Source organism: Polyodon spathula, chromosome 3 (assembly GCF_017654505.1).
Source record: "Polyodon spathula isolate WHYD16114869_AA chromosome 3, ASM1765450v1, whole genome shotgun sequence".
Taxonomy (NCBI): Eukaryota; Metazoa; Chordata; class Actinopteri; order Acipenseriformes; family Polyodontidae; genus Polyodon; species Polyodon spathula.
Window position 1 is genome coordinate 66165578 of NC_054536.1, and position 144179 is coordinate 66309756.

Sequence of the window (144179 nt, forward strand, 5' to 3'; positions counted from 1 at the left end):
AATGTCATGAATGCAAGTTTATTTATTTCTCTAAAATAATGATGTTTGCTAAATATTTGTGGCTGGAGGTTGTTCAAAAATTAAAACATATAAACAAAAATAATGTTTAATTCATATTTTTGTAATTTCATTGATTTTTTTTTTAAGTCTCCTCCATATTAATTTTACAGAAGCTGGGTATCTGTGGAACTGAAAACTCTTCAAACTGTGATTAAAGCTGCACACTGACACTTCGACCTCAGTCCTACTCTGTTCCACTGAGGTCTTTAAGCCAAACTCATCTTGAAAACCTTGCCAGTGTCTGCCCCTGCAGACGTAAAACATAACTTGAGTACTATTGTTGAATTATTTTGGTAATGTGTATCCTTAATGGGCCCATTCCAATTAATGGTATTTAACTAATTACTCTGTCATTAATGCTAAAATTACATTACAGGTAAACAACAACAGCAACAGTGTTTTCAGTCTTCAAAACTGCTCATCAGCTATCATTTCTGCACAACGTGTACAGTTCTTATATTTTATATTCAGAGCCGTGATTCATTTTGAAAGAGGCAAGAAAATGTAAGGCAAGGTCGTGTTTTGAGTTTCTTCTTTGGCATTTGTTTTAACATAAGCATAAACAGTATCTCTATGCTACCATTCACACATTAAACACAGTGTACAAAACGGCCAATGCTTGAATGCCATTTCCCCCAACAGATTAAAGGTTTTTTTTTTTTTTTTTTTTTTTTTTTTCTTATACCACAAGAATATATGTTATTCTCTATCTTGTCTGTTCTGTGTGAGGGACATTTAAAAAAATAAAAATAAAATAAGTACATTATTGTATGTCCAAAACATATGACATCCATAGGTGTATTACAGTATGATTTATTTTATGAGAGTGCGATTTATCTTTAACTCAGAAATGTGAAAAGTATAGATCATTTATTGTAACCCATGGCTTCAGATATTGTTTCCCCTGTTATGTAAATGGTCATATGCCTTTGTTATCCTTCTACAGTAAAAAGTTATAGGTAAATAAATTGAATACATTTTAATGTATGATTAAAGTTTTTTTTAGGAGGATCCAACCATTAGAACTTAATGTCTGCTGCCATGGAGACAGAGTATTTGCAAGTAAACAAGTGGATTTCTGCGAGTAGCCTATAAAATATTTTGTATAAAACACCCTTGCCCCTCCAACAGCAGGAACAGATGACAATTAAATCTATGGATGTAAGGAACTCACCTCACACCACACTGGTGTAATTATAACTTTGCTGTCGACTTCCAGAGCTGACAGGCTCCGTCTTGTCTGCGCCTTGATGCTGTGGCATTTATTTACAATCTCAATAACATCTACCAGAAAATGAATTGCTCCAGTGCCAGGCCTGATGGATGGGTATGCTGTGTGGACTTTTACAGAAACTGATTCACAAAACGTGTGAAAACACAGCAGAGTTACCTTGTACTCCTACTCTGTAATTTGTGTCAAAATGAATTTACAAGCAATCCAGAAAGATTCAAGTGTGATGGTATACAGCATACCTCCCCTAACTGTATATAGCCTGAGTGTAATATGTTGTTCCTGTTTTTGATGTCCCTGGTCACCACAAGAGTAATAATCACAACCAATAACAATGCTTTCTTACATCTGGGGTTTTACACAAGTTTTCTCTGATGCTTCAACTTGGGTCATTATCGTAACATAGGTTCTTTTTAAAATCCAGTTTTGTTTATGTGCCACCCATTAACAAATTATATTTTTTGTATAGTTTTTAAAACTATTAATGTTATAAAATTATTGAAATGTTAATGGATTGCAACCACATTAACACTGCTGTTCGCAACTGCTTTACAATCATGTGCTGAGCGTTGAGACATGTTTCTATTCCACTGGCCCACTATTCAGTGCTACCCCTCAAATTAATGCAGGTGCTTTATTTTTAATTGAACCTCCCGTACAATTTCACAACAAGAAAAACAAACTTTAAGTTAATGTTTTAGAACTGTTATTTGTTTGAACTTAGTGGCAGCATTTTGGTGTGTTTGCTTAAATACTGAAAAAAGAAATTTCCTAAAATGTGTACACATTACTTTGTATGATAATTCACATATGTAGCTGTTCATCATTCATTATTCCTGAGACAATAGCAACTGTTGCATAACGGTTATCGTTGACAATATATCTATATCTAATCTTATATATATATATATATATATATATATATATATATATATATATATATATATACACACACACACACACACACACACACACACACACACACACACACAGGGGTGCCAATAATTTTGACACCTATCTTTTTGAGAAAAAAAAATATTACTTGTTAAAAATAAATGTTTTCTCTGAGCAATTGTATTAATATAAAATAATATCCATATCAATAATTTTCCCATATTTTTCAGCATAAAATATAGCTCATTACCTGTGTTGTTTATTTTATACAGCCTTTTTTTTATTTTATACAGATGTTTTCCTCAAGGACTTCTCTGTACTTTGAGCCATTCATTTTCCCTTCTATCCTGACAAGTGCCCCAGTCCCTGCCGATGAGAAACATCCCCATAACATGATGCTGCCACCACCATGCTTCACAGTAGGGATGGTGTTCTTTGGGTGATGCATTGTGCTGGGTTTGCGCCAAACATAATGCTTTGCATTTAAGCCAAAAATTTCCATTTTAGTTTCGTCAGACCAGAAAACTTTTTGCCACATAGCTTCAGAATCTCTTGAGTGTTTTTTTACATGAGTCAAATGGGATTCAAGGTGGGCTTTCTTGAGTAATGGCTTCCTTCTTGCCACCCTACCATACAGGCCAAATTTGTGTAGTGCTTTGGAGCCTCTCTGTTCAGTCTCTTGCTTGTTCGGTCATCCAGTTTGGAGGGACGGCCTAATCTAGGCCGGGTCTTGGTGGTGCCATACACCTTCCACTTCTTAATAATCGTCTTGACCGTGCTCCAAGGAATATTCAAGGTCTTTGATTTTTTTTTATACCTACCTGTGCCTTTCAACAACTTTGTCCAGGAGTTCTTTTGAAAGCGCCTTGGTGCTCATGGTTGAGTCTTTGATTTGACATGAACTACCCAGCATAGGGAACCTACAGGAACTGCTGAATTTATCCTGAAATCAAGTGGATCACTACAATTTAACAGAGGTGGAGGCCACTCAACATGGTGTGTGATTTTGAAGGCGATTGTTTACACCTACAGCATATGATTGGGCACATAAACTAATTCTAACAGGGACTGTATTCCTGAAATCAGATGTTCAGGTTGTTATCTCACCAAGCCAAATATCAGGATTTGATTTTATTAGCCAGCTTTGCAGCTAACTAAACAAAGTCATTGCTAAGGAAGCCAAAGACATAGTTTTCCTAAATACAAAGGCTGTTCTCAAAAATGCAATCTTTATAGCTAAATTTAATGTCTGAAACAATATGTACTAATACATGTGTTTGGAGTGTCAGTCGCTGTGTGAAACTGCTTCACTTCCCCTGATAACCACTTACAGGCCTACAGTACCATTTCAGTTCACCTGAAATGAAGGTTGATATTTTATATTGTTGGTTTAAACTTTTACAAACTTCTTATAACAGTTGTATAAAGACATTTTTGAGATGAAAGATGTGATTAATAATTGATGGAATATAACTCTTTTGGCCAGGAGCCAGTTGCATAAACAGTCTAAAGTCTTTGTCTTAGTCTAATTATAAGTCAGACTACCGACAGACACTCAGTTAAAATGGTTGCATAAAACAGTTTTTCATCAGACTAGTCTTACTTAGTCAGTGTCGCAACACCTTCTGGGAAATTTAAGATACTTGAAAAAAAAAAAAAAACAGGGCTGATGCTTCCCTAAAACAGCAGAAAAATGCAATACTTTCTGGAAATTTTCCAAAACTTGCACTAACTTACCCAAACACAAGGCATGGGATAAAATAACAAAAAAAGTTAACAGTGTCAACCTGCTGTGTGTGCGATCTGTAAAAGACGAGCAGAAACGATGGAGGAATATGGTACAAGACTCTAACAAAGAGGAAACATTGCGTACTGGAGGAGGACTTCCCTCAGAACTTAAACGGACCACAGAATTGGTTATTGAAATCTTTGGGGAGGAGTCTTCTATGTTTTGGGGGATTGCCGGTGGGCAGGAGAGCACAGTGTGTGTGTGAGCTATCAGGGTCAGCGACAGTGCAACTGTGTCTCAAGCAAACTGCAGTGCTGCAGAAACTGTCAGTGAAACTGTTAAAATAGCGAAGGTATGTTGACATGGTAACAACAAAACGATCACATAAAATCAGACCATTTTTAACAACCTAAAGTTAGATTTCCCAAGTCATACTAAGGACTAGATGCCAATCAAAAAGCTAATGGCAAATTACAATCCGTAACTATGGCGACTTTTTTATTTTCTTTTTTTTTTTCTCAGCTTTGGTTTGGTTTGGAGTTATTAGAAAGAATTATTAAAATAATTTGACATTTTTTACATGCTAATTGGATACAAAAATGTAAATAAAGGACAGCAGGTATTGTTATAAGATAAATATAAATAAATATTGCATTATGATTGCGTCACTAATTAATTTAAATGTGTTACTGAGCTTTTTAAAGTTAAAAAAAAAGGTTATTAACACTACTACAACTAGCATACAAAATCTGAACCATGAGGTCCCACTCCAGTGAGATGTATTGATGCAGCACTGGGAGAGGGAGAGAGATGAGAATCACCATGGTTACAATCATGGAACAGCAACAACAACACAATCTTATTGTTGAGGAGAGGAAACTATACTTAGAAAAGTTAAAGTTAAAAAAACTAAACTAAAATTGGAAATAGCAAAAATGTCAGAACAGTAAACTGCAGCAAATTATCAACACACAAAAATGTTAAATTGTTTCTTGTTTTAATTTTTTTTTTAATATTAAATAAAACTTTGAAATAAAACTGTTAAATCCAAGTTTCAAATCCAATTCCACAGTAACGTTTAGTAAAATATTATATTATTTAGTAATTGTTAGTAATTTATAGAAATGTGTGAATATTTATTTACTATTGTAAGTAAAAAAAAAAAAATAAAATACTATATAATTAATTTTGTTAGTGCAATTGATTTCTTTCTCACAGTTAATGGTTTCCATGGAAACATTGACAAAAGTTCTAAGTTAGCCTGGGGTTGAGGAGGCTAACTTAGAGCTTCTGTCAATAAGTCTCAGTCAGTCTTAATTTTTATGCAACTGACTAACTTGCATTAGACTAGTCTAATTGTCAAAGTAAGACTAGTATAATGGTTTAAACTAGACTAATATAGTTTTATGCAACTGGCCCCAGGTCTCTTCTTGTAAAATATATTTTAATGTAAATGGTACTTCCTGGTTAAACAAAGGATAAAGCAGAGAAAACATATTAACAGATAATACAGGAATATGCATTATAGAAGCCTATGGAGGAAATAGAAAATTAATCTGACAACAACTTAAAGGACATTTCATATAACTGGATTTAAAACTAATTAGAAATGGATGTCATGATGAAAAATGCATATCTCATTCATTTTAGGTTATCTCTTCTTTTATCTTTCAATTAACATATCTAATTCATTTGAGGTTATCTCTTTTTATAATCTTTCAACTAACATTCAATCAAGAAATGTGCTATTGGTACTGTAACAGAGTTAGGGGCAGAACTGAACGGAGAACTTAAACTTGCATTTACAGGGGGTGCTTGCTGGACAAAAACAGACCAACATCTTGGCTTTATCTGATTTAGCACCCTTGTCAGGCCAGGATGGCTAAAGGTCCTGCAAAAGAAAACACGGTTCAATTTAAAAAATGGATTGACAATTGGTCCCTGAAACCCAGCTCTAGTGCTGATGACATGCTTAAACTCTTGAGGGAAATTGATGTTAATTGCTGTCTAGACATTTTATTACTGCAACAGGACACTAACAATTGACCATGTTTTTTTTTTTTTTTTTTTTTACACACATAACTTTAGATTAAACTGAACTGTTTGTTTGTTTGTTTCTATGTAAAACAACAAAGTCCTTGCACAGTGGAATGTAAGTGTGAAGTCTGTTTTATCATCCTCCATCTGTTCCAGGAAGTTTATTTGGGGGGAATGTATCCATAGATGGTAGATGGTGGCTGGTGGCTGGTGGCTGGTGGCTGCTGTTAAAAAAATAAAAAAAAATTCCATTATTATAAAAAAAAGGATATAGCTCTGATAAAAAATGACATACAGTGGGCAGTGGTTAGATTTACAGTACATATTATTTCACTTCTGTTAAAGTGTTTAGTACAGTATCTCCTTATGAGTTTGACATCCTACAACAATTCAGCAGTTTTTCAGCCTCATACCAAATGTGCAAGGTACAAGTTAGTTATCTAGTGTGGCATTTTCTCTTTGTGCAATTAAGAATCAAAACAATAAGTTGGGTGTCAAACTGGGTGCTGATTGTTTAAATCAGCAGTGATTTGTTTTGGGTTAATAATTCGATTGCATTCCCATAGTTAGTTCTGTTGCAACGGGAATAATCTTGTATTGATAGATAATTCAAAATGCTCCAAGCACTGTTTAAGATTTGAACTCCTGCTTTAAAACTAATGTGGTTTGCAGCATATTGGTAAATTATTAAGAATACGTTCAATGTAAGAAACCTTTTTTTGTTTTTTAGGGTTAAGATGGTCTTAAAAGAAGTTGAACACATTTAAAAGTGAAGTTTTCTCTGTTCTACTAGGTATCACACAGGCAGGTACAGTCTGATCAAGAGAGATCGCCTTTTACTGGAGTGAAAGGCTAATGAGCTCCTTGTGTTTTAAGGTTTAGGTGCCTGGTAAGTGAATACTTCCAGTATTGACAAACAGGGTGGTGGTGATGTCATGTGATGTCATGTTGACTACAGTCCATAAAAGCCTGAGCTTTTTATATCATTCATTAAAAATACTTGCTTTTAGAAGTGTATTTGATCTATTAGCTCATCTTGCATGTCATTTAGAGCAGTGGGTCTGCTGTGAAGTCCATCTCAATATTCTGCGTGCTATTTTAGTGGAAAATCACTGGTTAGTGGTAATTTTCTCAGCTTGATTTTCATGCTTAATTGCTTTGTAGCTTTCTATGCAAATAATAAGTGTTTTTATAAATACATATTTAAAATCGATGCATATTATGATTATTTAGTGATGATATATATATACATATATAGATATATATATATCGGTATTCTTATATACTGAGATATTATAGATATTAATAGTATATTAGGATTTAATATATATATGATAGGATGATCTATGTGGATGATTACAATGTCCACAACTGTAATTGCTGAACTTCAGCTGCTGGCAATATTTATTTTGTTAGAAGGTGAAGGTAACAGAAAGAAAACAATTCAAATCTTCACTACCAACTAGTGGTAGTCTTTAAACTGTCTGTGTGAAATTTATTACCTGTGTAAGGCTCTGGTGTACCATACCCTTTATTATACACTTCACACAGACCACTATTTACACTATATACATTCGGCAGTGTATACCCGACATGCACTTGGTTGGTTTGCTCTTGAGTGGGGGTTTTGCAGTCTCTTTGAAACTACTCAGTTGCTTTGTTTAAACCGTAGGCGTTAGTAAGTAAAGCTTTGCTTCACTTACTTCACTTCCACTGAAACTGTCATTCAATTCTGGTTCACTTGGTCTGGTTACTTCTGCACTGAGCACATGGCCAGTCAGCTTCTCCAACAGACTTTGGTTTAACTGGACTTAGAGGCTAGACTCCACTCTCAAAGGCCAAGGCTTTTCTTTATCTTCAAAAAGGCACTTTATGACCAAACACGAATTTCCTTTTGTTAAAACGCTTGACTGCAAACACCCCTCTCACTCTTCATTAACTCCAACCACTTCTTCCGTGCAAACTCCCCTTGCCCCTTTTAAAGATGGCCACCTTTCACATCTGGGTCACAGGTCAATCACAGAGTTCTTTTTCTTTTCCTAGATAAGTCTACCCAAAGTTGTTGAAAGGCACAGATCAGGGAATGGGTATAAAAAAAATATCAAAGGCCTTGAATATCCCTTGGAGCACGGTCAAGACGATTATTAAGAGGTGGAAGGTGTATGGCACCACCAAGACCCTGTCTAGATCAGGCTGAAGGAGCAAGCAAGAAGGAGACTGATCAGAGAGGCCACCAAGAGGCCAATGGCAACTTTGCAAGAGCTAAAGGCTTTTATGGCCAAGACTGGTCAAAGTGTGCATGTGACACAATATCCCAAGCACTCCCCAAATCTGGCATGTATGGTAGGGTGGCAAGAAGGAAGCCATTACTCAGGAAAGCCCACCTTGAACCCTGTTTGAAGTATGCAAAAAAACACTCAGGAGATTCTGTAGTCATGTGGCAAAAAGTGTAGTGGTCTTACAAAACTAAAATTGAACTTTTTGGCCTAAATGCAAAGCAAACCCAACACAGCACATCACCCAAAGAACACCATCCCTACTGTGAAGCATGATGCTGGCAGCAATATGTTATGGGGATGTTTCTCATCGGCAGGGACTGGGGCACTTGTCAGGATAGAAGGGAATATTTATATAACAAAGTACAGAGAAGTCCTTGAGGAAAACCTGCTGCCCTCTGCAAGAAAGCTGAAACTGGATGGAAGTTCACTTTTCAGCAAGACAATGACCCAAATCACACAGCCAAAGCTATGCTGGAGTGGCTGAGGAACAAAAAGGTAATTGTCCTTGAATGGCCCAGTCAGAGCCCAATCGAACATTTGTGGCATGACTGGAAGATTGCTGTCCATCAACACTCCCCAAGGAACTTGACAGAGCTTGTACAGTTTTGTAAAGAAGAATGGTCAAATATTGCCAAATCTAGGTGTGCAAAATTGGTAGAGACCTATCCCAACAGACTCACAGCTGTAATTGCTGCCAAAGGGGCTTCCACCAAGTATTAACTCAGGGAGGTGGAGACTTATCCAATTATGATCTTTCAGTTTTGTATTTTTAATATATAATTTTTTTCTCAATAAATTTCCCCTTAACAGTGTGGACTATGGTGTGTAGATAAGTGGAAAAAATCCTAATTTAAATGCATGAAACTCTGAGGCATTGACAGAACAAAATGTGAAAAAAAAGTTCAAGGGGGTGTAGACTTTCTATAGGCACTGTATATACATATATACGGTTTTCCTTGTGTTCTGTAGTTCCATTGGAGTATATTATGTTTGCTTGATTTTTTTATACTCCCTTGCTATTAAACAGATTAATGTGCATGTTAACTGATCGTTTTTAATATGTTTGTACATTACAAAGATAATTAATTAAAAAGCAAAGCTTACCATTTTCTGTCTTAAAGTTTAACCTCTATTTCCTGGTATTGAAACACTGTGTCTAAAATACAGAGCCTTGGGATAAATAAAGAATAAAGATGTATGATACTCGAACAAAAAAATTAAAAGAACCAGTTACGAAATGGTAAAGAAGACTCTAGAAGTGAGGTTATGACAAGACAACCTCTCTGTAAACAGACCCATCTACTGTGTGGTACAAGTTGGGTCAAGCTAGCACTACACAGAAATATTTTCACTGGAAAAATAACTTGCTATTTCTGTCACAAATGATGTTCATTATATTAGCAATAAAGTGAGATTTTCTCTTCGGCTATGAGTAAGACTGAGGAAGTCACAGTTTCAGACAGTTTGCACAGATGGTGACCACCCTCAGTCAACATTCTCATAAAATGGGTATGAGTCTTTTTTTTTTTTTTTTTTTTGATGCATGCAGACAGAGATAAAAGGTTGGAGTGTAACAGTGTTTAAGTAGGCAGAGGTTGTAAAAACAAAACAAAAAAAAAACACTATTCACTGCTAGCGCTGCCCTTTCTGCCTTGTTGAACTTTATTAAATTCTGTCTTTCTTTCTCCTTCTGGCCTCCTTTGTCATTTCTACTTCTAATGCGTAGCTCACAGGATTTCTTTTGGGGGCAGACTGCGAAAAATGCACCAGTGAGAACAGCTTAGGTCCCAGCAACAATATTTTATGGATGGATGAATTGAATTTGTATTCAGACATACAAACAATGTCTGATCAGGCGCTAAATCTGAAACAGCAAACCCATAAGATCTTAAAATAGTGTGCACTGTAATAGGATCAACAACAAAAATAACTATCAGTCATATTTTTCAACCAACATGTAACAGAATGGCATGTGATGTAATTATCAATTGTGCATCTATACTGTATTACTGTGTTGTTGCATTAGTAATATGTTCAGATCTGCTGATTTCAATAGTATTAATTAAATTTTAATCTAAACAATAACTTTAAGGCAGTATGACGGTGACTTCAACATCAGTGCGAAAGTCAAGTGGTACTTTTCATTTACTGTGCCACAGTCACTATTTCATCAGATAGTAAAGATGGTGTGATTTAGAATTAAAAATCTGTAACTCAATTCAGTTTAGGGATGTTTGATCATCATCTGTTTATCCCGCAGAGATGTTAACAGCACAAATGTAACAGGCGTTTGTGATCTCAGCCCAGAAACACGCTTCTGCTTTTAGAATAAACGGCTGTCTTGTAATACTCTATTTAATTAGAAGATACAGATGCATAACAACATATTTGTATTAATGCAGGTAACTTACAGTACAAGGGAAGCACACCCACATAATCAAGTTATTGACTGATTGCTTATTTTTTATGCAATCCACAAAATCAGCTTTTGAAGAATACTGAATACATAAGGTACAGGTAATTTGTTTTTCTATTTCCATGATGTTCGAATGTGTTTAAATATTAATATATACATTTGTTGAAATGCCTTTGCTTTATTAGAATAGGAAAAGTGTAAAAAGTGTGATTAGTGCCCTGAAATATAGTTGGCCTAATGTATCTGAAGAGGTTTATAATATAGTGAGGCAAGTCAGGCTAAAAGAAGGATAAGAAAATATATATGTTATGAATTGTTGACACTGAAAAGATTCAGGCATATCATTTACCTGCCAGAACTGAAACCTCAATTTAAATTTAAACTTGTTTGTAGGGGTTACCAGCTGATTAAAATCTTCAAAGATGTTGCTTAACAAATAGTTTTGTACATTGTGATTGACTTCAAAGGACACTGCAGAGCTACCATGCTGAGTAGCAAATCATCTGCAGGTCCGATCAAGGAATTATTTCATTATCCTACTTTTTATTCAAGACTGACTAACATTATTGTTTATTACCACAAAGAAACAGCAAAGAAGCTAAACATAGAATTTTTTTTGTAACATTCTCTATCTACAGACAAAAACAACAACAACAACAAAAAACTCCTAAGATTCCAAAACAAACAGTTGCCATGGCCTTACCGTAGCATTATTACTAGATAAATCTGCTCTGCATTTTTATTTAATAGTAGATTGGTTATAGGCTATTTAATGCTGTGTAATTAATCCTTTCTTCCCAAAGCAGGTCAATTTGTCCTTACTTAAAATTTTATATACAACACAGTTTGTTATGCTGTCCAATTAGTGATTTAGGCATTCCTAACTGCCAGGTATATTAATTTGGCTGGTATAGCAACACTTTTTGGCTTGACTTGTGCTTTACTGATTAACAGGTGTCTTTTTTTACTGCTTTTAGTTATATTATTTATGCAGTATTGGCGCAAACTGCACATAATACAACATGTTTCTTTGACGGGCACTTTAGGAGGTTATATCTGCCTGTAATGTCTCTCTTTAAAGTGCAATAACAAATGCACTAATCACACTACACTTCCTAAACACCACACCAGGATCCATATTTCCAACATGTGGGTTTTTAAAACCTTATAAGTCCATTGATCTTTCCAGGTGACTTCAGAATTTGTGTCTTTCTTCCTTTGAACAAAGGTTCCAGATAACAAGCACTTGCAATACACACAAATGGGAGAGTTTAGTATTTTCCTGTCAGGACCAAAAAGCAGTCAGTGTGTGCGACAGGTAAAAAATAATACATACTGTACCATATCCAAGTCCTACAGTTTACCCGTTTCTTATTGTCAGACTCAAAGCTTCGTATTAATGTCACCATCAGAACATTTTAACATTCACATAAAAGATAAATAGAGCTACATTTTTCTGCCATAGGAGGATTTTGTAATGAATACTGGTACATTTGACCAATACCTGTAATTTTTTTTTTTTTTTTTTTTTTTTTAACTTAAAAGCTTAAAAAACAGTATAGTACCAAACTTTAAAATATGAATATGCTGCAGTTCTTAATATTCTCTGTTATTTATTCTGCAAATATTTCATCCAGAGCTCTAAAGGAGGATTACCACCTTATACTGTACATTTTCAACAACCCAAATGTGGCAATGTGTATTTCTTTCTTTCCCAGAATACATTAAATAAGAACTGGGTGGATAAAGTTAACACAACGGTATATCGAAATAAAAGCCCATATAAAATACCATAGCATGAGAAAAAATAGTCACTATTTACTATTTTACAAACGATCCACTTAAAAAAAAAAAAAAACCTAGAAGAGTCACATATCCACTATATAAAACACAAAACAAATTGAAGGTGAAATTAGTTGTGTTAGGTATGTTTGCTGAAGACTGCAATAAATACATAAATAAATAAGAACTGAAGTGAGGAGCAATGTGTTTTGAAACAGTGACAGCATGATCGGAAAGCTGGAACAGATACATTCCAAGATGAACAAGTTTTAAGACAAATGTAAACCCATTCATCAAAATACTGGCGTACACCCAACACTGCTGGCACCACATCCCTTCACTTCCTGGGGTTATCAGTAATGTTAGTACCAGTATCTGAAGTCCCACTGCTACAGAGCTTTTATGTTACTTAACTGTAGAATTATCTGCCAAGAAGTGCTATTTGTGAGTCTGGCTCTATCAAGCTTTTAAAGACAAGACTTAAACCATAGTTGCTTGGCCTGGCCTGCTGATGATTGTTTTAATAGTCTGTGTACAGTGCCTTGGGATAAATATACATGAAAGGCACTTTACAAGGTTCATTTGTATTTACTTCCATTTACTTCTTAAATTAAGTTATTTGCTTGAGTACTTCAAATACATAAAAAATCTTTTTTTTTTTTTTTAAATGTATTTTATATATATTGCTTTGATCAACTAGATTAGATTATATGTAATATATATCTCTCAATCTGAAATTTTGAAGAGATCACAGTGTCAAAGTCACAGTGCCCTATCTCACCTGTTCTTAAATACCCAGAACCAACACTTTCAAGAGAAAACTGACATCTGTGCAAAACGTGGCTGTGTCTTACAGTACCTAGTTTTACAATGTGGTGATTACCGAGATGAATACAACAATAGATACAAAGTTACAACCAACCACCATCCAACCATCACCATCTTACGGTTTACCCTGTACCCCTTCCTAAGTTACAAAGCACGTCTCTCCTATTCTTAATTCCCCAGGTTCTTCCTCCATGTAGACCATGCTGCTGTCTCATGTATTTACCATGGTTTGCCATGTTTTTAAAGTTTTACAATACCTCTCTAGGCTTTACAATGCTTGCCAATGCTCTACACTACTTTCACTATTCTGCATTACAATTTGCTTTGCTTTTACTGTGGTTGCTGTGGTTTATAACGGTGGAGCTAAACATGATAGCCTTAACTCACTCTTAACAAATGGTGCACAATGCAGTGGAGATACAATGCATTTTGAGGCAATGGAAGAAAAAATTCTGTCTCAATGGTAGTCGATAGAATGGCATCAAGGTGGTATTGTTGATAGATTTTGACACAGAATCCATAATATCACAATAATATGATCCAATACACTCATGTTATCCTTTTTATTGGCTCCAAATTGTCAGAAGCTCAATTTTTTCAGACAGGAACAATGCACCAAATAAAATTACCAAACCAGATATTAATAAGTCAGGTATGTGATTTAAGTTGTTTCTTATTTCTTTTAAAATGTAATTGTTGTTTTTCTTTTCATGACTTTGAAACTGCAGTAATTCCATTGGTAATTATGTAGTCTGCAAAAAATCAAAGAGGCTATGACCAGGATGACTGTAGTGGTGATGTCAGACCAGGAAGAACAACACACAGGACAGAGACGTGGAGTTTTGGTGAAGGTGAGCACTTGCTTGCGCTCAGCATTTAATAAATGAACAAACAGAAAATAAGATGCTGAACAAAACAGAACACAACACTTAAGCCAAAATAAACAGACAAACAAAACATACTAACACTAAACAGACAGACAAACGAGTGGACGAACACTAAACAAGTACCGTGCTGGCACTTCCAGCATGCTGTAGCAATTGTTATTTTAACTAAATTCTCCTCTCTCTCACCCATTCACCACTTCTGAACACACAACCCAGAGTGAGTGAAAAACATGCTGCTTTTATGCAGCTGTACCGAGACTCGATTGCTAATCAATCACTTAATTGGAGTCTCGGTACAACTGCACGTGAATTAACTAAGTGCAATTTCTTGTGCTCCCATATTACATTTTACTTGCACTTGAAGTGCTGTGCAATCCTCGTGCCTAAATACAAACATATATTTTAAACACTCATGCTCGTAACCCATGTTCATATCCCGTGTATTTTATACATAAACACCAACATTAACACATTACGTACAACATAAAACACTTATAAACATAAAGGGTCGAGACACTCTGCCACAGAGGCCTGGGATTTTTTAATACATTTTTAATACATTTAAAATTGAGTTCCAATTTGCACATAGAGTAGAAAATCTAAAGTCCATTGTGTTGATGCTGTGATTCCTAGGGCTGCTGATTAGCATGTCATTCATTAAGCATGTCATTTGAACATAAATATAATGTTGCTAGTTAAAATAGTAAATTAATAAATATTATCATAATTCTTTTTTTGTTTTTGTTTTTTTAAAGCCAACATTATCAATCAGATTCTTGTTGCTGTACAAGTAAGTAAAGCACCTGAAGACTCTTCAAACATGTTTTAATGTTTATAAAAATCATTTGGTTCATTGCTGGCATAAAAATAAGCAGGAAAACTTATTTATATCAAAAAAATTCAGAAAGCAAAGGTTCAACACTGTTGTGAGAATGATTTTTACAGTCTTCCACTGACACTGTAGTTCAGTCTACAAATGAAGCTGTTTTGAAAAGAACTGTTTAGCTTATTGTTGGCATACAATAACAATAAAAACATATTAAACAGCTTAGTAACAGTCCAGCAATATCATATGAGAGTGAACTTATTTATACTACTGCACAAACGCAGTTTGACATTTTAATAGCATTACAATAATCAGGATAACATGAAACACATTGATAAAACAGGCATGTTGACTGACTCGTTGCTCTACACTGGTTCTCTGCTGTGTATCACCTGATTTTAATTTAAATGGCAATAGCAAAACACTTTTGCGGACAGTTAGCACACCAGAATCAGTCACACTTTTGGGCAAACAGACTTTGCCCACATATGTGATTTAGCAACACGTGTTTTTGTGCCCTCTCAGCAAGTTAGCATCAACACTTGACATGGGCTGAACTTGGGGAGTGTCTTCATTTAAATACAAATGTAACGATTTAGCAAACCATCAACTGTTAGCATTTGCGTTTCAGTTGACATGTGAAGACCAGGTCTAAACTGTGCACAAATTAAATTGTTGACTATAAATACCAGTGAAGCTACCAGGGAGAAAGAGAGAGAGAAAAAGAGAAATAAAACAAATATGGAGTTCGCACTGGATTAATGTGATATTTTATAATGTGATACTTTGTAATGTGATACTTTGTATTGTCAATCAGATTACAGGGTTTGATGGAAGCAGATGCTGAACCTGAAGCCCCAGTGTTGGAGGTTGCAGATGCTGTAAGTGCCAGGCAGGTCAGACAAGGTCTTTTAAAAAAATACCCTTGTTCGCTATCGCAGACACACAAATCCTCTTAAAGGGAATGTTGAATCCTTATTGGTTGTAACCTTACTCCCCTCACTATGCTTTGATTGGCTGGGTGCATGATTTGCTATTTGATGTGCATTAGCCCACGTATGAGACCCGAATTCTAAACCACGTTTCCATGCGCTATCACAGCGCTTTGAAAACACAGCCATTTTTGCCCTAGCGATAGCAGCTGCACACATATTTGCTAAAAATGGCCCTTACTGTGCTAATGCAACATATTTTTGGATTAGTAATCATCTTACATATATATATATATATATATATATATATATATATATAATATAAAATATATATTATAAGATATATTATATAATATATATCCTAATAGTCTATATCTTTTCAATTATGTTTGTGCTCCTTAGCCTATACATAATCGGTCTATATCTTTTCAATTAATGTTGTGCTCCTTAGCCTAAAAAGGAAATTATGTATAAGTTTGTGGCAGAAGGTCAGGTAAGTAAATACAGATTAAAATGATAACATGTCAATTACAACCATGCTTAGTAGTTATTTTCATAATGCTGTAATTATTAATTTCCCTTAACGTTTAGTAATAATGATGAATATAGACTATTTTCAGATATTTTTTGTTTAAGCCTATTTGCTTAAATGTACAAAGTTGTTAGCCAAACTGTTATTAACCATATTTAAAGTACGTAAGAAAGGTACTCTCAGCATTAAGCATTAATTGTTTGTGAAGTGCCCATTAATTCAGTCGAAAATAAATACCATCCTATTAAAAAGAAAAATCAGATCGACCAAACTAAATAAATCATAATTGTGTGTTTTAAAAAGGAAATCATGCAGCAACAATGAGTAGAAGGGACCACAGTAGTATCTGATATGCAGATTTATTAACAGAAGCACAAAAATGACATTGAATAAAATATGAGACCATTAATAAGGAACTATTTTCTATGAATATATAACACTTTAAACCCTTATCCCTAAACTTTTGTGAAGTTTCTATAAAGGATCATTTACATATACTTGCATTTTTTTTTGTTCCTTCCTATTGGCCTGTAGTGTATATCCCACATTTAACCAGGGCACTTAAATATGCAAAGACATATCTCCTCAATAAGCACTACATAAAAAGCTATGTGCAAAAAATGATATACAAATACAATACTGCTTAGAGTGTGCTGCATTTTCTGTGATGTAGTAAACACACCAGTGCAATCTTGCTTGGTCTGTTATTTCAGGTTCACTTCTGGCAGTCTTTCAGCAAGCCTATTTCTGAAGGAAAGACAAGGGATTCATTGCTTAGTGTTTTGCTGTGCTCCGAGGTGACAGTAGACACTTTTACTTTTGTTTCTGTTTCTTCTGTGATGGCTATTTCTCCAATAAGAGGTACATCCAAACTTATTTATGCATCCACCACATTTGGTGTCTCAGAAGGGTCCTCTTTCAGCTGATCACCATGAGCACCTTCACCCCCACGCCTCCTCTCCATGCATTGCATATACTGTTAAGTATGGTCATTGTATTTCCGAATTCTGTTATTGATTGTCTTGGAACTAGAGCAGCAAGCTCATTTGTTGTTACAACAGCTTTCTTGTATTTCTCCTGCTAAGACAGCACTTTTCCTGTTTTGTATGAAACGCTGTTAACAGAACATCTGGGCCATAAGGAAATTTCCATTTTATTGTCTGATTGCTCTTCTTCCATTGGCAATACCAACATCTAGTTGTTCCGGGGAAATTTTCTGTACAAGAAAAACTTGCAAGTCACCTTTTTCTTTTATGTGTAATTTTAATTTCCCTATACGTGCAGTTTTATCTTGGTCTGGCTTTACTTACTACCACATAAGCTGAACAGTTTAATTAGCAAAATGTATATATTTTAAACTTAAATCTCCCTCCCGTTTCAAACTAGTCCCTGTCGTGAAAGTACATAAAATACATGTAGGCTACTATAAAACTCCTTTTCATTCACACTAATAAAACCAGCTCTTAGCTATCATTTTAAAAAAGCTCTTAGCTATCATTCAGGGACCTGACCTCCACGACCATTACTAGCAGTACGTTCACTCTTAAATTTGACACACCCTCCCGGTTCATATCTAATAAAGTACAATATAATTAATACATATTATATTTATTCTATACTGTACCTTGTAACCATGCATACCTCTTTGCCTCTTGGTTTTGGCTTGCCATGGTGAATGCAGACAAACTTGATGTATGCAAAGGGAAATTTTTCAATATAAATTTGTTTTTTTCTTGAGTTTTTTATTTTGCACTTCTGCCATTGTTGATTTATCAACCCTCCACATTGAACATGATTCTGTTTTATATGTATCAAAACTGGTACTAAATTCATAAAAACTAAAGGTGTCCTCCCTTCATATTTCATTATCTTAAAGTTAAAGCCAAACAATGAAGGTCTGTGACTGGATAAAAATCGTCTATGATTGGATACAAAATCTGCAGGGACAGCAGTGCCACAGATGCATCTGTGGGGACAGTAGACACTCCCAATTTAAATAGTGCCCCTTTTAATGTAAACACATTATTAATCCTGCCAATTGTTTCTTTGCTAGTTCTGCCTTGTTATTTGCTAAATTTAACAAGAGGTGTGTTTCCAGACAGAATATCTTAATGAAACAAACGGTGACTACATCCTTTACACAGTAAAGCGATCGATTTCCTTTAAGGAACGTATAGCTAGAAAAATAGCTTTGAGCTCATTTCTTCATCGTCAGATAATGTAATTTAATTAAGAAAAGATCACGGTTTAACATTGCTAATTATAGCTTTATTAAATGCAGGTAGAGTGGAAAGAAATAAACTAAACAATAATTAAATATGCACTTAATTTAGCTTACTTACTTCGAGAAAGCCCCGCCTTGAGTGCAGACCTTAAGTTTAAGTTATTCAGCATAGAAGAATGCAGTGCTTTGCATTTGTTACACTTAGAAAACAAGATCTCCACGTGTTTACAACTGGCAAAATGATCTTAATGGTATTGACTCGCACATGATTAATCGAATGACACCAACATTTGCAGAATAGTATCCTAACCATCCTCATATAGATTATCAGAAAATGTTTTAGCGCTGTCTTTTGGTTTTCTTCGTTGGTGCAGCTGCCATGTTGAGTTTCACCAGAGAAATGCAAGTGAAGTCACATGATGAATTAACTCAACTGAATTAAGACAGCACTGCACAATTCCATTACCAAAATGTCTAATTATGTTCCCAATGCCTAATTCCGAAAATCAGTAACCCAGATACAAAGTAGATTGGTTTGTTAGCACATACTGTCCCTTAAACACTCAAAGGTGTTTGCTTTTGTCAAAGCTCATATGGTCAACTCAGAATTGTTAATGGTCCATGCAGTGATGAGATAATAAATAAAACAGTTGACTGACAATTGAGAAGTTAGTGTTTGGCATAAATTAGTGAAGGCCTGGATGCATAAGTGCCTTGTGCCTTCTGTCAAGTTTGGTGGTTACTTAAGCTCCAAGATGTTAGAGAAAAGTGCCTGTTTAAAGAAACAATAGATCACTTCATGTGCAAGAACATCCTAGATTCCACGATTCTGCCAAGTGACAGAAGGCATGTGGGCAAGGATCTGTCCTCCTAGCATCACACATCTGTTCTTCTGTACTAGTTTCTGGCACACAAAAAGGGAGATGGATTGGCTCAGTAGATGGAAACCCAACTGAGCTGATCACATACAGATTCAACCAATCAGCATTTGGGGTCTCATGGAGCTTATTATTTTAGGAATTTAAACCTTAGCAGTCAATTTATTCAGCGCTTGTCAGGCTTGTCAGATCCAATTTATTTTCACACGAGTTGTTTATTTTACACACACTGTTTATTTTTTATTTTTTCCCCCCAGAGTAAAACAGATTTAAAAGTTACGGCATGGCAAAAGGGACACTCAGTATTGCATCTCCAGACAAGCCCCACCCCTTGTTCGCTGTATTTTTCACATACCTCTTCATAGTTGTGCATACTGATAAATCCTCTCCTGATCACTCGTTTTATCACGAAACTCCTCAACAATGCAATCCAAGTCAATATTTTATTACTATAACATCTCAAAAAGCTCTGCACATATCCATGATATTCTTTGAGCACTGGATGTGGAAGCAGCTACTTTTTTGTTTGTGTCTGTGTTATCTCTGTGGTGCAGGGGTTATGTGTATTACTCAGATATGCCTGTTTTTTTTTTGTTTGTTTTTTTTTTCGCCTTCTATCGGTCTCACTCGGCCATTGAAAGGCTTTCTCTGCTTTTTCTGGAGAAAAAACGACTAAAGACCTGTGCTTTGTGTCTTTTAGAACGACTGGAAAGGGAAAATTGTAATATAGGACCGCAAAAGGTTAAACCGATTTTTCCCAGTAATATCAATGTCTGGTTAACAGTCCTGACCACTTGAAGGCACAGTCATATTATCATAAAAATAGCTAACGGTAATATGGTTTTAGGTCAAGGAAGTTTGCTAATGGGCTGTTCAAATTGTATGTAGACACAAATGACAAGTAATAATCTGTTTTACAATAAAGTTTTTTGCATTTTTATTTTATATTTCTCATACAATGGCTTTGGAGATCATATGATAATTAATTTCTATAGGTGTGTATGTTTTCAGCTTGTAATAGTCATCAAATACATGCCCCTAAACCTATATAATAAACAGTTATCATATGTAATTAAGGCGTACATTTTGTGTGACAAATTGCCTGAAAGCAGTTCATAAAGAAAGATTAGATTGGCTAAACATGTACCCTGTGATGTGTAATCTCAACCTGATGACCTACAGTATGTATTCAACAATCCATGCATATGCTGTAATATTTCCCGTTTCTCTGTTCCAAAGCAGGCTAAAGAAACACCAGACCTGGCAGAGATTAGATTATCAATTATCATGAAACTGACTGCAGCTTCAAAGAACTTCATAACAAGGGAAACCATAGTTTATCTGGACTGTAAGCATTCTGCAATTATCTTTCATGTCACACAGATGTAGAGCAGCAGACGAAGGTCTGCACTGATTGGACATCCAACAGCATTAAAATAAACAAAAAACACAATTTTCTTTGGAACATGAATCATTAGGTTCAGGTCACATATTGACAACCCCCTGGTTCTTGAATGTGTTAACCACAGGCAACATAATCCAATAGATTTGTGTATCTTTGCAGTGTGAGCATTTTATCAATAGACAGACGCACAAAATCCCTTTTTTTCAGAAACACCAATTGGTCAACAGATTGTTAATAGTCTGTCAAAGAATGATGCATTGATTGTCAGTACAACGCTAGATGGTTGTGTTCAGTTGTTCCCACAAGTATGAAGTTACAGGCTTGCTCCATGAATCGGAATTTTAGTCAATGAAAAAACATGCTTTATGTATCCACCAAATCCATAGCCAGACCATCCTGAGGTAGAGAAAAAAACATCTGTGCCCAGGTGAGCAACCAGAACTCAGCTTGGTGCAACCCTGGGGACTGCAGCCACCCCTGGTGATTGACATATACTATGACCATGGTATTGTCTGTGCGCACTAGTATAATGTCCGTGGTGTCCGTGCTCAGTACTTCCCCCGGTACACAACACCCATGGTATCTCCTCCGCGGAGGTGGTGAGGGTTCTTCCACCAACACAGGGCCCGCCAGCATGACCGAGACACCATCAGCCAGCAATGTCTGTCTCGGGACGGGTGAACCACTTGGGCATTGAACCACGCCTGCAAGGGGCACATATGGAGGAGACCGAGAGGGAGGACAGAGGAGGATGCGGCTAACAGGCCTAGCAACCATTGGCACAGCACCACCTGCACTGACTGTCTGAGATGGAACACGAACGGACAGGGTTCAATGCGCTTACCCTGTCGTCCGACAGGCAAGTGAGCATGGAGCAGGAATCCAGCCACATACCCAGGAAGACCGTCACTTGCACCCGGCTGCAGACAGCTCTTCTCCAATTTGGTAAGATGCTGCGTCATCAGAGCCGTGTGAGACATGGCTTGCTCCTTTGACTGGCCACAAATGAGCCAGTCGTCCAAGTAATTGAGGACACTGTCAAGACTGCAGCCATGTACTTGGAGAAGGTCCTGGTAGCCAGAGACAAACCGAAGGGTAGAACACAGAACTCGTACATGCTCCCCTGAAAGGCGAAGCAAAGATACTTTCTGTGAACTGAACATATCGGAACATGGAAGTCTCTCTGCCAAGGTCATGAACCAGTCGCCAGGCCGGATGGACTGGACAATGTGACGGGTAGTGAACTTCTTATCCTTCAGGAATTTGTTCAGGCCTCTGGGATCCAAAATGGGACAGATCCCGCCGTCCTGTTTTGGCACCAGAAAGTACCTGGAGTACTTTGCGAGCTGTCCTGGTGAGACCACTGCAGCACTGCCTCCATGACTGGATTGAAGCCGGGGGGAGATGGACGCATTGAGCAGCAACACCTTGTCTCTAGGACCCTGGCCTGGGAAAGCCAAAGCTGGCACCACACAACTACAAGGGCCCTCAAGTTGCGTCCTATAGCTTGGTCACTGTGCCTAGCTATGTGCAGCAGCTGGTCGCTCACTAGCCTTAGCTCGTCAATGGTATGAGGTGAAAGCAGAGCAGACAGGTCCTGCAGCAGATGCGTCTGGTACACGGCCAGCAGACTAGTGGTGTTTGCTAGTCTTGTTGCCAGTGCCCCGGCACTGTAAGCCTTCTTTAAATGTGAAAGGCACAGGACAGCGTTGATATTGTCATACAACCTCATCTGGTGAGTGTCTATGCTTTTTAGGCTTCTTGGTCTTAGGCTCGGGGGAGCGAGACACAGACTGGGCACTAGGACCGGAAGAAGGCTCATGACAGGTGCTCTTCGAGAGCGACAACAAAGGTCTCGGAGAGCCAGAAGAGGTGGAATGACCATCAGCACGGTCAGCCCACTTAGCATGGGTCCTTTTTTGGAAGCCGGCACACACCTTGAAAAAGGTGTGGTCTGTCAGCACCAGCTGGACATGTTCAGAGCCCAGGCACTGGACGTACATATTGTGGCCATCCTCTGGAGGATGTCTGGCCACGCACCTCACACAGTCGTGAAACACCATACCTACCAGACTAAATGAAACGGTGCTATACACCGAAGTGTTATACACCATAGGCTAATGCACGGAAGTGCTCCTGAGTAAAGCACTGTTGCTATGTACGGGAGTGCTATGCACCGGGTTACTGGTTGGAAAACATAACAATCAGGTTTGTAGCCTATTCATTGCTCTGTGGAGAAAATGGCAGGTTTCGGTGTCCACTGTCCGTGTAAAGAAAACAGGTAGGTCTTAGCTTTACTTATTTTCCATAGCATTCCACCAAGCCATAATAAAGTAAATTCTTTTTTTATTTTCAAGTCCCCCAGCAGGTACAGGTGTTTATTATTTATATTGAAAAATACATATCCGTGTCAAATGGGACTGTATTCTTGTAGGTCTAGTTAGATCAAAAAGTTGTATTTTAGTAGCTATAAATACACTGCGAGAAATGTGTAGCGTTTTGTAATCCAATTTCACTATGAAACTGAGTAGTATTGTGTGACACGCAGGATTTTTCAATCTAGCTGTATTTATTTATTTTAGTTTAAAATAAGCTTTTTGTATGGTAAGGTGTACTGAACGAGAAACAGATTTTAGATGCATTATTATTGTATATATTGTAATTGAATCAATTGTGCAGGTATTTGAGGGAATACAGTAACAAACATAGACATTGTTTTTTTTGCCATTTAAAAATTAACTATATTTTAATGTAACTGTGTGATGCTGACTTTCCATGCCATTCATCATTCAAATTAAAGTTTTAAACATGAGAAAAATAACAGGAGCTTGCTGACGCTCCAGTGCCTTCTATAATTTCCTGTGTATGGAAAGGAAACATGTGCTAACATTAGAGGATCCTTTTGTTCTTAACCAAAAGTAAAATATCATGAACTATGAGAACAATCAAATTTTTGGTGTTTACAGGAAGGCTTGTGCATATAAGATATTAAAAGATTTCATAATGTTTTGTTTTTTTTAATCAGAAAACTTACACTTCCCCTAACTTAACCTCTCACTCACGTCCACCTGTGTGTGCATGTATTAAAAAAACATTTTTAACCTGACATCTCAATATTTCGGATAACCTGTCTGTATCAAGACATGTCCTGTAGCCATAACGCGATGGTGTAAACAGACGGTGTATGCCATTGACGTTTTAAGTAGCTCATTTGCATACCATTAATAATTGGTTAGATAACATCTAACCAATTATTAATCTGTGATGGTAAATCACATCTAAGCCCATTATTGGCTGGCAAAATAACCAGGCAGTAGCTTTAGAAAAAAAATGTAGTGGCCAGAAATTACCACCATCTTTTATGCCTATGCACAGGCAATGGCTTGCAGTACTGTGGCTCTGCCACTTTTCTGGATGGTCGACTTCTAACTTTCCCTGTAATGAATTAACAGCCCATCCATTCCAGGGCACCCTGTTCCCTTTACACAGCACCCTCACAGGTCGGGAGGGAGATTTATGACCCAGATTCGGTCTCTCTCTGCCACACACCTGTAGTTTCTCAATGTCCACTATTCTTTAAGTGTTAGTAAACAGCAAGATTTAGCCCTAAACATGAAATGGATTCATTACATATATTGACTTATTCTATGGTGACAAAGCTGGTTTCAGCAACTAAAGAGAAAAGTGTAAAATAAAGGTTACAATAATGTTTTATAAAGTAGTGTGTGATGCCCCTGTTATTCAAAATGCCATTAAAAAAAATTAAAAATTCCAGTCAATAATGATCACTGGAACCACCACGACCCTGCCTAAATCAGGCCATCTCCCCAAACTGGATGACCGATCAAGGAGGCTGATCAGAGAGGCCACCAAGAGGCCAATGGCAACTTTGCAAGAGCTACAGTCTTCTATGGCCAAGACTTGTCAAAGTGTGCATGTGACAACAATATCCCAAGCACTCCACAAATCTGGTCTGTATGGTAGGGTGGCAAAAAGGAAGCCATTACTCAAGAAAGCCCACCTTGAATCCTGTTTGAAGTATGCAAAAAAACACTCAGGAGATTCTGTAGCCATGTGACAACAAAATGTGAAAAAAGTTCAAGGGAGTGTAGACTTTCTATAGGCACTGTATACCTCTGTTTGACAGGGGTCATGGGGTTGAGCAGCAGTGTCAGTAGCTACAAGAAATTAAATCCTAAATAATAGGTGATAACACAGGCTGAAATTACTAAAACTAGAAAAAAAAAAAAAAAAAAGTTAGATATGCAGTAAAAATAACCTATTGAACAACTTGAATTGAATTTTAAAACCAAACACAAATCTAATTCTCACAAAATATTCTATTACATACAAAATATAAAAGCTCTATAGTTTTAGTTCCTGACACCAAGACTACCAGTGACCCACGGTAATCAAGGACAGACTGCTGGCTCATTCTACACACTTTGTAGTTTTCCATATACTAACAAAAAACTGACAAAAATGAAAAAAATGTGATATTTAGGAATCTAACATGATGTTAAATAAAAGATACATTATGTTCCTATAGTTTACTTTTTTTTTTATTACGTCTCAATCGTAAAATTCTAGGTAATATTTGGCCATAGCTGTAGGTCACTTAGTGTGGACCTTCCAAATGAAAAAAAATCATAACTTTAAGTAGAGATTTGAAGATATCCTACATGGTTAAAGCAGTCAGCCTTTCATGCTCACAAAAATTATTGTTCAAAATCAATCCCTAAAAAAAATCTGTTTGTTCAACTGAAAATATCACACACCATGGTAAAAAGAGCTTGCAAAGCTACATTATTATCAATTGTTCAATATAGTTTGGTTCAACTGGGTAAAAAAAACAGTAACTTTAATTTAAAAAAATGTGACCAATGTTTAATAACTTAAATGAGAGTTGTTGTGAACCAAAACGGTAGCATAATCTAAGAGGCAAATCCAATCAAATGGTTTGTAAACATGAAGTAAAATGTGAAAACAATGTGCCAGTGAAAAGGTTCATTTCTTCTGTACTCCAACTGTAATGGAACTTTATCGAGTAGTTTGTATTGTCAAATATGGAGTCACTACCTCAAATGGTTTCTGTGATACAAGGCTTTGATGCTGACGTGGTGACAGCTTTAAAAAAAAAAAAAATGGTGCCAACACCCTTGGTTGAATTTGACTGAGAGAATCATGAACAGCTGTGAAGTATGAAGACAAGATCTCCATCTCAGCATATCTTAGGTCACAGGTAAAACTAAAGGGTGGCATTAGATTTTGCCTGATAGGTTTCTAAACTCCAATATTAAGTTAGCAGCTGGAACGGGTTTGATATATTAGCTCTAGTAGGTACTTTAGCAGATTTACAAATTAATAGAAGCTCCTGTCATAGATGCTTAATAATCTTAACAATGTAAATGTTCTTTCTAGCTTTTAAAAGGCAGCTGTTGCTCTTATAACAATTTGAGAGAGGTAATTTTGTTATTAGCTATTAAAGGTATTGATGCCTGAAATTTGCCTTATACTGTAAATACTGTAGCTGGACATATTATTCAATGGAAGCTGCTTATTTTAATTAGAGCAGTGTATTGGAATCATGTATCAGTTTCTCCCTGGTGTGTGTAAATTGTATTTGATTATTTAAGCAATTAATTTATTTTTCTTCAATATTGGTCAATTGATTTTTAAAAATTAATGTTAAGTGCTTAGCTTTAGTACAAACTTTTTTTTCTTTTAATGCAGCTGCAATGTGCCATTAAGACACAAAAAACTGGCTGTTGTGAGTTATTATTCAGCAGAACTGTTCCTCTGTCAAAATTATGGAAACTTGAGAATCTGCAGCCCATAGTCTCTGTTGTGATTTTGAGGGCTTGGTGTAAAAATATACTTGCTTTTTGTGTCCTCTTGACAGAGCTGTCACAGTACCACAACTATAATACCATAATGCCACTTCTTTCATTTACACCACAAATAAAATACACAATCATATTGCAAGGTACCAGGATACTGTTATTGTTACATTGTAATGACTCTTCTCTCTTGTTAATGTAGACAAGAACATTGCTGAAGTATGGCGGGTGAACAATGTTGCCGATATTATTTTTGTTAAGAAAAACAAAAACACAGATGAAGCTAAATAAAATTAGGTGATTTAGGAAAATTGATATTTGTACCCAACTTAGAGAATGTCCCTTTCCCTAAGCCAATTTTAAATGCATAAACAGATCTGACCTATTTTTAAAGTAAAAATAGCTTTATTTGTTTAAACCCATCTGACCTGATTGTTTTATTCACATAAAATTAAATAACACCAAAAAACTGAAAATTTGATTGGATTTGAAGGCAGACCTGAGAAGACACAATACAATGGGCCCTATTTAGCAACGTTCGCAAACCCCTAAGGCAATCTCAAAACACTTTGATGGACAGTTAGTGCACCGGAATCAGGCACACTTGTGGGCAAACAGACTTTGCCCACATGTGATTTAGCAACCGTGTTTTAGTGCCCACTCGGCAAGTCAGCGTTAGCGCTGGACATGGGCTGAACTTTAGTGGAGTGTCCTCATTTACATACAAATGTAGTGATTTAGCAAACCATTAACAGTGTTAGCGTTTGCATTTCAGTTGACATGTGAAAAACAGGTCTAAACTGTGTGCAAATTACATGGTCGACTATAAATACCAGTGAAACTACCAGGGAATAAATAAATAAATAAATAAATAATTTATATGTGGCCAGACAAAGACAGGAGGAGGAGGAGACGTCCCCAAATATTTAGAAGTCATGTATCTTTTCTGAGACTGTCTGACTCACAAAGTATGCAGCAAGTTTGCCTAAACAGACAAACAGGCTGACCTGGAAGGAGACATGGGGAGAGCACACTGTTTGCTTGTAGCACTTTATCATAAGGAGACCTATTCTGTCAACGTGCAAGTAGTGTGTGATCTGTGATGCAAACAACTACATCACAAATGTGTATGCAAACTATCGTTGTTCCACTCATGACTTGTTTATCCTCGCTAATTCACAGGTGGCAGATGCGTTTCAGCGGGATGACAGTCTGAGAGGCTGGTTGGTAGTTAACAACAAGTATCCACTGAAGCAGTGGCTACTGACACTGCTGCTCAACCCAACCCCTGTCAAACAGAGGTATACAGTGCCTATAGAAAGTCTACACTCCCTTGAACTTTTTTCACATTTTGTTGTCACATGGCTACAAAATCTCCTGAGTGTTTTTTTTGTATACTTCAAACAGGATTTAAGGTGGGCTTTCTTGAGTAATGGCTTCCTTCTTGCCACCCTACCATACAGGCCAGATTTGTGGAGTGCTTAGGATAGTGTTGTCACATGTACACTTTGACCAGTCTTGGCCATAGAAGACTGTAGCTCTTGCAAAGTTGCCATTGGCCTCTTGGTAGCCTCTCTGATCAGCCTCCTTCTTGATCAGTCATCCAGTTTAGAGGGAGGGCCTGATCTAGGCAGGGTCGTGGTGGTACCATACACCTTCCACTTCTTAATAATAGTCTTGACCGTGCTCCAAGGGATATTCAAGGCCTTTGATATTTTTTTTATACCCATCCCCTGATCTGTGCCTTTCAACAGCTTTGTCCCGGAGTTCTTTTGAAAGCGCCTTGGTGCTCATGGTTGAGTCTTTGCTTTGAAAGGCACTACCCAGTAGAAGGAACCTACAGAAACTGATGAATTTATCCTGAAATCATGTGACTCATTACAATTTAACACAGGTGGAGGCCACTTAATATGGTGTATGATTTTGAAGGCGACTGGTTACACCTGAGCTAATTTAGGATTGCTATTACAAGGGGGGTGGACACTTATCCAACCAAGCTATTTCAGTTTTTATTTTTTATTAATTTTCTACAAATTTCTAGAATATTTTTTTTCACTTGGAAGTTGTGGGGTAAGATGTGTAGATAAATTAAAAAATAAACTATTTGAATTCATTTTAATTCCATGCTATAAGGCAACAAAAGGTGAAAATTTTGAAAGGGGGTGTAGACTTTCTATAGGCACTGTAACCATACTTTTAAATGTGCTCATACTGTAATTGAGAGAACCTTTGGAGTCCTCAAAATGTGTTCCCGATGTTTGGATGTCTCTGGAGAACACTACGGTACACTCCTCAGAAGGTTAGCAATATCATCCTGGCTTCTTGTGTTTTACACAACATAACTCCATAATGGATGTTGAACTTACAGAGGAAAGATTACAGGGTTTGAGGGAAGCAGATGCTAAACTTGAAGCCCAGGTGTTGGAGGTTGCAGATGCTGCAAGTGCCAGGCAGGTCAGACAAAGCCAATAGACAGGGGTTCACAGGTACACATGCGGACCAATAAAAAAACGCAGACTTAGTTATTGTTGTAAAAGACGCAAATGTGTATCGTCAGTATATTTTTTAACAGGAAAGCATTTATAATAAAGGCAGCGACAGTGCTCACTGTTCGAAGGAGAGCTATACATGCCTAACTTAAGGAAAACTCCTGATTCTAAATTTTTCACACCCCCACCCCCGTCACTCACCCCACTCGCTCGCTCGCTCGCAAGTGAAACAGAATTTTTTTTATGTAACTTAATTTTGCTTGTAGATTAAATTTTGTATTCACACTACCCCTCTAGGCTGCTAAAAAAATGTGTAGCCTTGTTTCAGGGGCTTGGTCATCCTGTTCACTTGGGCTGCCGCACATTTAAAAAAAATTGCGCTTTTGTCTTCCTTCTTTTTTTTAGTTTCAAAATACCCTCTGTTCGCTATCACAGACACACAGGTGCTCTGAAATTGAATGTTGAATCCTTATTGGTTGTAACCTTACTCCCTCAACTGTGCTTTGATTGGTTGGGTGCATGATTCGTTATTTGTTGTGCAATTGTGACCCGAGTTCTAAATCATGTTTTCATGCGCTATCGCAGCAGTTTGCTATTGCAACGGTTCGCTATCGCAACGGTTTGCTATCGCAGCGGTTTGCTATCGCAGCGGTTTGCTATCGCAGCGGTTTGCCATTGCAGCGGTTTGCCATTGCAGTGGTTTGCCATTGCATCGGTTCACAATTTCAGTGGTTCGCTATCACAGTGGTTCGCTATCGCAGCGGTTCGCAATTGCAGTGGTTCGATATCGCAACGGTTCGCTATCGCAGTGGTTTGTTATCTCAGCGGTTCACTATTGCAGCGGTTCGCTATCGCAATGGTTAACCATCGCAGCAGTTCATAATTTCAGTGGTTCGCTATCGCACCGGTTCGCTATCACAGTGGTTCACAATCGCAGTGGTTCGCAATTGCAGCGGTTGACAATTTCAGTGGTTCGCTATCGCAGTGGTTTGCAATCATATTTGCTAAATAGGGCCCAATGTTAAAAAGAATTGAGGCATCTCCATTACCAGCCACAACTCATCATAACAAAACTGAAAACATAAGGCTTCAATTATTGGGTGACAACACTGGTATTGTTTCAATTCAAAATACCCTTATCCTTACCGGACCAGTCTTATCTGACTTTGGTGAGGTTACCCCATCTGTCTTCTTTGACAGAGTCACAAAGATAAAAACTACCAGTTGTCTCTTAGATCCCATTCCCAAGTCCTGTTTTTCAGCCTTGGGTTCCTTCATTACTAATCTTATTAATTCATCTTTGAATTCTGGAGTAGTGCCCTCAGGATTTAAACTGACTGCTGTTACACCACTGCTTAAAAAGCCCCCTTTGGATGCCTCTGCATTCTGCAATTATAGACCCATTTCTAACTTACCCTTCTTGGCCAATGTTTTAGAACTGGTTGTAGCTGCATAATTACAGTCCCATTTGGTAACAAATTAGCTTTATGAAACCTTCCAGTCTGGGTCCAGACTCGCCTATAGTACTGAAACTGCTTTAGTTAAGGTACTTAATGACTTACTGATGGCTGCAGACTCTGGTTCACCATCTATCCTGGTTCTTTTAGAGCTAAGGTTCTTTTGATACTGTAAATCATGAAATTTTGTTACACTATCTGAAATCTGTGATTGGTCTTTCTGGTATAGTTTTGCAGTGGTTCTCATCTTATCTTTCTGATAGAACAGTTTCTTACATTGGGTGGGACTAAATCTGATGTTTGCCCATTGAAAACTGGTGTCCCACAGGGCTATGTTTTGAGACCAGTTTTATTTAGTATTTATTTACTCCCTCTTGGTCAAATAATCAGCCAATATGGTATTCAATTCCATTGTTACGCAGATGACAGTCAAACTTATTTGAAAACTACACCAGATATTACTGTGGCTGTCTCTTGTTTAGCTGACAGAAAACTTCTTACAGAGTAACTGCAGCAAAATTGAAGTAATGTTAGTGGGTTCACCGCATCATATCTCAACGGTAGCTGATTTTAGCCTTGAAATTGATGGACATGAGATCAGTCCCACTTCAATGGTTATCAATCTTGGTGTGAGATTTGACCCTATGTTATCATTTGAGAATCATATTAAGAATGTCTGCAAAGTGTCTTTCTTCCACCTTAGGAACATTGCTAGACTTAGATCCTCATTATCTATGATTGATGCAGAAAAGCTTACACATTCTTTTATTTCATCAAGATTGGATTACTGTAATGCTCTTTTTGCAGGTACCTCCTGTGTTTGCTTCTCTCCACTGGCTGCCAGTTAAATATAGGATTGATTTTAAGGTTTTCTTACTAATTTATAAATCCTTACAATCTCAAGGCCCTCCCTATCTTAGGGCTCTCCTTCAGTACCACATACCTAAATGAAAAATGTGATCTGGTAACGTTCTTTTGTCTGTGCCTAGGAGTCGTCTGCGCACTGTGGGTGATCGGGCTATCCGCTCTTTAGCCCCACGCCTATGGAACGATTGAAAAATTGTGACTCAGTTGATGTTTTAAAATCTAATCTTAAAACTTACTTCTTTCGATTTGGCTTTCTGTAAATGATTTGTTGTTCTTACAGTTTGTCTAATGCAATGTTTGTTTTTATGCTGCTTTGTGAAGTGCTTTGTGATTTTTAAATGAAAAGCGCTATATAAATAAAATATAAATAAAATGTATTATTATTATTATTATTATTATTATTATTATTATTATTATTGTTGTTGTTGTTGTTGTTGTTGTTGTTGTTGTTGTTGTTGTTGTTGTTATTATTATTATTTATTATTATTATTATTATTATTATTATTTATTACTTGCTACAAAAAAGTTATGAACTACATCTGTATCCAGAATAAAAATGGCTTTAAGGAATATGCTGACAAAATGCATACAGAATGAAATATAATTACACTAATGGGTTATGTGACCTCATTAACCAGAAGAACAAAGCTCAAGTAGTTTATGAAATGTCACATGCATGTACAAGCTAATATATTTTGTGTTGTGTGTCTCATATTGTTATTAGGGATGTCATGTCGTGTAGTATGGGCTCTGGTTGATTCTGGTAAAATGATTTCTTTTATAGTAAGAGACACCCTACACACAACATATTACTTTATTGAAAATCTAAAAATCTACATATGTAATTGTATCAAATGCAAATACAAACATAACTATGTCACAGCTGTACTGAGAGTCAATATTAATTATCTTAATTAGTTTATATATATATATATATATATATATATATATATATATATATATATATATATATATATATATATATATATATATATATATATATATATATATATATATATATATATCATTTTAAATATACTTTAGGAGAATGTGTTGTATTGTAAATTGATTAAGACAGGAAAAAAGTAAGACAGTTTGGAGAAAAGAGTAAAGCAGTATTTTATAAGCATTTTATGAAGATTGTAAATTAAATGTAATGTAAACATATAATCAGCACGTTCTGCTTTGCTGAAAGAATGGTCAAGAACAGAACAGAAATAACTGACAAGGAAACTGATAATTCAGTGTTCTTAGATTGGAACAGTGAGTTACAAGTTTGTGAGAACAGAAGAGTGATATATTTTAGAGCCATGTGCTGTTAATTTATTATAAATATATCAAACGTTAAACATTTCAATTAGAAGCAAGTCATAACAGGTGCACAACTGCACTAATTAACATTTAACAAGAATATGATAGTGTCCAAAACAAACTTTTAATTAAATCTAACCCGAGGGAAGCTGCAGCATGGTCGGTGTAACAACAATTGCATTCCAGAAGTAATGTTTGAATGAAAATTAGTATAAAGTTAATTTTTATTCCGGACCATGTTAGTGTGAACATTATCAATTGATCTAGGATTTAAGTGACCTGTCTGGAATGCTTGACAAATACATTTTCTCATGAATTATACATATGATTGATAACCATAATTAATGGCAGGCTGGAAAGAGGGCAGGTATTTCCATCACCTAGGGGTGAAAGCACTGCACATTCATTGAAGCAGGTAATAGATTGGGCTGTGACCACAAAAAATCATTGTGGAAATGAGCGTGATTATTCATATAGCATGACATTTTGCCAGTTATAAGTGAGAATAAATTATCTTGTAAAAGACTGCAAATTGTATAAAGAAAACCAAACTATTATTATATTGATTGGTAGGACTAAGCAGATATACAGATATTAACCGAAATTAACAAAACATAAATTTATAATCAAAAACTGACAGACCATAATAATTACACAACTAAAGACTTCCATTAACTTCTTATATTTAAACAGCTACTGCCCTGACACATAGGAACTTTAAAGCACTTATTTCCTGCAAGTTTTCCTGAAAAAGTAACTATATCAGAAATAAACAGCGCAGGCATTTAATTTTAAGGCATGTGAGTTTCTTTTCTTTCTTTCTTTTTTTTTTTTTTAGAATTGTAACTGCTGTTTTTCCTTTTATAAATAATTTGTGCTGATATCAGTTTAGAGTAAAATGCAACTAATCTTGCGCTATAAGTCACATAAATATTAAAACATTCTCATTTTGTTTATTTCATTCAATAAACATCAAAGCTCAAACATTTATTTTGATGGAAGTATTTTTCAGGAGTTGCTTCCCTTTAGATTGATTGTTGTTTTTTTTTCCTTCTTTTTTTGCAAGCTCCCAATGCTTAACTTTGTAGAAAACCACAAAGTGCCGACGTGTCATGTTTCATGTTTCACTTAACGAGTTTAAAATCTCGACAAAGTTCACAGTCTACATTAAAATGTAAATTATTTGTAATCATTAATTCTCACTTTGCACAATGAAAGTAATCAGTTTAAACAGCATGGTTGCAAATATGAAAAACTGAACATACCTTGCAGTAAGGAATGCAGTCTGAGGATACATCTTTTTTAAGGCACATACTGAGTTAGAAAAGAAGGAATTGTGTTTGTTTCTAAACATGTAACAATGTTGTACTGTTACCAGTTATTTGGGAACAAAATATTTGACTAATTTCTGTATAATATATCAATAATAATATGTATCTATATGTTTAAAAAATAACACAGTTCATATGGTTAGGCTTTTGAAATATATAGGTCTCATAATACACATATACTTCAGTTAGTCCAGTTACTCCCTCAGTTCTTTGATATTTTAACATTTCATTCCGATGATCCATAAAATCCAATGCTGGTATATAAAAGAAACATTTGGCTAAATTAAGCTACTTGTTTTTAACTAGATATTTTTATACTCAAAAAAGTTCCTGTTTATCAAAAATTATACACCACATACACATAGGCAATATAGGAGTACTGTGGAGTAAATGGGATACCACCTTAAAAAAAGTTTGTTCTTCATATAAATGTTATAAAAAATAAATAAATAAAAAAAAACTGTGCTGAATTTCTTTTTCTATTCCAAACACATTTTCTATCACTATGTGTGTGCGTGCGTGTGTGCACACGTGTTTGTGTGTGTGATTGTCAAAAGTACAGTACAGAACATTTATGATTAGTTGTTTTGTTTTTTTTTTGTTTTTTTTTTCCTGTACTGTATAATTGGTATTTTATGTCATCACTTCATATTAGGTTATTATACTATATTCTGTTAAAAGCTGTTAGAACTACAGATAAGCTAATATTATCAAGGAATGCTTGGCTATTACTGATAGGATAATACTCTGTATAGATGTAAATAAGCTAATCTTGTGTAATTGATAGTACACCTAAAATATCTTGAGCCAAGATAAGAAGACATCAAAAGGAGGAGCAGCTAGACAACTCAATTAGACAGGATACAAAAGTGACTCGGGATGAAACACATGTATTTGTGGTCCTGTGACCTTTTTTAAGAGGAGGATGTAAACTATCATTAACCAGATTTTTTTGTGCAAGTCTATCAGCCCCTTATCCTCTGTATTTGGAAGTCATCAGCTAGTTTCCCCAAAGCACAAACAGTGTACCATTTATTTTAATCAGATTAAAACTGTAGATGCATCTTATATTTATATGAACTATTTCCAAAGGCTAAATTAATCAAAAGATCATAGGTTTGCTATGTATATTTAACTTCCATCCTAAACTGGAAGGTGATTATTTGATATATAACATAACTCTACACTTGTGTAATTATTGTTGTTCTCCATTCGTTTAATGAATTTACTCTTTTACTGGTTTAATGTTAGTAGGGAACAAAAAAAACCATTTATTTATTTATTTATTTATTTATTTATTATCCCTACTGATGGAAGTTGTGGCAAAATTTATCAGGACTATACAGTTTTATTTGAATGGAAGACCCAGTTTCTTCTCCAAAGCTGCAGTGACAAATAACACCCCCCATTAAAACAACTTGGTGAGGCAAAAAGTTGTGTAGTGCTACTTTTACCTGATAAATTACATCAGTAGGTTTCACAAAAAGCTAATGAAGTAGAACAGTGTTTTAAAAAGATTACCTTTTTTCTAAATTGATTTCATTTAACATGAAAAAAACAACAAACATTATAATTAAAACAGCTTTTTAAAAAACTCCCATATGATGTGTTTTTTAAAAGTCTGTTTCAATAAAACATTTAACATTCACAAACTATTATAGGATGTTAAAGAAGCCAACACTAGACTAGAACAGTTTGTGAAACTGTACAGTACTCATAAAAATAATTTTGATATTTTACATATTCTCTTACTCAAAAAAGACAAACATCTGTTTGTCCCCATACTTTATTTTTCCCATTAAATGTGAATAAAACCATGTGAGGTTTATGTCAGCAAGTGCTATTTTGAATGGTTTATTTTTCTTGTATTTTCATTTTTCTGTTCTTTTAAAAAAGTTTCTTTTAATGCTTCTGTTATTGGTATGAACCTTGCTGTTTTGGAGTGCCTTGGTTGAATTTCCATGTCTTTATATGGAGTGTATTTTGATAAGTATCGTGCTAGGAATGGCTGACGTTTATTTACAAGTTGTAGACAGAGAAGTTTTATGGCGTAGGAAAGCCTATTTTATTGGAATACAGTTTTGCATGTACCTACATATGAACATGAACATGAAGATAACATGGATTGACTTTTTTAAATAAAAAAGCTCTGCTGTTGATATAGCTAAAACTGTTCCTTGATATTAAAATAAGACCATAAGCTACAATTCCATTCCTGGAAGTTGCTGACCACTAAATGCCTACAGATTGCCCATTCCAACTATACAGTAACTGCAACAGATTTCATTGGCATTCCACCCCACGCCATGCATTTACTTCAGGATCTAGTACAGTTCTCACTGCTGTCTGGTTCAAGAAAAAGGCTTTTGGGCTATTCCAATGTATTTGTATGTCTGTAACAGTGTATGGCTGCACCATTCAAATAGGTATATCAGAAGCTTTAGGAGCCATGTGGGCAATTATAGTACCGCATTAGAGGACATTGCAACGTTGTTCATTATGTCGGTAAAAACTAGTGGCTTCCATGATTCTGTGGTAATCACAAGCAATTCAGGAAACATCATCTTACCATGAAAGTCAAATTCAAGTCAATAAAAATTCCAAACTGGGGAATCACCTTACCTGTTTTTGAGAGTTCATTGAAATTAAAATTTTTTCAGCTGCAACTACTTTTTTTTCAAATATCTAATACCAGCCTGTAACTAAATTCTCTCAGCTGCTGAAGTTGGATATTATTCTCATTTCTCATTCTTGCTGCTAAGTGCCACAGGATGGTGTGGTTTCTTTTTCGCTGCTGCTGTAACAGAAGGACTTTGTAGTTTGTGCTGGTAACATTTGTACCAGTGTTACCAGTATGCTAACATTATGCACTGTTCGTCAAACTGTTTTGCTAAACCCAGTAGGTCACTTATATCATGAATGATGTTATACATGACAGCAGTTTATAATCCCTGGTAATTATGCCAAATAAAAAAAAAAACACTTCATAATATATAAATATATATATTATATATATATATATATATATATATATATATATATATATATATATATATATAATATATATATATATATATTACTGATTATAATCAGCCCATTGAATGGAATATTTTCAAGGATTTTTTTATCAGACATACAAAAACATTTTATTAAATACATTTTAATTTACAGATGTGCACCTTTTTTGCTTGAGATGTGATTGTATGGGTAATCTGACTCTACAGTACTTTTTATTCACAGGAATGGTTGATTTTGTAGGTCACCATATCAGAGATATGGAATGAGTACAATAAAATCATACAATTCAGAGATTAAAAAAATCTAGATTGCTTCCTTAATTGTTATACTTTTTAACAGCTCAATTTTATAAGTTATGAATGGATAAGCTGCACATTTTATAAAATACATTTACATATACTGTATATACAAATATTGTGTATCTATCAAATAGCTAATAGGCAACACATTTAGTTTGCGTTTAGTTTGCAACCAATGTACTTTCCACAAAACTTAAAACACAATTTTGGTACAGTATGTACAGCAGCATTGTGAAACCATATATTTGTACATATAAATGTTCATTTCTTTGTAATTTCAACATCAGGGCAAATAGTTAGTTCGCTCAAATAGTATATTTGGAAAGAATTACTGGAAAGTTGTAGTAAGTAAAATGCAGTTACTGTGTATTTCATTACTTCCTCATCTCGTTTCATTTTTTTTTGTAGTAATGTTTTTTTTTGGGGTAGGTAGGGTGGGGGTTGCATTATGTTTACTTCAGCTGAAAATTATTAGATACAAAAACAACCACATTCTTAATAATGTTGATTGACAGAAATTCAAAAGCTGATTATTTATAGTTTTGTTTACAGTTTTAGCAGTATGATAACAGTGCACTTGAGGTTACTCAAGCGTTAAGCGTCTCCAGATTGTCAGCTTTAGCTTTGGCAATCCCAATATTTTTGGAGGATTTTTTCTTCAAACATCTATGTTAATATATGTGCAGATATAAAAAGAAGTTGCAGTGTCACAAGTAAATAAAACACGGTACATAGCACTGTTAAACAACTGACCTCTTTTAGTTTCTTACTCTACCACCCGCATCTCGGCTCTATCCGTTCTGTGTAGCCTCCAGGCATGTAACAGCTGCTGAACTGACTGTCTGTGGCAATTTCGGCAAAAACATAAACAACATATTATTAATCAATGAAAATGTAGTTTTACTATGATAATCTGATATAGATTTACTAATATATGACATTTAATTTTAACTTGATTGCATTACCATATATTTATATTTCCCAGCTGCATTGATTCAGAGGGCTTAAATGTCTGTGTCATTTCTGATCATCCAATGTAACTAATTAGGAAGTGGAACAAATCAGTTGATATGAAGCATATGCTTTTTCAAGGCAATCTGCTTGTTCTTAATATTATTTTATATAAAACAGCCATAATGTAATCAAAATTAATATTGGAATGACAAATAAATGAAAAATAAAGACAATAAAAAACTTCAGAGAAACAATCTTCTGGCAATTGAGTAATCCTTACATTTGTTTTAGATTTAATTCAGGGCCTTCAAATTAATGATGCCTCTTGAAAAATGCTTTTATAGATCAATCAATGCAATGAATCAATCAATCTTTATTTTATATAGCGCCTTTCATAGTGGAACACAAAGCGCTTTACAAGATGTAAATACAAGAAAATCCATAATGCTTCAAATACAGAGAAATGCATAATACAGTGGGAATAAATAAATAAATAAATATTTAAAAAAATAAAAAAAATAAAAAATAATAATAGACTGCTTATGTTTGCCTAGGTTTACACAAATTATATATTAATGACAAAAAACGAAAACTGCTTCCCACTTATATTTTCTGGATGCATAAGAAATACCCATATATTCCAAAAAGATACCACATTGACTCTATACATGACCTATTCTATTAAATATACACATAGATATATGGGATACAAGTTACTAGAAAACATGGCCCAGCTTTATTTTATGTACTTTCTATACTTTTTCTCTTTTTTTACACTTGCTTTCTTACTTTTACCTTTCTGAGTCCTTCTTTTTTTCCAGCCTGGCCTAATCCATTGTTATTCACCCTGTTTATTGCTTGAAGCAGCCCTGACATACTGGACATCATCTGAAACCACAAACGACAGGATGCAATAAGCTAGAGAATAGCAGTAATCTGAGGAAAGTTCTTCATTCACTCTTGCTCTTAACTCTCTGTCTTCTTATCCTACATAGAAAATAAAAAAATCAATACCACCTCACAGGGCTTGATAAAAGCGCTGGGCGAGTAGAGCAGTCACGCTGGATATAGTAAATTAAAGTGATCAAAAATTTTCCAGTCGCCGCCTACAGCCTACAAAAACTAACAACCCTGTCTGTAGACTGCTTGTCATGCCACGCTTTTTTTTTTTTCTTTATCTGTGGCTGGACTCTTCATTTTGATTTCATGGTTATCTACTGGAAGGAGAAAAAAAATAAACAAGTATAAATCAAGTACATAGCAGAATTGTGACTATAATCTTGAGTAAGAAGACCCCCAAAAGATTTGATCTATGGCTGCTAGTGTTTGAGTGAAACTCAGTTAACCTTTAATAGCTCTGTATTTGCATTTACATACTGACTTGCTGAAACTCAAGATTGTGCATTTTTTTTTAAATTGGGCATTTATTGGATTTGTAAGAACTAAATTTAATTAACTTATTTAAATTGATATAAATTAAATGAATAAATTAATAATGAAAATATATATCGATGCCACGGTGTTGCAGACTGTAATTAAAAAATGTGATCTAAGAGATTTATATATTTTATATATATATATATATATATATATATATATATATATATATATATATATATATATATATATACCATTTTGTTTAGTGTGTTTGTTTACATTCCCCATTGGCCTCTGTGTCACATAGCTGCTTTTTAATACATTAATAACAGTGCTGATATCTTCAATGTGGGTAAACATGGCAAAATTATTATTACTATTTTTTTTTTTTTTATTTCTAAAAGCACATAAAACAATGTTGATTTAGCTTTTGCAGCCCTTCGTATTCCTATTTCTGGTATATCCATGGAAAACAGTGAAAGCAGCATTTAGTGTGATCATTCTTGATATTAAGAGCGGTAGTCTGTGAACAAAGTGAAAGTAAGGCAGTTCACAGAGATCAAGGGGTTACCCTTGTTTCTCAAGAGCACCCATTGCCTTAAAATGTATCTAAAAAACAGGCATTTGCTTTCTTTCTCACCTTAACAGTGGGGTCCCTTACGTAATGTAAATAACAAAGAGTATAGCACAGTCAACGAATGAGATAACACAGTTAACATTTCAACAGGGAAGCTTGGAGAAAAACAAAGAGATGGAACTTGGTTTGCAGGGCCTGCAACAATGGGCTCCACTGGGACATTTGGATCATTAGAATACAGTAGGTGACACAAGTAGAGGTTCAACTGACTGGTCCTTGAGGATCACTTCGATCACATTGAGTAATATTGACTTAATAGTAAAAAAGAGTAAAAAATGAATGACATTAGCGTGCCTGTTGTCACCATGGTTTCTCATTGCCTTCAGGGCTAAATTAAAACGAAAGGAGACTTACGAAGGAAACTAAGTGAGTTCAGATTTAAAGAATGTTGTCTGTTTTTCAGATTATACAAAATTGAGTTTAGTGGAATTAAAAAGAATGGACATTTATCAGGAAGAGAAATGCATAGTTTAATTAGAAATGTATTTCCCAATTTTTTTGCATTTAACAGGAATATGTGATTATTAGGAACATAGTCACCGGTAAGTGAAATACACTGTGACACACAAATATGGAGACATTACATTTTGATTAATTGATCAAATAATTTATGAATGGTATTTTTACAAGCTGTACCATTAAAAAAAAATGCTAAAAGTTTGAAGAGTCACTGGTTTTTACTTGTAAAAATACCATGGTCTGACCTAAGTCCTTCTTTTGAAATGAGTCTTACACTGTCTGTTGGCATTCCCTAAAAATATTTTACCAATGCAAATCACTGAAGTCTTAGGATATGTGGTCTTTTTGTACATATGAAATGTTTTGTTCAGATGCATCCTTATATCAAAAGTTTCTATGTATTTTTTGTCTGATGATGTGCAGCTTTAGCCATTTGTGACCTAACAACCAGAGCTGCCCTACAAAAGGTCAGACTGCAGACAATCTTGAGACGCTTAAAACTTGAGTAACCTCAAGTGCACTGTTATCACACTGCTTAACAGATCATGTTGAGAATTTTTGTAGTGTGGTTGTAGCTCTGGTGTCACTATGGATTTTTCTGATTTTGCAAAACCAAACATTGATTTTGCAGTCACATCTATAACCCAGTAATTATGAACTCATAACAAAAAACTGTTTTCCATTTATACCATATATGTCTAAAATTGATTACGGTGTTATATAAATGTACCCTGGGAAGTTATGGTATATGAAATCTATAATTATTCTAATTGCAAATCAATGGCCTACTGTTTGATGATGACGGCTTGTTTAAGCACAGAGTACTTTAGCCCTCTGAAGCTCAGACATACAGTGTGTGTGTGTGTGTGTGTGTGTGTGTGTGTGTGTGTGTGTGTATATATATATATATATATATTATACTATATATATAGTATATATATATGCCGGAGGTTGAAAAAACTGTGATCTACAGTTTGGAGTCATTTGCTTATTTTTAGTTCATACAGTGTTTCCTACTGAACTTAAAGGTTGTCAAAAGAAAAAATGAGGATCATGAAAATGCAATTAGGCATACAGGTGACAAAAATGCAACAAACTACATTTGTTAAATATGAAATACTAGAACAAGGGAAGCATTACGTTAGCTTAAGAAATCCGTCAAGTGTACCAACTGTGTTCCTCAACACATCATTATACTCTGTTGAAAACCAAAATGCAGTTTGCACTCCTTTCTGTGTTAATATAATTAGTAACAAACAACTTTTTTTGCATATATTTGAGTTCTTATATTCATTTTAATTGTTTGCTTTGTAACAGTTTTATTATTTTACAAACATGTATTATTATTTTACAATCCATTTTGTATTTGCTATGTTTACACTCCAGCATTTTCCTTCCTATCCTATTTAAGAGCGGGAAATGCTGTTCTATATATACCTATTTTAATCTCTTTAATAAGTAAAAGGATTGCAATAGCAAATGTTTCTCTTGGCAATCCAAATGCAGAACAGTTGGTAGTCGAATGTTTAAGCAGTGATTTACCACTTAAAACCCTAAGAAAAGATTATGCACCAACTGTAAATAGTATTCACAACATACTCTGGAAGAAATAACAGCCACATGCAATGCTGTAGGAGTGCTTTGTTAAGATACAGTAACAGTATTTCTGTTAAGGTGAAAAACTGTACAGCTTCCTTGTAAAATGTAAGCTATATTTTTCTTTAAGACAATTAAATTAAAATGTTTCTACAATATTATCAATACTACTACTACTACTACTACTACTACTAATAATAATAATAATAATAATAATAATAATAATAATAATAATAATAATAATAAAAATATTGAACAATATTAAACAGCATGCTACAAAGTTCCTCTACAAACATAATTTTTGGTGAAAGTTTCAGGTGATAAAGTGAAAACAGAGACAGCCAGATAGACTAGGGTGTGCAGAATCTCTAGTGCTCCTCTTGTTTCCTGTTTTACCCAGCATTCTGTGCAACTCGGGCCTGGCAGACAGGGATGCTGGAGACACACACACACAGACACACAATTTTCCAGGGTTTTTAATCACTGGGACGGCTGACTGATCAATGACAGATATGAGAAACAACTTTTGCATGCTAACAGCGCAGGATATTTTATCTGAGATAATATTTCTTTCTTAAAGGGCTCCCACTCTGCTATGTATTAATTAAAATCTAAATACTAAATATTGATTGATGCGTTATCAGGCCATAGCAGTTGGGATCTGCCACATTGATTTTTCCTGTGATTTATTATCATATTTAAGAAAAATCATTTTGTGTGATTATACAAGGAAATAGACTTTAGTGAGGGTGTAATTCTTTTGTATCACTTTTGTTGTGTGGAGGACGGGCCAATTTCTCAATTGTAGCCCAGATTACTGATACCTTCCACTGCTTCTTCTCGGCAGCCTCTGAAGGCTAATGCTTTAAGCTTGTATAAGCAAAAGATCTTGGCCATGTCATTAGGAATAATAGGTATTAGGATTACCTCCTTAATCACAACAAAGATTAACAGATGGTATGAGAGCAGTTATTAGCAAACATCTTACATACATCACATCAATAACATGATTTGCAATCAGGCTGTCTTTCTTGAGGGGTTGGGGCGTTTCTCAGTGAAAGATCCTGGCAATCAGAAACTACTATATAACAACTGCTTTTGACCAAAACGGCTGATAGTTCTGTAATGAGGCATTGTTCCATAACATAACAAAAGCTTACATTGTAACAAGTTGCATAAGAATATGTAGTATGTATTTTAGCAGTACGGAGTACTTTGTGAATTATATCTATATTGTATAATTATTATTGCAGCTAAAGTCTCATCCTGTTTATTTTTGGCAGTGACAAACCTTGTTATACTAGATATGCTGGTACACTATTTGTTAACAAGTACTGGGATATGTAACATAATTCTGAGTTCAGTGTATGATCACTGCTGTATATTAATGACTGGAAGGTGTACCCAAATACTTCAGCATTTAGCATTACTGTCTAAAAAAGTCTACTGTTGTGTAGCTTTTGAAACTGACCTCTATTCACATTTTTTTATCATTTACATTTTTTGGTATATATTTTTATACAATATGAAATAGTCACTTCATATATATATATATATATATATATATAATATATTATATATATATCTATATATATATATATATATATACTAGATAGATCGATAGATAGATAGATAGATAGATAGATCTATCTGTTTGGTTTGTTACTAGATCTTGATTGTACATGGACTAAAATATGGAAACCTTTTACTTTATTATTTATTATTATTATTATTATTATTATTATTATTATTAGAAAGTAATGCTGCTTGTCTGCTCACTTTGGTGCTGCTGTCACACTGATAGAAAAAGTCTCTTGGTACTCTGGTTCCAACATGCAATGTCACTCGTGCTGGTTAGTATCTTCCCAAGGTCAGCTCTGACAAGGAATTCTAATGAGATTAAGTCCCATCATTGGAGTTTTAGTCTTTTCTACACATTGTACTGAAGTGCTAAAATAGTATTACGGTACTGACCAAGCTCTTCAGCTAAATCTCACAGTTTAATCTACAACCAGCTGCATTCCTAAACTTCTGTGCCAATTGCACTGTTTCTCTCATCTTTGAGGATCAAAATACTGTTGCATCACTAAAATAAGACACTTTGGGATAGATTCTCAATGTTATTTACAAATCTGGCTCTATAAATTGCAAGGTGACTGTATTAAGATGTGCCACTCTTTAGACTCAAATGTTTGCATACTAAATACTCAAGAGGAAAAATTAAGTGATGCCCGTTTATTCTACATTTTCATACTCTTTTGTAACACTAACAGATTCTCACTGGAGACAGCTTTAGACTCATACTCACGAATCCACATTCCATGAATATTGAACAGGACAAACATTATTTTACAAGCGTTGTTCCCAGTCTACTACTCATATTGGATTCAAAGTTAGGTGAGAACCCTGATATTTTCTTTAGGCCATCACAGATCAGTGGCATCTACAAGTAAGTAATCTCTTTAGAAACCAGTCTGCACATTCTAGTACTTCATTCAGTGCCTCTCTCTCCTAATCTAAAGTCAAAGCATGTACTTTATACCTGTCGCATCACAAAATGGATCTGATTTTGTTTTTATTCATACCAGTTTTGCTTGGTTGTCAGAGCTGTATCATGCTACTCTTTCTCACTGTACTAAATTGGGTTTTTTCAAATTAATTATTACACCACTCTTGGCTTGCAGTACTTGTGTGGCACAAACAATTCACGTGGCTCAGCTATTACTCAAAATCTTCATCAGATGCAGTTGCAATGGCTGCACCTCTTTATTTTGAACTTGTGATTCCTAATTTCCTGTCACCATGCACAGTATTATTTCATATTAAACCGGCTTACAAAAAGATACTTCCTCATAGTACGTCAACCTTAAAAACAAAAGGCTTGTTCATAAGTTTACATCACATTAACTTTATATCTTTAATGTCACCCGAGTGCCTTTGCTGTTAAGAGTATGTTTACAAAACTGTCAATGAAAATAACTTTGGTATTGCACATCTAAATTATATATATATATATATATATATATATATATATATATATATATATATATAGATATATATATATATATATATTGTCTTATCTTTAGAACTACTGATAGAAACCCCACATATATTGTTTTTTAGCAGTCATTTTGTTATTTGTTTTTTAAAGTGTTAGAATGATTGCACATATGAAGGTGCTATATACAAAACCACTACAGCATACTGCTTATATTGCCATGTAATGCCATTTATCTTTAATTATCTAATAATAGGTATTTTTAAGGCGAAAAGTTCCTTAAAATAATTGTTAATGTTTTGTCATTAATTATAATATTCAATTCCAAGTGCACTGCAATATGCAACAAATGTTTATTCAGGTCTGTCACAAACCTAAATTGTAAACTGGACAACATACCTAATATGAAACAACATGACTTAACTCTAGTCATTACAGTGGACTAGGAAACAAGCAATATTTAAAAAAAAAAAAAAAAAAAAAAAAACGAAGAGATGATTGTCTAATGTAAAATACAGAGATACCAAACAGAGCTGTCTGCAGACACTTTAGTTTATCTGAGTGTAAGTCTTTCAATGTACACCTTACACGCAGAATAAGAGCATCTGATTCACATTTTGTTGCATAAACTCCCGAGGATACGATAAGAACTGTTTTGTTGCAAACTCCAAAAAGCAGCCGGCTCTAAAAACTGGGCTGGTGTAAAAAAGTCTGAGGTGTGCTTGTGTTACAGCAGTAACAACAAGGTGAATTGTTACCTTTAAATAATTACCGAGGTGGGCACTTGTGAGGGAAAAAAACATAGTTAGCCAAGTGAAAACACACATCACAAGTTCAAATTTTTTAGTTTTTATTGGTTTAATGGTGACGTTTATTTTGAGCTCACACCTGGTACCTGAAATAAAGCACAGCATGCATAAATAATGAAGATTATGCTTGTGAAACTAAACTAAGTGGCAACTGTGTGTGACAGAGGTCCTTGCATCAATACTTACATCAAGACTTGTTAAAGAAGACTCCTCAGTGTAGGACTAAATTATAAGATAATTGAAAAAAAAAGAGGACAGATACAGCATAATTGGCTGCCATAAAACAATCATTTTTAAACAAATATTACTGGGAGTATAATCCATGCATTACTAACATTGAGTAGATATGTCAGCCTAGGTCTCTAGTTTTTACTTACAGTACACACTTGCTACTGGTACTTCCTTTAAGAGGCATGTGTACAGTACATGTCAGAAAGATTTCATTTTGAAACACTGGCGTCTGAAGTTCTGCTGTGCTCGTCTTTTAGTTTCTAATTCCTGTTTTACTAGCCTTGTGCATATCCATATGCATATACATGTTATTGTCACTGTATTAGGTACAGTACCTCCCTGCACAAACACCTACTGTATAGTAAAACATTTGGGACAGTTAAATTACAGTATTTGCCTTAATAGTTTAAAAAAACACTTTTTTAAAAAAATATATATTATATGACATTGACCACAACCAGGATGTTGCCCTAATAAGTTGGAATATTGCCTAGCTATAATTACACTTAGGCAAGACTGAGTAGAATTAATGTAACTGAAGGTAGGGGGCCCTCGGTTAATTTTCAGACATGCACTTTCACCAGAGGCAACACACCAGCGTATCCTTATAATTTAATAGTCAAGTGGGTAATTATCTTGGAGTATATGCTCTGAACAAAGAAGCTGGGAACACAGTGCTTAACAGTTCAGTGAAATAAACTATATCATTGTTCCTTTTCAAGTTAATAGTAACTGAAATACTATTTCATGCATATTTATTTGCAGAAGAGTATCATTAACACTCATTTTATATTTCAGGTCTATTTGAACGTACATAGTTTCCCACTTAGGATACATGATAGATTAAATCCATGCCTTAGGGTTGTGAACATATACACAGAAAATCATAACTCTGCCATGTTTAGTATTTCCTTGCACTGATTATGTGCACAATCAAATGCTTCAAGTCAATAAAATATAGATGGATTAAACCACATTCTCAACATAATATGTTGGCTAAGAGATATGTACACTGTTAGTTATATTATTACTATTTATATTGGGAATACATCCAATTTGAATGTTTGCAAATGTATAGGGTATCATTTTGACTGACTACATAGCTTGAACCTGACGCTTGTATTTGCCTAAAATGCCTTGTGATTAAACAACCTACACATAAGGAATACAGTCCATAAAGTATATTATTGTATAATGTAGACTGTGTATTCCATTTACAGTATTATTGTTTCCTATGACATTGTCATTTGTAATGTATCCTTATATCTAGACTGTAGAAGGAAAGTATGAACACATTTCCTGGTTTCAATAGGAATAATACATTATGTCACAGTGTAGTTATGCCCTATTTAAACAGCAGCCACTAGCATTTGAATTGCCTCTGTACATTCCAGCAGTTCTCCACATATAATCTCACAGTACCACATAACAGCAGCAAAGAAGCACTTGCATGTGTGCAATTTGATTCTGCACCTATATGGACGAAAACAGAAACTAATAAAACGTAAAACTTAACATTCACCCAGTATGCATTAAAAGCACCATCATTAACAGTGAGAGACTATCTATCAACTTGATAACGTTATTATTAACCTTCATTTTAACGCTTGTGTGTCAATTATAACGCATTCACTTAAGTTACGATGCAGTGGTAGAGGAATCGGTGCAGCCGGGGCAACTGTATAGGGGCTCACGCACTCAGGGAATATCTTTCGCATTTATATTTGCAGGGGTTACCTGCATATTAATTTCATTGTAGCTACCAGTGCCAGTAATTACGTTTTTATTCCCCCTCGTTTCATCAGGTACTGATATTCTCTTAAAATTATGTTTTTTTTTTAATTGATGAATTAAAATTAGGTTCCTAACTTTTTTGTTGTTCATTCGTACCTGCTTTGCATGGAGGCTGGTATATGAGGCAGGTATGTTTCATTGGCGTCTCTTTTTCAAACTCCGCGACCACTTGTATTTTAACCTATAGGTCTCTCAATATTGCAAAACTGTCTTTCTGGAAGTTTTTGGGGTGCTGTTCAGCATTCTTGCAGTTAATACTCTTTGTGCACGTATCATAAGGCAGGTGCTGCTGGGTACCAAAATAAACGAAAGCAAATTAACATGCCTGTGTGTGTGTGTGTGTGTGTGTGTGTCTATATATATAATATAATATATATAGATTATATATATATAAGATATATATATATATATATATATATATATACTATATATAATATATATATTCTGTGCGATACAGATGTCTAATCTGCAGTAAAGATGCAAGCAAAATTCAATTCAAGAAAGGCGAGTAGATAAACTTCTTACATGTAGTCGTATATTGTTTCATACATGCTAATATTCTAAGAATAAAAATACTGAACACTTAACTTGGCATGTTCTGTGCTTATAAAAGTATTACATAAAGGTCGGGGCCCACAACAAGGTCCTGCACTGGGGCCCATCGTTCTCTTCCTCCGCCACTACAATGCTGTTTCTTAATCTGTGCTGTTCTGAGATCGTTTTTCTAAAAAGTTTACAGAATTCACAATGTAAACAAACGTGTAACATTAATACAGCCATGTCATTTAAAAGGCTACGCATGCTTTAGTTTCTTCATTGTACAAACGTTTAATTGACAAAATAATGCAATAATACAGTCTTAGACATGCAGGTAAAGAATGACATAACAACACACCATGATATATAGAGCTCAATGAGTATTCAGTTGGTCTTATGTTCTGGCTTCTGGTTTTTAACATTACCTTTTCAGTGTCCCGTCACAGTCCAAGGATCCTGCAGGGCCTAAATGAATCCTCGCTATACACATTGTGCAAAAGCAGCTAACAAAGAGAGTAATACAATAATAAAGAAGTCAACCAGTGATTTGTTTATCTGCTTTACATTCTGTAAGTCGGAATTGTGAAGAGCATACTTATAAATATGCACGTGTTAACTGCTAATGAAACAAACAATGACGTTTAGTCCTGGAATGTAGTGAAGAATTAGATTTTAGAGTTTTGCTCAAAACACTGCAGTTAAACCAAGCGTGTCTTTAAATTCCCTCCCAGACTATTGTGAGACTAACTAGCCATTAAATATGATCAACATACCGTGTGCATTGAAAGTAAACCTTTCCCAGTCCTGATTGTTCCAAGGGGATTCACTTTTACCTCTCGCCTTATACTCCACTGTAAACGGTTATAATTACTGTTCACTCTACAATTTCCGTGACTAGCAAATGATGTTGACAGTGACACATACACACTGACGGAATGGGTTGTTTTCAGTAAAATCTACCTAGCAAACGTACAGTTTTTTGCCTTTTTTGGGGGGGGGGGGGGGGGGGGGGGGGGGGGGGTGGAGGTCTAAGGGTTTTAACATGACATATTTTATACAAACTATAATACGCCCGTGTTTTAGTTGAAATGTGTTCGGTATGTCAGGTGTCACTAGCACACTGAGAATCGTTGGTGTTTTCCAATTGCACAGCGGGGATGCATGTTACAAACTCTTGTTGCTGTTTTTTTTTTTTTTTTTTTTTTTAAAGAAAGTTTGTTGAACAGGATGCCAGACGGTCTACTGCCTTGTTGGTTTTTGCAAATCATCTATTGTAGTTATATATATATATATATATATATATATATATATATATATATATATATATATATATATATATATATATATATATATATATATATATATATATATATATATATCTCACGTCAGAAGCAGTAGATCTTTATTCCAGTGCCTTTGTGATGATATTGATGACGATGGTGGTCAAGTGGACAGTTTGATTTTTTTGTGTCGAGCTAGTTATAAAGAATCAATAGTATATCAAGGGGTACGTGTCGTGATAAAGGACTTCAGCCACTCTGGCTATTCATCATAAGTCTGTAGCAAGCAGATAGGTCAAAAGAAATTATATTGCACTAAAGAGAGTGTCTTCTTATCTCTATATACCAGGGGAATAAGGGACAAGCCGATCGATAGAGTAGCTGCTGTATACTTCTTGCAATTATCAATAGCTGATTTTGTCTCGCCAGAGCTGCATCTATTAATACCAGCTAATAACAACCTTTTGGACATAACTGCAACCCGAAGGGATGAAAAAGTTTTCTCATAGGACGACCTTCCTGTCACAGTAACTCTCTTTCACCGCACAGCCCATTAGGCGTTGCAAATACAAATAAATAAATGTGTATATAATTCCACAGTGCTTGTTATACTGTGGAGGAGTGGATTATATATATATATTAGACTTTATATTTATATTATATTTATTATTAGACCTCATTATTATCATCCTTCTGGCTATAGAAGTGGAAATTGACGACATAACGCATCATATACTGTATGAACTTATTGATAACCGGCTAAGTTAAACTAGAACAAGAAATGCATAATTTGTAGGGTATATAAGGCACGCGGAATATTTTATTTAGTATTCCAACAAAAATTAAAATAAAAACAGAAACTACGTTCATCTAAAATCATTGTGATTAAAATGTAACTGTTACTTTAATAATTGTAATAATTTTCTACTTATTAGATATGACATAATGTCCTATACCACAAATAAGGAAAGGAAGGAACAAGGGTGCATTTAATCGGTTGCTCCTGAAAATAATGCAATTAAATTATAAAAAGATAAAACATAACTATATTAATATTAAGTGATTTACTTTTGAGAGTGTAACAGAGTTGTTTGATTAAACGAAAATGCACTGCAGTCATTACATCAAGTTTTATTGTAGCCCCTAAATATAGTTAAATAAATAATATTACAGACCTACTTACATTTATTTGACTTTTTTTTATCAATTGATATTTGGAGAAATCGGAACACCTAAGTATTTCAGTTTATAACAAGTCAAGAAAGTGCGATAATGTAAGTCTTTATTCGATTAGTTTCTTCAGGATAAAGAATAATAGGGAATAGATTTTTAAAATACATTTTGGAGAAGATTGGCAGGAGAAGACACCAATCTCTTAGTATTCAATAAAGCTTGAAAACTTTAAAGGGCAGATAACCGGATCCATCTTGTGCTGACCAGACAATTCGATGTCGACCCCTTATTTTCAAAATTGATCCTTTTTCATATAAATCAGTTTAAAAGCGTTCAGCGTATGATTTGCTCATCCTTGCACTTACTGACCGAAGCACTATTTTTTTTTTCCTTCTGACCAATTTGTAGAAGAAAGAAAGCTGCTAATTAAAGCTGGCTCATTTGCAGGGACAGAACCTGCTTTACTTCATACTGTAACGCATTTTTGTCGTTTCAAAATCATATTAAGCATTTCTGTATCAGTTATCACATTCTAACTACTCTGCATAATAAAGCGTTCATCAAATTGCCCATTGACTAATCACATGATTTACTTTAGAACTTGAAGCTTTTGTTAACTAATACTATTATTCGTTTAATATTGAATGCACTATTTAAGATGTGTTTCTTGAAAATAAAAAATCTGACATCTCTTAATTAGATTCTAATAATATAATACAGTATAATGTTTCTTTCAAGTAAAAAAAAAAACAAACAACAAATACACTTAACGGTTAAAATTGTTATATATATATATATATATATATATATATATATATATATATATATATATATATATATATATATATATATATATTCAAGTAAATTTCCCCCGTGTCTGACTGCAAGTTCAAAAACAATTATTTGTACCTTTAAATCGATTTAAGAACCGAAGGAATTCATGTACGCGTTTCAGATTAAATGTCAATACAATTTGTTAATTTTTCATTTCCCTTTTCATTAATACTGTATTTTAAATGAACATGCCTCGCATCATTATGCTGTTTAGTCATGGTTCTCTGTAAAACGACTATACACCCTTCTATAATTATTTTTACGAACGGAATGAAGCATTTGCATGTGATTAGCACACTTGAAGGAAAATGTGGTTTTAAAACCATGGTTAGTAAAGATCAACAACTACCTTCTTTAACATTGAAACTAAAGGCTAAATAATCTTTAAGAAAAAATAACACTCAATAATTGAATTTGATTTTAATTCGGAACATTTATTTGTTAAAATACATTGTATAATTTAAGTAAATGCTATAGATTTCTTGTCTTGTGTTGGTTTTAATTTTAGAATGAATTGGGTTACATCTTTACCCACATCAATGTTTAAAGTCACGATATCCGTACTCTTATAATCCTGACAAATGTTTTGGTTTTTTTTTTTTTTATGGGGGGGGGGGGGGGGGGGGGGGGGTGGGGGGGGGGGGGGGGGGTGGGGGGGTGGGCTTGTACCGAAAGTACTACTAAAACAATTACAATGTCAAATGAAAGACGGTTTAGTGTTTGCACATAACAAAGTAAATTACATTAATAAGGGAAAATCTAACAATTACAATTATTGATAATTCAAAATAATATTAAAAATACAATGTATGGTGTAAATGCAACTATGCAAAAGCTTCCTTGTATATAAAGGGGTTTGTCATGTAGATTGCTTATCTGGGCCGCATAAATATTCTGTAATTGACACTACGTCCTTACACTTCTTGTATGAGAAATAAACAAAATACTATTTGAACAAGAAAATACTGGATATAAAATCTGTTTCAAAAGGTGCAGATGTTTCTGTGGGTATGATGGCGAACGGTGAAGACTGTTTGAACAAAAACTGTGATACATCCTAGCGGTCGATCAATGCAATGCTGACTGTCCTGTTGTAGGCTGAACTGAAACTTAACTAGAGCTGAGATCACTCGAACACGCAACACACTGCTCTGTCTTGAACAGGGAGCAAAAGGCAAGGAACTACAGCAACATCAACCCTCATATTAATTGTGCTATCTCGCAAAGATTCATCACACACATCCATGACACTTTTATGACCCTTTCGTCTGTATCAGGGATTTGGTTTGAAATAAATACATACATAATCTTGAACAAAAGGACAACCGAATTTGGACAGCGACGCGAGGTACACAGCGCAGCCGACTCTGCAGTGCAAGGAAGGGGAGAAGACCTGACCCGCTCCGCTCGCACCTTTAGGTATAGGCTGCTTTTGTTTTTTAAATAAAAAAGGAGATATTGAAGAACCTAAGAACTGTGGTGATGAGTTGTTCTCAATAAAACACATACAGAGTGAGAAGTAAGATAAATATAACATTATATTGAATTCAAAATAATTGAAAAGTTATACAAAAAACAACATTTGCAACCCAAGGACGTGTTCTACCGAAGGACTTTGAGGAAATCAAACATCTCATGCACAACTGGCAGTAAACAAGAACTCACTGCAGCTGTCTCGTCTCCAAAAAGAAAGAAAAGTATTTACAACCTTCAAAACTTTTTTTTTTTTTCTTCCAACCAGTGGTCGAGAGGAAGTAACCACCACCGGCCAGCAATTTCCGAATAGAAAGAAAAGCTGTAAAAAGAACACAGTACACGCAAGAGACACATAGACAGTTTTGAAGACGAGTAAAAAAAAAAAAAGAAACGTGGAGAAAAAAGTAGCATTTAATGGGAAAAGAAAAATAAACCTGAAAAATAATGAAAAACAAGATGAGCAAAAACGTTCACATTTAAAATATATATAAAATAAAAGACCGTGGAAAATATAATCAGTACAAGTACAATGAAATATGGGGTATGATCAAACAAAACAAGTGAGGAAAGAATTGTTAGAATTAACAAGAAGAACGCGACAGAAAAAGAAAAGAACCTGACCTTCCAAAAAGTGAAGAACCTTTATGTGCAGAGTGTAATAGGCAGTGTTTGCAGTGGTGTTGGAGAGGAGGTGGAAAGAGAGCAGAGACAGATAGATTTGGAGTGAGACAGCTAATTGCTGAGTCCATCCCTCATTTCCATATCCAGTGTGTGCCCGCTGGACCTCAGCCAATCCCCTCTCACACCACCATTAATCGCAATGCATTATTCACTATCATAATTATATACCGACATGCGCAATCCACAAACAGCAACACCAGCTAATTTCCGTAATTTTGCAACTCGACTATTTGCGAACAATTTTTTTTTATTTGCTCGCTGCTGATGTATCTGCAAAAAGCAGAAACAATTCGGAGCTTACCAGCAGCATGTCGCGCCGCAAGCAAGCAAAGCCCCAGCATCACACGTCGGAAGAAGAGCCAGCACTAGCTACCGAGGTAGTTTCTGAAGATGGTAAGTCTCTTTAGGTGTTGTGTTGGGCGGAAAAGAGGGGGTGGGAGCTTTTTTTTTTTAACGAATAAACAGGTCAGCAGAAGTTGCACAATTTCTCAAAACGCACAATGACTTTCCAGATCAAGATCTCTCTATACAAACTTAGCCTCTGACATCTGTTCTAATATTACTGATTAGATGTGGACTTCGGACGAAAAGAAGAGTAGTAAAGGTATCATTTTGGATAGACAAATACGTTTGTTGGAATGATAAGGTAGGGTTTGTTTAGCTTTTTAAAGTTTTTTGTAACAATTAAGTTGGTGTTCATTATGTTATTTTCCTACAACCCTATATGTTTGTCCCTGGTGTGGCGATCACCGACTCACTTAGTGTTTTCGATTCTACATAACCAGTATATGCCACACACACACACACACACACACACACACACACACACACACACACACACACATTATATTTGTCGGCTAGGAACTATATTTACATTTTTAAGATAACATCCCGATTATCAATGTAACAACCAAAAAAAACAAGTGTAGTTTAAATAGACAGGTCAAAATAGAAATCACGTAGGCTACGTTTTTATAAATAGGCCATGCCATTAAGCAGAACAAGAAGTTTTTCTGGTGTCTTCCAAAATACCCAATGTGAAAATATATTGGATGCAACTCAACTGTCATTTGAGCAGGTTAGAAATGCACGCGTGTAACCCCACATGATAATGAAAAGTAATTAAACACATGTTTTGATTTACTATTGATAAGGAACATTTTTTTTTTTTTCTTAAATATATATTTAATCATATAATAACATAAATCATAAACCTCACTAAGGGTGTTGCTGTTTTCACATTATTTAAATCGTTGTATGTATTGTATATTTATGTGCAGAATTATGCTTAAAAAATTAATTAAAATTACATTATTTCCTTTAGTAATTCAATGTGATTTGGTAAAATTGTCATATCTTCAGTAAAAATCAGTTTTAAAGACGGGATGTAGTTTCCCCATTCTAAAACTTCACGTGAACTTACACATTGCTAGAAAGGGAAGGGAAGGCAAAACAATGGGAAACGTGTTTTTAGCATATCTTTCTTATCTTTTGCATCTTTGTCACAGCAGCTTTCAACTGGAGCAGTGCTTAAAGAGAAACGCTTGCATATGGTGGGGTAGATTAAGTGCAAAGTGTCTTTTTGTTATGGAAATGCTTTTTGTTTACTTCATCACGTAGAATTTCTCACACTTGGTTTGTTTTGTATTGGCCTCAATGACTACATGATCAGATGAATGGATTTATTTTTGCAGAAGGAGACAGTCTTTCATTTAAATGAGTACACTGCATCCCAGTGAGGAATTTTTAAACGTTATTATTGTGGACTGTGAATACCTTAAAGTCGGCGCTCACAGAAGCCTCTCCCAAAATATGCAACAATGTAACAATTTGAGCTTCGAAGCATTCATATCAATCGCACAATCCATTTCAATGAATCGTTTTTGTGTGTTTTAAAAGGATACACTTTTATTTCATAAATAACCTTCAGACATACCTCAACTTTACTTATATTTACTTCCAAAGCAGACTTCTGAACACGGGGAATCAAACCATGTAAACAACACAAGCAATACTACAAATAACTATCATTGAACTATTTTACTACTGAACAACTGTTCTGTTGTTTTGTATTTAGTACACTAATATAAGTGCAACTACACGTTTTCGTGGCAGTATATATTTTAACTGTACTTCTGCAAAATGACTGTCACCCTTGCTTAAAAACAGGCAATCTGTGTCACGGTGACAGTTTAATATTTACTACAGAAGGTTGGATTTTTGAGCAAAAATGTGTAACAAAAAAAGAGAAACTATAGAGTCTTAAAATGGTTAAATTGACTTGGTGTTATTATTGCTTTTCAGATTTTGTGTAATAACCAAAACATGTACTTATATCAGTATGGTAGTTTATTTAAGTATCCGCACTGTGTGGTTAGGGATTTATAAAACTATTACCTTATTCTTGATTTCTTATAACTTAATGTTAATATTTATAAGAATACATGAACTCATTTATCTTTATGAACAGCAGACCTATTTAAGGTTAAGATCAGAGCATTACAAAAACATGTTTGTCTGCTTTAAGAGTATTTCAGTAGATAAAATGGCAATGGGCCTGTTAATGTTTTTTTGTCGTTATTATTATTATTATTATTATTATTATTATTATTATTATTATTATTATTATTATTATTATTATTATTTTAACAAAAATGTAACATGTATAATCTCACATAGGGAGTGTAAAGTGTATACTATTGTAATATGTAAGCGTTTTCAAAAAGCGAAGTTGAAATTTGAAATTCTGTTGGTTTCTTGCATTTGGAATTGTAGTATACAACAGTGGTTTAATTAAACCCTGACATCGTTAATTTGAAAGGCTACAGAGAAACCGATTGGAGTCAGGATTTCTTATTGACAGCATGAAGGACTGTGGCACATAATACATCACTGCAGTTTTATTTTCTGCCTTTCTGCGGTTATTTTAAACTTATAGGAAACAAAACTTGAACTTTCATTATGTCTTGCTTATCTTAGAAAAAGAAGACTTGCATCACCAACACACACACACACACACACACACACACACACACACACACACACACACACACACACACACACACACACACACACAGAGAGAGAGAGAGAGAGAGAGAGAGATGTGTTTAGAACATATCTCACAATGATTTGAATGCCTTGAGCTTCTAATATTGTGAAAACAAAAGCAAACTCCCCAAACATGAACCTATCATATCAGTTTAATATGTGCCTTGTGTTGATTTACAAGCACTCTGTCATTACTTAAAAAGCATACATAGTTGAATGCAAAGTGAATTCAGAAATCGATCATTTAGTGCAAAAGCGTGTTTTGAGCTTGTTGGTCCAGTTACAGCAACATTGTTTCTTCTTTTTCATCTGTGGACCAATGCGGCTAACACAATAATTGTTCCCAAGGGCGAAAGATTCGGCTACAGTTGTTGAATTATGCTTACACCATTGTGTTTTGTATCTTTTATCATATGCATCTTTAGAGCTAATTACTGTAAAATGTGACAATTTACAGTAAGTATTGTGAAGTGTTAAAAAAGCTTAATGAAAATGCTGCTGCTTTGTAAATTCCTCAGTTCAGAAACATGTTAAATGTACATTGCACTCCTGGTTAAATTAATCAAGTTTTGAATAGTGTTAAATAAAATATTATTATTATTATTATTATTATTATTATTATTATTATTATTATTATTATTATTATTATTATTATTATTATTGAGACTTAATATATGAACAGGATAACATTTAAAATTATAGAGTGATAAATTTTTTTGAAAACTTTTCATGTTTTATAAAAACCTTAACAGCTATTGTCAAGTTAAAACAAAAAAAATATATTAGCATAAGAGGCCCCTTGTGCTTGAGAAACAATAGCACATACTGACTCTGCAAAAAAGCAAGAACTGTTTTCTCAGTCTTAGAAGGTGTGGCTCTAAGTGTTTATCAAACAACAGTGGTCAGATGGTTTAGGGAAGAAAGCTTTTTTTGAAATCGTCACCTTTAATGTATAATTTGATGTCAGAAGGACACACAGAACTGCTATTTGTATCAGATGTCCGTTAGTTATATGAAAAGCATATAACATATTTTGAACCTCTTCAATTTTCTATAGAGACAACAGGTATGGATTTACATTGTAAATTGCCTAAGCAGGTTGATAGGTTGACTGTATGTTGTCTGTCAGTAGATGGAGAAAGCTGGCACAAGTGGGTCAGGTTTCGTTCTGCATTTCTAATGCCTTAGTAGTCTTGCAATCAATCCAAGTGTTGCCATTGAGATGGTTTCTCTTTGATTAAGTCTTTATTTAATTGATGCACTGAATTCAGGATTATATACATATATTTCTTAATAGCATGCTTTTTTGTCAGATTAAATTTCATAAATTGCTGATTTTTTTTTTTTTTTTTATGTATTCTGTATTAATGTATATGTTTAATTTAAATAGTTTGGTTTGTGTTATTTTAAAAAAATTGAAAGACTTTTCTTACCGTACGGTAAGACAGAGCCAGTCCTGGAGTCAGACCACAGCCAGTTTGAAAAAGGATATCCTTCAGACTACATGTAATTCGATACGATATCCCATTAAGTGTAAATTCACATTGTAATGGAAAGGTCATTTTTATTTAACCTTTTCCAGTAAAATAAATTGGAAAAAAGGTCTAGGGATCCCATATATATATATATATATATATATATATTATATATATATCTATAGATAATAGATATATATATATATATATTAATATATATATCCTAATATCTAGATCATAATTTTGTAATACATTTTGCTTTTGCTGATTTAACAAGTTTTCTGGCTCATTGGAGTTTTTTGGTGTTTCTATTCCTTTTAGAATGAATCAAACTGTATAATGTATTGTTGATACTGTGTTAACATTATATTGATAAAAACACTTTTAATTAATCTAAATAAAAAAAAAAACGGGCCTGTACTAAAGAAATACCCCATACATTTAGACAAAATGTAATTACTGTATTTTCTCCTACATTATGCAATTCTCTGCAAAACACAGTTATCTGGTATTCTCTTTTACCTGAATGTGATGCTATCTTTTTAATACCTTGCTTTAATTTTATGTTGATGACATTTGTTAATGTCTGGAAAAAAAAGTAAAAACACATTTACACTCGTCCATACAGAGTGAAAAATGAAACTGTGTTAAATGTGTTAACAGTATTTGCAAGAATAAAAAAACATTTTACTTTAGAATTAACATTGTCTGGATTTTTCATTATTTAAACTGGCGTTGATTTGACCTTTTGTATGTCGCCTTTGTATTAGGCCTGCATTGTTGTCAAATATAGCACATTAGGGTCCTTTTGTTTGGTGTCCCTGAAAAGGTGGGATTGCGTGGAGCGGCAACAAGCTTCCGGTGGTTTGTCCCTCAGGGTGGGCAGTCAGAAGTGCTTTATCAGAGGTTGCTGACTTAACCTTTGCCTGCTATGCCCTGCCAGGGGTGGCCACTAGATGTCAAGCTCATAATACAATTAGTACATCTGTGTGGTTGACCTTGGCAGCACAGCTTACCACTGTTCTGTTAAGTGTTAACATTGATTTTGAGTGTTAACTGGAGATCCATGTGAGTTTGCTACATGCCATGCAACCTATCAAATGCCCATCTGCAGCAACAAGTATTTACAATCCTTACAAAGTTAAAAAATATTATGGAGCAATTTCGAACTATTCTCACCTCAATGCTCGACACATTATTATAAGGCTTTTTTTGTTCAGTTTTCATTTACATATTTTTTTTTTAGTACAAGGTATCTGACAGGAATTGGTAGTTTAATCATTAATATACAGAGCATGTAATATTAGGTTAATTAATAATAATAAAAAAAGAAACATTAGGATTTCTTTTTTTTTTTTTTTTTTTTAATAGAAAGTAGGGCATTTCACTTTTCAGTGTAATATTTAGGTTATTAGAATGCATATTATATATATGCCTCAGATCATAGAAAAGTGGCCTGTGCAATATAATCTATTTAAAAGTTACAGAATGTATTTGATGTTATTTTTTATTTCTTTTAAATGGTATTCATTTGTCACTGTAGTTACATTTATTTTAAGCACTGAGGTAGGCCTGTATCAAAACATCTTTTTTTAATGACTTTTAGAAAACATCAGCTGTCATTTGAAAATGTAGTCAAGCCAGATTTTGTGTGTAAAGTACTTCCAGTAGATCCTCTGTTGTTTATTTAGCAATGGAAAACTTTGAGACTCATAAAAATGTAATAATAACATGGCTGCTCATTGCTTCCTTTGTGTAGCTCTACTTGGTTATTTTCTTCATGCATCACCATTTGGTAGAGACCTTCGGACCACCCACTTTGATGTGCCAGAGATGCTTGGCTCAGAGAACACTACGATGGCTCTTTTAATTATAGTTGCTGTGCTGAAAACATGCATAAATATGATACCCAATTAAAACTACTAATCAACATGATGTCACCCCGCATGCACTACAAAAGTTTCATTATTTAATATAGTATCATACGCTGAGAGTACAAACGAATCATGAGTGTTTTAGCAGTTCTGCATCTGCATATGCACACAAAGCCACCACTGTTGGTGTCGAAATAGAACTGTACTGTACTCATTAAAAGTTAATGTCCAAGAAATAGAGAATTATTGATGACTAAACCACAGGTGTTAGTTGCAATACAAATATATTGTCCCATGAAAATATGTGTGCTGGGTTAGTGATATAGTCTGTAAACCAAGAGCGCCCTCCACTGTTCATCGTCTTAGTGGCACCCTTAACAAACTGAAAAGCGATGGCTAAACTGTCATTCATGCAGGAATTTCTTCTACATTGTTAAACTCAGCAGGCGTCCCTATTTGTCTCCTCTGTCTCACAGCCTGGGCTTGGTCAGTGATGATTTATCTTTTTTATAGGATTCATCTTAAATAGTTGAAACACATTTACTGGAGTGGCACCAGTCATTTCTAATAATTTCTAGTAGTCCTGAAGTGCAGAGCTGTTGTTGTCTTGTGGTATGTAACCTAGCAAACACACATGATCTCCTGGGAGGCAGCCTTTTATAGTACAACAACAGTATTATTTAAATAATGTTTTTTAAAACTGTACAGCACTAGGTAATCATTTAAATCTTGGAAGTTTTTATTTTTATTTTTTACAAAGCAAATACATTTTCAGAAGCTTAAGTAATAACTCATATATCTAAAAGGCCTGTACATGTAAGTACTAAAGATGTTAAGTACCTGAAGGTTTGCATAAAACAAGAGAGAAAATATCACCAAGGTTTATTTGTTTAAAGTATTTTTATGTTGTGTGGATTACTAAAAAAAATTAAATCATAATCCTGCAGGCCAGGTATGTCATTTTACCTTCCGGTATGCATGTACAAGTAAAGTTATGTTATATATACAGGGTGCAGTAATTGCTGAGCTGTAAACAATAGAACAATATCTTGCCATTCCACACAACATAATTTTACACATTAGAACATTTTGTACAAAGCGAGAGGTTTACAGGCCTTATTTTAAAAAATGTTTCCGAAACAGATTTTGTCAATTAAATCTTACACTCATGTACAATGCCAATACGTAAGTGGTGTTTTGTGGTGTGAGCATTATGTTGATTTTATTTCCTGTTGTGTAGTGCTGTTTACATACACATTTTTTTCATCACAAAACAGAATGCAATTGTATATATATATATATATATATATATATATATATATATATATATATATATATATATAGAGAGAGAGAGAGAGAGAGAGAGAGAGAGAGAGAGAGAGAGAGAGAGAGAGAGAGAGAGAGAGAGAGAGAGAGAGAGAGAGATAAATAGATAGTGGAAGGGTAAACTACCAACATGTTTACCCTTCTAAAGACCTAAATTGATGGTGGTTTATTCACACAATATAATAGTTACAGATTCACCTCAAAGTTCCTGTTTTACTTTTAACACTATAAGACATAGTTTCAAGTGTTCCAATATCTGTCGAGGAAGTCATAGGTGTTATTGTTTTGTTGATTTATTACAGTAAATCACTCAGTTTATTGGTTATAATATTTTTAATTGAATAACGTTAAGTACAGTACTACACAACATAATTTCAATTTAAAGAAATGAAACTGGTAGTAGAGGCTTTTGTTATATTTTGTAGTAGTAAATGAATGAATAAAGATCAATTAGGATTAACATGATGGTATGTTTTCATACTGATCTATTCATCAACATTATTTTAATGCATTACACCTCGGATAGGAAAGTACTGTTGATGTGCTTAACACAAAAAACAGTATACATTCAGGATTTAAATATTTTATTTATTCTGTGACGAATTTAGCAAAAAGCTATACACGTAAATCATTTTTTTGCAAGTATGGGTTTACTCATTTTCATAGACTGAAATAAATAATTTACAAGGAGTATTATTATACATGGCAATATAATGACAGTGGCAGTGTATGCTTCTCAGCATGCTTTCCACTGTTTTGACAGAAAAAGAAAATCAAGAAAAGCAATGTGCATGTTAATAATAAATCCACCCTTAACCATTATTACTAATTTGCACTGACCTTTTAACCTTTAATTATGTGCATTTGCAATTTTGTCAGTTGATCATTTAAGGAGATTTGTGTTTACAGGGATGTGTGTTTTGCCATTTTCAATACTTGTTTTGCTTTGTTTGCTGTGCATGTCATAGAAATATAAATTACAAGTAAACGCTTCGCTATAATTGCATGAAAAGGATGTAGTTAAGCTGGAAGATGCAAATACTTAATACAGTGCAGGTCAGGCTTTGCTTCTTGATAACTTACATGTTCATAATTAACTTATTTAAATAATTTTGCTTCTTTGGGTTTTAATGGATTTCCCTCATATACTTTCTCCCAATAGATAGAATGAAAACAATGCTAGATATCTGTGGTGATAAAAGTGGAGATTGATCCTATTTGAGTTTGAAACCCTTTCTGTTTTTGTTTTTTTATCATTAATTGTCTTAAAGAAACTGGATTCTGATTGCTGCTATGACCCTTTGGCAAGAAATTCTAAGAGAGATAATAAATGATCACGGTAATGAATGATTTACAGACATAAAGCTGCACCGAATGCAAAGAAATGTATGTTCACGGTCATTTATGAAGGAGGATACAGGAGTGTTTTCCTTATAGCATGTGTGGTAGGTTTTAAATCAAGGAGAATGATATTAGTGATGACAAATACAAAACCTGTTTTAGGCCTGTCAGAAGACAGTGGTAATGATTCACAAAAAGCCTGTGATTTAATATAACATTTCTGAGTTTATCTGCTGTTTTTTAACAGATCACTAAAAATGGTATACATAAGTAACTGGTTTTCTCGGTCTGTCTTACATTTGCTGATGTCATTCGGCTATGGTGTCAACTAGCCACTGACATAAAGCAGTGATGCTGGTGGAAATGTACAGCATAGCAGCCACTGGCATTAGAAGGATTAGCATACATTCCACTCTGCCAGAATTTATAAAAAGTAAACGTTACTGTAGCTGGGTTTCTCATTCCTGTGCAGCTACATATTTGATCAGGTGTGAATTAGAATTCCGTTCATTAAACATGTTTGTTATTTGGCACATGATGGTAACACTACTCTGAGGAAGTGGCTGCCTACAACTGTAATTAAACATGTGTAACCAATTAGTGGGTTTTCTGCTATGGCACCAGCATGTAATTTGTCAAGTCCTTTTTTGTAAAGAAGAAGAAGAAAGTAGGTACAAAATGGATCTGACTTTATACGCTACTGGTAAAAAAAAATAAAATCTGAGCAAAATTGTTGGATGAGAGAAGAAAAAAAATCAAGCTGTTGAGTAAAAAAAAAATTCCATGTCCATTTTTTTAAAAAAAATTGAATTCGTTATAGGTCCACTGTCCTTTATCTTTAAGCACTGATGTATAATAATGCATGGTAAAGGTCGTCTACGGGGATACCATAGTTACCATAGGCAAATTTCCACATGCGAACATCTTTAGTGACATTTTGATTTATTAATACCTATTGCTTAGAAAAGTTAGTTACTTAGTCTGAGTGCCTTACGCAAGATTGATAAATCAGGATTTCATTATGTGTGCGAGAATTCCAAACTTTTTTCGTACGAGCAAATCCAGTTATTTATTCACGCACAAGTGATAAATATAGGCCCTGGATGTTAATCCACTAGAATAGTGGAAAGTTCACAGTGGCTCACTTAAGTACAAGGTTTTGTGTGTTGTGAGAACAAATCCCCCTTCAGAAAGCTTATTTAGCACCATTGGAGACATTGTTACTGCCACCAGAAATCGACTGCTCCTACTGTTCACATTCCACAGTACAAGTGGAGTTCATGTAGTAGTTTCTTCTCAGAAAAAATGGAACTAGAGTCTGCAGTAAAAACACAATTGGGGATACATAAGTAACCACATTATGGGGTTTTGTTGTGTAAGCATTATGTTGATTTTATTTATTGTTGTATAATGCCATTATATACTGACCTCATTAAAGTCTCTATGTAATGTGCATTTGTATGTATTTATTTTATTGTAGACCTTTTAAAAAAGTTAATGCTTAAGGTCTTAGAAATATATAGTGTTTTACACATTGCCCTTGTTTCAACCATTTTAAAACACAGAGAGAAAAAAGCTAGTGGCCGCAGTGTTTGTATAAAATATATAAGGTTGAGCAGCCACATACTGGTCCACTGTTTAGACCGGACTTCCTTAAAGTATACCGTACCTGTACTGAACTTCCATAGACTTGGATCGGACCACCCGGTCCGGTACGCATCCCTAAAGTAAAATAAAGCAGCAGACTAAACAATGTAATACCAAATGTTTGATTTTTTAATATGGAGGACATTATGTATGTATAACAATATTAATAAGGTTATATTAAGCATGTGAAGACACTTTAAACAAGATAATATCCCTAGCTGGTCAAAAAGTTTATCACCTCAGACAGTAGGTTAATGCCAAAAAGGTTACAGATTAGTTTAGAAATGTTAAGCGAACTGGCAAAAGCATCTCTAATTCTGCTGGAAACGAGGAAGCTTGATAGTAAAGGGGAATCCTAATGACTCCATCAAAGGCTTGATTTGTACCCAACAGACAAGGCAGCTGTGAATTATATGAAAATATTGGAAATCAATAGCTTCTATGGAATTTCATTAAGAAGCAGTATCCACAATTGATAGGCCCATAATTTGATGGATTGTGCAAAGAAAATGATTAGCCAGATAGAGAGAGTGATAGAATACACACAGAGCCCTGATAAGTGTTGAAGTGGGGTCATTTGTACAGAATAAATTATATTGATTTAAGTTATGTGCAAAAAAAAAAAAAAAACCTAAAAAAAAAAACTAAAACTTGCAACGTGAGTTGTGTGGAATTCAGTGTCTGATATATTTCTTTTGGTTTTTCTAGCAGTCCCACAAGAAGGAGTGGATGATGCAGACAGTGGGAATGAGAGTAGAAGTGGCAGCGAAGAAACACACATTTGTGATAAGTGCTGCGCTGAATTTTTTAAGTGGCCAGACTTCTTGGAGCACCAGAAGAACTGCACTAAGAACCCTCTGGTGCTTATTGTGAATGAGGACGAGGCAGCTCCAGACCCTGAAGAGTTTTCGACAGAGCCTTCCCCTGTCCACAGCTGCCCCAGTGACCCAGCAGAGAGTGAGGCTGCAGAGGAGAGCAATGAAAGCTCTGAGGTAGTAAAGAGCACCGAAAAGGAAGACGAACCCATGGAGGTGGAATCATCATCCGAAAAAGAAGCGCAAAAGAATCCAGGCTCTTCAGAAACCTCTGCTTCTCTACCTCAGCTTCCCAACCCATCTTCCATGACAAACTATAACATGCCAAGCACTAATGTGACTTTAGAGACTTTACAGAGCACTAGAGTAGCAGTTGCACAGTTCTCACAGAGTTCTCGAACTGGTGCAAATGCCGGTGCGACCACCATTGCCATCCCTATGATACTGGACCAATTGATGGCCCTTCAGCAGCAGCAGATCCACCAATTGCAGCTGATTGAACAAATCCGCAGTCAGGTGGCAATGATGAACCGACAACCGACGCAACCGCCCCTGAACCCAGCTGTAGCTTCCCAGGGGGCTTCAGTGACAACTGTCAACCAACGTCAACTCCCAGGCTTCATTGCCCCTCCTCTTCATCAGTTGCCATCTCCAGTGCTGTCTGCAGTCACTGGACAGACATCTGTTCCTATCCCATCCACCTTGGATAGGCCTCAGCAACATGTTTCATGTTCAGCTAACCAAGATATGCCCAGCCACGTATCTGTTTCAGCTGAACCAAGCCTGCCTACAACAAGCTGTAATGTGATTCCATCTCTAGTTACCCCGAGCACTAACACAAATACAAGCAACGGCTCCACACCACGAAATGCTTCAACCCCTCCCTCAATTGGACACAGAAGCCTCCTCAGCCCATCTTCCAGCTTGGCACTACTACCTCAGAGCTCCTCAAGTAGTGTGATCTTCCCCAACCCTTTAGTTAGCATTGCAGCCACTGCCAATGCCCTGGATCCTCTCTCCGCCCTCATGAAGCATCGCAAGGGAAAACCACCCAATGTGTCAGTGTTTGACACCAAACCCAGTTCAGAAGATCTGTTTTTTAAACATAAATGCAGGTTCTGCGCCAAGGTCTTTGGGAGTGACAGTGCTTTGCAGATTCATCTGCGTTCTCATACTGGAGAGAGGCCCTTCAAATGTAACATTTGCGGGAACCGTTTCTCCACCAAGGGAAACCTAAAGGTTCACTTTCAGAGGCATAAAGAGAAGTACCCTCACATCCAGATGAACCCCTACCCAGTACCAGAATACCTCGACAACGTACCTACTAGCTCTGGCATCCCCTATGGGATGACTTTGCCACCGGAAAAGCCAGTGACAACGTGGCTGGATAGCAAGCCTGTGTTATCAACGGTTCCGAACTCAGCTGGGCTGCAGTTGCCTCCTACTCTTCCAGGCATGGGTAGCTACAGCGATTCTCCAAGTATTACTCCATTGAACAGGTCACCACAAAGGCCCTCTCCCACTTCAAGTGAATGTGCTTCTTTATCCCCAAATCTTACTAACACTGAATCCAGTGTTTTAGTAGCTCCAGAATCCCCCCAACAGACCCTTGGTAAGGTGGCTCCTCCGGTTCTGAAACCTGAGGGGATTCACCTGCCGCCTAGCTGTACAACAAGGCCAGGGGAGAACCCCACCACAACTGGACAAGCAGTTTTTTCAGCTTCCATCACTACTAGTACTACTGTTACTACAGTTGATACTACAACAGCAATTGTTACAGAACCCAGCACACCTCCATCAAGCATCTTCAGTTCTGTACTTCCAATGATTTCCGATCAGTTCAAGGCAAATTTTCCATTCGGTGGTCTGCTAGACTCTATGCAAACTTCAGAGACATCAAAACTGCAGCAGTTAGTGGAGAACATTGACAAAAAAATGACAGATCCGAACCAGTGTGTTATTTGCCATCGTGTACTCAGTTGTCAGAGTGCCCTGAAGATGCACTATCGTATTCATACAGGAGAAAGGCCATTTAAATGTAAGGTCTGTGGCCGTGCCTTCACCACCAAAGGCAACCTGAAAACACACTTTGGAGTTCACAGAGCAAAACCACCACTAAGAGTCCAACATTCATGTCCCATCTGTCAGAAGAAATTCACCAATGCTGTTGTCCTACAGCAGCACATTCGTATGCATATGGGAGGGCAGATTCCTAATACCCCTTTACCAGAGGGTTTCCAGGACAGCATGGACACAGACCTTTCCTTTGATGAGAAGAGCATTGATGCCATGAGCAACTACGAAGATGAAATGATGGATGAGAACTCCATGGAAGATGAAGGCGATCTGAAGGAACTAGAAAGTGATTCTTTTAAGCCCTTGCAATCTTACCCTAGTTCATCACCCACCTCTCCCCCTTCTGTTATTTCAAGCATTGCTGCACTGGAGAATCAGATGAAAATGATTGATTCCACTATGAGCATGAACTATAGTTTTGGACTGAAATCTACTGAAAATGGATTCATGGAGAGTGATCACTTGACCAATGACTCTTTCTCAGTTGTGGGTGACCTTGAAAGCCAGAGTGCAGAAAGTCCTGCTATATCAGAGTCCTCTAACTCTATGCAGGCCTTATCCCCTCATCATAGTAGCTCTGAGAGTCCTAGGTACAAACCAGTAGGATTCAACAACCAAGAAGAGAAACAGGAGGTGCATGCTACTGTAAAGTCAGAAAAAGCTGAAACCCCGTCACCCGCACCTGAGAATGGAGGCGCACTAGATCTGACAGCCACCCAACCCAGCAGACCCATCATCAAGGAGGAGGTTCCTTTTAGCATGCTGTTCCTGAGCAGAGAACGTGGTAAGTTTAAAAGTATTCATTGTAATATCTGTGGCAAACCTTTTGTTTGTAAGAGTGCATTGGAAATTCACTACTGCAGCCATACTAAAGAATGTCCATTTGTTTGCACAATCTGCAATCATGGGTGTTCCACTACAGGTAATTTAAAACAGCACTTACTGACGCACAAATTGCAAGAACTACCTTCTGAGATATTTGAACCCAACTTTACTCTAGGTCCAAGCCAAAGCATTCCTAGCCTGGTCACCAGCACAGCGCCCAGCATGATCAAAATTGAAGTGAATGGTCACAGCAAGCCGATCTCCCTAAGTGAGGGCCCCCACTTTCCGGTTGGGATCCAGGTTCCAGCTGCACCCCATACAGCGATGAGTCCAGGAATCACTCCGATGCTGGCACCACCGCCACCGCGTCGGACACCCAAGCAGCACAACTGTCATTCCTGTGGGAAGAACTTCTCATCAGCAAGTGCTCTGCAGATCCATGAACGCACTCACACTGGTGAAAAACCTTTTGGTTGCACAATCTGTGGTAGGGCTTTTACCACTAAAGGAAATCTTAAGGTATGAAGCTGTTATTTAAGAATTAATAATAATTTTGGGTCTTGTTTTTTAATGTGGGAAAATTGCTCATGTCTTACATTTACCATGGGAAGGGCAATCTGTCCACAATGGAAAATATATCCCTTTTGTGTTTTTAAGGTTAGGTTATTGGATTTAGAGCATGCTAGAGTAAGAAAGAATTAGATTACCTTGCATGACACTAGGCCCCATTCACAAATCTTAAATATATTGCATTGTGTTTTTTAAGTTTGTTTGATAATAATTGAGAATATTAAATCATGTTATTATTTAATTAACATTTTTTTAAAAGAAGATAAATGCTAATTTTTACAAAACTAGAACCAAACAATATAATTAAAGTTCTCTTACGTGCTGTCTTTCTTTTCTCATCAGAGTGGAATTTTCTCTTAATGTGTTAATGCTCTTAAAGCACTGACCACAAGTTTGTGATTTATATTACAGCTGGATGTTAACAATATTGAATTAATTAAACTACTATATCACTGAATGGAATGACTAAGATTAATTCTATAGCTGTGCCTTCCTAAATAGAACTTCACCACTGGTATATATAGGGAGACACCTTCATGAAAAAAAGGAAAATACTCAATATTAAAAACAAATCCAATATTCCAACCTTAAATGTAATGTTTAGAAAACTTTCAAAATTGTCATACCTTAAATACTTTCCAAAATCTTTAACATTGTTAAATGCAAATGTCAAGTGTTCTGTTTGATTATTTAAAACAGCAAACAAACACAAAGCCATTAGATATTTCATCCTACCCATTTTCTTGTAAATTCAAAACAGTAGTGTTTATACATTTTTGTTGTTACTCTAACCCTAACCCTAATTATTACATTTCATTAAGTAGATTAAAAAATAGAAAAAAGACAGAATGGCTAAGGATAAAAACATATTTTCATATAATAATCATACAAAAGTAATAATGTATTTTTTCCATAAAAACTGAATTACAGTAGTTGTAACTGTTGCAGGTTACCTACCGTTTTAATATATGACTGATATACATTTCTGCTTTCAACAGTATGTTTTCCTTAATAAGAAGCTTAACGGTTTGAAATTCATGAGCCCCTTTGTTTTTGTATTTTTTAATGTAGGTTCACATGGGAACCCACATGTGGAATAATGCTCCTGCTAGACGAGGACGCAGACTGTCAGTGGAGAATCCAATGGCGCTATTGGGAGGCGATGCCATGAAGTTCACTGAGATTTTTCAGAAGGATCTGGCAGGAAGAGCCATGAACGTCGACCCTAGTTTCTGGAACCAGTACGCTGCAGCCATCACCAATGGTCTGGCTATGAAGAACAATGAAATATCTGTTATACAAAACGGAGGCATCCCCCAACATCCCGTTATTCTGGGCGGTGGTGGAATTCCATCATTAAATAGTTTCACCGGCGGAATGGACAGGGCACGCACTGGCAACAGTTCGCCTATGACCGGTTTTGACAAGACAAGTGTAGATACAGGAGCTAATCGTCCATTTTCTAGGTTTATTGAAGATAATAAAGAGATTGGTATTAACTAAAAGACTACATAATAGCAAAGAAACTGTTCAATCAGTTCTAACTATAAATTCATGTACTATATTATGTACATTTTTTTGTTTTGTTTTGTTAATTAGAATATTCAGTATTTGTTAGAAAATTATCTTACTTACCTTGCTTTTGTTTCCTTGCTACTTTATTCATACCAAGAATGCATTATTTCTTGTCTGAGATTCGATTGTCTTGCAAGATTTGCATGGTACTTTTTTGGTTTCTATCAGTACTTTTGACTGTTTTTGAGAAAAAAAGAAAACGTTCAAAAATTTAGATTTTTACCTAATGAAGAAGAGCAAGCTCTTGAAATGATAAAAAAAAATAAAATAAAAAAAACATTGGAATAAAATATATAAAACGATATTTAAAAAGAGGCTACCTTGGTGTAGTTTCTATGCACAGATTCTGTGGTACACTTCAGAATATTAAAAGGGCCTTGAATTTATGAGACTGAAATGCATTGTTTTAGAGCTTGTTCTGGTATTTGTTTCTTCACATGAGGTAGAAACGTGAACAACTTTTTTATATAATAATTATTTTATTCTTAACATTTAGTACCCCATATTGTATTACAATTAATTGTCCAAATGTCTTTAGTATTTATAATATTGAGAAAATGCGGGTAAAATACATAAAAAATAAAATATTTAATAGCCCCTTTAAAGTAAACCTTTACTGATCCCTTTTCTAACTGAAGACAAAGAACATAATTGATGTTTTCTTTAATAAAGACAAGAACTCTAACAATGACAACAATACCAAAAAAAAAAAAAAAAAAAAATCCATTGTGAAGTTGCATTTGGAAGTCTTGCATGTTTTCATTTTTTTCTGCCAGTATGGTACATGTACTAACTTTTTTTTTTTTTTTTTTTTTTTAAATGAGTTACCTTAGCTGCTGCTATTTGAACAAATATGCTATTACATGGAAACCCTTTTAAGAGTTACACTGTACAAAATAATAATAAAAAATAGGCAGACAAATCTTACTAATATAAATAAAAGTAAATATATGCATATTTTACTTAATATTTAATACGTCTAAATTTAATTTGTATAATTTGGTGGGAACTGTTACATTTATGCCTGTGCACTTTTTAAATTAAAGGTTTGTCTGTAATTTGTGTTAACCCTTAACAAAGCTATTATGTATTATTTGAATCACTTTTAATCTGTCTTCAAGAAACAGACCTGCATGCCACTCTCACAGTGGCTCCATCTAAATAAATAATGTCCTGAGTGAAAAAAAAACAAACATAAATAAAATAGACTGACTGGTGGTGTCTGTAGTACGATTATTCCTGCTATTTTGCAGATTCAGGAAGCGTTGGAGAGAGTATTGGGTAGGTTTGGTTTTTACTGTACATAACTTATTTCCACACACAAAAAAGGGATGTTGTCTAATATTATGTATTTGTACAGCACGGCAAGGAAAAGATCCTAGTAGTGTTCAGCTCTTAGAATCCTGTTTTACTTCCTTTCTCCTTGCTGTTTTGCTATTCTTTGATTGCAAAGCACAATGTACTTTGATCATTAAAACCATATGTTTGGTGCGATCATGGTGTTAAACAAAACTCACATAAAAATGGATGGTTTCCACTCTGAGCTGTGATGTTGGGGAGGCTGGGGCTTATTTAAAACTTGAACTAACAGTATATGTTTTATGTACTACCTCATTTTTTGCATTAAGCATTGTGGGCTTGGACAGTCATGGAAACTTCCATCGTTACTAAATGTGCAACTGAGCAGTGGTATTGTGCAACACTGAAAAGCAGTTGTGTGAGTGCTCCTGCAGAATGACGAAAACAAGAAAGATCTTTTTTTTTCATGTCTGGGATTTGAAAATTGACGAAGTGGACAACCGTTCTAAAACAATAATCCCACCATTGTACTGCAAGGGGATGAATTCATTCTGCCATCACGTGATTCAGTAACAAAAACTTGAACAAAACAACAACAAACTATTGACTTTGATAGCAGTATATTTCTACTGGAAAAGACCAACTTTAAAAGACTATTTTCAGTGATGATCAGCATGTCATCACTATATTTTCATCTTTTTTTACCCATAGTGTTGGGGAATTTTGTGGACAGTTTTAAAGCTTCGAGTTAAAGAAATAAAAAAAATCTTAAGGTGGCTTAAATGTTGCTGCTTTTCAGCAGTTGAATGTTTTTATTTGTCTGTGTCATTTTTTTTGTTTTGTTTTTGTTAATATTTGGTACCATGTAGTGTTATCTCTTCTACTTAAGGAAGTGTACAGGTTTAAGAGATGTAAAGTGTTGTAAATAGGAAGGTTGCTAAAGGTACAGTTAAGACTGAACCCATTTTGTATTCAGGGTCTGGCTGTTCCTCTCTGCATGGTGAAGAGAGACACTATTTTTTTACTGCGATACCATGTGGGGCTGGACGGCCATCCTGAACCAGCTGGGCGTTGTTACCTAGATCCAATATTTTTTATTAGTAAACCTTGTTGGCTTGACACATCTAATGATTGAAATGGATGTCTTAGTCTAGGTTACTATTTTTGTCATATGGAATTGAATAAATTGCAGGATGTAATATTATTTCTGAGGGTTTGAAGTTTTTAAATCAGCTTGTTAATTACTTGTGTTGTTGTCTTACTACATTTGAAAATGTGCCTTATTACTGTATACATTCTTTTCCATAAAACACCTTGCCAAAGAGTTCAAAATCTGTTACCAGTGACAGAACATTACATTGACACTGCGACATGCCAGCAACAAAGTTATATTGAAAAACAACAATGCAAAACATGTAACAGATATTATTTATTATGAAAATAATTCCAGATGTCTTACGGCCAACGGACACTTTGTTAGGTCTGTTTTTTTTTCTACCTCAGTGCAGTTCAATTAGTTTGGAAGCATATAAGAAAGCTTTAAATTAACCCTGTCCCTTTCAGAATTAGTTTTAATCCAACCAAAATGAGACCTTGTTGAGCATATGGACTGAGCATATGGGTGTGTTCGTTTCTGTGCTCTATGAAAGCAAAACACACAGTCCTTTTGCAAGGCTAAAGAACCAGCAAACACATGAAAAATAGGATGTAACTGCAGCCATGTGGTGCCTAATATTTTACTCTAAAGCATGTTTTCTGTCTATATATAGACAGAACGCATTTTTTCTCTCTCTGCAAAAGAACCAAGAACCGCACAGAATGATTATAAACAACCTAAAATAGTAATGAGAGGATGAAAAAAAAGTAAATTACATTTGGAGCAACTTATTCTTCAATTTAAAACAAACTATTGGAGTTCTGTAAAAAAAAAAAAAAAAAAAAAAAAAGGTACATATGTGCATCGAAGCTACCAAGCACAAAATAAAGAATATTTTAAGAATTCTATATTTTGATAATTTAATAATAACATATTTTTTACAATCTTCCTTCCTGATCTAGCCTCAACATTTTTCAAAACAACCACAACTGCCATCTCCGTAATTATTTCCAATCTTCTCACCAGATATAAACATACACTTATATTTTCTTAAGATGCTTGCATTATCACAATGACCATTTAAATAGCACTCACACTAAGTTCCCATATTTAGCATCAAAGGGGTTTAAATATGCCTGTGGTCTTTCTGCTCACAAATTACTGTGCATATCATTTAATTAAAAAATATAAGAACAGCAAAGTCTAAAATTATCAAGTCATGTCTTCAGTCAGGGTGAAGACGACAGATCTTCCTTGCGCTACAATTATAATAAAGTGCATTATCTGATTAAATTTACTCCATATATAACTTTGACAGATTAGCCACTGTTCTTAAAGAGCATGGAACTAACAAAATTATTCTAGTAAACTTTACTTAACATTTATTGCTATCAATTAATCAATCTTACATTTTCCTATATGAACATTATGGTATGATATATATATATATATATATATATATATATATATATATATATATATATATATATATATATATTTAAGATATTAGTGAAGAAAAAGAAAATGCACAGATTGCATATAGCAGATTCTTCACTGCTACACTTCCAGTCCACTTCAAGAGGTTGCATAAAGGTACATGGTCGACACTTTCAATCACCAGAAAAGCAACGATTGTTTTCTTGCAAGAACTTAAACTCCCAGAATCAATGGGACCTGCAGAATGGAAATGAGTGCAAAAGAAGTTCACCATTTTTTTTGTTAACAATTCTATGGAAAAAAACAAACAAACATTACATTTAAAATCATGCGTGCTTAATTTATATAAGCAAATGTACCGTCTACAAAGTGGTCATAATATACAATAGATAGGGTTTACTACAAATGTATTTTCTTAGCTCTGCACCTTAAAGAGAAATACTCACGGCAGTCCAAGCACATAATTGTGAGGCCTGTTTTATATTTACATGAAAGAAAAGGTGGTTTTTACTTGATTCAGGTTGTAGCCTAAATGTGTGCTGCAGGCAGTCTCTCAAAGAAATTAAGCACATGTCATGTCTATTGCTACAGAACAATAATAAAATATCAGTATCTACCAAACACTTTTTAATTTTAAATAAATGCAACAAAAAAAAAATAAGTGTACAATATTTTATGTTGCCATGTGTATCAATGAATCCTCACACCTTATAAAGTACACTCAATGGAACAGACATTTAACAGAGGTAAACTAACATTAACTGCAGTTTGATTTCTTCCTTGAAATTAAAGTATTTCCTGATGAGGTAAAGGTCCTTACTTTGAAGATGAAATACCACATGCCTCTTGGGACTAAGGGAGTTTCCAGATTTCCTTCTCAAAAATATTTTTATGTAAATGCTTTGATAACAACATATTAAAGACAAGGGTCAGGGAACAAAAAGATAAAAAATGTCATGTGTATGGAAACCTAAGCAACATTTTTGATAAATTTAAAAACATTTTTTTCATACAGTGGGAACATATTTGTTTTTTTGCTAGGATGTTTTTCATACCACGCTTTTATTTTTATGGAAATGTTTAATGTAAAAACAGAATGATTAGTAGCTATGCTGATATTATCTTCATTTAAAGTAAGCATTTATCAAGAAGAAGAAAGCATCTAAAACAGAGGTTTCCGTAAATAACATGAAACAGAAACTGGACAACATATAAACAATGAAACTCATGTTTAAACAAAACATGTTTTCCACTCAATCAAAAGCACCAAAGTATACTGTAATCAGAGTATAGTGAACTCCTCATATAAAGTGCACAACCCATATATAAAAAAACAGAAATTCTACTTATAAAAAGGGTGTGCGCTATACAATAATGATTACAGTAGACCGGATTGAAAAAAATACAGACCAGCTTTGCGGCTTGCATTTTTCCCTGTTTTATGACATCCAGACATAAAAGGACATTTCCCTGTACTTACCATCGCATTAGCAAAAGTATGAAAACCAATGTTAACATTCAATAAGCTCTTAGCTTAAAAACATATACATGTCCTGCCTCTGGAAGGTTAACTGAACGTTGCCATAGAACACAGTTTCTACCAGGTGTAACAATTAATAATTTCTTGATGCAGCGTGACACTTTTTTCATGATGGAATGCATAGAAATAAGTGGTATTGTTTGTACGGATACAACACCAAAAGCACAGCATAACTCATTGTAGTTCGCCAAATGGTTCTTGAATGAAAAATAAGTGCATTTTATAGTTTGTATGACTACATACTCTCCTTATTTCATTAAATTTTTGTCTTGTAACCAAATATCCCATTATTAAATTATCATTTTAGCTTACTGTGAATCATACAAAGGTTGCTCATCAGGACCATCACATGTCTCTTGATGCAGACCGACATATCACAATAGTCTGGGATCCAGACACCCAGAATTGGGATAGACCTGACCTGGTCTGCTATACTCGGCAACTTTGCAAAAAAAAACTGTCAGGATAGGGTACATTTTTCTTGTACCACACCCACGATGAAACTTGACCTAGAGAATCACATAATATAGCCGTGTTTGAAGTCAGTATCTTAAATATAAAGTCAGTATCTGCCTTAGGTCTTTGTCATTCACAAACCAAAAAGTCATGTGACCCCAATATGGTGTTCATCTTGGGTCACAGGTCAAATTGAAGGCTTCTATTTGATTTTGGCAAGGAGTTTCCATAACTCTAAAAAATGTGAAATTGCCAGCTGAAATGGTTTATGAGATATTAGCAGCAGTAAGTGCAGCATCAGGTTTGCAAACACATACATACTCTCCCTTACAGGGAGGCCTGATAAAGCAATACTGACTGACTAATCTGAGTCTGATGACCTTTTGCACATGATGTGACCAGTTGAGGCATGGAGAATAGCAGACAAATGCACTAAAATAAAAACCTCTTTGTTTCAAAGACATTTCTGAATATGAGCTACAATTTATAATGATTCATAGAACGGGAATTGCTGCAATGGTATATTATAGGGTATGGGTGTCTCGTATTATATAACAATGCAATCTCACAGTTTGAGCGGCCAGAACTCAGAATTGCACATAAGGTCACTTAATATATTAACTTTAACAACCAAGCCCTGTGTTTTGGAAATGTTTTATTTGCAATTTAAGTTTTTCTCTGCATGTTCGTAAACATCTACTCAGTTCTGATGACATCATCAGGCAGCACTTTGAAGTAATTTCCTGTGCTAATATTCCAGTTCTTTTTTTTTTCTTTTTAATGATGCTATTTTGGGTATCAGTAGTTTCAATTAGGTGTTTGAATTGTAACTTGAGATAACATTTAAAAAAAAAAAAAAGTGTTCAATTTACAATGCAAGTCTATTTAATTGTTTGTTTTTATTGACACATGTCTTGAAAATATAAGCATATCTCTGAGACTTGCTGGTCCAGCGGTTAGAGAAAAGGCCTTGATAGCGAAAGGTTCCAGTTTTAAATCCCAGCTCCACCACTAACTTGCACTGCGTGTGACCTTCAGAAAGTCACTTAAACTCCTTGTACTCTGTCTATTGTAAGTGACTCTGCAGCAGCAGTTGTTGATGTATAGTTCATCTCCTCTTTAAGTCACTTTGGATGAAAGTGTCTGCTAAATGATTAATTAATAATGATTTTAAACAAGTTGAAATCAAAGAAAAGTTATTTGGCTACAGAATTTTATTTTATTTTATTTTTTCAAAGATTTTTGGTATTTTCAGTGGTTTTTTTAAAAATGTATTTAAATTTTTTTAAATGATGACATCATCACAATGGTGTAATTTCTCATATTTTGCAAGAGTTTCGGCAGAGGAGGCCTCTTGAGTCTTATCCTTGAAGTTGTATAAGAAAAGAAAAAAAGTTTATTTTGTGTTTTTTTTGTAGAATGGTAAAGACTATGCACTGGAGAAAAAAAAAATGCTAAGTGCCTTAAATGTAGAGCTTGGGTTAGGAAAATCAAGTTTATTTAGATTTAGTTAAAATGTGTACGTTAATAAACTATAATAATAAAATAACAGATAAAGTAACTGTCAGACTAAATTAACACAACACCCCTACACACAATAAAAAATGCTGCAGTAATATACAAGTCATGCACAACATTATTTAAAAAAGTGGTGAAGCAACTCACCAGAAATGGAAACATAAATTGCTTGGCGACTTGTGTCTGATTTAGGTTTTTTTTTCAAGAACTTGAACAATTTTCAACTTTTTGTAGCAAGAGAAACAGTAGCGCACTTCACCATTTTTTTTTTTTTGTTTTTGTACCGATTAGGTGCACTTGTGGAAATCAGAATACAAAACAAGGCAATGATATGACAGTGGCTCTGGAAAGAGTTAATAAACTAATTAGTGTGCCTCAACACACTCGCTTGTTGACAAATTGCTTATGAAAAGACTAAATAAACCATTTTAATCTAAGCTGATGATGAGTTATCAGGTTACAAAACAGTACTGTATCCTTTGTGAATGAATCACATTCTTTTAAGCGAAGTTCCTGTTCCTTTAGCTGCGGAAAAATCTGTTTTACCACAAGGGTGTTCTCTTAGGAGGTGTTCCTATACATGGAGACTACTGCAATAACAAGATGACAAAATTGCTTATAGCAAAGTCACTAATTGAGATGCTTACTGAAACATTACATATTTTGCAAGACTAATCACTACATTTTTATGTTTACCTATCGCGTAGATTCCTGACCATGAATAGCAAGAGAAAGTCAGTGAACTGCTTTTTTCATAGTTTTACCAATTTAAATATCTTTTACATCAATGTAAAAAACAAACAAAAAAAACATGCTACCATGACACTTAAATATAATATTTTTCTATGTAGCATACTATAGAAAACTTTTGCATTTCAGATACTACACTATATTATAGCATTTTATAGAGGTTCATGGAAAAGCAACCAATCACATTTAATTGTGATATTACTGTACTTACACTGCAACACTTATATCCTAAATCCTTTTTTTTTTTTTTTTTTTTTTTTTTTTATAAATGAACTGCCAGTATACAAGTATAATAAAACAAAAATGTCTATGGGTGGATGAAAGTAGGACAAGTTTTTATAGTCACTTTAACAGCATATTGACAGGAATGGTCTAGTGGCAAGTTATCAGTGAGAACTGCCATTGAGAGGAATGGTAATTCCTCACGCCTATACAGCAAGGATAGTTTACGTGTTTTCAGGGTATTGGTGCAGCAAAAGTAAATCAGCCAAAAGCACCATTTCACTTTTAATTTGTAGTTCCCAACACTCTTAGGTGAAATGTAGAAAAAAAGTCAATACCTGTCATACAGTAAGAAAAATAAGTCACCAAAGTACTTTTTCTCTCAATGTTTTTTTTTTTTTTTTTTTTTTTGCAGATTTTTGCAGATCCCAGGCACTTTTATCTATGTGTATGTATATTACAGGACATCTGAGTTTAATGACAATTAACTTGTTTTGTCAACATAGAAATATAGCAGGGAATGCATTTATTTTGATGTCTGCATCATTAAATTATACTAACTTGGCTTGTGTTTTTATGCAAGTTTGAGCCGCTTTTTTTGTGCCTGAAAAACACAAGCCAAGTTAGTAGAGACAATCTGGGCAACCTGGACCCCACCACTTTTACAGTTGTGCCTATTTGCTTGGTGCTGGCCATGGTTTCCCCAGTTGTTTCTTCTAACTTAGCTTGTGTCTTTGATACAAGTTAGAAGAAGAAATTGGGTTAACCTTGGCCCCCATCAGTTTTACAGTTGTGCCTATTTGCTTTATGCTGGTAAAGGTTGCCCCAATGGTTTCTTGAAACCTGACTTGTGTTTTTGATATCTCCACATTAAATGGCTGGGCACTTTTGATAACTTGACATTTTCTCACTTTTCCAATGTGTTGTTATTTCAGATAGCAATATAATAATTAGAATTGTGGGCACTTTGTTTCTTGTTATTGTATTTGGCAGATTTCTGTTCATGATTTTAGTCAATAAAATGAATATTATGAACATATAAAATGTAAGACTAAATTCCATGGAAGAAAATGCCTTTGGATGACTTCCAGTTTATGGCTTGCTTCTCACAAGAGCTGGGATCAATTCCAAATTGAACTAAAATTCTGAGGTCAATTCCAATTCAAGTGTGATCAAGTGTGGAATTGGTAATGAATTGGAATTGAGAAAAATCTCAGAGCTTTGGAATTGGAATTGAATTGGAATTGGCATTTTTTAGTGAATGGAATTATCAATTCCATTTCAATTCCACTGAACAACACCCATTTTGCACAAAACTATTGCACTGAATTGCTTTAAAAACCTGAAGAATAGTATTCCCATAGTAGTCTGACTCAATAGTCAACACAAATGTATGTAATTCACACAGTCAGAACAACAGGAGTCATGGCTGATGAGATGATTACAGCTTAAGATTCCACAAGGATGAGGAGCCTGAGATAGGCAGATCACTAGTAGCCATTTCTATTAATATATTGCTTGTTGTCATCTTTATAAGTGAGTCTATTAGTATAACAATTGTGATGTGAATGTTAACGCCTGTTCTCAATTAATTGGAAGAAGCTAACCTGCCCTACAGCTCTATTTAAGACCCAGTCATACACTCACTCTTTGTTGAGTATGTTTTTGGAAATACAAGGAGGGCATCTGGGAGTGTTAGGATTTGGAGAGTAAGTGGCTGTGTTTGGGGAGTTTATGAAGGATTGTTTGGATTTTGGAGCTGGAATGGAATGGAGACGTGTGGTTGACCCTGGACTGGATGAGGAACTGTGGAATGGAATAAAAACCATTTTGCTTGCTTTTTGACCACAAACTTTACTTGATGATTTAAACATTGTTGTCTTTACTATAAGTGCCACAATGTCAAGGAAGACCTCAGTCTTTGATTAATTTGAGCCAAGTGAAGGTAGCAAAGTGGGAAACCATTGTGCTATATGTGAACATTGCGGAACATCTGTCTTTGGTTCAACAAAAGCTACTTCCAACTTCATAAGGCACCTCAAAGTAAGTATATTATCTTGCATGTCTAAATTTCTTAGATAAATTTATGATTTTAATGTTCGGTGTGTTTATCCTTAATTAGTGAATTATGATGCAGGTGGAAAATATTTAGTGCAAATTTGATCAAAAGATTTGTGGTTATATAATTGACAAACTAATAATAGTTTACTAAAACTACTCTCCATAATACTTTAATTGTTTTTGTAATAAATTTAAGTGTATCTACTCCGAGGAAAAGCTGTATTTCAATGGGTGACTTTATGCCACTCCTGGCTCATTAAAGCAGCTTGGCTTTGTTTGATGACTTGTGACCATCCATCTTCCTCTTGATCACATTCCAGAGGTTTTCAATGGGGTTCAGGTCTGGAGATTGGGCTGGCTATGACAGGGTCTTGAACTGGTGGTCCTCCATCCACACCTTGATTGACCTGGCTGTGTGGCATGGAGCATTGTCCTGCTGGAAAAAACAATCCTCAGAGTTGGGGAACACTGTCAGAGCAGAAGGAAGCAAGTTTTCTTCCAGGACAACCTTGTATTTGGCTTGATTCATGTGCCCTTCACAAAGACAAATCTGCCCGATTCCAGCCTTGCTGAAGCACCCCCAGATGAGTCCAATTTTCAGCTTTGCCCAACACCTGGTCATCTAATGGTTAGACAGAGACTTGGAGAGGCCTATAAGCCACAGTGTCTCACACCCACTGTGAAAGGTGGTGGATAATTGGTGATGATCTGGGGGTGCTTCAGCAAGGCTGGAATTGGGCAGCTTTGGCATGAATCAAGCCAAGTACAAGGTTGTCCTGGAAGAAAACTTGCTTCCTTCTGCTCTAACAATGTTCCCCAACTCTGATGATTGGTTTTTCCAGCAGGACAATGATCCATGCTACACAGCCAGGTCAATCAAGGTGTGGATGGAGGACCACCAGTTCAAGACCCTGTCATGGCCAGCCCAATCTCCAGACCTGAACCCCATTGAAAACCTCTGGAATGTGATCAAGAGGAAGATGGATGGTCACAAGCCATCAAACAAAGCCGAGCTGCTTGAATTTTTGCGCCAGGAGTGGCATAAATTCACCCAACATCAATGTAAAAGACTGATGGAGAGCATGCCAAGACGCATGAAAGCTGAGCTTGAAAATCAGGGTTATTCCACCAAATATTGATTTCTGAACTCTTCCTAAGTTAAAACATTAGTATTGTGGTGTTTAAAAATGAATATGAACATCTCCTTTGCATTATTAGAGGTCTGACAACACTGCATATTTTTTGTTATTTTGACTAATTGTCAGTTTCTGCAAATAAATGCTCTAAATGACAATATTTCTTTGGAATTTGGGAGCAATGTTGTCGGTAGTTTATAGAATAAAACAAAAATGTTCATTTTACCAAACACATACCTATAAATAGTAAAACCAGAGAAACTGATAATTTTGCAGTGGTCTCTTAATTTTTTCCAGAGCTGTATAATGTGTGTGTGTGTGTTGAGTGAGTGTCCCTTATCTTTTAATACAAAACTATAAAAACCTTGTGGACTACAGCTAGAATTGGATTTGGAATTACAAACTTGTAAGGGAACTGAATGTATAGATGGGTGGAACTGGAATTGACTACATTGATTGAAAAAAAAAAATGAAACTAGAACTAAAGGAATTGGATGGAATTGGAATTGAATCTTAATTGAACAAATTGATCTGGGGAGGGAATTGAACTGGAGTTCAGTTAGTGGAATTGACCCCAGCTCTGTTTAGAAAGATACAGGGTATTAATGCTTATAAAGAGTAGCTGTCTGCCGTGTGGGTGTGTGCATTCACTGCTGAGTGATAGGCAGGAGATCGAAACAGAGATTGAAATTGATACACCCCACAGGAGAACAGGATGTATTTACATATCAAGTCAACAAACTGAACAGCTCATCTGACATGACCAGCAATGGCAGAGCAGGATGCACATACAGTGTTCTTAAACTTTGGTAGGATCTACAATATCTGAACTAATCTTCTCTGTTCAATAATAAACTAACATTGCTGAAGAGGTTGATCATGGCGGAAAAACAGTTAGGTTCGGATATGTGTCGGGCAGATACGCGACGGATTACTGTATATACATGAATCAGTGGCTGGAAATTCTTGTCTGTGACTGGTTAAAATCTCATCATAGAATAAACTGAACTATTGCCCTAATATCCTTACACTACCGGGCAATAGTATCTATCTGTCATGTAACTGGTTCATGTCACTGTCCCACCCCTTTTCAAAGGAACACCTTTCATTTGCACTCCTTACAACAAGAGAAAATGTTGAATGTGAAGAAACTGCTGAACAGCGATTCTGTGACTTAAGAGAAAATTAATTACAAAACATACTCCAAAAGAAAGATGCTCCAAACACTAAAATTATGATTAAAACATCATTGTCATTGTTTTCTTTCTGAAAATCAATCAAATTTAGCTTGTGGATGTAAACAAATGTGGTGGCCATGATATAAACTAGATTATGCAACCAGACTTTGATAACTATGGTGTATGAACTTTTTTCTGTTATTTATTTGTTATGTATATATGCTGTATCAGCAATATTTAAACAAAATACACTGCTGTGCAAAAGTCTTAGACATGTTGCTTTTTTCTACTCTGATGCATTATGAGCATAAACAATTTACTCAAAGCCTCCACTAGTGTTTTCTACTATTATAACACCCTTGACTTACATAAAGAAAGAAAAACATTGAGTGAAATATGTACTGCAGACTCAGCTCATAGCAGAAAATGGAATTTCCCCTCGGGAAGACTATTGTTACCTTCGACCATTATAGCCCCCTGTCATTAACAATAGTCTTCCCTCGGGTTAAACAGTCCATATTTACTATATATTAAACACACACAAACCGAAATGCAAGGTAATGGTGGTTAAATATAATATCTGAGTTTTTATTTTACTATGAAGTGTTTTAACAAATAAAACACAAAGCACAGAATACAAATACTGTACACTTAACAATTACTAGCTAACGTCAGTCCGGAGTTTAGGGGCTTGACATTAAAATTGCTAACACAGAGTTGCTCACATTCAACTAAACACAAACAAACGTTAGAGCAACAGCAAAACCCCTACAACACATCACTGCATACTTTGTGTGTAACTGCAATGTAATACAACGTTTCCGCCTCTCACCTGCTATCCCCTGCTGGTCCCCCCCCCCCCCCATCCCAGCCTCCAATCAGCTGACTGGTACGTCATGACTCCGGCACTCAGGCTGACGTCACATTGTATACAGTACAGCCAAGATGGCTGACAATGTCCCGCTGAAACCGATGTGGAATAACACGAAAAAAAAAATCCACATTACAACGCGGGGAGACACCACAGGTACATGATAATACTCTTTACTTGACATGCTGGGGGCCTGAAAACAGTAACCATTGTTTAAACAGGGGTTCTGATAAGGACGTCTGGGTAGTATGGCTGGAAGCATAAGCTACAAGCCTGTGACTGGATTGGTAGTCTTGCGATAGATCCATCTGGAGTGGATCATGACAGCTGGTGCTGGGTTAGAGAGGAGTCTTAGGCTAATCAGAAACACATGACACAAACCGAGCACTGATGATATTCTAACTGCTGGCATGTGACGTTTGTGGTCCTACTACATAGCCAAATCCCACTGAGAATAGACTTTTCTGTGTTGTGTTGTGATGCCTGGAATAACAGATGTAAACAAACATACTAGTATACTGAGCTATATCACAGTGTGAGTTTATATTTGAGACTGGTATCCTTTCAACACGAAGGAAGTGGAAAAAGCACGTGATTTCGTCTCTATGGTTTGTCATAGGCTAAGGCATGACAGCACATTCGGTGTGAAAATAAAAACTTAAACCGTTCAGACAGTAAACTCTGCAATACCTACAATATTAGGTGTATTTACATAGCATAAGCTTTTTTTTTTTTTTTTTAAATCGTGCCATTTTAAATAGTGATTAGTTGAGTAAATTGCTATATTTGTATAAAGAAAAAACAAATACATGGACATGCATACATTCAGCAGCAGAACCCCCAAGGGCAATGGTACTCAATTTTGCCCCTTTAATCTATCCGTCTAGGACCTTGTTCCAAACAGGTCCTTAATTATTGAATTGAGGAGAATCTTGCTGTTACAGTCAGGTATTCAGTTGTTTAGGCCTAAATTGGAATGCGCTGGAACAGTGACTGAATACTACTGCGGTATTACAGTACGTGTGTGTGTGCATATATATATAATTTTTTTTTTTTTTTTTTTTTTAAGATTTGCATTGTGATAAAAGAATTATAGTTTTAGGCCTGTCATGTTACTTACAGTAGGGCCTGAAACTTGGGAACAGAGGTGATGACACAATGAAACACTATACTGCAGCCCAGTTTTCTTACATCATTACATTACAGCTGCACCTTTAATTCTAATAAAGATCCATTAGTTATTTCTTTGTATTTTATACGTCAGTTTTAAATATGCAAATATCTTGAAGATGGCACCAGCCTATATGTGAAAAGCTGCTGCTCCTCCTGGTGCAGTACCTAATCATTTGAAGTGTTGTACTGTAGTTCAAAAAAACTACCTGGAACCAGACCATGTGACCTGGGTGTACACGTAGTAAGATTTAGCATGGTTGTAGTTGAAATATTTGTATCTGCTAAAACAGTTTCTCAGCACAATTTAAAAAGGGACCAGTAATAAAGCTAGTAAAAAGTAATTGAATTGGTTAGCATGGCTCTATTTAATGTTATTTTGGAATCCTTTTTTTGTGCTGAATTGTATAGGCCGACTGTAATTGCTTATGAAAGGCGTTAGGTTGGTACCGTACAAGTGTAGACAGAACAAGGAAAGCACAAACAATGGTACCATACAGTACACAACATATTTATTCATTACACATTTATTATATTTTCAGACATTGAAAATAAATAAACATCTAGAACCATTTAAGTACTATTCATAGCTCACGGTGAACAGTCTTTTGCTAATGTGTGCAAGCCATTTTTCTTTTTACCGTTCGTCAGTTTTGTGCCATTTAACTTTTTCCTTGTAACACATTCTACTGTACGGTAGTTGAAGTTTTGCATGTCTTAAGGAAGGCTATCTTTTATAGTGGCTTAAAAAAAAAAAAAAAAACTAAGGTCAGTTATTTTCTGTGTGTAAGGGAACAACACTATGGTACAATAGTTTCGTTTTTGGCCATTTCTTTTTTACATTTTTTTATTACCCAGGCTGAATATTGCAACGTATGCAGCTTTCAGTTTAATTTCAACTGTTCTGACAAACTATACTGTTTTCTTCAGAGACTTTTGGAATAAACTTTCATGGAACAAATTGATTATCTAGTTTCTCCTTGAACTCAGCTGGCTGTACATTAATCTCTGCTCCAGGATGTGCTCCTACTGACCAGCAGATTGGAGATCAGAAACATCAATCACCTCTTAAAAAATGGTTTAAAATGTAACTGTGACAGTGGTTCAATCGTGGGAACTACCACATCCTTTCACTTTAATCCTTTCATTTTAACATAAAACATTTTGATCACTCCATGCAATGCACGCTAATATTACTTCTTTTAGGTTGTTTAGCCTAAATGTTGCATTTTTTGTTCTGTGTTATAATAGGGTATGAGACACCTTTTTCATGAATCCTCCTGTGCACTTCTGCAAAAAAACAAAGCTTTGTTAACTTCTCCCTAAAGGCCATTTTAATGGCTTTCTTAAGGCTATTTCAGTGAATGGTTTCTGAACGTTTTACTTAAGTCTGTTGTAGAGCAACATGAACTACTGCTCTGTACACGTATTCAAACACATACTGCTTGAATTGTATTTGGAGCCAAATGACTGTTCATATTCGATTCTATAAGGGAATGTTGAGTTAATAAATTTCAGATATAAATTCACTGTATAGAAAAAAAATCTGGGATATGTAGTCCAAGGGGACCTCGAGACCCGCCCTCCTGTTAAAGCTCCCATAATGCATTCAAAAAGGGGCCACAAACAAAAACATACAGAGAGCATAGCGTAGTATCGGAAGCCTTCGTTATAAATACTTGTGAGAGAAAGAAGGTGAGTAAGTGTTTAAATACTGTAAATTCATAAATACAAACATTCTTTTGTTCTTTACACATTTATCAATCACCTTATTAATGATGTTACGTTCCGCAAGAGAAAAGCAGTGGATATTACATTATATAAATATAGGGCCAGTCAATGTCAGATCAATCACCCTCGAAACCGAACGAAGTTATATATATATATATATATATATATATATATATATATATATATATATATATATATATATATATATTAGTGCCTATAGAAAGTCTACACCCCCTTTCAAAATGTTCACCTTTTGTTGCCTTATAGCCTGGAATTAAAATGCATAAAATAAATATATATTTTTTTTTTCATTAATCTATACATCCTACTCCACAACTTCCAAGTGAAAAAAAAATTCTAGAAATTTGTAGAAAATTCGTTAAATAAAAACTGAAATAGCTTGGATGGATAAGTGTCCACCCCCCTGAGTTAATACTTAGTAGAAGCACCTTTGGCAGCAATTACAGCTGTGAGTCTGTTGGGATAGGTCTCTACCAACTTTTCACACCAAGATTTGCAATATTTGACCATTCTTCTTTACAAAACTGTTCAAGCGGGGAGCGCTGATGGACAGCAATCTTCAAGTCATGCCACAAATTTTCAGCCCCAGTCCCTGTCGATGAGAAACATCCCCATAACATGATGCTGCCACCACCATGCTTCACAGTATGGATGGTGTTCTTTTGGAGATGCACTGTGTTGGGTTTGCGCCAAACATAACGTTTTGCATTTAGGCAAGAAAGTTCCATTTTAGTTTCGTCAGACCACAAAACTTTTTGCCACATGGCTACAGAATCTCCCAAGTGTTTTTTTTGCATACTTCAAACAGGATTCAAGGTGGGCTTTCTTGAGTAATGTCTGCCTTCTTGCCACCCTGCCATACAGGCCAGATTTGTGGAGTACTTGGGATATTGTTGTTACATGCACACTTTGACCAGTCTTGGCCATAAAAGCCTGTAGCTCTTGCAAAGTTGCCATTGGCCTGTTGGTAGCCTCTCTGATCATTCTCCTTCTTACTCGGTCATCCAGTTTGGAGGGACGGCCTGATCTAGGCAGGGTCTTGGTGGTGCCTTAAACCTTCCACTTCTAAATAATCATCTTGACTGTGCTCCAAGGGATATTCAAGGCCTTTAATATTTTTTTATACCCATCCCCTGATCTGTGCCTTTCAACAACTTTGTCCCAGAGTTCTTTTGAAAGCGCCCTGGTGCTCATGGTTGAGTCTTTGCTTTGAAATGCACTACCCAGCAGAGGGAACCTACAGGAACTGCTGAATTTATCCTGAAATCATGAGAATCACTACAATTTAACACAGGTGGAGGCCACTTAACCTGGTGTGTGATTTTGAAGGCGATTGGTTACATCTGAGCTAATTTAGGATTGCTATTACAAGGAGGGTGGACACTTAACCAGCCAAGCTATTTCAGTTTTTATTTTTAATTAATTTTCTGCAAATTTCTAGAATATTTTTTTCACTTGGAAGTTGTGGGGTAGGATGTGTAGATAAATGAAAAAAAAAAAACTGTTTTAATGCATTTTAATTCCAGGCTATAAGGCAACAAAAGGTGAACATTTTGAAAGGGGGTGTAGACTTTCTATAGGCACTAATATATATATATATATATATATATATATATATATATATATATATATATATATAAATATATATAATATATAATATATATATATATAATATATATATATATATATACTATATATCAATATTCGGTTTTGAGGGTGATTGATCCGACATGGACCTGATTGATCCGACATGGACTGGCCCTATGTTTATCTAAAGTAATATGTCATTAATAAGGTGATTGATAAATGTGTAAAGAACAAAAACATGTTTGTATTTATGAACTTACAGTATTTAAACACTCGCTCACCTTATTTCTCTGACAAGTACTTATAACAAAGACTTCTGGTACTATGCTATGCTCCCTGTATGTTTTTGTTTGTGACACCTTTTTGTCTGCATTATGGGAGCTTTAACAGGAGGGCGGGTCTCGAGGTTCCCTTGGACTGCAGATCCCAGAGTCAGAGCAGCTTCAGTGGTTGCCTGAAGCAACCCGCAGGAATCCAAAGTGGCTGCGGTGCGGAAGTAACTTTTATGATGAGTGACCATAAAGAAGACGTGAAGTGTTATAGTAGAATAACACTGTGTCGTAAGTGTTATTTCCTAATTGCTTATGCCTCAAAAGTATAGAAACTGGTTATTATTCCCCACAAACTTTGCTTTTGTGACCAGGTCAGTGATATTTCAAAATATCACTATTTCAAATGGGAAAACGACAGTTCACATAAAGTCAGAAAAACAACATATGAATCCAAATTAACATGTATTTATACTAAATGAATACAAAAATGACTACAAAAGATTTAGAAGTGAGTAGTTTTTCGAGATTTACAATTATACTGTAAATACTGCACTGTGGAAAATTGCAGATATTTCAAAGGCAATGCTTCACTGTAGGTGAAAGGTTGCTGAGCTTCCTTATGCACACTTCATATGGTGTAGTTCAAACTGACTCCAATGGTCTAGCTGCATTTTAAATATTTGTATATCCTGAATTAACAATTAACAAAAATAAAGTAAGGGAAGAACCAAAATACTTTTAGAACAACAAAGCAATACATAATGTTGAGAAATTTGGACTACGCTTGTCTCTGTACAGGTAGCTCATGTCAGGTTTTTCAGTGCAGGATCCAACACACAAACTACAGCAGCACACAGATCAAGTGAAATGCAAAACAAGAGACTGACTGCAAGCATGCTTTTTCTTTCAATTTACCTGCCCCCCTGTACCAGAGGTCGAAATTATACATGTTTTCCAGTGTTTTATTACAAAACAAATCTGTTTAAATCAGGTAACATTAATTTTCACACAAGTTATTACCCTGGAAAATATTTGTGTGACTGAAAAGTTAAAACACCAAGCTCCCTAAAAAAAAGTCCTTGGAATTAATCGATTAAAAAATATTGTGAACAGGTCCTATCTTTATGTTTTACTGTAGTTCCCATAATTTAGTGCTTTCTCTTTGTGTATTTTTTTTCTGTTCAACCTCAAAGTTGAAATAAAAATGTGAAAACTAAATAAAGGAAAACCACATTGGTTTACAGTTTGGACTTAGCATGCACAATGGTTGAACATACATAAGGAAACAACATGTTGTCAACGAACGTTAGCACATGAGCAGAAGAACCAGAATGTTTGGTTTCTTACACTACAGAAAAAAAAAGGTAGCCTCAACAGAAGCAATTAGAAGTATCAAAATATGATATCTGATAGCTTCCAGACATCTAGTATGTGGTTATTGTCTACACACGAAGTGTTTTTTTTTTTTTTTTTTTTTTTAAGACATAAATTTGAATATACAATTAAATATAGAAAGAAACCACAGTGGTTGCTATGTCCAACAGCGATACAAACCCTTAAAAATAACGTGAATTCAGAGGTTTTTAACAATAGTAATCTGTGTGTGGTCACAGTCCCTCACAAAAGTTTTCAGTCAGAAAATTGTACGTAAAATGTAGTAGGAAACGGAATGGACTCTGTTAACATTTGCAAATTGTCTGTGTTTATCAGCTGCTCTTTACTTCTGCAGTCTAGTTTTATATATATGGTAGCTGCATTTTGGTAAATGTTTCAAGTTGATTTCAGTACCTGTTTTTAAATACTGGTATGATGGTGTTGCAAAGTGGCTGGTAAGGGGAACAAGTGTAGCGGTGATGCGATGCAGGAGTGACAGGCAGACAACGGTATTTCAGTGAAAAAAAGGGTGCTTTAATTATAATCCAGGTCTGGTGACCGTAAAATAATAAATCCCCGTCTATACACAACAATGTGTAAAGCGCGGGGATAACAAAAACAGGGCACAGTCCCGAACCAAAACACAAGACGCGGTCACCAGTCCTGGGTGCGTGAAGACGTGCAGGTGCTCGGTGCAGACACAGCTTGTGTGGTGTGTAGTGGTGCTCCGGATCGTGTTGACCCTGATCGACAGCTCCGTATAGGTGAGTTAACTGTCTGGTGGTGCAAAACGCAGACAATTGCAAACAAACACAACAAAACACAACACGTAATCTTCTGTAACAACGAAAGCTCCTCTCTCGCTCCTTCTCTCTCCGAACATTTACCCAAACGAAGGAAAAGGTCAGCGTTACCCTGGCCCCTATATGTAATCCTGCATGATATCTAGGTAAACGGTTGCAGCTGCCTTATTACTTGCAGCTGCTTCTCGTTTACCTTTCAAATCAATACGGTCTTACAACAGAGTCGCGCTTCTTTCCAGGCTGACCCACTTCCCTGACCCGGAAACGAACTGTCAGGCCAGCCCTTCCAGATACTTCTCCTCTTGTTCTTTAGTGCCCTCACAGGTCGGGAGGAAGATTCATCACCAGAACTCATCTTTCCGTCACATATCCCACCGCTCAGAGTGGAGCCGAAGGAACACTCGGCTAAATCTACCTTCCCCATTACTCCCCCCTCCCGGGAAAAATAATCCGCATTTTGGTGGTCTTTCCCTGCACGGTGTACCATGTGGTACATGAAGGGCTGCAATGCCAGATACCACAGAGTTATCTGGGCATTGCTGTCCTTCATTGTGATTAACCACTTGAGTGGGGTGTGGTCTGTGACCAGATCAAATGAGTGTCCCAGCAGGTAGTATCGTAAAGAGTGAGTAGCCCATTTAATGGCTAAACACTCTTTTTCGACTATGGAGTAGTTGCGTTCCCGAGGTAACATTTTTTTACTCAGGTACAATATCGGGTGCTGTACTCCAGCTACTTTTTGGGACAAGACTGCACCCAAACCTACATCCGAAGCGTCGGTGTGGAGGATGAATCTCTTGGTGAAATCCAGTGTGATAAGAGTGGGGGCCTGGCAAAGTGTACGCTTAATAGTATCAAACGCTCCCTGACACTCAGCTGACCATTTAATTAAATTTGGAGCACTCTTTTTGGTGAGGTCGACTAACGGGTTAACCACTGTGGCGTACTCTGAGATGAAGCGGTGGTAATAACCGGCTTGTGTCTCTGTTTTGGCAAACGCACATTTCCTCAAGTTTGCTGTCAGCCGGGCTGCCCTTAGAGACTGAAGAACAGCTGTAAACCTAGCCAAATGCTCTCGCCAGGTGGAGCTGTATATCACCACGTCATCAATATATGCTGCTGCATGTTCATGATGTGGGCGTAAAACCTGGTCCATCAGTCTCTGAAAGGCAGCGGGAGCACCATGTAGCCCAAACGGCATGGTTTTAAAGTGGAACAGCCCTTCTGGTGTTGAAAATGCGGTTTTCTCTCTGGAGCTGCGGGTTAAAGGGATTTGCCAGTATCCCTTTGTCAGGTCCAGAGTGGAAATAAACTTCGCTTTTCCCAGTCTGTCTAAAAGTTCGTCGACCCGAGGCATGGGATATGCATCGAACTTAGCAATAGCGTTCACCTTTCTGAAATCCACACAGAAGCGGTTGGTGCCGTCTTTCTTAGCCACTATGACGATCGGACTGCACCACTCGCTCCTGGAAGGTTCAGTCACCCCAAGCTCGAGCATATGCCATACCTCTTTGCGAACGCCACTTCGCCGGCTTTCCGGGATCCGGTACGGTCTCTCTCGCACTGTGACACCTGGTGGAGAGAGAATGTCATATTCAGCTAAGTTTGTTCTGCCGGGCACGTCAGAAAAAACATTGCTGAACTCCTCAATAAGCTTACGCAGCTCTCTTTGCTAATCCGGAACCAATTGTTCCCCCATAGAAATCGCTCTTGTGCTCTGGGTCTCTGGACAGGGACCTAAATCATCCTCCATATTGCCTGGGGCTATAAATAAGACCTCCCTTGCCTGCCAGGGCTTTAACAAATTGACATGATAAATTTCACGTTCATTTCGGCGATCGGGCTGTCTAATTTCATAATTTACTTTCCCTATAGCCCAAATCACCTCATATGGCCCCTGCCATTTAGCACACAGTTTCGATTCTGAGGAGGGAAGTAGCAGCATTACCTTGTGCCCTGGTCGAAAGGTTCGAATCCGTGCATTTTTGTTGTAATGCTGCTGTTGTCGGTGGTGAGTCGATCTGAGGTTGTCTTGGGCCAAACGACCGACCAAATCCAGGCGATCTCGTAGTAGGAGCACATACTTCACTACATTTTTGGACGAGCCTTTGTGCTCCTCCCACCCCTCCCTCAGCAGGTCGAGGATGCCGCGAGGCTGCCGGCCGTACAGGAGCTCGAAGGGGGAGAACCCCGTTGAACTCTGCGGCACTTCTCTCACCGCAAAAAGTAGGTAGGGAAGAAACGATGCCCAATGTTTCTGCTCCTGTGTTACGAATCGCCTCAGCATCGACTTTAAAGCGTTCAACCAAACCGTCCGATTGTGGATGATAAACGGACGTCCTGATGGGACGTATTTTTAATATTTTGTACACCTGCTGTAATGTATTGGACACAAAATTGGTCCCGTGATCAGTCAAAATCTCCTTGGGGATCCCTACTCTAGCCATAATCTGCGCTAATTCGGTGGCTATTGCAGCTGCACTAGTGGACCTCAATGGAACTGCCTCCGGGTATCGCGTTGCATAATCCACCACTACTTATATGTGCGTATACCCAGAGTCGGAAGGTAGCAAAGGGCCCATTATGTCCATTGCAATGCGCTCGAAAGGAGTGGAAATAATGGGCAGTGGGACCAAAGGGGCGGGGCGCACTCGACCCGGCGCTACTCGCTGGCAGTCTGGGCATGTGGCTACATATTTTGACACATCAGTATGAAGACCGAGCCAATAAAATCGAGCCAATATCTGTTCCCTAGTCTTCTCTGCTCCGAGGTGCCCCGCAAAACGGATATCATGCGCCAGCCTCATGATCTCAGTCCGACAAGACGGGGGAACCAACAATTGTGTTACAGGCTGTCCTGTGCCCACGGCTAGGTTTACTCTATACAGTAATTTCCCCTTTATACTGAAATGTGGATATACTAGCGCCCCAGCGCCATCAACATCCTTACCTTCAATGGACCGGACCTGCCCCCAAGCGTGCACCAGTGACAGGTCGTTCTGTTGGCCCCACACTAGGTCCGCGCTTGAGTACCACGGGTCCTGTACATTGAGAGGGGCTGGAATAACCTCTGCCCTAGTCGGTCCAGTAACCTCGCCCTCTCGGTCGCACTGCATTCCCACTTCCTTCGACTGGCGTTTGTTACCATTACAGCACTCTCCCACCAGACCCCAGCCTTGTCTCAAAGACGCTCCCTCCCATTTCGTGGTCCGTCTCTCCTTATTTGTTTTTCTAGGACGGAAAAGAGGGGAAAACATTTCGGGGTGAAAAGGAAACACATCACCAATCTGTTCCTTTCTTTTCCCTGCCACGTTTACGTGTGTGGCTGAGACTGCCATTATTTGCACTAATTCTTTGAATTTTGGCCAGTCTCTGCCCAGAATAACTGGGTGTGGCAACCTTTCTGCCACCCCGACTACAAGGTGACGTTTTATCGGTCCTACCGATAAATATGCTTTTAGTGTGGGGTATGCCGCCGTGTCTCCATGGATACAGGAGATGGCCACCTGACCTTGTGGCCGCCACGACACACCGCCCAAGAGAGCTGTCCTAATCAAGGTTTGCTCACACCCTGTGTCCACTAACGCGTGGGTTTTCACATTTCCCAAAACCACGTCAATCAGACAAGGCCCCTCCCGACCATTTTCCCCACGCTTACCCGCTTCAGGTGCCCAATTGCATGCGACCACGTCACACTCCATGGCAGCGGGGCATGACCTGGCCAGATGTCCCGGCTGGTTGCACCTGAAACAAATAGGAGGGACAGGGGGGGCATAGGTCAGAAATCTGTCCCGCTGCTGGTATGGCAGCGGGGCAGGGGCAGCACCTCTACCCCAGCTGGGGGCCACCCTTGGTCTCCATGGGGGGAAGGCAAGGGGGCCCAATGGGGTCGGTGCTGTAGGAGGTCTGGGTCCCGGGAACGAGGGGGGTGGTGGTGTTGGAGGAGAGGGAGGGAGAGGTCGGCTGCTCTGAAGTGCAGGGGCGGACAGGATTCCGACCCGGGCAGAAGTCAGGGAGTCCTCGAAGTCTTCAGCCAGTTTGACAGGCTCCTCCAGGGTGTCGGGGTTGTGGCGCCGTATCCACGCCTGGGTTTCGGTGCCGACCACATGGCAGAACTGCTCTATCACAATGGCTTTCCCCATCTGCTGGGCGGTCGTCTTCCCGGGGGTCAGCCAATGCACCATGTGGTCGCACAACCGCTCTGTAACCACCCTGGGGCGTGTCTCCGGGGCCCTCCGGTACTCCCTAAACCGCACCCGGTGGGTCTCGGTAGTGATGTTTAGGCGGTGGAGAATAGCCTGCTTGACCAGGTCGTAATCGGTGACGTGATGGTCACTCAGGGCTTGGTAGGCTGCCTGAGCCTCCCTGATCAGACAGGGTCCCAACTGGCTGGCCCAGAACTCCCGCGGCCAAGCCGCCGAAGTAGCCAGCCACTTGAACGCCACTAAATACGTCTCCGGGTCATCCTCCACCGACATCTTCATCGCCCGTGCCTTCGGGGGCGACATCACCGGTGTTGTGGTCGGGGTCGTCGCTGCAGCAACAGCCAGCCCTACCCGTTCAATGAGCGCCTTGTAGCGCTCCTCCCTCCTTCTCTCCTCTTCGTCACGTCTGCTCTCCAGCGCCTGCAGCAGCTCCGCCAGCGTGTTGCAGTCCATAATCCCGAATCTGACACCACGTGTGGCAAAGTGGCTGGTAAGGGGAACAAGTGTAGCGGTGATGCGATGCAGGAGTGATGCAGTATTTCAGTGAAAAAAAGGGTGCTTTAATTATAACCCAGGTCTGGTGACCGTAAAATAATAAATCCTCGTCTATACACAACAATGTGTAAAGCGCGGGGATAACAAAAACAGGGCACAGTCCCGAACCAAAACACAAGACGCGGTCACCAGTCCTGGGTGCGTGAAGACGTGCAGGTGCTCGGTGCAGACACAGCTTGTATGGTGTGTAGTGGTGCTCCGGATCGTGCTGACCCTGATCGACAGCTCCGGATAGGTGAGTTAACTGTCTGGTGGTGCAAAACGCAGACAATTACAAACAAACACAACAAAACACAACACGTAATCTTCTGTAACGAGAGCTCCTCTCTCGCTCTTTCTCTCTCTCCGAACGTTTACCCAAATGAAGGAAAAGATCAGCGTTACCCTGGCCCCTATATGTAATCCTGCATGATATCTAGGTAAACGGTTGCAGCTGCCTTATTACTTGCAGCTGCTTCTCGTTTACCTTTCAAATCAATACGGTCTTACAACAGAGTCGCACTTCTTTCCAGGCTGACCCACTTCCCTGACCCGGAAACTAACTGTCAGGCCAGCCCTTCCAGATACTTCTCCTCTCGTTCTTTAGCGCCCTCACAGGTCGGGAGGAAGATTCATCACCAGAACTCATCTTTCCGTCACAGATGGTTACAGGAATGTGAATATTGAGTATCAAAGATTGAGCATTGAGTATCAAAAATGATAAGATCTAGGTAATCTCATCTAAGCCAGCGGTTCTCAATCTCAATTTGAGATCCAAAAGGATGAAAACGTACTAGAATATGTGTGCCTCGCATATAACGAGTTAACAAACTCACTTCAAGATCCGGCTTCAGTCTCCATCACAGCTGTTCTCCTTACTTCCTTAGTGTCCTTTGAAACTCTGTCCATCACCACAGTTTGTGCTCAACCCTCTAGTTTCTAGTGAGATGGCACTTTTGATGCAGAAATTCACAATAAACGAACATATGCAATTTATTTTTAATAAGTGAACAATGAATTAAAATAAATACAATTTGGGACTATATTACACTGTTGATGTATACACATTAAAAGTTTCTGGTTTTATCTTAATTTAAATGTGTTTTAATTATTTTTAATTATTTTTATTCCCACAAATAACAGATAACTGTAATATAAGCGGTATAAACCACTTTGGGCCATGCGGTTCCAATGATATAAACCACTTTTGGGGTGGTTAAAGGCCCTTGGCTGACGCCTCGGGCCTTATCACCAGCCCAGGTATGGTATATATCATGGGAACTGCACGGCCCGTCGTGGTTTATATCTTACATCAGTGCTCAAAGTAAGCTTTTTATTTTAGGTGCCAGCAGGCTCCTATTTTTTTCTTTATGGTCGCCAGAAAAAGAAAATGTTTTAGCATTGAAGTTTATTAAATATAAATAAAAACTATTATTCAAAATAATATAATATTAATGTATACATTTTTAACTTAAACAATTATGTGCATCTAAGTATGTTTTATTTCCATAACCTACGTACGCAATACTTTTTCAGATTTATTTTTCTGCACAGAAAAAAATAACTTATTTTTAAAAAAAGGCAGTCCAAAACAAATTGTAGATAGGTAATAGTGAATAGTAATTTCATTACTGTGCTTGCTTACAATAACAGTACAATGCAGTACATTACCCAAGATTTGTTAACTAATCAGCTGAACTGTTGGTACCTTGCTGGATGAAATCTCATGTGAACTTTTCGTTGAACACGAGGACTCCGAAGTCGTGTGTTTAAAATTTGAACTGCGTTCTTCTGTAATTTCTGAATCGTTCACTTTGTTTGTATTGCTGCCGCTTAGAGATTTTGGTAGAACTTTCTTTGTCTTTGAAACAGTATTTTATGCTGCCTGTTCGACGACATTTTATTAATCTTCTAATAGGTTTGCGTGGACTTCTGGGTAAGTTGGTGCTCGCACACATAGCCTCGGAGCTGCTGAAAACAAACAGCTGTCAGCCAGTTTCCGTATGTAATTGATCTGCTTTTAATTGTACTACTGTACACTGTATGAGTAATTTTCCAAAAAGGGCAAGGTGTTGTGTGGATGTGGGATGCCACTACCAGAACTGTATGAAAGACAAGCGGCTGTCATTTTTTTAATTGCCAAACTGGCGTTTAAACTAGATAAGTGTCTGGCTGTTGTACATTGGCAGCTGCCAAGATTGATCTCAAGAACCATCTGCAACAAACGTGTTCATGATAAACATAGTTGTACTTACAATTATAATTTATACACAGACAAATCTAAACTATAATAACCACAACACTGTGAGACTTTAGAAGTGTGGAGTGGGTTTTATCAATAAGCAGATACATGGATGTACTCAATTCTTTATTTATTCTTAATAATAATAATAATAATTATTATTTATTATTATTATTACCCATGACAAAATCCCAGACCGTGTTTTTTGCTGTTGTTTTTTAATGCCTGTGACTTGCAATATATAAGTGATTTTTGTTGACATGTCTGTGATTTTTCACTTAAGTGAAAGCACTGAACTTTACCAATGTGACTAGTGAAAATGTATGATAGCAGGCACTCCATAAAGCCAGGAAACCTCTCGATGTACAACATGGTGTATCAGAAATAATACGCAAATAAAAAACAAAACAAACAAACAAACAAAAAAAAAGTATACAAAATCTGTTTTTTTTATTTTATTATTTTTAATTGTATTTGTGCTGTCCAGTAATGCCGGGACGAAAACATAAAACAAACTTTTCTGATTGTACGGTAGTTGTAGGCTGTGAATCTTGCCTATTTACATAATTAACTCGGGAGATGGCACCTTCTGCACAAGGTTTTTTATTAATTATTCCTGGCAGAGGACAAGCTACTACCTTGCCTCTGCCAGAACACACTCAAACAAAAGCAACAACACAATATGGCACTTCACCGTCATATATAAATACATAAATCTTCAAAACAATAACAAAACAAATGCACAGCTATGCTGTCAAAACAATAACAAATACAATAAATTAATCATAAAACAAATACAACACAACACAGGGGCGGTAGGGGAGACCCTGTTCTAAAAATAAACACTGTACAGGGCTGCTCGTCCTGTTACATATCCCTCCCCTTGTGCAAAGCACACATGACCCCAACGACCACCTCCACCCTCAGTCTCAAAGTCCCAGAAGAGTGGTCTGGAATAATCCATGGGGGTGGCCATGGTGGGAGGTCCTCCTCCCCCCATGTCTTCCTGGCATGAAGCTCCAGCTGGACTGTAGCAGGGGGAATTGGTCTCCTGACCTTCCCCCTGTCCGTGGCCGGCAGTGTCCTCTGATAGGCGTCCAGCCGCACTGCAATAGGGGGAGCTGGTCTCCTGACCCCTCCCCCCTTCTTTGTAGTCGGCAGCACCCTCAGGTGGGCCTCCGGCCACACTGTCGTAAAGGGAGCTGGTCTCCTGACCGCTCCCTCCTTCTTTGTAGCTGGCAACCCCCTTTTCTGAGGCGTCGGCCCTAGTGTTTCCTGCGGTCCTGCAGGAATAGCAGTGAACCCAGGCGAAGCAAGACCAACAGCGACCCCAGGCGAAGAAAGACCGGCAGTGACCCCGAGGGATGCAAGCCAGGCAGCAGCCCCAGGAGACGCAGAGCCGGCAGCGATCCCAGGTGACGCAGAGCCGGCAGCTCCCTTAGGCGAAGCAGAGCCCTCAGAAACCCTAGGAGAAGGAAAGGAGACACATGCAGCACCAGGCGAAGCGGGACCCTCTGCAGCCCCAGGCGAAGTGGGATCCTCTGCAGCCCCAGGCGAAGCGGGACCCTCAACAACCCCAGGCGAAGAGGGACCTTCGGCAACCCCAGGCGAAGCGGGACCCGGTGGAAGGCAGGCATCCTTGGGCGATGATGAACTGGCATCCGTGGGCGAAGGCTCCTCCCCTTCTGGCTGCGAAGGCGGCAGGGGCTCCTCCCCTTCTGGCTGCGAAGGTGGCAGGGGCTCCTCCCCTTCTGGCTGCAGTGGGGTAATCAGCAGACATGCTTCCTCTGCTGGTGGAGGTGGGAGCGGCAAGTAGTCCTCCCACAGTGGTGGAGGTGGAACTAGCAGGTACTCTTCCCCTGCTGGTGGAGGTGGATACAAATAAAACACTAAAATAGTAAACTAGAACCGTTCTTTTAAATGCCAATCTTTAAAATAACTTCTCACAGAAAGAGGCCCACGCATCGCATTATAACAAAGAAAGGTAAGTACGGTTATTCTTAATATTATAGTGAATTTTTTTTTTTTTTATGTGCTTATTTTTCAGTAAGCTATACTGTTTATTGTGTGGTCCACCGAGATCCAAACAAAATTCAGGTGGTTCGTGAACAAAAAAGTTTGAGAATCACTGATCTAAGCAATAAAGAAATAGTTGCCTGAGAAATGAATGGAGCAATTACTGAACAGTCCGTGTACGATAGAGCCTGAACTGCTTTTCGATGGAGCATCATTTGAGCTGACAGGGAGTGGATTGGCAGGAACAAAATTCACTACTTGATTGGTTGGTTTTGAGTCTTGTCTGTATTGCACTGGCTTTTAATTATTTCCACATTAACCTTTTGTCCATTTATTCAGCACCTGTCAGGCGCGTCAGGTCCACTTTATTTTCACACGCGCTGCTTATTTTACACATGCTGTTTAAAAGTATTTTCACAGTAAAACAGGTTGAAAAGGCACTGCATATCAACAGGAGACTCAGTACTGCATCTCCAGCTTCACCCCACCCCTTGTTCGCTGTATTTATCACATACTTCATAGTCGTGCATATTGATAAATCATCTCCTGATCACTTGTTTTATCACCAAACTCCTCAATAATGTGATCCAAGGCATTATTTTATTACTATAACATCTCAAAAAGCTCTGCAAATGTCTGGTATTCTTTGAGCGCTGGATGAGGAAGAAGCTATCCTGTTTGTTTATGTCTGTCTTATCTCTGTGGTGCAAGGCCTCTGTATATTGCTCAGATTCGCCGTTTATTTTTGTTTTTATTTTTTCCCGGCTCCTATCGGTCTCACTCAGCCATTGAGAGGTTTTCTTGGCTTTTTCCGGCGAAAAAACGACTAGAGACCTGTACTCGACATCTTTTTGATGATGCTGGACAGGGTCTGACATAGGACTGGAAAGGGAAAATTGTAATGTCGGACCTGGTCTGACATAGGACCGTAAAGGGTCAAGGGACACTATTCCGCACAGAGAGTAGGTTTAATAGGTGGCCAACAAATGTGTTATTTTCGCAGGTCTGATGTGTTTTAATTTTTTTTATTTTGTTAAAAATTGCATGTAGACAATGACCATTACCTCTGTTTGCTTAACACTGGATACCAAACACTTAATAAACATAGTGAAAAGGTATTGGGATCAGCTTGGCAGTGAACAGTGTTACTATAGCATAACATTTGCTTTTGATGAACTGGATTTTTGATTGGCTTCTTTATCCTTTGAAACTTGCTTGTCACTTTGCTCCCAATAGGGGCATTTTCAAATAACTATGTAATTTGGACTGATACAGCGTTTATATCAAATTATTGATCTGTATTTTTTTTTTAAAACTTATACTCAATCAGCAACCTTTAAAGTTTTTGTAACATGTTAATCTTCTGTTTCTCCTTAGCAGATGTCTTCTCTTTCTTTTGGTTAGTTTTAAAGCTGGTAATAGCCCTGTGGTTTTTCTGCAGTGACTGGGCTGCACATTTCTTTAATTTGTATTTCTTGAATACTATGCTTAAATTTTTTTGGGGCATGTTCTTAAACTGAACTTTCATCACATTATGAAAAAGAAGTGCCTTCTTCACATTCGTACTCACTTGGCATTATTTCAGCATTTTTTCAGTAACCCTCCCTGGAGAATCTATGGTTATTTTATTTGTTTGTCTTTCCAGCTTTCTTATCTTTCCTCAAGGAACCTTCTTTGGACGTATTCATTTCTATCTGTTTTCCCAAGACTTTTATGAGAGGTGCATGATGATTCATGCATTTGCTTGCTCCAGATACAGAGGGCCTTTCTGCACACTTATTTACTGATTTACAGGATGTGGTGGTGTTGATTGTGGAGTGACAGGCTGAGTGACAGTGGTCAGTTCCTTTAATTGTCAGTCTGTCTTCTGTTTTTTATGAAAAGCCATTTTCCAATTATTTCTTCTACCTCTCTGTACACTATCTGACACTTCACTTATTGGTATGTATTTCTTTTTACTTCTTTCCCTTTCCTTTGCTAGGTACTTATTTTGTCTCTCAAGATCATTTTTTGGCCTTTCGTTGTATCGTCTGCACTTCTCTGCATTGCTCATCTTAGCTTTCCCTTTGCCTTGCATATTGTCTGAAACTTATAACAGCTTTTGTACACACAAATACACAACTCAGCCTAGCTGTATACAAAGACATCTCAGTGATATCTTTACTATCAGCTCTAAGAGAAAATCCGGATCTGGAAGGAAATGTAAAACTGTATCAATATAATGAGATTTTTGTGTTATTAATTATTCAAAGTATACAAGTAAGTAATATAAACAAAAATCATAACTGACACTAACTTCTCTTAGCTGACATATTTTCTTGTTTTTGAAGTGTCGGTTATGAGAAAAATTGTAAGGTGTTGGTTTATGAGAAATTACACTTCTTTGTCCATTTTCGACAAACAGGACAGCCATTGTTTTCCAAGGACAATGTATTAACGATGAGGTAAATATTTGTATTTCCATGTATTTCTAGAGGTGTCGGTTATGAGCTACACAACTGTGCCAGGCTGCACTAGTGAGTTAAACAATACAATTTTAAAAATAATGTAGAGTTTATTTACCTTTGTCTACAGTCCTTCCCTCCAGAAACTCTTGACCTTTCACCTTGTTTGAAAAACTTTGATATGTTGTCATTACTACAGAAAAAGTCAGTCATCAAAAGAAACTCATCACTATTATAACACATTTATTTTCAAAAAGAAATAAGTTATATAAATGATGAACATTGCCGAAATTTTTTGGTTTCTTTTTAATCACTCAATCATTCATCCTTGACCATGACACGCTGGAGTGACTGTGGCTGAAGCACATGCACTTAATCACCTAATTAGTGAGACAGTTGATTGGATACTGGATATGGAGTGATTTCAGCTGTTGAGTTGCAAGCTTGAATAAAAGCAAAAGAAAATCACAAAAAAAACCAATATGCCACACCTGTCAAGAGAGCAGCGCCTTTGTGCAATCGGCATGTTGGAGGCTGGATTAAGGCAGCGTACTGTGACTGTGACAGCCAGATTTCAAACCTGGCGAGACAGTATAACCAGACACACTCTGTCAATGACAGAACTGGGAGACCAAAAGTCACAACACCTGCCCAAGATCGACAGATCATTTTGCAGCATCTTCATGATGTCAATTATTAGTCAGCACAATAAAAAGTCACTACACCTGCTCTAAAACAGAGTGTCATTTTTCGATCATATCTAGTGAAATTTAACCAAATATAAGTGATAAGTTTCTTTTGATACTCATTATACATAAAACGTTGTATAAATACAACATAACATGGCTTTTCTCATATTTAATGCATGTTTTAGGGACAACTTAAATCCTTTCAGATTTTTGTGTAAAAACATAATTCTGAAACTTAAAAATTAATCTCTGGTACAGGGGTCAGTTATGAGGTTCAAAATATGAAAGTACAAAAAAGGCTAAAATGTTCTTAAAATGTATAAGTTATTGTGCAGATTAGATTCAAATGTTACATTTCTAAAAATATATAATTTTCAATAAGGAATGTATTTGTTTTGAGAAATATGACAGCCAGACACCAAGTTACGTAATTTGAAAATCCCCCAGTTGTACATAGAAGGTAGATGGATGACAATTATTCTACTATATAGGCTCTGTTATAATTCTGTAAGAATTGACCATTGACTCATAAGTGACAACTTTAAAATGTATGTTGCACTAGAAGAACACATAGGCTACAGTATCACTTAGTATTGTGGTTTTCAGGGTGTGACAGGATAGCATCATGTGGCCAAACTGTTACCAGCAGGAAGGAGACTCAGAAGCTGGAAAGCAGCAGATTGAGCGCTAAAGCATACGTTTACAAGAGCCAGGCTGAGCAATGCCTTCACTGGCTTTCCTTCTCCAAACACCATTCTCAAACAAGTGATTTCTCCTTGCTTTTATACATGTGAATGCTCCCCAATTAGCATCAATTACCTAATTGGGGAATGGCCACACCTATGGTTGCTGGCAGGGACAGATTTAACCCATCGCTGTCAACCTTCCATTCCCACACCCACGCTATTTACAACAGAAGGGCTTCTGCTGTGCCACACAGGGTTATATAGTACATCTTGCTTGCTATGAATGTTAAATGTCATTTGAAAGATAATAAAAAGTGTGATATTGTGTGAGTGGAGGATTTGTTTATCTGACAGTGAACACACTCTTATCTCTCTCTTCTATCTTTGGCCTTTCACTACAATTCCTCTGCACAATAATCTTTACTATGATCTGAAACTACTGTAGTGTTTCCTGTTTTCAACAGTGTCTAAAATGTGCTTCCTCTTCTTAACTACCAAGGAAATAATCAGGAAATGCATTCAATTTTTGTAGATGTGTGTTTATATATATATATATATATATATATATATATATATATATATATATATATATATACATATACACACACACACACACACACATATATATATATATATATATATATATATATATATATATATATATATATATATATATATATATATTAGCATTTTATACAGAGGATGTGCTGTACATGTTGTGCAGCAGATGTGCATGATTTGGAGGTTCTGTTTTATAAAACACTTTGGTTTTAAGTAACTTCAGTATTCTATTTCATAAAACATTTGTCTTCATCTGATTTCCGTTAAACGGCATCAGTTATGGAAAGTATTTTTCTTCATTAAAGATATGATTTGTTCTTTTAATGTCACTTTGGAAAGTTCAGTTCAGCTTCAATCAGATTTAACATTACTGCTTTTGATTAGTGAGATTGTACACAAACACCATTTGCAATTACCTCGGATCTTATTCATTATTGCAAACGTTTAAGCAGTTTAAAATAAAGTTTCATAGCTTCCTGATTTGTCCATCGTTTCTAAATCAAATCTTTTCTTCCAGAAGTCTTTGTTGTCTCCAGCAGTGGTGTTTTACTCAGGCCATGACATCGGTTTGTTACGAGCGAGTAGTTATGAATCCTGGCAGCTATTTTCAGGCCGAAGTGTTGTTGAATTGCTTACACACTTAGATGCTTCCGTGTTGTTTTACATGGGGTTATGTAATGTCGGGAACTAGACAGGACTGTGATTATCCAATCACAGAACAGTTCTCATTAGCATGCATCCCATCATTAGTTCAATGATTGGCCTTTTTGAAAGCAAGTAGGATTACGTACATTAATGTGCGACTCTACACATTATTGCTACAGTACTGTTTAGTAGAGGAGACTTGTCTACCCTAACCCAGTATTTATTTTGTCTAACCTGTCCCTGATGCGTGTGTGTGCTGAGCGGTGCTGTTATAAAGGTGATGGGTTTTATATGTGTTTGTCTGATATACTGCATGCTTGCTGTAATCCTTGTGACAGATAGCAAGTAGAAGATGAGTCATATCATATGGATGAAATGCCCTCATGATGTTGGAAGGTTTTGAAAATGAAGAGAGCGATTATCACACCTTACCGAGAGCCAGAGTTACCCAGAAGAAACAAGGCCTTGGGTGGGTTGTGCTGGGTGGATGGAAGTTGGTCTGTACCAGGTAAAGTATTAAGCTTTGGCGTGTCTTTGTGCTTGTGAATGTGAGTGCTTTTTATGATAAAACTTAAGAATAAAACTTTGGAGGTTGGAATCAGATGATAGTGTACATGTCTAGATACACCTCGAATTTGGAAAAATCAACAAATGTCTTACTCACTGTCTTACAGTGTAACACTCAAACACATTAGGGGGTGCTTTGTTGTTGAAAGGTTCTGTACATACTTTAATGCTAACTTATGCGCTGACTTGGGAGCGGTGAAGATGAACACACGCTGTCAGCCAACCGCTTCTTTTTACTCTGCAGGCCCACCATGCAGCCAGGCCCAGAGCTACAGCGTCGGAGGACAACGCAGCTCTGGGCAGCTTACAGGCAAGCCCGCAGGCGCCCGGCCAGTCAACAGGGGTCTCTGGTGCTCCAGGCGGAGCTCGACCAATTGTGTGCCGCGTCCTGAGAGCTCCCGCCCATGGTCGGCAGTAGACTAGCCTGGTCTTGAACTGCCGATGTCCAGGCTATAGGGTGCATCCTGCACTCCACGCGGAGCACCTTTACCGGATCCATCAATCGGGAGCCCTAGTTAAACTGAATCTTTAACCCTTTAAGGTCCGGGATCGTATTAACATGATTCTAATGAAGTGGGCTTCTAGGACCGCGATCGTGTAAACACGATAAAAAAAGCACTTCGTTTTGATGACTTACAGGGCCACCGTACTTTGCAATACAGGTTTGAAACGCATATCAGTGATCAGGGGAGGGACTGATGTTTCCTTCCCAAAAGTTTTTACTGAGAGGGGCATTTAGTGTCTAAAGGGCGGAGACAGTTTGCAGCAGCCTGGCAGAAACAAAAGCAAAAACAAGATATCACAAAAACTTGTTCAGAGCGAATAAAAAAAGGGGAACATTTATTCTGTCTTGTGTTTTATTATATATGTTTTTACAACATTTATAAGTATCAAGAAATGAGTAGATATAAGCATATACTATTTCATGAACTAAATTTATCAGGTAAGTTTTTTTTTTTCCCCTTATTACTGATAATAATGGAATGAATAACTTATTTTATTTGTAAATATTTATTTTGAGAAAATAAATCGAGAGTTGCATCTATTATTGCTTATAAAGAATCTGAGAATAAATGTGTATTATGTCATTGCATTCACTCTGGTGAAACAATGACTTGTAATTTGCTCAAACATCAATATTTTTCAACAAAACTTTCAGAAAGTATTGTAAGGTCACTCGGGTCATGGAATAGTGTGTTTTATACATGTATCTCTAAGCAGAATACATAATAAAAAATACTTAACTTAAAAAAAAAAAGTAAAAGTTTGTTTGGTTTCTGAACTACTGTTATAATGTTCCCCAGAGTTTTTTTTTTTTTTTTTTTTTCGTGAATTTATATAGGAAGAGAGTCAACTATAACCAAAAAAACACCTGGTCCTGGGGAAGCATCCCACTGAAAAAGCTTGGTCCTGAAAGAGTTAACAGGAGCTCCCTAAATGTATTGTGGAGACCCATGCAACCCATGAACATTAGGATAACTTGTGTTAAACTGGGGAGATGCAGGCTATAGGTATGCAGTTAAGCGAGGTAAAGAGGACACATGCATTTATTTAAATGGGTATAGGATGAATTACATTGTAATAGTGTTAACAACAGTTCTGTCAAGTCCCTAAATAGTAACATTCAACACACCAAATACTCTGGTATATCTTTCTGTTTTACATTTTTAATTAAAGTGGATTGATATTGCATGTTTAAAACACAGTAATGTGGATTTTTGTTTGCACCAGTGGGTGTTCACTGCTAGATAACAACCTGAAATGATGAATCTTGATTGGCTGAGGCAGTGTCCAAGATTCTGTTGGGTTTATAATAAAGGAACATGATTGACTGACTGGTGCATTTCATCATTTTATGTTACTTAGATATCTCCCCATTGCCCATAAAGAATAAATACATTGGCCACAAACTGTGGTAAATGTGCGTAGTAAGTGGTTTATGCAGTAGCCTTCACACAATGACACACAGTAATGATTTTGCATATTAATGGAAAGCTCTGTCTCCTTGATTATCAGAAGCTTAATAGTCTCATGGCACCCAGTAAAAAATAATGGATACTTTTGCTTTTATACAGCAATGCTAAGCTTTTGTGGGCAGCATCTTAAGTATAACTTTTAAAGAAGCCACCTGGACTACATACATGAAAATACTATACAAAGTGTTTGCTCCAGTGGGTCGCATGTTTCCTCTTGGTCTTTTAGCTGATGGGTTTTGTGTAGAAAAATGTTGTATTAAAATATCTGCAGTGTCAGTTAAAGGAACCAAATCAGCTTTCAATGGTAGATTGTAAAGAGCTCTGGCATGGTGTTCAGCTTATGCTAAAGCACTCCAGTTAAAGTTTTGAGTGATGTAATCTCCAACTTAGACATTATGTGAGTAAGATGTATATTGGTGAGTAAACTGCAACATTCTTTGTCAGGAGTACTTTCAATAAATACTGTACATACTTTAATGCTAATTTATGGGATATGCATTAACTATAACCTTACATTTTAACTAATGTTACTTTGAACTTCTGTGGAAAAACTTGATCTCACAATAAAAACAAAAACAACAATTATTCTTATTTGCTGTATTGACCATAAACACTATGGCTGTTTTGTATGACTTTTTTCTTATTCCAGCACTGCAGTTGGAACAAAAAGCCTTCATGCACATACAGTACATGCAGCGTTAATTTAGCGTGATTCATGCCAGCTCACACCACCGCCACCACGCTTCTTCTCTGAAACTTTCACTCCATTGTACTTTCACGTTACTCCCTGCACATTTCTAAGGAAGGTCGTCTAGGTCAAAAATGCGTTATTTAGTACATGTTTCAATTATTTAGTACACTTGTTGATTTGGACCCATCAGAATAGATAAAATACTATGGGCTCTGTTCTGATTAAATGAGTGCAATTGCAAGTGCAGTGGTTAAAGTCAGTTGTGCCTGTCCTGCAGGGAATGGCTTCTCCAAAAGTGTGATTCTGATGAAATAAAAAAAAAACCCAAGGCAAGCACGTTTAGTGTGCACTGTCTACGCCCAGCCAATCAATACTGAGTAGGTTGGGGAATCTGCTATCCAATGGGGCCAGGCAACAGTCCCTTTAAGAGACAGAATGTGCTTGCCTCACCGCAAGGCTAGTTTTGAATGTAGAAATAGCGATCATGTCGAGCGGCAGTAGCACAGAGCAAGAACAACCAACAGTAGTCAGAACAGCAAGTGGTAGTTCACTCGCCGAGAGAATAAACCACACTTCACGACACAAGATTATGCTGTATTAATAGGAGAGGTAGAGGCACGTAGGGCAATAATTTTATTATTTATAATAAATGTACAAGGTACATTATTTCGTGGCATTGACATTACTACATGTAAAATGTAAAATACTTATTACCCCCCTGACCTGTCTACCAGTAGCAGCAGCTGATTCATTTTCTAGCAGATACATGAAGTGCTGCATCACGTTCCCTCTGAGCTTGTAATGTTTTAGAGTTTCAATATAACCAGAGCTTTAATTCTCATGGAATATTTCCTGGAGCCCAACCGACCCTTTGTGAAAAGCAAACATGGTTTGTGAACTGTTTGTAAAACATGTAAAGAATAAAAGTACAGATAACTTTTATTATTTTTTTAATTTGGTTTTGAGTGCATGTTTGTGTGTTTGTGTAGGTTTCAGTATTTAAGATACTGTTAGGGCCTGTAACAGGGCGAGCAGCCCTGTTCAGTATTTATTTTAGAATGGGGTTTCAGCCTCCGCCTCTGTACTGTGTTTTGTGTTTGTAATATTTATTAACATATAAATGTTGATGAACGCTGTGTTTTGTTTTGAAAATGTATTTTGTTGTTTCTGTATATGTTTTGTTTTTGCAGCATGGATGGGAAGCCCATCCACGTTAATTAAAACTTTTGCAGAAGGTGGCCATCTCTTAATTAGGTGATTAATTTGTTGCTAATCGGGAGATGGTCACCTGTATAAATACCAGCAGCTCTCTGCACTTTGGGGTGGGTGTACATTGGAGAGTACGAGAGCGAGCGTGTGCTCTGTGAGCAAGTGTTTATTTTTGTTCAAATATTTATTTTTGTTGTTCTAAATAAAACGGCACACGCCGCACCTTTGAACTGCAGTACCTGCCTGTCTGTGTTCTACCTTCTGGCCTGACGCTACCACAACGCCATTTTCTGCCACACGTGGTGTCTAGCATGGGATCACCAGCGCCTCCTGGATTCAGACTAGAAGAGGTACTGCAGTTTTCATTTTTTTTATTATTTTTTATTTTTTTGGAGTGAGGAAGAGGAGGAAGGATGGGAGGAAAAAGGAGGAGCTGGAAGCCACCGCAGCAGTGAGAGGAGATGGTGGAGTCGGGACCCCACCAGACTGGGACCCCCATACTGGGAGGACGAGCAGGAGCAGTGGAGGGCTTAAGGGGCTCCCCCTGTGCGTCATGTGCAGGGAGTTTGTGCATGACCGAGAGGACTGCCCATACGAAGACCCCAGCTTATAGAAGGCCTACTCAATGGGGACGATGTCCTGTGCGTCTGGATGGTTTTGGCTGCTGGAGCAGCAGACCCCATCACCTCCACAGGCCGAGAGAGAGGGAGGTGAGGAGGAGGCAGAGAGGAAGGAAGGAGTGGGAGAGATGGGACACAGACCTGGAGTGGGAGAAGTTGGTGCGTCCACAGCCCAAGTGGGAGGAGCCCGAATGTCCTGCACCTGAGTGGGAGGAGTCCGAACGTCCTGCGCCTGAGTGGGAGGAGCCTGAACGTCCACAGCCCAAGAGGGAGGAATCGGTGCATCCACAGCCCAAGAGTGTGAAAGCTGAACGTCCACATCCCAGGTACCCGCCAGCAGAGGGAGAATGCCTGCTGGTTCCACCTCCATGGGAGCGCTGCTTGTCACTCCCATCTCCACCAGCAGAGGGAGAATACCTGCTGGTTCTACCTCCACCTCTGTGGGAGGACTGCTTGTCACTCTCACCTCCACCAATAGAGGGAGAATATCTGCTGGTTCCACCTCCACCAACGTGGGAGGACTGTGCGCCGCTCCCACCTCCACCAGCAGAGGAAGACTACCTGCTGGTTCCACCTCCCTGGGAGGACTATGTGCCGCTCCCACCTCCACCAGCAGAGGGAGAGTACCTGCTGGTTCCACCTCCCTGGGAGGACTAGTATGCTTGTTGGTTTCCCCACTGCAGCCAGAAGGGGAGGAGCCCCTGCCACCTTCACCTCCAGAAGGGGAGGAGCTCCTGCCTTTCCCTTCAGCATTGGAGGGACCAGGACAGGATGCTGCCGGACCTCGCCATCGCCTCCAGAGGGACCACTGCTGCCCTGCCTTGCACCGCCCAAAGATGCAGTAGATGATTTTTTTTTTTTTTTAAGACATTCAGAGGTACTGTATTAAAAATGTATGATTGATAATCTTGCCAGTTCACAGAATTGTAGCTTTCAATTGACTATGTTACAAATATCTGTGTGTTCCGAGTAACGTCTGTCACAATGCTAATTAATCAATATCTACCTTTAACGACTGCATTTGGTTTCAATTCTGGTGTGGTTGTCAAAGCTGGGAACACACCTCATATACTGTACAGAAAGATGGTGGCATTGTTTCCAACTACAGTTTGGAAAACTCCTAAATGTTGGGTGTTAGTAACATGGTCTCACCCATCACACATATATATATATATATATATATAATATCTAAGATATATGTTTATAGATATTTATATATATATATATATATAATATATATATATTTTTTTTAATTGTTTATTTTTTTATTTGAAACATTAATGGAATTGTTTCTTTAAGTACAGGTATGTCTTGTTACCTAATGGTTTGTCTAAGAAGCCAGTTAATTATATTAAATGCTATTGTTTTTTCTTCATGATAATATCCTCAATATGCATGCTGTTGTCTGTACAGGTCGAAAATTTCCCCTGATATTTGTATAAAAAACATTATTCAAATGAACAATAAAGTATTCTACTAAGGGCCCCTAATGGCTCATCTAGTAAACACACCACCGGCCTGGAGTGCAGTGTGAGTCATGCAATCATGAGCTTGCTGGTTTGAATCCTGGTTCTGCTGATTTGCCAGTATTTGCTGGGGGCTCACAGAGGGGGATGCATTGGTCTTTGTACTACAGTGGGATGGGGAAGAACATCGTTTGGGCTTGGTAAACCTAATCACGCATAAACAACCATTACTGGTCAGACAGCCCACAAGTCCAGGGAGAACGTTCCCAAGCTGCAGACATTTGTCTCCAGGGTTCACTAACATTTGTTTCTTAAGTTCAGTAGGAGAAAAGAGGAAATTGGCTTGACAACGGGAATGGAGGTCATCCTGATACAGTCAATGCAACATTCCTTTTGGGCATTTTTTTTTTACGGAAGTAAGAATTACAAAAAGAAGGGTAAAAGAAGTATCAGTGATAACTGATGGAAACACATTTTGGTGTCAACATAAATCTATGAACTGATTTTTACAAAATTATTATTATTATTTTTTTTAAGTAAGCACTGATCTACTATATTTTTACTTATTTGAAAGAGCTAGAACAAATTGTTTAAACTGCAAGATAGAAAGTCTTTCTAACTTTAGCTTTATTAAAGTCTTATGCTGAACAACATTTTCCACAGGTAACAAATTAAATGTTAGTGTTGTGCTTAGTTTTAAGATTATGAATTAAATTAAATTAAATAACTGAAGCAGAATAGTTTAGCCAGTTGCTCCAAATTTTTGTGTTAAAACAGATTTCATTTGTGCAAACAGTCTTTCATATAAACCGGGCATTAATCAACTACTGGCACATGTAGAAAAACATTGTAAAGGCCAATACAAACATACATTTTTCAAAATTTGTGAACCTGTTGTAAGTTTGCAAACATTTAATTAATCAACATGTCAGATTCAGTTATTTAAAATGAAATTTCCTTTGTCTACTTTGAGCACTGTAACAAATATGGTTTCCTGTTTGTGGCCCGTTTATTGGTAATGTGTAGCGAATAGTTGAATAGACTATAGCTATAGATGAATAGCTGAATAGACTTCTACGGCATTTAATTTCCAGAACTGCCTATGCAGATTTGTCTGGTGGCCTGATACATAGAGTAAGTTTTTATTATAATTTTTTTTTTTTTTTATTTTCTAAATTTAGTAATCGCCAATTATTTTTTGTATTCTTTTCTCCCAATTTGGCATATCTAGTTATTTTTAGGCTCAGCTTACTGTTACCAACCCTGTGTTGCCTCGGGAGCGGCAAAGACGAACACACGCTGTCTGCACCACCCCTAACAGACTGAAAGCCACCAGGGAGATAGAAGAAGGTCAGAACAGCTGGGTTCAGGTAGGCAGAAGTAGGGAAAAAAAGAAACTTTGTCAAACACAACCACCAGAAATCAAAACATCCAACAAGTTTGAGCCACTTCAAAATTTGGATGAGCAAAATCAACATCAAGGACCCTATTAACAGTGGTGGCCAGACAGCAAAAAGAAGGGAGGTCATGATTGTTGGGGACTCCATATTGAGAAACACAGCAAGATTTAGTCTTTTCAAATAACGAAGACAGAATAACTGAAACAGAGGTCAGAGAACCACTGGCAAACTCAGACCACAACATGGTCTCATTTGAAGTGCTTTTTAAAACCCCAAAAGTAATGACTAAAGCTAAGGTTTACAATTTTTGAAAAGCAAACTATGAAGGTATGAAACAGAGACTAACAGAAGTAGATTGGAGTAAAATAGAGAAAACATCCACAGAAAAAGGATGGCTTTTCTCCAAAAATCTAGTATTATAGGCGCAAAACAATTACATCCCTAAAGTAGACAAATCTAAATGTAAAACTAAATTGCCAAAATAGTTTAACTTGACATCACATTAGAATTTTCCCTTTCTAGCCCGATGTCAGACCCTGACTGACATCATCAAAAAGACGTCAAGCACAGGTCTCTAGTCGTTTTTTTCTCCGGAAAAAGTTGAGAAAACCTTTCAATGGCCGAATGAAGCTGAAATATGAAGTTAGAAAAGCCAAGAGAGAAGTAGAAATAAACATTGCTAAGGGGGCTAAAACCAATTCCGAACTGTTTTTCCAATATTGCAACAGCAAGAGAACATTCAAGAGGTTTATGTCTAAGAGATACAAATGGCAAAATCATAGACGAAGAAAAAAAAACTAGCAAATATATTAAATGATTACTTTTCATAAGTTTTTACAAAGGAGGATACGGACAACATGCCCCACATGTCAACCTATTCTTATCCAGTTTTAAATAACTTTAGCATAACCGAGGATGAGATCCTCCCAATAGTACTCAAAGAAATGAAAGGAGTTATTTACAAACCACTAACCGAGATCATGTAACAGTCTCTTGACTGTCTCTTGACTCACAGGTAACTACAGACCAATAAGCCTGACTTCTATTATATGCAAACTTATGGAAACTATAATAATTTCCAAAATGGAAAATTACCTATATGGTAACAGTATCCTGGGAGACAGTCAACATGGTTTTAGGAAAGGGAGATCGTGTCAAACTAACCTGCTCGATTTTTGAGAATGCAACATCGATAATGGATAATTGCAAAGCATATGACTTGGTTTATTTAGATTTCCAGAAAGCCTTTGACAAAGTCCCGCGTAAAAGATTAATTCTCAAACTGAACGCAGTAGGTATCTAACGAAACACATGTACATGGATTAGGGAATGGTTAACATGTAGAAAACAGAAAGTACAGATTAGAGGAGAAACCTTGGAATGGAGCGAGGTAACCAGTGGTGTACCACAGGGATCAGTATTAGGTCCTCTGCTATTCCTAATCTACATTAATGATTTAGATTCTGGTATAGTAAGCAAACTTGTTAAATTTGCAGACGACACAAAAATAGGAGGAGTGGCAAATACTGTTGCAGCAGCAAAGGTCATTCAAAATGATCTAGACAAGATTCAAAACTGGGCAGACACATGGCAAATGGCATTTAATAGAGAAAAGTGTAAGGTACTGCACACAGGAAATAAAAATGTGCATTATAAATATCATATAGGAGATATGAAATTGAAGAAGGAATCTATGAAAAAGACCTAGGAGTTTTTGTTGACTCAGAACTGTCTTCATCTAGACAATGTGTGGAAGCTGTAAAAAAGGCCAGCAAGATGCCTGGTTATATTGTGAAAAGTGTTGAATTTAAATCAAGGGAAGTAATGTTAAAACTGTACAATGAATTAGTAAGACCTCATCTTGAATATTGTGTGCAGTTCTGGTCACCTCGCTACAAAAAGGATATTGCTGCTCTAGAAAGAGTGCAAAGAAGAGCGACCAGAATTATTCCGGGTTTAAAAGGCATGTCATATGCAAACAGGCTAAAATAATTTAATCTACTCAGTCTTGAACACAGAAGACTACGCGGCAACCTAATTCAAGAATTCAGAATTCTAAAAGTTATTGACAATGTCGACCCAAAGGACTTTTTCGACCTGAAAAAAGAAACAAGGACCAGGGGTCACAAATGGAGATTAGACAAAGGGGCATTCAGAACAGAAAATAGGAGACACTTTTTTACACAGAGAATCGTGAGGGTCTGGAACCAACTCCCCAGTTTCCGTGTATATTTTCTCTATTTTGTTCCACTCTACTTCTGTTAGTCTCTGTTTCATACCTTCATATTTTGCCTTTCTAAAATTGTAAACCTTAGTTTTAAACATTACTTGTTGGGTTCTAAGAAGCACTTCAAATGAGACCATGTTGTGGTCTGAGTTTACCAATGGTTCTCTGACTTTTAGTTATTCTGTTTTTGTTATTTGAAAAGACTAAATCAAGGCATGCCTCCCCTCTAGTTGGTGCCTTGACAAATTGTGTTAGGGAGGAGTTATTTGTCATTTCCACCATTTCAGTTTCTCCTGTCCTGCTCCCCACCGGGTTTTCCCATTTTACATGGGGGAAGTTGTAATAACCCATTAATATGGCTTCTCCTTTGCTGCATGCATTTCTAATGTCATTGTATTTTGCTCGCTGTCTGAATTTGGTGGTCTATAGCATGCCCCTATTATTATGCCCTGTGAATTTTTGTGCATTATTCTGACCCATATTTTTTCTTCCAGATTTAACACCTGGGCTTCAAGACTATTTTTGATATATAGTGCTACCCCTCCGCCTCTTCTGTCCTGCCTGTCTTTCCTATATAGTATATACCGACTAATATTATATCACATCATAGTTACTTGTTAGTGCAGTAGCTTCAAGTTCTAACATTTTGTTTCTGAGACTTCTAACATTTAGATAAATACATTTAATGGCTGTCTTACCTGAGTTGTTGCCCTTGTTTTGATAGTAGTCTCCCGTCTGTTTTTTCGTTGATTTTATTAAATTCTTGATTGATTAAATTCTTCTTAACCTCCTTGAGGATCCTTTATCAAAGTAGATTGGTTCCCTTTTTATTTAAGTGCAGTCCATCCCGCCTATATAGATAGTCCTTGTTGTAGAATGGGGTCCAATGTTCAAGGAAGGTGAAACCTTCCTATGTGCACCATGATTTCAGCCATGCATTTAGATGATTTGATTTGTTGAGCTGTTTCTACTGGCTATCACTCACTTTATGTTTTTTTTGTATATAAATTAAACTGAAATATTGTCTTTCCTAATATTTTCCTTTAGCATGTATGGAAAAGTATTTTAACAGTATATTATACAAACCTAAAAAAGTTATTGAACATTGTAAATTACCTCAGACACCAAATTGTACATGTACTGAATGTAATTACTATTTTCCTAACCTTTGACATGCACAAAAATATTTGCACTAGAAATAAACAACTTTTTTTTTTTCTTTTTTTCGAAAGCTACCTTATTTGGGTGTTTTATTCAATACATTTTTTTTTTTTTTTTTTTTTTTAAGTAGAATTTAACATTTTTACTTATTGAAAAAAATGCAGTAAATGTTTTTATGTTTGACTTGAATAGCTGTAATCTGTGAATCTTACAATAACAATGTTTCTCAAGTTTTTAATGCCCGACTCAATATTTTTTTACACCCAGGGTTCAGGCTTGGGAAAATTAGTAATACATAATGCAGACAGATCAATATTCCAAGGTTCTTTTGGCCTGATTGATTTCTTTCTTGTGAGATTTTCATTCCTCGACGTATCAAAAACACTTTGTCAGTAGTGCCATTGAATGACATTTCCATATGAAGTGCAGGGGATATCAAATGCTTGGGCTAATCTGGGCTGTGAGATGGTCTAAACACTCAATTAATCTGCAGCACATTAGTTATGCAGAAGCATGGGAAAATGCTGAACTTTGAGGAATGACAGGACTACTGAGCTGCAGTTGGCCTCATTACCAACGCTACCTGTAGAGCACAATTATTACAGTGTATTTTATACAGAAAGTTTGCCTATTTAACTCTTAAGTGTCTGAAACTTAAACTTACACAAGCCACGGTTCTAGGCCACTCTGCTACGGTATTCCACTCTTCTTTTAATCTTTGAGATCATTTAAAATGTCAAATGACTATATATATATATATATATATAATATATATATATATATATATATATATATATATATATATATATATATATATGGCAGGTCAGGCCATTAGATTGAGTTGTCCTTCACTTTCCTTCTTCGCCAGATAGTTCTTGCACTCCTTTGAGGTGTGTTTTGGGTGATTATCTTGTAGAAGAATGAAGGACTGCCCAACTAGCCTTAATCCTGATGGAATGGCATGCATCTGAAGTATGCTGTGATAGCCATGCTGCTTGAGCTTGCCATGGACTTGGTAAAGATCACCAACTCTGTCACCAGCAAAGCAACCCCAGTCCATGACACTGCCTCCTCCATACTTGACAATGGGAACCACACATGTAGAACTCATGCGCTCACCCTCTCTGCGTCTTACAGATACTCGGCAGTTGGACCCAGATATTTCAAATTTTGACTCATTTGTCCATAAGACCGACTTCCACTCCTCAAACGTCCAGTTTCTGTATTTTTTGGCCCAGGCAAGTCTCTTTCTCTTATTCTGCACTCGTAACAATGGTTTCTTTGCAGCAATTCTTCCAGTTAGGCCAACTTCACGCATTCTCCTCTGAACAGTTGATGTTAAAACATCTGTACTTCTAGTGTCATTTAGCTGAGCTTGTATTTCAGGGGCAGTTAATCGCTGGTTTCGCAGACTTGTGACTCAAATGAACTTGTTCTCTGATTCTGAGGTCACCCTTGGCCTGCCTGACCTTGTTCGGTCCTCATGAGTGCCAGTTTCTTCAAATCGTTTGATGGTCTTGGCCACAGCAGTTACAGACACTTGCAAAGTTCTTGCGATTTGTCAAAAAGATTAACCTTCATTTGTTAAAATAATTACAGTCTTTTTTTGCTTAACTGAGCGTATTTTGCCATTTTGTGCTCCCTTACATTCAGGAATGACAAACTTGTGCCAATGCTGCCTATATTTATAGTAGTCATGAACCCTCACCTGTCAACAATAAATGGTGACAAAAGGTTAATTAGGTAACATGCTAGTTAACTCAGAGAAGATGTAACACAGACACTTTTATACTTAGACCAGTGTTCTAACACCGTGTTATACACATTTCAGACTTTTAACTGACTTGGGCTTCAGACTGAAATCCCCTTGCTTTGGGTGACCATTTCATTGAAATTGACAAGATTTACATTTTCATTTAAATATTACATTTAATAATGCAATTCACTTATGATTGTCAGCTTATATAAGTACCTGTATCCTATAATGAAATATTAAGTGTTTTTAGACAAGTTTATACAGTTAAAAGCATAGACAATCATGAAAAACCTGGTTTCAAGTAGGTGTACTCAAACTTTTGACTGGTACTGTAGTATATGATGTGTATATATATATATATATATATATATATATATCAATAATGTATATATATATTATATAATATATATATATATATATATATATATATTATATAAGCATATATACATATATTTATATTGATATTTTATGAGAGTACATTTAATTTGATATTTTAGAGAGAAGAAACTTTCTAAAAATAAATAAATACATAATCGCAGATCAAATATGTGTCCCCAGCCCTGACTAGGAGCTATCTAGCCTAAATACTTGCGTATCGGAGAGATAGGCTAGTTGAGTTTTTATCAGATTTTAACTACAGTATTTTCTAAAAACACGTTTTCCTAAAACATTTTAAGGTAATTGAATCTAATTGAATCTCTCACCATTTGTTTCTTGTATTAGGATGGGAGCCTGTACCCATTTTATATGAAATTTCTCATTAGACATGTTAATTCAGCACATTACAGATGTGAAGCAAAGGCAGATACATCACTCCCTATACATTCTCCCATTACTGTTGTTTATTAAAATACAAACACATTAGTATGAGGAAGGTTCTCAATATAGACATGCTGTGTGAACAAAATGGTTTTGTTTCTTAAGTTAACTGCATCACTCTACATATTTTTACTGGATGTTTATTTTTGCTAGTGTAACTTGCTACTGAGGTTGTCATGGCTGCTGTTCAAGAGCACTGAGCTGTAAAACACCTGCATTTGTTACATGTTGATAATATAATCTTTTTTATAACACAATAAAGGTGTAGGTTTTGTAACCTTGAGTGAAACTGGTGTTAAATTCACCAAAACTGTTTTTAAGATGTGCAGATTTTCTATGCATTTGCTTTTTAATTAATACATATTTATTTTTTACTCTAAACTTTTGCTGTTTCCAGTCTTTCTCCTGGTTTAGAATGGCCTGGTTACACAAGCTAAATTAAACATTATGTATTCAGATATACTAGACATGTCGGAACCTTCTTTTTATATGTATACAGTGCCGAGAAAAAGCTTGTGAACCCCGATGATAATTATGGAAATTCCATAGTTTTACCATGATACCCTTCTTGAATCAAATCCAGTCTTTTTCTTAAATATCCAATAGGGTTTATATTAATCAATTCCATGTCTTTTGAAACAAAATGATGTATGAATTAGGCAATGTGAAAGGGTATGTGAAAAAGTAAGTGAACCCCTGGTTTTATCAGCTCAATTAAGGGGATAATTAGAATCAGGTGTTTAAATAATTAGGTAGATCTTCAGGGGTGAGTTTGGGAGGCCCCGCCTAATATAAAGATCAGAAACTTAGTGAGTTTGGTCTTCACCATACAGGAAATACGTCATGCCACAATCAAAAAAAATCTCTGAGGACCTCAGAAAAACAGTTATTGATGCTCATAGAAAGGGTTACAAAACCATTTCTGAGAATTTGGGGTGCCACCAATCCACTGTCAGACAGATAGTTTACAAATGGAGAAAGTTCAAGACCACAGTCACTCTACCCAGGAGCGGTTGTTCTACCAAAATCTCTCCAAGAACAAACCAAGGATCTGCAGGCCACTCTCGCCTTGGCTAATGTGGGTGTTCATGACTCAACTATCAGAAAAGACTGAACAAGAATGCTGTTCATGGAAGGATAGCCAGGAGGAAACCACTGCTCTCTAAAAAGAACATTGCTGCCTGTCTGAAGTTTGCAAATAGATGAGCCAGAAGACTTCTGGAACAATGTTCTCTGGACAGATAAGTCAAAGGTAGAACTTTTTGGCCTCAATGAGAAACGTTATGTTTGGCGAAAACCAAACACTGCATTCGAACAGAAGCACCTTATCCCAACCATCAAGCATGGTGGTGGGAGTGTGATGGTTTGGGGCTGCTTTACTGCCACAGGACCTGGACGGCTTGCCATCATTGACACAACCATGAATTCTGCATTCTATCAGAAGATTCTAGAGGAGAATGTCAGGCCATTCGTCCGCGAGAAAGTGGGTCATGCAGCAAGACAATGATCCTAAACATACAAGCAGCTCACAAGAGAAGAAATTCTGCGTTTTAGAATGGCCTAGTAGAAGTCCGAACTTAAACCACATCGAAATGTTGTGGCAGGACCTGAAGCGAGCTGTCCATGCAAGGAAGCCCTGAAATGTCACCGAGCTGAAGCAGTTCTGTAATGGGAATGGGCCAAAATTCCTCAAAACTGATGTGAGAGACTGACCAACAGTTACAGGAAACACTTAGTTGAAGTCATTGCTGCTCAAGGGGGTGCCACCAGTTACTGAATCTAAAGGTTCACATACTTTTTCACACATGGATATTGAATGTTGAATCATTTGTGGATAAATAAATGTTGAAAAAGTATCATGTTCTTGTGTCATTTATTTAATCAGGTTATCTTTATATATTGTTAGGATCTAATAACAATTCTAGGTTTGAAATATGTGAAAATCTTAAGGGGTTCACAAACTTTTTCTCTACATTGTATGTGTGTGTATGTGTGTGTGTGTGTGTGTGTGTATATATATATATATATATATATATATATATATATATATATATATATATATATATATATATATATACACACACACACAGTGCTCCCTCTCTAACACGGGTCTCAGGGGACACACAATATGAGCGTTATAACCAAAGAGCAGGACACATAACAACACACATCTTACTAAAATATATAATAAAATAACTCCCTCTCTATAATGCACATGTAGTGAAACAAAAATTTAACTTTCCATGAATTAACCATGCTTAAAGCACCATGTAATCACAGCTATATTTTTTATCAAAAAAAAAATGATAACATTCCCACTAGTGTATCATTTTAATTAGTTTTTAAACTATAAATAGCCTGGCTAAACAGCAGTCAGGGGTTCAGTTCAGTACAGTTCGAAGTGACAGGCAAGCAAACCAAGTGCGAAAAGGAGAGCGGGTCAGGCGAGGGGAAGAGGCAATGGGCTCGCCCCAGGTTCGGCTGCCAGAGCAGGGCTACAGCGAAGCTGAAGCATCTCGTCTCACAGCAAAAAAGTAAATACATTAGGAAAGATAACCATATAATAGCCCTAGTTATAAAATGAATGCTGAATGTGATGTATGTCTTATACAGTGCCAGCACAGCTTTTCTTTGGTTCAGATACTGTATCAAAAGGGAGAGACAGAAAGTTATTTACAGTTTGAACAACACTGGTACTGTACTTTAGAAATATTGCATGAATCATTAGTATAGAGAATTGTGTAGTTATTTTCACCCTTGTTATAAAAGTCACTCGCTAGTAACCTGGTTCGTATCCTTCCCCAAAAGTATACTAAGTTTCATGATGATCCATCTTCATTTACTTTGTTTTACATGTTCAACACGCAGAATGAGAGCACGATTTTGTCCATATTTTCTGCCTCTCTTAATGTATCCACAGGTATTAGAATTGTGTTTTTTATGTGATTTTTAGAGTGTTTAGAGCTGTCTAAAAATAGCTGTGGCAATACCCTAGATTTCCCATAATGTTTGGACCTGTATAGGTAGTCACAGTGGTTTTCCTCCATCCTTTATTGTAACTTGTCTCCCAATACAGATCTGGGATTCAGTTTGCATAATAAATAGTTGTGTGAGGGACAACTGGTGTCTTGATTGTATTCTTTTTTTATGATGCCTGTACTTATAAAGGTATTGCCCTGTGCTGTGTAATACAAATACATTTTTTTCTTAGTTTAAAAAAAAAAACTATAAAGCAAAAAACAATTCTAGCATTTCATTGAAAGTGTAATTGTAACTCCAGTGGCTGCAGGTTGTGGACTTTTATTTTTGGTGTCAGATCGACTGGTTGAGCACATACGGCATACCAACATATCTTTGTATGTTAAAGTGTTGTGTCTAAACAGGATTACTTTTCTTTTCCCTGGACAGTTGCTGTGACTGGCTTGCAAACACTTGTCAGAAGAAGAAAGAGCTCAAAGCACGAACGGTCTGGCTGGGTTGCCCTGAGAAATACGAAGAGAAATATCCAAGGAATGCAATTAAGAATCAAAAGTACAATATCTTTACATTTGTTCCTGGGGTGAGTTAAGTAGAATTGAACCGCTTACTTGCTGTATTTATTTATTTTTTTGTTTAAAAAAGCCCTGGGTTTCCTCGATTGTCTTTTAAAATGTATTTTATCCCTTCAAAGGTCTTTTATGCAACACTTATAGTTCTCATTTACACACCCTTCAGTCAAGAGGCACTGAAACTCTTCTGTGTCATTGCTTTCTTTTATTAAGATGCTTAATTTTTGCTTAGACATTTCCCATGCATTTAAATTCATACACGTCTGTTACAGTGTTAACCAAAATAGTTAGTAAGGTTGTGGGTTTTTTTCCCCATCAGTATTTATTTTTGTTGATAAATATAACATGACATGATCATGTACGTGTAGAGACTATAACCCACTATATACCTGTATATAAAAATAATCACAGAATCCCATTACTCCATTAGACGACATTGAAGACTAGTTTTCTAGTTTATTTTGTGTTTCTTACATACCTTACGGTTGAGTGCTTTACAGTTATATGTGAGAATAATCAATTTTGTCAGCCTAAAATTTGGCTATGCTATATTGAGATTATTTATTTATTTCTATAGGTTAAATAGCAGATAGTCTAGAACATATTGCCACACTGCATTGCAGATGATACGACACCAAAATGTATACACTTACTTACTTACCTAGCTGAACTGTTTCATTTTAAGTGGGTGAAGGACATTGTATCAGTCCTGTCCTAGGTTTCTATTAGAAGTCTTCACAGTCTTCACAATGGCTGTAGGTGTTATCATTTGATTATAAAAAAGCATTTACTGTATTATCATTAATTACAAATATACTAATTGGGTATTTACACGCTTCATAATGATCTTCATTGATGTGTCCTTCTGCTGTTCTAAAAACATAATGTTAAAGAAAGCATTGCTGTGTGTGACATACTATATTTATTATTTTACAAAATAGCCAGACCATTTTACAGTATTTGGCCCATCAACAGCTAACAGATGAATTCTTATTTATTTAAACTATTTAGCTATAAGCATGCTTTAAGTCTGAAGTGCTTTTTCAGTGTGGAAGACCGACCTGTGGGGGTGCGGGGTTGTGCTCTTGTTTTGCTTGTGTGTCTGCTGTACTGTGAAGTGTGTCAAGTGACAGGTCTACGTATGAGTTTGGAAGTGAAACATTTACAAATCGGTTGGTGATCCGTCTGTCTTTTTTTTTATTATAGAAAACAGATAAATAGGTATGCCCCAATCCCTTGCATCTCCAAATTGTCGCAGTGCCAATGGATTAGAACTTGAACCACAGTTTTCACTCTGGCAAGAAAACAAAATGAGGAAAAAAATAAATAAATTAAGAAAGATTTATTTATTTATTTAAATTTTAAAAGGTTATTTGCAATAAGGGACATTGTATATTTTCACACTGTTAATACATGGTTAATTGTATTTTAACATGCTACATTCATTGTAGCAAATATTTCTCAGATATACATTGTGTGGCCTACTAAAATAAATGCATGACCCACCAAAGGTTTTGCTGGCCCTCTACTATGTGAAGGTTGCCCATCCTAGATCATTATGTGCTCTTACTGAACTCTTGCTCTGTTGGAAGATGTTTGTATGTTTTTTATTGAATGTGTATATATGGACTGTTTGCTTTCTTTATTATTTTGGGGATAATGTCTTTGATGTATTTAAAGGACACTGATACAGTAGTCCAGCTAAGTAAAAATAACCATATGGAGCTGTGTGGATTAAAAACAAAAGAAAGGTTTACCATTGTACCTATAACGTAGCTTTCCCTTGTATTTGGTGCCTAGGAGATAGTTAATAGGTAAAAGGTTGTAATAGGTATAACATAATTATTACTATTAGTGTAAGATTGTATTTATAACTGCATGTGTGCTTTCAATAGTGTTTCAGAGCAAAACAATGACTTCAGTAGAGTGAACTGATCTTTTTTTATGATAATATTTATTCTGTTTGTCTCCGAGGGTGGGACTGAAAAACGCCCTTTGAGCATACAAAAAATACATTAAAGTTACTATAAGAATTATTATGGGAAATGTTTAGTGTGTTAATATGCTCCTTGTGAATTTGTTTTAATGTCGTTTCTGAACAGTTAATGTTTACTTATATAGCTTGATTCTTTAGTTTTAACTCGGAGGGGGTGCCACCTCAAACATTGCCGAAGGCACTAGTTAACCTAGCTTCGGCTCTGCCAGGCAGGTAGAGGTAATTGTTAAAAAGAAGAGCATTTGCACAAGATTCTTACACAAAAAAAAACAAACAAACAAAACAAAACAAAAAACTAATAGTGATGTACAGTATGATGCTTAACATACAGTTCCTAATAGCCCCTACCCCTCATACCTGCCTCCTGTGCTTTTTGTAAATGAAGCTAAAATAAATTGCTCATCATAACTCTGGACCATCTTGTTTTGCAGCACTGTCCTCCTCAGGTTTTAATTTAAGGAATCAAGCTGACTTCATATTGGGCATTGATTTTCCCCATTAGTCCAATACCTAGAAAATGCTTGATCTATTAGGCTTCTTTATTAAAACGCACAAAAACTAATGGCTACATAATTAAGAGACTGATCTTTTCACTGCAATAAAATGTCAACTGTCTTTCAGACAGATAAATATTCTCATCTTTATTGAACCAAGCCTCTGTTTTCTCCCTTAGTTTAAATTATTAAATACACAGAGATTGCTTAAGCAGTGTACATTTTCCTAAAGGTCACAAAGTTCATTAACTATACAGTGTCATTGATTGCAGCCCTTTTAGCACATTTCCTTCAGTATAGGCTTCTGCTCTGATTATAATTAATATAACTACTGCAGTACCCTGTGAAAATGGAATTGCTACTTGTGGTGCACTAAATAAAATGGTGCAGTGTTACCGTGACATCCAAATACGTTTTTGTTCCAAAAATTCAAGTAAAATATTAGACCTTTTTTTTTTTCCTGTATAGCCTATAAATCTCCAGTAGTTTCTGATGTTCCTGAAATATTGTCAGTTGTCAAGGGGACAAAATGTACTGTTCTCATTAAGAACATCACCCTTTATCATCATTCATGGGCATAGCTGCCCTCTATTATCAATAACATCTGCATGCCAGTTCAGATTGAGAGATCTACTATAGTGGCGTAATGTTTTGCCTAAAAAGAACACCACCCTAAAAACAATTATCTGTATCTCTATTGTTTGTTTATATATATTTGCAGTTTCTAAAGCATGCCAATGTAACACAAATTCTGCCCAACTGTCTGTGGCATTTTAATTTAGCCTCTTATTTTTTAAATTGTAACTCCTTTTACTATGTTTTTTGGAACTATTTAATTGCGATACTGTTGAAATATTGTCCACTGTCGGTACTGGGGATACATCGGAGGCACCTATGAATATGTATGTAAAGGCTTTAGAGTTTTACAGCAGCTTATCCAATGGGGAGGAAACTTATAAACAACATTCTTTACCACAAGTTATTGAGAATGTTTGAATCCCTTAATATATGGAGGAATCTGTCCATCGTCTGTATTTATGTCTCAATTCTATTTTTTAGACATTTTCGTTGTGGCTCTAATTTTGTATTTTCAGCAGCAGTTACTGCCATACTTATTTATTTTCATTGCTTGGTATTTTAGGTTTTGTACCAGCAGTTTAATCTTTTCTTGAATCTTTATTGTCTGGTGGTTTCCTGTTCACAGTTTATTTCAGCACTGAAAATTGGTTATCTTTACATGTACAAGGCACCTTTGGTTTGTTATAGTTCAATATTTAATTTGTTTTCTCAAAGATTGCACTTTTACATTCCATGTACTCTATCTGCTTTTTTTATTTATTTTTTTAATTGTGATGTATATCAGCTGTATTCCTATCTTAAGCATCGTCCATGCAAATCTGTAATTACCATGACAGCAGGCATATCCATTACATAACAATCAGTTTACGTCAATCAGTTTGACGCAAGATAAAATCTGTATTTTGATAGACTATGTACCAAATAATTATTTTCAAACATACATGACTTTTGAAGTTAACCAAATTGAAACAAATGTTGATTCTCAAAACATGAAAATGGTTGACTGTTTTATTGAGAAAGTGGTTACATTTCAGTGTCGTAAATAAAGCATTAAAAGTACATATTTTGCTGGACCCTTTCCTGTCGTAAGGCATCAAAATACAGTAACATGCCAAATGGTATTACAATTTGCTTTAGTTCTTTTGACCTTGTATTATAAACAACTAATCCAGCTTGACTTTTTGTTTACAAAAGTATGTGGTTTATTATGAAGTATATATTTCTGTTTTTAAGGACTGTCCAAGATTTATACTTTAACTGTTTATGAGCAGAATATCATTGTATCAAAATTATATCTAAAAAAAAAAGAATGAGGAAAGAAGGTTGTCAACATTCATAAACCTTTTCAGATCAGTGTGATAATTCTTAAATATAATCACTGTTATTAAACCATTGGCATTTACAATTATCAAATGTTCTGCTGTTAACTGTTGCTAAGCATGTAATTCTCAAACTCTTCATTTTGCCTAGTATTAATTATGTTGAAATTTTGTATTACATTATGTTATTCTGTTTAACCATTGGGGGGCCCTTCTTTAATTAGGACAGTCTAAATGTTTAAAATTGAATATAAAAATAAAGTAAAGAAAACTAAAAATGAAAAACCTAAACCGAGATTTTGTATTTTTTTTTTTCCTCAAAAAATATTACACAAGGGTACATAAGGGCCTTTTTATTTTATTGTGTTACATGTTTCCATGTGTTGCTACAACTGTTTACATAAGGTGTATGCGTTGTTTTGTTTATTTATTTTTAGATTTTGACCACTTTTTAAAAGTTTTAAATTGCATTCCCTGCCTCAAGATGGCTTCACATGTACCTGCATGGACCTCTTGGAACTACATTTCCCATGGACCTCTTGGAACTACATATACCCTTCAAATTGGTGTGTGCTAAATGCTGAAAGTTTTAGATAAACATGTGAACCACATGCATTAAACTGAATGGAAATGTTGGGCAGACCTGTTCAAGCAAAAAAAAGAAAAACATTACATAACAATTATGGAACAAACAGGGCTTCTGTGGTGGAATACAGAACATTTGGAAAATCACGTGGTTAATTTGACTGCAACATGCTGCTAAGCACATTCCAGCAGCTGCTTTTATTTTCATTTGCACTGCCAAACGGCAGAATAATGCTGATCGGCTGACCAACTGACATTCTGGAGATATGCAAGTACTGTAGCTTACACAAACAAACTAACAATAAAAGACACAGGTTGATTTGCCAGGTTGATGGGTACCATGGCTAACTGACTCACATGTAATCACAGTGTGGTATGGCACAAGACAATGCAAGCATGTTTCGGGTTTGCACAACGCCTACGGATTTAAAAAAAAAAAACATCAACAGTTGGTAACAGTTGTATTTTAGGATTTTCAGTCAAGTTACATTACAGGTAGTGTTCATGAACATTAACCTAAATTACTTAATTGAACAAATTAGTGTATTACTGAAATTGACTTTTTGACTGTTAACTTAACTAATTAAAATGAAATTGTTCCAAGTGTTGATGAACGTTCAGTTAACAACGATTTAGAAAAGTGAGTCAAAGGTTACCTGCAGAAGTTTGTTGTTTTAATTGGCCATGATTATTTAGCTGGCGCTACATTGAGGGCAACTACAATGCTTATATTTACGTTTGCTTGGCTTGGAATGTTGGCCAGTGGCGTGGCGATATAACAGCTAAAAATAGCACTGTTTTTATATTGATGACATTTGCTCAGAGAGAATAGCTAGCGGTATGTGAGGGGGGTGTATAAAAGGGGGTGTTATAACATGGAACAACTGTGTGTGTGTGTGTGTGTGTGTGTGTGTGTGTGTGTGTGTGTATATATATATATATATATATATATATATATATATATATATATATATATATATATATATATATATATATATGTATATATTACAATGAAAAGCTTAACTGCAATACCAGTAATTTTACAATAGTATAGAAACTGAAGTCTTAGGTGACAGTGAAAAAAAAAAATAAAAAAAAATAATGTGAAGCCTTTGCTATAGTTATTAGATAATTTGAGTATTCAAAATGGTACAGTGGATACCCTTTATTCTGCCATAGTATTTGAATACAGTTAATATATTTGAAAACATTATCAAGCAAGTCAAACATATGCTTAAAAGGAAAGATGACCAGGAGATAAACTCATTATAGCAAGTTATTTTATTCAAGCCCAAGTCTAGTTAAAGAATAGAGGATGAATAGTGGAATGTTATAATGGAACAGTAAAGTGATCCCCATCTTATATTCTGAGTTCCCATTACATAATTATTAAACCTGATATAGCTAATGTGTCACCTAAGTATTATGTTGCACTTGTGCTAAATGCATTAAAGGTTAATTAATATCATGTTAGCAAAAAGAAACATTCAAATATATTAGTTGTATATCCATATTTTCTGGACAGTAATAAACGTCACATTCAGAATAAGGTCATGGCGGAGTATGTTTTTGCTGTCCCCTCAAATCTGTTGGCATCAGTGTACACTGCATCATTTAAAATAATAATGATACCAAATATATAAAAACATTGTGATTTTAAAATGTGTCTACTGCTGAAGTATTAACAATGCCAATCATAATGCCTCACGTTCTACAATTTGAAAGCTGTCTTAAAATAACCAATAATACCTTTAAGGAAATGCAGCCTAAGTTTTCCTTTTCAAACCTATATTCTCTGAAATTACAATTTTACAGATCTCCAGTGAACGATCACTGACCCCTAAAAAAGATGTCATCTTCAGTGGGAATTAGTTTGTAGCCAACATACGTGGGTATTAAATGTGTACAATTGACATTGACCTAATGTGTCAGGGATCATAATGGAAGAGCATTACTTTTGCATAAGGATTGCAATCTATGTGTAGTTTTTTTGTTGTTGTTTTGTTCCAATTTTTAAACCCACTTTCTTTGTTATCTTTGTTAGATAAACAATTGCAGTATTTTATTTATATGCTTGGCTTGCATCTTGGAGGAAGAAGTGAGATATTTATCTTTTTTTTATCAGGCCTGAAATGTGCCTACTTAAGTCATCAAGACTCAAGCTGTTTTAATGCCTGATGAGTATCAATTCATCTACCAAAGTATAAGACACTGGGGACTATTCCAGTGATCTAAACATCCGTGGATCTAAGTAATGCCAGTGTTTCAGATGTTTAAAGTAGGACACATTGCGATTATCAAACATCTTAACAGTACATGTTAGCCTATTTAATTAATTCATGTCTGTAAAAATATGTATCTCTTTTGGGATTGGAGATGGCTTCCAACTCCTATATGACAGTGTATGTCTGTCCATAGATCCAGAGGGGCCAGAAACTAGTTTAATAACAGCACAGTGTGGAATACATATGTAAGAGAATCTGTTCTCAGTGTAAGGGCCTTGAGCATGCATGTGACCATTGTCTCCAGGCAAAGTGACAGCCTCCTTGTTGCTTGTAGATGTTGTAAATGACCATGAGGTTTTAATGCTGTTAAAATAGCATGATAGATCTGAATGTTGGCTGAAAATTAGTGTTTACAGTATCTACAGTATGTGTTTTTATTTCACTTCAAGCTAAAGTATCTGAGTGCTATTAAAAAGCAAATACGGATATTTTTTTGTATGAAGGAAAGCTGTCTCTTTGTTGCAGTTTCTTGCATTCTGATTATTCAGGTAAAGCATGATAAAACATTTTACATTGTACAAAATTGTCTATCATGGCATAAATTCAAACCTTACAGTAGATTGTCACCCCACAGAAAATCTAGCCAGCGTTTCTGTTCTCAAGTTTCTTTCACTTGTTGATGTTGTTCTAAGCAAGCTTGTTGGCATGATACAAGTAAACTGAGAGCAGTCTAATGGATTTTTTGCCAGGCTGAATATGATCACGTTTAAAGCTAATGATCTACTTGCATGAGGACAGTTCTCCAGTTTCAAACAGCTATTGTAAAGCAGTTTCTTATCAGGAGTCACAGATTTGGTCTTCCAGGAAGGTGGTCATTGCAACTTTTACTGTATATTATAATGTTACTGGGGAATGAATACATTTAGGTAAAACTAAACAATAGAAGTACACATTTAAAACACATTTTTGTTAATATTTAGATTATATCAGTATAGATATATGGCAAAATGTAAATGAACTAAGGAAACATGTTTACCAATGACTGTATAAACATATCACCCCACAGAATGTGATACACTTTTTATTGCAGTTTATGAAGGGATAGATTTCATATGTCCCTTATACTCTGGTATTACTACAACCGATTTATTAGCATGCATTTTTTAGTTTAGTTTTGTTTAGAACCAGTTCCTGCTGACTTGAATTTCCTTAGAACCTCAGAGAAAAACAATCAGTTTAGTTTATTTATAAAAGGATAAAAGAAACAGTAAATGACAGCTGTAGTTAATTATTAGAACCAAGTCAGATCTTGCTTGGTGTAGAACCAAATTACCCCTGTTAAAAATATGAATTGCATTAAACTAAATTTAATTAAAATTACATTTCAAAGTTGGAAAATGAGTACTGCGATGATCAGATTATAACTTGTGTATACTGTAGTGTAACCATCAGTTGTATACCACTGTATATCATGTTACCCATATATATCAAAAGATATATATACACACACACACACACACACACACACACTGGGCGTGCAAAACATTAGGAACACCTGCTCTTTCCATGAAATAGACTGACGAGGTGAATCCAGGTGAAAGCTATGATCCCTTATTGATGTAACCTGTTAAATCCACTTCAATCAGTGTAGATGAAGGGGAGACAGGTTAAAGAAGGATTTTTAAGCCTTGACACAATTGAGACATGGATTGTGTATGGGTGCCATTCAGAGGGTAAATGGGCAAGACAAAAGATTTAAGTGCCTTTGAACGGTGTATGGTAGTAGGTGCCAGGCGCGCCAGTTTGAGTATGTCAAGAACTGCAACGCTGCTGGGTTTTTCAAGCTCAACAGTTTCCTGTGTGTATCAAGGATGGTCCACCACCCAAAGGACATCCAGCCAACGGCAGGCCAGTGGTCAAAAACGGCTCATTGATGAAAGAGACCAAAGGAGGCCGACACGAATTGTGCAGAGCAACAGACAACATTGGTGTCGAAAGACCCATAAAAGAATGCACAACTTGTCGTACCTTGACACGAAAGGTTGGTATGGCAGCCGACGACCTAACAGAGTACCACTTCTTTCAGCAAAACACAAGAAACTGCGGTTGCATTGGGCTAAGGAACGAAAACACTGGACACTGGAGGATTGGAAAAACATTGCCTGGTCTGATGAATCCCGGTTCCTGCTGTTTCACGCTGATGGGAGGACTAGGGTATGGAGAAAACCACATTAGTACGTGCATCCATCATGCCACGTGTCAACATTGCAGGCTGGTGGTGGTGGTGTGATGGTGTGGGGTGAGTTTTCATGGCACACATTGGGCCCCTTGATAAAAGTGGAGCAATGTTTGAATGCTACAGGATATCTGAACATTATTGCCAATCAGGTGCATCCCTTCATGGCAGCAGTGTATCCATCTGCTAATAGATTTTTTCAGCAGGGTAATGCTCCATGCCACAAGGGTAGGATTGTCTAAGAATGGTTCCACGAACTGACAGTGAATTCAGCTTACTGTAGTGGCTTACCCAGTCACCAGATCTCAATCTAATTGAGCATCTGTGGGATGAGATGGAACAAGCTATTCGGAGTAGAGGTGCACTACCAGCCAACTTGACACAACTGTGGGGAACATTGGAGTCAACATAGGCCAGCATCCCTGTGGAACGCTTTTGACACCTTGTAGATCCATGCCCTGATGAATTGAGGCTGTTCTGAGGGCAAAAGGGGGTGCAACTCAATATTAGGAAGGTGTTTCTAATGTTTTGTACACTCAGTGTGTGTGTGTGTGTGTATGTTTGTATATATATATATATATATATATATGTGTGTGTGTATATATGTATGTATGTATGTATGTATATAATAAGTTTCATTAAGAAGTTAAATGCAGATTTATTTTCTGCTTTATCAGCATTTTACAAAAATAGCTGTCTAACTGATTGTTCTTTTACTGATACACTAGAGGTTATCTCATCATTTGGTTTACAACCATGCACGTTTAATGGTGCTAGGGGTTGTTATTAGAAGCACAGTACACTTGAGACATAAGTGGTATTGATAAAGTTAAAAAGACATTATTGAGTGATATGAGGAACTGAGATTGTTGGGTGCTCCTAAAATTGAAGTATGCATTTATTTGGTATTTTAAAGGCACATGTGAAACTTAAAATGCTGCATAGCTATGTTTCATAACTGCTTATTCTTCCACTTGGGTGTCATAGTTTGTCAGAACCTACTTTAACAGCTGATGTACTCATGTAAACAAGCTAGGAGATAATAAACTGTGAAATATTGGTTTGCAGTACCGTGATGCCCCCTTGTTCCTCCAGATGAGGAAAAAAAGTACTAGTTGGCAGCGTTACAGCCTGGTTTTAGAGATTCCAGTTTATACTACGCATTATCATAGGTCACTCTTAGCACTCCAGTTTCCGTAGCAAAATAACACCCATGTTAACATTAATGAGAATCCAATGCAACAGGATCTTGTGTGTTCTGGCAGCTACTGCTGCTGCCATCAAAGTCTAACTTTCCTGTGTCGTCTTTTGTTCTTTTTTTAATTTATTAAAAGTAACTAGAATTAAAGTGTTTCCTTTCACCCTTCAATTATAATAATGTGAGATTGTTCCAGCCTACTTTAAAGGGCATTGAAAAATATTTTGAATCTTTACTGTTTACAGAGGTTGGACGTGGGAACACCTGTGGCAGTCATTTTTGTGTAAATTATCTGCAAGTGGTTCCCATATCAAAGACTGACTCATATTACTAATACTAAACTTCACTGCATATTTCCATCCCAAACTTTTCTGAAGAAATTAGAGGCTGTAGTCCTTGAAAAATCATCACATATCCATCTACACTATCTAAAAAACCTTAATAACTCATGTCAAATCGGGGTGTTGTGGTTGCCCATGGTGGCCTTACACCCTACTGACATTTCTCCAAGTACTTTACTTTAATATGCATTACTGTAATGTTTCTAATGTTCTTTAGTTGTGGGCCTGTTCTTTAAAACAATCATTCTGTCCACTGTCTATATGAAATGTGTTGATATATAGTACACTTACATTGACTCTTCTGTTGCCATGGAACCCTGAAGCTATATAGGGAAACAGCTTACATTATAAGATACCTGTCTTGAAAGTAAGCCACTTTGGAAATGTATTACTTCAGAGAATGACAAATCACTTGAATGAAGTTTTGCACGTATGGCCAGATAAAGTTTATCTTTAGGGCATGTGTGACTGCCAAGAATCTGTTCAAACTACTTTAATCTGTTCCCAAACCTCAGTTCCCCTTCGAGTTTCAGCATTTGATTTAACTCAAAGTAGAGGCGTTTTGACACGTATCTAAAGACACAGACTAGTATTGCTTTAGTGTATTCCCACCACTGTTGTCAACTGACGCATGAGATATTGAATTAACCAAGAACTCAGGAAATATCACAATACCTAATTTAAACTTTACTTTATTGAGAATAATCCATCAATTTGATTTGACGAAAGCAATACATTATTTACCCAAGGGTACATAATAAGTAGCTTATTAAATGTCACAGACAGATTATGTGGTTTGTGTGGTGTGATATTAACTTCCTGTCTGTGCTCTGTGTCAGATGACTTACTCCACTGCATTTAATAAAATATGCTATACGTATCTGAACTGTCCATCAGGAGTGAGGTATGCACTTAATCTCATTACGATTTCTTCATAATAAAAAAAGCATTTAATTTGAGAGGATGCAAAATGTTACAAGAAAATTCCACCTAATTCTATTTTATACAAGGGGAATTCCAATCATAAGAAAAAAACTAATTTAGTAGAAAACATAATTGATTTGATTTCGATTCTGAATTATTGAGGGTTTCCCTAAACTCATTTTGCCCTCCAACACATATATAGTGAATACAGTAAATACTTACAGTAAAATGATTGTGGATGTATGACATATTGCCAGTCTAAGGAGATGAGAGTAATGTGAGATTGATCATCTTATGCAGCATTTACAACATAGAACTAGAGACTGGGTTCTATTCATGTCAGTGGTGCAGTATTGACATGTTGTCAACTTGTAAGATACGCTACACGGAGCGAATCGGAGTCCATAAAACACAAAAAAATTGATATTGCAGCTCAAATCTCCAGACCTAAGAATACTTTACAGTTTGATTACTCTGTTACCAATTCTAGTTACATTTACAGCTTTCTTTTCTTTTGTTTTATTTGTTTGTTTTTTTTACAATTTTTTCTACAGGGCTGAAATGGGTTACAAATGAGCAGGAGACCTATGTGACACAGTCACAGTCTCTTTTTATCTTGGCCTGATTTTTTTATTTTTTTTAATTAGCTTACTGTTTCATGCATTTTAAATATAACTCAGTAGCAGTGTATTTGTATGTATATGAATAGATAGATGAATACATTCTATTTGTGTGTACATTGTGTGTGTGTGCGTGCCTAAATACAACAGAGGACCGACCCCAAAGAACAGAATAAAAACTGTATAATATACTATATATATATATATATATATATATATATATATATATATATATATATATAATATATTATATATATATAGAATAATATATATTATAAATTTAACTGTGTGTATATAATTATATATATATATATATATATATATATATATATATATATATATATATATATATATATATATATATATATATATCTTGCTAAAATATATAAGAAATGACAGAAAACTTTAGAAATACATGTGGTTCTCATCTATGTGTTTTACTTAGATATATAACCTAAAACTAACAGTGATAGTTCTATGATAGTGATATTTTTTGCCTGTTCTTTAAGATAAAAAAAATTGCCTTAGGTGTTTTGAATCAATGTGGAAATCCCAAAACATATGCAATTTTTAATCAAGCCTGGTTTAATGGTCAATAAAGAATTGTGATGAGTTCAGTGGTGTCATATTGACTATATATTAATACTCAGTGTCCTGTTTGGCCATCAGCTAATTTGTTTAGATTCAGAATGTAAATGATGCTGTTGATGGCCCTGGTGACTGATGGCTTAAATTCAAATTAATCAATTCTTTCCTCCATTTCTTAATTCAGATCAACTATCTCTCGAGTGCACACTTTTCTTTCACTGGCAGTAAGAGTAATATGCTTTATTGCTGCATCCCAGTTGATGGCTGTATAACCTAAATATTTGCATTATATTGTATGTTTCTTGAAAGGTTATCTGATCTAAACCTGCCCCGACTGAAAATGAAACTCTGCAATCATACTCATCATTGCATGGCAACCGTTTTACCTGCCGTCAAGTTTTAAAATGCACGTCGTAATTTAAGTCGTTATATAAAGGTTTAAAATATTAAGATGCTGGTAAGTGATCTGTTATTATGTCTACAAAGTCAATGTCGTCTGTCTTTTGTTGAGTGTATACTAATATTTCAGTGCTGTCTTCTTTGTAATACATAGCATGCAGGCTACTAATATTACATGGCACTTTATTAACTGTTTATGACAGGTTCACGTGAGCCTTCTCACAATGACCCCTCAATTAATTCACTTGACGCTGTCTGTCCTTGGTGATAAATATATCAGTTGATCTTAACCCAATTGCCATCAAAGCTATCCCTGCCTGACAACCCTTGTCAATTATACAAAATAAAATCAAGTATTCATAAGTAGCTGGTAATAGGATATTGGCAGACAGATTTAATAATTCAGTTTTGCTGAGGCTTAACTGGCATTAGTTGTAGCTAATGGTTGCCTTTTTAAAAAATTCATTGGAGACAACGCTTGAGTGAGAAGATAGGCATAATTATGCGTACCTACTTTACATTAGGTGTCTGCAAATGGAAAACAGAAATTTAGTATATTGTTTGTAATGTTATTGAAGGCTGATTCTTTTTAAGTGAGGCATAATTGTGCATTTCTAGATTAAAGTTACAGAGAAGGACAGAGCTAAATATGCTGTTTGTATTTTTAAAACATTAATTGTGGGTAATGAATTACTTTGGATTATAAAGTAAAATGAAATATCTGTCCATAGGGCAAAATAATGTCCAGTTCAATATGTCTGTGTCTCCAAGTTTCTATGAAGTGCTATAAAAAAGGCTATTAAAACGTAAAATTGGATTACAGATTAGTGTTTTTCTTCAGTAGTGGGTTCTGTTTTACATATTTAGGTGGTCAAATTTGTATTAGCTACATATACGATTAGGCCAATGCTGTTTTGTTTTATATCCAGTATACTATTCTGTTTCTATTTATGCCATGTGTGAAGCCAAGGTTGTTCTTATAGAAAACACTTTTCAGAATTCGGTTCAGATCCTATGAAGGTTATATAAAAAGATTCAAACAATAATAAACCATTTGAAATACACACACACACACACACACACACACACACACACACACACACACACACACAGTACACCCTCGATATAACAAACCTATTGTGGTCCAAGCCTTTTGTTTGTTATATCGAGGGGTTTGTGATAGCAAAAGGACAATCAAAATGAATGAAAAACTGTTGGAGTAAGTTAATGAGATGATATTGTGAAATAAAGGTACAATTACATGTACCTGTTTGTTTTATATATGCAGTATTCAGCTTTTGCTTTATCCAATTTGTTAAAGAATTAATACGCAGTACAGAAAGCACAAATCCTAAATTGAAGCTGAACATTTATTCCAAATCAATCTGACACGAATCGTTTCAAAGTGCACCAGATCTTAATCCAACATGAAAGAATCCCAAACTGAGTTTTTATTCTAAATCATCCCGACATGAAAAGTTTGATAAATGTTGTTTTTTTTTTGTTGTTGTTTTTTTCTTCTCTTTAATTAATTTTGTTTTGCCACATGGTTGCTTAACAAACCAAAGAAGTGTTTTTTGACAGCATATATTCATGACGGAGACATGCCTGCATTACTCTTGTTTTCAAATGATCAATATAGTTTCCAGATATGTTGACATAAAATGATTTTTATTTCGGGTGCATAGTTACTCAGTGCGTGTTTTTTTTTTTTGACTTTCATTGACTTCACTACAGAGGTGGCATCCCGTGCATACAGACCGAGATGTTCACAGTGTGTGTTTATGTGATTTTTTTTTATTTTTTTATTTGGGGTCCAGGGGTCAGGTTCATTATAATAAAATTTCTGTAAAATTCACAATACATGTAAATTTGATACATGCTTCAAAATGTGTACCAACTTAATTAAAAAGCCTGGTACCTTTTAAAACAAAAGCATTCCTCACTCTTTATAAATGTTACACATTATGCACAATCACTTGAGCTATGGCAAAGTTTTTATTTTGACTGGAAATCTTTTGTAGTGTAAACTGCTGAAGCATGAGGAAATGCACCTAGTGATACATCTCCTGATGTAAGCGCTGTATAAAGTGAATATGCAGGAACCAAGTCAACCATTCACAAGAGCTCTGCACATGCTTAGTGGTCTTGAACCACATTGATCTCTGGTATAATTCTCTATGACATTGATGGATGAGGGCAACCATTGACAGAAAGGGTAAAGACCACTTTAAAATGTCCCTTGTGAATAAGTATGATGGAAAATAGATTGTTGAAGAAGATGTATGTTTTTGCTGGCACTGAGGGGATATATTGTAGACCTGTTTGTGTGTATTCAACGTGTGACTGTAAGAAGTCCCCACCTTTTTTTTGCTAGGTGATTACTGCCAAGTTAATACCTGTTATGCATAGATATATAGATATATATAGATATATATATATATATATATATATATATATATAGATATATATTATAATATATATATATATATATATATATATATATATATATATATATATATATATAGATAGATAGATAGATAATTAATTCATTTTGATTAGAATTACCATAAGAAATACATAAAAAAAGTAAATAACAAAACACAATGTCAATGGTCTAGCGTATTTCTAAGTACCCGAGAAGTATATATCTGCATGACACCTGGAAGTTTATGTTATTTACCGTACTTGGATTAGAAGAAAAATAGTCAAACACTTCAGCTGTCTGGGCGTGCCAAGAGAATATCCAGACAACGTGTTTATTATTTAGTTAGGCAGCCAGGCTATTTTCTGGCTATTTTAGTCAACTACTCACTGTGTCTTGAGATACAGATTGTAACAGAGTTCTGCATCACATGTTTGCACAGCAAGAGACTTGTTAGCTATGTCCCTTTCATTGGGGCCTTTGCCATCTCTTCTTGTGGTCTTGCTGCAGATCAGGGGAGCTTGGTGTTTGTTAGCACTGGCTGTGAAAGTACATGGAACATTTGTTGCCCACACACTCCCAGTTGAAGTGCCTTTTATATATATACACAATTTAAGTCATTTTATTTTAAAAGTACATTTTATGTCATATAAATAGGGCTTCCGTTTTCCAGTTTTTATTAATTTCGTTTTTTGGTACTTATTTTTAACTATTTTCAAGTTTTATGCTTTCATTTTTTATATACTATATGAAATTATTGTTTTCGGTTCCTTTCCAAAATTCTTGAGCGTTTTTTTCTGTCACACTAGTAGTAACTCGACAGTACTTGCACACTTCATGTACCTTCTTACCTTTGCTGACTTCCACAAGTAAATCCTTATGGTCATGGGCATATTCTTATGGTGTTTCTGTGTGTCTAGGCATTTTTTTACATTTCACCACAATTGCGAGAAAGGCCAATCCTCTGCTTCAGTAATTGTAACATTATTTTAAATCTCGCAACCTTGTTACAGTCCTCCAATAGAATTGTAGGAATGTGCTGCTACTCAGTAATTGTGGCGGGTTTAAAGTGTCAATGTCAGAAACAAGTCAGGATAGAGGGACTACCATTGTTTGTTTGTTTGTTTTTGTAGGTTACTGTATTTTATTTTTTTTTTTTTCATGGAGAATTGGCTCAAGTCAACAAATTCAGTAACCCTTTCCATTCTTTTTCTGGTGTTTATTGGAAGCCCTACATATAAAATATGTTACTAAGCTGGAAAAGCAGCTATTGTGTGAGATGCAGTTTTACTGTGGGCAGTCTGGGGGTCTGTTTGTCTCTGTATAAAATTGCACAACATAAGCTTTCGATTGTTCTAGACTTTGATAAACTCAACCCTATGTGATACAAAACAAGTACAATCATAAGTTAGCCTAGATCTTAGTATTATATTGTAGCTGGGAATGAAAATTATTTTAGCAACTTAAAGGGGTGTGTGTGTGTATGTGTGTGGCCTCCACCTGTGTTAAATTGTAGTGATTCACATGATTTCAGGATAAATTCAGCAGGTCCTGTAGGTTCCCAGTACTGGGTAGTGCATTTCAAAGCAAAGACTCAACCATGAACACCAAGACGCTTTCAAAAGAACTATGGGACAAAGTTGTTGAAAGGCACAGATCAGGGGATGGGTATAAAAAAATATTAAAGGCCTTGAATATCCCTTGGAGCACGGTCAAGATGATTATTTAGAAGTGGAAGGTTTAAGGCACCACCAAGACCCTGCCTAGATCAGGCCGTCCCTCCAAACTGGATGACCAAGCAAGAAGAAGACTGATCAGAGAGGCTACCAAGAGGCCAATGGCAACATTGCAAGAGCTACAGGTTTTATGGCCAAGACTGGACAAAGTGTGCATGTCACAACAATATCCCAAGCCAACCACAAATCTGGCCTGTATGGTAGGGTGGCAAGAAGGAAGTCATTACTCAAGAAAGCCCACCTTGAATCCTGTTTGAAGTATGCAAAAAAAACACTCGGGAGATTCTGTAGCCATGTGACAAAAAAGTTTTGTAGTCTGATGAAACTAAAATGGAACTCTTGGCCTAAATGCAAAGCGTTATGTTTGGCGCAAACCCATCACAGCGCATCACCCAAAGAACACCATCCCTGCTGTCAAACATGGTGGTGGCAGCATCATGTTTTGGAGATGTTTCTCATCGGCAGGGACTGGGGCAGTTGCCAGGACAGAAAGGAAAATGAATGGAGCAAAGTACAGAGAAGTCCTTCAGGAAAACCTGCTGCCCTCTGCAAGAAAGCTGAAACTGGTACGAAAGTTCACCTTTCAGCATGACCCAAAACACACAGCCAAAGCTACACTGGAGTGGCTAAGGAACAAAAATGTAAATTTGGCCCAGTCAGAGCCCCGACCTAAATCCAATTGAAAATTTGTGGCATGACTTGAACATTGCTCCCCAAGGAACTTGACAGAGCTTGAACAGTTTTGTAAAGAAGAATGTTCAAATATTGACAAATCTAGGTGTTCAAAGTTGGTAGAAACCTATCCCAACAGACTCACAGTTGTAATCGCTGCCAAAGGTGCTTCCACCAAGTATTAACTTAGGGGAGTGGAGACTTATCCAATTATGATCTTTCAATTTTATGTTATTAATATATAATTTTTTTTCTCAATAAAAACTTTTTTACCCCTTAACAGTATGGAGTATTGTGTGTAGATAAGTGGAAAAAAAATCTCTGAGGCACTGACACAACAAAATGTGAAAAAAGTTCAAGGGGGTGTAGACTTTCTATAGGCACTGTGTGTGTCTATATATATTTATCATTCAATTGCCATTGTGTTGCTCCATATATTCATTTTGTGTAGTGCACGCACATTTCTGTTTGTTTCCAAAACAAACAGAATGAAACTAAGTCTTAAAATAGGCTGTATTTAGACAAGGTTACAAGTATATCCCATTGTAAAACTAGATGGCTGTAGAATTTGCTTTAACGGGAAGTCTTCCGATAAGGCAGTGACGTGCAATTTTTAAACCCTACAAATGATATATCGATTTAGCATGCACTCAGTGGAAATACAATTACTGAGCAAAGCCATGGGTGCAAGCTTGTTGGAAAGAGTATTGTGTGAAAATGCCACCTTCAGGTCAGATATGGTTTCAGGTGTTTCTCTCTCAAGCATATCCTTTCAGGCTGTTGGCTGTGCAAGCTGCTAAATATACAGGCATTAATGAATAAAATATGGGGTTTTGCTAGACTTTACTTACATCAGGGTCCAGGTACTTTGATTGTGACACCAAATTCATCCTTCCTTGGGCACCCAAACAAAATGTACTTGTTGGCAGTTTGTCAGGCTTCCTCCGGTCATACAATCCTCTTCTTAATTTTCTTCTCCTTTGCAGGCACCCTTTAGGGTAAAGGTGACTTTTCTTCTTTTTCAAGTGCTGCAGTGTTGGTTTACTCGCCTACTGCACGTCACTGCTTATCGTATGGTGGTATAAAATGTGACAGAATATTAACTGGCAATGGGAAAGTTGCTTGTTCAATTTGAGCTCAGTGTTTTAAGTTACCTCCAATATTTGTTTGTTTATTTATTTATTTTTAATTAATTTGCTAAGTTGTTCAAGTAAATTTAAATTGGACTAACAACGAAATACTGTTTTTCTCTCTAGGCAGTGGTTGCAGATTCAGTTTAATTTTAACAAGATCACTTCTAGCTGCTCTGCATCTACATCTGTGAACCATACAAATATAATTACTAACTGATTTGGTATCCAAGTAACATGGTTAGTTATTGTGTTTTGGGGGCTAGCAGTGAAGAACACATTTTACATTTTTAACTTTTTTTTGGTTTTGAATGCATTTTTTTAAAGAGAAGAAAATGTTACATGTTTTGCTTCCAGATATTGTACTTAGTATTGTCTTCTTGTTGGGGGAAATTGAATGATCAAGGACTGTTTTATGGCCTTAAGCAATGATTGACAAAGTTGCAGATGAGAGATGAGCAGTGGTACTAAATTTCCAAACTTGCCCCCAGGGCATATTCCAGAATGGCATCCTATGTGTGTGAATCTTGTTCTCCAAGAAAATGTATTTCAGTAAACCTGCAAAGTGCACAAAAACTGCTATTACTAGCCACTAAACCCAGAACAATTTTTTTTTAAAAAAATAATAAGTAAATGACAGTGGCACTTTGAATAATATACCATTAAAAAAAAAAAAAAAAGTTTGTTTATTTACTTGTTCATTTAAATATTAGCACAACCTAAAAACTATTGTGCACATTATTTAAACATGTAAGTAATTTGTGTATGATAATGGTTTGTTTGATCCAGTGTAAAATGGGCTGGAGTGCCTTTGGAAGATTAAGCATGGTTCTGAAAGGTAAACTACCCTTATGCCTCAAGAGGAAAGTCTTTGACCAATGCGTGCTGCCAGCGCTAAGTTAGCGATGCGAAACCTGGACCCTCAATGCAAAAATGACTCAAAAATGACAAACGACTCAATGGAGTATGGAAAGATGCATGCTGGGAATAATGAGAAGAGACAGGGAAGGGAAGGAATGGGTAAGAGCGCAAACAAAAGAATGCAGTGTTATTATAATACTGAAATGGCAGTGGGTTGGAAAATGTGGATTGAAAAAGGCTGATGATGATTTTATATATATATATATATATATATGGGCTGTCAATTAATCGCACTTATCTTCCGCGATTAACACCATACTTTAATCCCGACCACAGCAACATTTGATTGAGTGTCTGAGTGCAGTTATTGTTTAAATAGAAAGTTAGTCACTGAACCGCGTAATGGAGCAAAGCACTGAAAAACGTTCTGACGGCTGACTGAACAGAAATACGGTTACTTCTGTACTGTTAAAGTGAGTTCCAGTATCACACACAGTATCACACATGAGTACATCTAGACTGCTGCATGCTGAAAACGCCTTCACTTCTCAAAATACACTAGCAGCTCTTCTGCTACAGACAACAACAATATAACAACACATTAAACCCACCAGTTTTGACAGAAATTCAGGATCGGTGCAAGCATATGTATCAAGCTATGTATGATAATATAAGACATATTTATTTATAAATCATATTTATACACATTGCCTTCAACTGCTTTGGCTCGATATGTCAAAATTTCATAACTCTTAGTTTAAGCAGTCCTGACTGTGAGTAGAATTGATTGCAATGAAACATTTGTGTGATGTGGTCGATATTATCCATTTTATAACACTTTTGCTGACCTTTTACATCAAGCTTGTTAAACCATGAAAGCTATGGTAATAATTGTATGGTAATAATC

The 144179-nt window shown here is 36.3% G+C and overlaps 1 protein-coding gene, 1 long non-coding RNA gene and 1 pseudogene across 7 annotated transcripts; 2 read left to right on the forward strand and 1 right to left on the reverse strand.

Annotated features, from left to right (window-relative positions):
- Window positions 1-5049: 5049 nt before the first annotated feature.
- Window positions 5050-54776, reverse strand: LOC121313329. Of its 6 annotated transcripts, XR_005949968.1 has the most exons (5): window positions 49718-49857; window positions 49370-49447; window positions 39302-39394; window positions 38306-38394; window positions 5050-6175 (listed from the first exon to the last, which is right to left on the reverse strand). It is a non-coding gene; the product is annotated as an uncharacterized LOC121313329 (long non-coding RNA). The 6 variants fall into 6 exon arrangements; XR_005949969.1 differs by lacking the exons at window positions 49370-49447; window positions 49718-49857 and adding an exon at window positions 54690-54776; XR_005949967.1 differs by lacking the exons at window positions 49370-49447; window positions 49718-49857 and adding an exon at window positions 54329-54413.
- Window positions 54697-73465, forward strand: LOC121313328 (sal-like protein 3). The gene is made up of 4 exons (XM_041245736.1): window positions 54697-54781; window positions 65808-68774; window positions 68991-69334; window positions 70457-73465. The coding sequence occupies exons 1-4, from the start codon at window positions 54697-54699 to the stop codon at window positions 70886-70888; spliced, it is 3828 nt and encodes a 1275-aa protein (XP_041101670.1). The 3' UTR covers window positions 70889-73465.
- Window positions 73466-99474: 26009 nt separating this feature from the next.
- LOC121309221 overlaps window positions 99475-144179 on the forward strand; it is a 160862-nt pseudogene continuing 116157 nt past the window's right edge.

What these genes read in the sequence shown, in the direction of transcription:
- LOC121313328 (XM_041245736.1), top strand. Translation starts at nt 54,697, where the DNA reads ATGTCGCGCCGCAAGCAAGCAAAGCCCCAGCATCACACGTCGGAAGAA. An exon ending in CGAGGTAGTTTCTGAAGATG is followed by an intron (nt 54,782 to 65,807) that starts GTAAGTCTCTTT and finishes TGGTTTTTCTAG; the next exon opens with CAGTCCCACAAGAAGGAGTG. An exon ending in CCACTAAAGGAAATCTTAAG is followed by an intron (nt 69,335 to 70,456) that starts GTATGAAGCTGT and finishes TTTTTAATGTAG; the next exon opens with GTTCACATGGGAACCCACAT.